At 32.0% G+C, this 141,620-nt stretch overlaps 17 protein-coding genes and 1 long non-coding RNA gene across 48 annotated transcripts in view; 7 read left to right on the top strand and 11 right to left on the bottom strand.

Annotated features, from left to right (window-relative positions):
* The first annotated feature begins 17,470 nt into the window (after window positions 1-17,470).
* On the top strand, window positions 17,471-21,901 carry LOC127065704 (zinc finger protein 16-like). 3 transcript variants are annotated; one of them, XM_050998466.1, is made up of 7 exons: window positions 17,471-18,040; window positions 18,142-18,263; window positions 18,336-18,493; window positions 18,588-18,779; window positions 18,864-19,058; window positions 19,151-19,305; window positions 19,392-21,901. In XM_050998466.1, the coding sequence occupies exons 1-7, from the start codon at window positions 17,946-17,948 to the stop codon at window positions 20,419-20,421; spliced, it is 1,947 nt and encodes a 648-aa protein (XP_050854423.1). In that variant the 5' UTR covers window positions 17,471-17,945; the 3' UTR covers window positions 20,422-21,901. The 3 variants fall into 3 exon arrangements, with proteins under 3 accessions (XP_050854423.1, XP_050854422.1, XP_050854421.1); XM_050998465.1 differs by having other exon boundaries at window positions 17,472-18,040; window positions 18,159-18,493; XM_050998464.1 differs by having other exon boundaries at window positions 17,474-18,040; window positions 18,142-18,493.
* On the bottom strand, window positions 21,777-30,527 carry LOC127065703 (enolase-phosphatase E1). Of its 2 annotated transcripts, XM_050998463.1 has the most exons (5): window positions 30,267-30,527; window positions 29,333-29,434; window positions 28,369-28,559; window positions 26,769-28,291; window positions 21,777-25,325 (listed from the first exon to the last, which is right to left on the bottom strand). In XM_050998463.1, exons 1-5 carry the CDS (start codon window positions 30,369-30,371, stop codon window positions 25,315-25,317), a joined length of 1,932 nt encoding a protein of 643 aa, XP_050854420.1. In that variant the 5' UTR covers window positions 30,372-30,527; the 3' UTR covers window positions 21,777-25,314. The 2 variants fall into 2 exon arrangements, with proteins under 2 accessions (XP_050854420.1, XP_050854419.1); XM_050998462.1 differs by lacking the exon at window positions 21,777-25,325 and having other exon boundaries at window positions 25,339-28,291.
* A 1,374-nt stretch (window positions 30,528-31,901) lies between these two features.
* Window positions 31,902-35,302, bottom strand: LOC127065702 (zinc finger protein 567-like). 3 transcript variants are annotated; one of them, XM_050998461.1, is made up of 3 exons: window positions 35,212-35,302; window positions 35,052-35,112; window positions 31,904-34,673 (listed from the first exon to the last, which is right to left on the bottom strand). In XM_050998461.1, the coding sequence occupies exon 3, from the start codon at window positions 34,443-34,445 to the stop codon at window positions 32,289-32,291; it is 2,157 nt and encodes a 718-aa protein (XP_050854418.1). In that variant the 5' UTR covers window positions 34,446-34,673; window positions 35,052-35,112; window positions 35,212-35,302; the 3' UTR covers window positions 31,904-32,288. The 3 variants fall into 3 exon arrangements, with proteins under 3 accessions (XP_050854415.1, XP_050854417.1, XP_050854418.1); XM_050998458.1 differs by lacking the exons at window positions 35,052-35,112; window positions 35,212-35,302 and adding an exon at window positions 34,781-34,928 and having other exon boundaries at window positions 31,902-34,673; XM_050998460.1 differs by lacking the exons at window positions 35,052-35,112; window positions 35,212-35,302 and adding an exon at window positions 34,771-34,893 and having other exon boundaries at window positions 31,902-34,673.
* Window positions 35,303-35,723: 421 nt separating this feature from the next.
* LOC127065719 (cytochrome c oxidase subunit 5A, mitochondrial) lies at window positions 35,724-36,877 on the top strand. The gene is made up of 2 exons (XM_050998497.1): window positions 35,724-36,026; window positions 36,516-36,877. The coding sequence occupies exons 1-2, from the start codon at window positions 35,822-35,824 to the stop codon at window positions 36,764-36,766; spliced, it is 456 nt and encodes a 151-aa protein (XP_050854454.1). The 5' UTR covers window positions 35,724-35,821; the 3' UTR covers window positions 36,767-36,877.
* On the bottom strand, window positions 36,319-48,271 carry LOC127065708 (DNA-binding protein P3A2). 5 transcript variants are annotated; one of them, XM_050998477.1, is made up of 8 exons: window positions 48,124-48,271; window positions 44,975-45,250; window positions 43,088-43,212; window positions 42,538-42,963; window positions 42,165-42,464; window positions 41,468-41,608; window positions 41,072-41,219; window positions 36,319-39,688 (listed from the first exon to the last, which is right to left on the bottom strand). In XM_050998477.1, the coding sequence occupies exons 2-8, from the start codon at window positions 45,150-45,152 to the stop codon at window positions 39,357-39,359; spliced, it is 1,650 nt and encodes a 549-aa protein (XP_050854434.1). In that variant the 5' UTR covers window positions 45,153-45,250; window positions 48,124-48,271; the 3' UTR covers window positions 36,319-39,356. The 5 variants fall into 5 exon arrangements, with proteins under 5 accessions (XP_050854434.1, XP_050854436.1, XP_050854437.1 ...); XM_050998479.1 differs by lacking the exon at window positions 48,124-48,271 and adding an exon at window positions 47,156-47,308 and having other exon boundaries at window positions 44,999-45,250; XM_050998480.1 differs by lacking the exon at window positions 48,124-48,271 and adding an exon at window positions 47,156-47,308 and having other exon boundaries at window positions 42,267-42,464.
* Window positions 48,254-51,916, top strand: LOC127065717 (5-demethoxyubiquinone hydroxylase, mitochondrial). Its single transcript, XM_050998494.1, has 3 exons — window positions 48,254-48,402; window positions 49,654-49,835; window positions 49,929-51,916. The coding sequence occupies exons 2-3, from the start codon at window positions 49,679-49,681 to the stop codon at window positions 50,357-50,359; spliced, it is 588 nt and encodes a 195-aa protein (XP_050854451.1). The 5' UTR covers window positions 48,254-48,402; window positions 49,654-49,678; the 3' UTR covers window positions 50,360-51,916.
* On the bottom strand, window positions 48,493-53,170 carry LOC127065713 (protein shifted). Its single transcript, XM_050998488.1, has 6 exons — window positions 51,948-53,170; window positions 51,131-51,373; window positions 50,897-51,040; window positions 50,499-50,651; window positions 49,428-49,523; window positions 48,493-49,338 (listed from the first exon to the last, which is right to left on the bottom strand). The coding sequence occupies exons 1-6, from the start codon at window positions 52,114-52,116 to the stop codon at window positions 49,112-49,114; spliced, it is 1,032 nt and encodes a 343-aa protein (XP_050854445.1). The 5' UTR covers window positions 52,117-53,170; the 3' UTR covers window positions 48,493-49,111.
* Window positions 53,171-57,884: 4,714 nt separating this feature from the next.
* Window positions 57,885-68,895, bottom strand: LOC127065932 (neuroglian). 7 transcript variants are annotated; one of them, XM_050998985.1, is made up of 14 exons: window positions 68,736-68,894; window positions 67,653-67,732; window positions 67,535-67,558; window positions 66,724-66,856; window positions 64,769-66,184; window positions 64,234-64,694; window positions 63,800-64,156; window positions 63,435-63,693; window positions 63,032-63,352; window positions 62,725-62,944; window positions 62,492-62,648; window positions 62,155-62,418; window positions 61,717-61,809; window positions 57,885-61,568 (listed from the first exon to the last, which is right to left on the bottom strand). In XM_050998985.1, exons 2-13 carry the CDS (start codon window positions 67,708-67,710, stop codon window positions 61,718-61,720), a joined length of 3,762 nt encoding a protein of 1,253 aa, XP_050854942.1. In that variant the 5' UTR covers window positions 67,711-67,732; window positions 68,736-68,894; the 3' UTR covers window positions 57,885-61,568; window position 61,717. The 7 variants fall into 7 exon arrangements, with proteins under 7 accessions (XP_050854942.1, XP_050854939.1, XP_050854940.1 ...); XM_050998982.1 differs by lacking the exon at window positions 61,717-61,809 and having other exon boundaries at window positions 68,736-68,895; XM_050998983.1 differs by lacking the exons at window positions 61,717-61,809; window positions 68,736-68,894 and adding an exon at window positions 68,345-68,490.
* A 526-nt stretch (window positions 68,896-69,421) lies between these two features.
* Window positions 69,422-75,034, bottom strand: LOC127065935 (scm-like with four MBT domains protein 2). Of its 4 annotated transcripts, none has more exons than XM_050999000.1 (8): window positions 74,307-75,034; window positions 74,094-74,171; window positions 72,956-73,368; window positions 72,781-72,870; window positions 72,159-72,673; window positions 71,210-72,060; window positions 70,490-71,139; window positions 69,422-70,400 (listed from the first exon to the last, which is right to left on the bottom strand). In XM_050999000.1, exons 2-8 carry the CDS (start codon window positions 74,134-74,136, stop codon window positions 70,230-70,232), a joined length of 2,733 nt encoding a protein of 910 aa, XP_050854957.1. In that variant the 5' UTR covers window positions 74,137-74,171; window positions 74,307-75,034; the 3' UTR covers window positions 69,422-70,229. The 4 variants fall into 4 exon arrangements, with proteins under 4 accessions (XP_050854957.1, XP_050854958.1, XP_050854955.1 ...); XM_050999001.1 differs by having other exon boundaries at window positions 70,490-71,130; window positions 74,091-74,171; XM_050998998.1 differs by having other exon boundaries at window positions 70,490-71,136; window positions 74,091-74,171.
* Window positions 75,035-75,069: 35 nt separating this feature from the next.
* LOC127065936 (peptide chain release factor 1-like, mitochondrial) lies at window positions 75,070-77,103 on the top strand. The gene is made up of 2 exons (XM_050999002.1): window positions 75,070-75,970; window positions 76,084-77,103. Exons 1-2 carry the CDS (start codon window positions 75,637-75,639, stop codon window positions 76,986-76,988), a joined length of 1,239 nt encoding a protein of 412 aa, XP_050854959.1. The 5' UTR covers window positions 75,070-75,636; the 3' UTR covers window positions 76,989-77,103.
* A 27-nt stretch (window positions 77,104-77,130) lies between these two features.
* LOC127065933 (voltage-dependent calcium channel subunit alpha-2/delta-3) lies at window positions 77,131-88,550 on the bottom strand. Of its 4 annotated transcripts, XM_050998990.1 has the most exons (19): window positions 88,132-88,550; window positions 87,482-87,668; window positions 86,828-87,367; window positions 86,254-86,661; window positions 85,864-86,178; window positions 85,272-85,328; window positions 83,498-83,578; window positions 83,335-83,409; window positions 83,147-83,251; window positions 82,990-83,061; window positions 82,496-82,643; window positions 82,029-82,095; window positions 81,676-81,845; window positions 81,419-81,542; window positions 80,953-80,985; window positions 79,679-79,953; window positions 79,209-79,552; window positions 78,841-79,083; window positions 77,131-78,764 (listed from the first exon to the last, which is right to left on the bottom strand). In XM_050998990.1, the coding sequence occupies exons 1-19, from the start codon at window positions 88,221-88,223 to the stop codon at window positions 78,372-78,374; spliced, it is 3,729 nt and encodes a 1,242-aa protein (XP_050854947.1). In that variant the 5' UTR covers window positions 88,224-88,550; the 3' UTR covers window positions 77,131-78,371. The 4 variants fall into 4 exon arrangements, with proteins under 4 accessions (XP_050854947.1, XP_050854949.1, XP_050854948.1 ...); XM_050998992.1 differs by lacking the exon at window positions 85,272-85,328 and having other exon boundaries at window positions 88,132-88,549; XM_050998991.1 differs by lacking the exon at window positions 80,953-80,985 and having other exon boundaries at window positions 88,132-88,549.
* Window positions 88,551-89,096: 546 nt separating this feature from the next.
* Window positions 89,097-98,197, bottom strand: LOC127065934 (voltage-dependent calcium channel subunit alpha-2/delta-3). Of its 3 annotated transcripts, none has more exons than XM_050998994.1 (13): window positions 97,837-98,196; window positions 97,343-97,424; window positions 96,473-96,744; window positions 95,650-96,038; window positions 95,222-95,541; window positions 94,017-94,277; window positions 93,126-93,254; window positions 92,176-92,537; window positions 91,805-92,009; window positions 91,103-91,694; window positions 90,665-91,020; window positions 90,121-90,417; window positions 89,097-89,995 (listed from the first exon to the last, which is right to left on the bottom strand). In XM_050998994.1, the coding sequence occupies exons 1-13, from the start codon at window positions 97,920-97,922 to the stop codon at window positions 89,705-89,707; spliced, it is 3,642 nt and encodes a 1,213-aa protein (XP_050854951.1). In that variant the 5' UTR covers window positions 97,923-98,196; the 3' UTR covers window positions 89,097-89,704. The 3 variants fall into 3 exon arrangements, with proteins under 3 accessions (XP_050854951.1, XP_050854952.1, XP_050854953.1); XM_050998995.1 differs by lacking the exon at window positions 97,837-98,196 and adding an exon at window positions 96,853-97,252 and having other exon boundaries at window positions 97,343-97,422; XM_050998996.1 differs by lacking the exon at window positions 89,097-89,995 and having other exon boundaries at window positions 90,145-90,417; window positions 90,907-91,020; window positions 97,837-98,197.
* Window positions 98,198-100,191: 1,994 nt separating this feature from the next.
* LOC127065995 (protein rolling stone-like) lies at window positions 100,192-106,949 on the top strand. Of its 4 annotated transcripts, none has more exons than XM_050999125.1 (2): window positions 100,192-100,440; window positions 105,319-106,949. In XM_050999125.1, the coding sequence occupies exons 1-2, from the start codon at window positions 100,329-100,331 to the stop codon at window positions 106,182-106,184; spliced, it is 978 nt and encodes a 325-aa protein (XP_050855082.1). In that variant the 5' UTR covers window positions 100,192-100,328; the 3' UTR covers window positions 106,185-106,949. The 4 variants fall into 4 exon arrangements, with proteins under 4 accessions (XP_050855082.1, XP_050855085.1, XP_050855084.1 ...); XM_050999128.1 differs by having other exon boundaries at window positions 100,375-100,510; XM_050999127.1 differs by lacking the exon at window positions 100,192-100,440 and adding an exon at window positions 100,528-102,243.
* LOC127065992 (zinc finger and BTB domain-containing protein 17-like) lies at window positions 106,844-110,798 on the bottom strand. Of its 2 annotated transcripts, none has more exons than XM_050999121.1 (3): window positions 110,555-110,798; window positions 108,675-110,480; window positions 106,844-108,597 (listed from the first exon to the last, which is right to left on the bottom strand). In XM_050999121.1, the coding sequence occupies exons 2-3, from the start codon at window positions 110,184-110,186 to the stop codon at window positions 107,026-107,028; spliced, it is 3,084 nt and encodes a 1,027-aa protein (XP_050855078.1). In that variant the 5' UTR covers window positions 110,187-110,480; window positions 110,555-110,798; the 3' UTR covers window positions 106,844-107,025. The 2 variants fall into 2 exon arrangements, with proteins under 2 accessions (XP_050855078.1, XP_050855079.1); XM_050999122.1 differs by having other exon boundaries at window positions 106,844-108,128; window positions 108,213-108,597; window positions 108,675-110,798.
* A 133-nt stretch (window positions 110,799-110,931) lies between these two features.
* On the bottom strand, window positions 110,932-112,813 carry LOC127065993 (uncharacterized). 2 transcript variants are annotated; one of them, XM_050999123.1, is made up of 4 exons: window positions 112,679-112,813; window positions 111,943-112,530; window positions 111,382-111,860; window positions 110,932-111,185 (listed from the first exon to the last, which is right to left on the bottom strand). In XM_050999123.1, exons 1-4 carry the CDS (start codon window positions 112,727-112,729, stop codon window positions 111,149-111,151), a joined length of 1,155 nt encoding a protein of 384 aa, XP_050855080.1. In that variant the 5' UTR covers window positions 112,730-112,813; the 3' UTR covers window positions 110,932-111,148. The 2 variants fall into 2 exon arrangements, with proteins under 2 accessions (XP_050855080.1, XP_050855081.1); XM_050999124.1 differs by having other exon boundaries at window positions 110,932-111,258.
* Window positions 111,216-112,940, top strand: LOC127065996 (uncharacterized). Its single transcript, XR_007782238.1, has 3 exons — window positions 111,216-111,362; window positions 112,278-112,376; window positions 112,826-112,940. It is a non-coding gene; the product is annotated as an uncharacterized LOC127065996 (long non-coding RNA).
* A 2,912-nt stretch (window positions 112,941-115,852) lies between these two features.
* LOC127065795 (short stature homeobox protein-like) lies at window positions 115,853-123,339 on the top strand. The gene is made up of 4 exons (XM_050998650.1): window positions 115,853-116,045; window positions 116,469-116,864; window positions 121,772-122,005; window positions 122,377-123,339. Exons 1-4 carry the CDS (start codon window positions 115,853-115,855, stop codon window positions 122,748-122,750), a joined length of 1,197 nt encoding a protein of 398 aa, XP_050854607.1. The 3' UTR covers window positions 122,751-123,339.
* A 207-nt stretch (window positions 123,340-123,546) lies between these two features.
* The window catches only part of LOC127065765 (transportin-1), a 19,409-nt gene continuing 1,335 nt past the window's right edge, over window positions 123,547-141,620 (bottom strand). Inside the window, exons 2-15 of one of the 3 annotated variants that reach the window (XM_050998579.1) lie at window positions 141,263-141,338; window positions 140,993-141,172; window positions 140,562-140,910; window positions 140,247-140,448; window positions 139,786-140,179; window positions 139,392-139,703; window positions 139,065-139,302; window positions 138,699-138,988; window positions 138,522-138,620; window positions 138,264-138,359; window positions 137,212-137,287; window positions 135,764-135,938; window positions 135,553-135,679; window positions 123,547-135,177 (exon numbers count right to left, since the gene is read on the bottom strand). In XM_050998579.1, the coding sequence (XP_050854536.1) occupies window positions 135,572-135,679; window positions 135,764-135,938; window positions 137,212-137,287; window positions 138,264-138,359; window positions 138,522-138,620; window positions 138,699-138,988; window positions 139,065-139,302; window positions 139,392-139,703; window positions 139,786-140,179; window positions 140,247-140,448; window positions 140,562-140,910; window positions 140,993-141,172; window positions 141,263-141,338 (2,595 nt within the window). In that variant the 3' untranslated portion in view covers window positions 123,547-135,177; window positions 135,553-135,571. Of the gene's footprint in view, window positions 135,181-135,552; window positions 135,680-135,763; window positions 135,939-137,211; window positions 137,288-138,263; window positions 138,360-138,521; window positions 138,621-138,698; window positions 138,989-139,064; window positions 139,303-139,391; window positions 139,704-139,785; window positions 140,180-140,246; window positions 140,449-140,561; window positions 140,911-140,992; window positions 141,173-141,262; window positions 141,339-141,620 lie in introns of those variants that run through there. The other 2 variants (XM_050998577.1, XM_050998580.1) reach the window with 2 other exon arrangements.

Raw genomic sequence — 141,620 nt, forward strand, 5'->3', positions numbered from 1 at the left:
ACTGCTGAATATACGGAAAGAATAAGAAAGAATGTAAAATGTATGTCCTTCGATGTTGAATTTGATATTACACAGAAGAAATTTTAGAGAAGTCTTAAAGAACGCAGCCATTCGCTCGGCAATACTTGCACACCATAAGATTTTGAAGATTCACAAATACTTCCGACCCAGGTCCCACCGCGTGGAGGTAGCTGCAGTTGGAGACCCACGGGCTAACGGGGTATAAAAATCTAAGTCCCTCCATGGTCCTTGGGCGATGAAACGCTTGCGGCACGCGGACTAACGGGGATTCTACTCTAAAATCCGCGATCCGAGATGCTTTTCCGCTTCGGGAGCTTCGGGCTTCTCAGCAAACTGGAGATGTATAAAACCCCGCTTACAGATTGCTCCACTGTCCACACCGTCAGCTTCAAACATCTCGAGACACGACCGGTCGTGTCTATCATTCGTTATTTCAAAGATCAAAACGAAGTCCTCGGTAGGACTTAATCTCGCGATCGCGAACACCCACGCGCGTGCCGGCCGTCACGCGCGTGAGTGTTTTCCCTATCATTCGCGTACGGAAGCAAGGAGACATACCCTTCCTGCATATAATAAAGATTATATGCAGAGAGGTTCCTTTAACTTCCGTGTAAAAATCCCACGATGATTGGTCCAGCGATCACCTAACTTGAAACAGAAAAAGAATAAAACAAAAAGAGATAATTATATGCTAAAAGCCGTTTATATATAAATATACATTTAAAATCAAAATACAATTAAAGAATAATATTAATATTTAATAAATAAATTAATGATGAAATAAAATAAAAATAAAACAAATATACAATTAAAACTTCCCTAAAAGAATTAATTTCACGATGATCGGTCCTTCGATGATCTAATCTGAAACAGAAAAAAGTAACTTGAAACAGAAAAAGAATAAAACAGAAAGAGATAATTATATGCAAAAATAATATACAATATTATATGGAAAAAGCCGTTTATGTATAAAAATAAATTTAAAATCAAAATACAATTAAATAATAATATTAATAATTAATAAATAAATTAATGATTAAATAAAATAGAAAAAAAACAAATATACAATTAAAATTTCCCTGTAAAAATTAATTTCACGATGATCGGTCCTTCGATGATCGGTTCTTCGATGATCGGTTCTTCGATGATCTGATCTGAAACAGAAAAAGGTTAAAAGAAGATGAAGACAAGAAGAAAGAAAAAATAAGAGGAGAAGAAAATAACAAGAGAAAAAGGAGAAAAGAAGCCGAGAATAATTTTGTAATTGCGTGTGAGAAAAATAGAATTCCGAACGATGTGTGTGCTTCTCGAAGAACGTTTCACTCGATGAAAATCAGAATACCATAAGTGTATTCGATTTTTCATTAGTGAAAGAACGAAACCCGCCTAAGGCCCACACCCGAGGGCCCCTCCCAAGGGTCCCACCCGAGAAAAGATAAAGTAATTTATCAACAATTTAATCAACAATTTAAAATAATTATTTAAACTATAATACGCAGCCATGCGCTGAGTAATACTGGAATCCTATTAGGTATCCTTCCTGTAAAAGTGAGCGGAGAATATGGTATATATTTAAATGTTCTTATTTCATTTGTATGTGCACCTTCGTTTAGTGCAATTTCGGTGTTTTCCGCAATTGCATTTTCTTATTCTGTGCACTTTTAATTAGTGCACCTTCAGTGGTCCTCACAATTGCCATATTTTAAACGTTTCGAAATTATTACTTTAATATAAAACTTGATTTTATAAAAATAATATTACGAATTCAATTGAACTTTAGAAAAGAAAAATACAAAAAAATTTGTTACTCGACTTTAATAATATCAATATATAAAGTACGTAAAAATTTTATTCGCGTACGCGTGGCAATGTGAGATGGGAGACGGAATGTCACGTCGTTTCAGTTTCTGGAAATTACATTATTATTATTCTATAAGAGCAGTTTGAGTGACAACATGGTAAAATTAAATTATGACTAAGAGCCATTTTCGAAGAGTTCTGTAAAACTTTCGAAAATAACTCAATAGTCTAATAGTTGCCCTCTTGAGCCACAATTTGTGGGGGCCTCTTCGGCACATAGCCTCTTCTTTGCTTCGTGCCCTAACAACTACTATGAATCATTTGAACTATCGTCAATGTCAAGAAATTAAAATCATCAATTATTCTAATACTTGGAAGGAAACTAATAAATCTAACGCAACTCTAAAGCAATCCTGAAACGAAAAATCGAGAAAGCACAGAAAGAGATACAGGAATTAATATATTAATTGCTGAAAATCCTATGCTAAAAATTGATTAAGTTATTCTATGTTCTACGCATTATGATTCTACAAGTCTCTTTGTCTTTTATCAACGACTCTACTCTATTTTATTCTTTCAAAATCAATGACTCTACTTTATTCTCTTAAAAGCAATGACTCTATTGAGACTTTTCTTTTATTAATAAAATTGATTAATGTTTATTTAAAAATGAAATGAAAAATTATTGGACGCTCCTTCTTACAAGCAATTATTCGAATTATTGGAAAATAAATTACAAAATTTCGCTTGTAATCCAGAGACTATCCATTGCGAATGTCTTCTTGCTTATTTATTATTAAAATTCGCGAATATCGCAATTCTTTATTATTTTCGCGAGAGAAAATTATTTAAAAATGCATTTAAATATTAAAAATTCAAAATAATTGTAATTAATGCGTTTAAACAAGAAGACCCAATCCTGATCTAATAAATAAATCAAAAAATTACGAACCATTCACGAGTAAATCTCCGAAGAAATTTACCCGTGGTCACTCATTGCTCTTCTACTAATAAATTACAACCGATCACCCGTGCCGATTCGGACCTTTCGTCCTCGACATGATTGAGTGATCGGAGGGATTTAAAAATTAACTTACTACTTAAGAAGTTCTGCGATGGCTCCAAAACACTGGACCGCGATTTAGGTCGAAATTGAGGGTGGACGATTTGTAGTTGGTTGAACATGAGGTAGGTCGACATCGAAGTTGGTCGAGATCCTCTTCCGTGATGCACTGACTCTAATTCGCGGTAGTTATTTATTAAAACGAACGATCACTGAATTTATTTCGCGAAACTCTACTAACTTTTATAAGTACAGTCTGTGCGACTGTTACAAAAGCAAATAACTTTACGAACAAACACTGACTCTAACGACTGCATTGCACGCAGTCTATGCAAATACACTTATGTTTTAAATCGCGAACCGCGAACGAACAAACACTGCTTCTACTTTGCGATAAATTTATTTCAGTGATGCAAATACTCGATTACTTCATTGCTATGCGCGGGTTTAAAACGAGGTTCTGAAACAGAAATATAAACGAAATAATTAGTATCATTGTTATAATAAGACTGTAAAAATAATTCAATAAATATGTGATAGAGAAATATACTTACTTAAAGTTTTCGTTGGTACTTGCACGAATAGCATTCTGTGAAAATTTCTAAGTCCACTCGTAGAGGTAGATTTTCAAAGTCCCGCAAACGTGCGAAAATTTCTAAGTCCACTCGTGGAGATAGATTTTCAAAGTCCCTTGAAAATGTAAAAATTTCTAAGTCCACTCGTGGAGATAGATTTTCAAAGTCCACCAAAGGTGCGAAAATTTCTAAGTCCACTCGTGGAGATAGATTTTCAAAGTCCCTTGAAAGTGTAAAAATTTCTAAGTCCACTCGTGGAGATAGATTTTCAAAGTCCCGCAGAGGTTCGAAAATTTCTAAGTCCACTCGTGGAGATAGATTTTCAAAGTCCCGCAGAGGTTCGAAAATTTCTAAGTCCACTCGTGGAGATAGATTTTCAAAGTCCCGCAGAGGTTCGAAAATTTCTAAGTCCACTCGTGGAGATAGATTTTCAAAGTCCCGCAGAGGTTCGAAAATTTCTAAGTCCACTCGTGGAGATAGATTTTCAAAGTCCCGCAGAGGTTCGAAAATTTCTAAGTCTACTCGTGGAGATAGATTTTCAAAGTCCCTTGAAAGTGTAAAAATTTCTAAGTCCACTCGTAGAGATAGATTTTCAAAGTCCCGCAGAGGTTCGAAAATTTCTAAGTCCACTCGTGGAGATAGATTTTCAAAGTCCCTTGAAAGTGTAAAAATTTCTAAGTCCACTCGTAGAGATAGATTTTCAAAGTCCCGCAGAGGTTCGAAAATTTCTAAGTCCACTCGTGGAGATAGATTTTCAAAGTCCCTCGAAAGTGTAAAAATTTCTAAGTCCACTTGTGGAGATAGATTTTCAAAGTCTCTCGAAAGTGTAAAAATTTCTAAGTCCACTCGTGGAGATAGATTTTCAAAGTCCCGCAGAGGTTCGAAAATTTCCAAGTTCACTCGTCGAAGTTCAACGCACAACTGAACGAGTAGCTATAAGGGTCGGTCAAATGACCGACTTTAGTGTCGTCACGGGTGGGAGATTACCCCCACATCGCATTTAAGTCTAAAATAAAATAAACTGTTATATATTTGAATTAACTGTTCGTTAATAATTACACGAATGGCATCCGTGAAAATTTCTAAGTTCACTGGTCGAGTTCCAACGCACAACTGAACCAGCAATTATAAAGGTCGGTCAAAGAACCGACTTTGTTGTCGTCACGGGTGGGAGTGTATCCCCACTTCGCATTTAAGTCTACAATCAAATAAACTGTTATATATTTGAATTAACTATTCGTTAATACTTGCGCGAATGGCATCCGTGAAAATTTCTAAGTCCACTCGTGGAGATAGATTGTCTAAGTCCCTCGAAAGTATATAAATTTCTAAGTCCACTCGTCGAAGTTCAAAGCACAACTGAACGAATAACTATAAGGGTCGGTCAAAGAACCGACTTTGTTGTCGTCACGGGTGGGAGTGTATCCCCACTTCACATTTAAGTCTACAATCAAATAAACTGTTATATATTTGAATTAACTGTTCGTTAATAGTTACATGAATGACATCCGTGAATATTTCTAAGTTCCTCGAAAGTGCGAAAATTTCTAAGTCGACTCGTCGAAGTTCAAAGCACAACTGCACTAGTAATTATAAGGGTCGGTCAAAGGACCGACTTTAGTGTTGTCACGGGTGGGAGGTTACCCCCACATCGTATTTAAGTCTAAAATCAAATAAACTGTTATATATTTGAATTAACTGTTCGTTAATACTTACACAAATGGCATCCGTGAAAATTTCTAAATTCACTCGTGGAGATAGACTGTCAAGGTCCTTCCAAAGAGCAAAACGAAGTGTGAAACAAAAGAAATAGTATAGAATGTGCAAAATATGAATGATACCACATTGTACTTGCGTAAAATCGTTGTCAATACTCGGTCCAGTGGCATTCAGTGGATGTTTCCAAGTCCTTTTCTGGAGATAAACGGTCAACGTCCTTCGAGAGTGTAAAGTTGAAATCAAAACCAAAGAAATAACATAGATTGTTATTTTATTACTGCGAGTACTACGATCTGTGCTCGTTGAAATTCGTGGTAAGATTAAACCATTCACTGTCAGTCGGTCCCTTATATCGTCTCACGAGTGGTAGGGTATCCCCACTACGCCACTTAACTCCGAAACAAATATCGTATAGAATATTGAATGAATCAATGATAAAATTATCTACTTACATTATTTATTACTTTCGGAGGATGCGTACTACGAGTACTACTATTTGTGCTCGTGAAAATTCATGGTAAGATTGAACCATTGACTGTCAGTCGGTGCGCTTATATCGTCTCACGAGTGGTAGGGTATCCCCACTACGCCATTTAACTCCGAAACAAATATCGTATAGAATATTGAATGAATCAATAATAAAATTATGAAATAACATCAGTTATTACTAGTAGAGGATGCGTACTGCGAGTACTACGATGTATATTCATTGAAATTCGTGGAAAGATTGAACCATTCACTGTCAGTCGGTCCCTTATATCGTCTCACGAGTGGTAGGGTATCCCCACTACGCCATTTAATTCTGAAACAATAATCGTATAGAATATTGAAATATGAATGATAAAATTATGTACGTACATTATTTATTACTTTCGGAGGATGTGTACATCAAGTATTTCTATTTGTGCTCGTGGAAATTCGCGGCAAGATTGAACCATTGACTGTCAGTCGGTGCGCTTATATCGTCTCACGAGTGGTAGGGTATCCCCACTACGCCATTTAACTCCGAAACAAATATCGTATAGAATATTGAATGAATCAATGATAAAATAATCTACTTACATTATTTATTACTTTCGGAGGATGCGTACTACGAGTACTACTATTTGTGCTCGTGAAAATTCATGGTAAGATTGAACCATTGACTGTCAGTCGGTGCGCTTATATCGTCTCACGAGTGGTAGGGTATCCCCACTACGCCATTTAACTCCGAAACAAATATCGTATAGAATATTGAATGAATCAATAATAAAATTATGAAATAACATCAGTTATTACTAGTAGAGGATGCGTACTGCGAGTACTACGATGTATATTCATTGAAATTCGTGGAAAGATTGAACCATTCACTGTCAGTCGGTCCCTTATATCGTCTCACGAGTGGTAGGGTATCCCCACTACGCCATTTAATTCTGAAACAATAATCGTATAGAATATTGAAATATGAATGATAAAATTATGTACGTACATTATTTATTACTTTCGGAGGATGCGTACATCAAGTATTTCTATTTGTGCTCGTGGAAATTCGCGGCAGGATTGAACCATTGACTGTCAGTCGGTCCCTTATATCGTCTCACGAGTGGTAGGGTATCCCCACTACGCCATTTAATTCTGAAACAATAATCGTATAGAATATTGAAATATGAATGATAAAATTATGTATTTACATTATTTATTACTTTCGGAGGATGTGTACATCAAGTATTTCTATTTGTGCTCGTGGAAATTCGCGGCAAGATTGAACCATTGACTGTCAGTCGGTGCGCTTATATCGTCTCACGAGTGGTAGAGTATCCCCACTACGCCATTTAACTCCGAAACAAATATCGTATAGAATATTGAATGAATCAATGATAAAATAATCTACTTACATTATTTATTACTTTCGGAGGATGCGTACTACGAGTATTACTATTTGTGCTCGTGAAAATTCGTGGTAAGATCGAACCATTGACTGGCCGTCGGTGCGCTTATATCGTCTCACGAGTGGTAGGGTATCCCCACTACGCCATTTAACTCTGAAACAAAACATATCGTATAGAATATTAAAAGAATAAGCGATATAATAATATATTTACATTAATTCTTCGCTATTACTTTGCGAGGAATCCTGTGAGAACTACGACGTGCACTCGTCGGTGTACAAAAGGATACTAACAAAATAATAATCATAGTAAATAAAAGTCGTATATGTTTGTATTATACAAGGCCAATGATCGCGAAAGGAAAATTTTTAAGTATTAAAATTATAAACTAAAATTATTTTGTTTCTCTCGTGTTATAGTCTTTCTGTTGTTAAACGAATGTATTATTACTTAAATATTAGTTTTTTGTAAGTCATGTACATAAAAAAAACTGTTTAAATAATTGTAAAATTATCGAAAGCATTAATTTCTGAGTTTTCGCGTTCGGAAAGAGAGAGTTACGATGCTTACTCGTCGGAGTACAAAAGAAAACTTAAGAAGATAATAAAAGTCGTATATGTTTATATTACGCCACGTCAATGATTTTGAGGTTAGAACTTTTATGTAATGAAAGAAAAATAATTTTAATTGAATTTCTCTCACGTTACAATTTTTGTAATATTAAATGAATCTACTATTATTTAAATTTTAGTTTTTTGTATAGCATGTACATTAAAAACTGATTAAATAATTGTAAAATTATCGAAAATATGAATTTCTGATTATGAGCTTTCAACTTTGAAAAGATATATCTTCGATGTTCATTCATCGGAATACAAAAGAAAACTAATTCGAAATTCTTACATAGCTATATAGTAAATATATGTAAACAAATGAAAAAGTATTGGCTTCTGCTTACCTTTGCATTGAAAGTACTAATCCTTCTAAAATATTATGTACGCAGCGTATCAATTTACACAGATAAGTAGTATTCACAGTTTGGAGACAATATTCTTCATTATTATACTCGATTCCACGATGTGTGTGAATGTGTCCAGCATCTGTGTGACAGCAAACGAGAGTGAATATTTTCGTCCGCATATTTTACGATGAAATACAGATATTTTTGCAAAAAATGATATCGGTCGATGTGCTAATACTTTTTAGAATTGACATAAATCAGTAATGTTCGAAAATCTAGACTAAATCTTTTCTTTTTTCTTACCTTATGTCGATGAATTTTTTCTTCGTTACAGCTTCTTCTTCTAAAGCCATTAGAACTGTTGACTACCAACGAGTACATAATAAATATTCTCCAATAGAAATTATTTATTAATCAATATTTATAAATCAATCCATAGGTAAATATAATTAAATATCATTCTATCCCAACATTTACAAGAGATACTGATCATAAAAAAGAAAAATTCTTTGATTATTCGATTTATGAATTAGTTTTTTTTTGACACCCGAAGTAGAAAAAAGAAGAAACCTACGTATGTACATTACGCGGGAATTTACGTATTTGGCGGGAATCTAGTATTTGGCGGAAATTTTATATAACTTAATAGAAAGTAGCAAGACGTTTGATAACAATTTTCAATGATTTTTTTCCGATTGAATATTATATTCGGTGTAATTTTTCAATAAAATATTAAGAAAAATTATTATATTTATTAGTGCGTAATATTTTCAAAAAAACACAGATGCTCAATCAAATTAGTTTCACGATATAGATGACACCGTTGTTGCTTCAGTGCGTACCAACTAAATACGTCTCCCCGTCACTTTCGTTAATTACAGGTAATTAATAGATTTTTTTTAACGTACACTTGATTACTGTACACCAATCGATAGTTAAACACGCGATTTTCGAGAGGCCGCGTTCCCTAGTCGGGATATTATGACGTTTAAAAGATATTCGCGAAAATAAACTCGACCTTTCGTTAATCCCCCGGCGATTTATTGCATCATACTTCTTTTTCAATTTTCTAACTTGATTTTCACAATATCGATACTTCTCCCACTTTTGAACAATGCTCTGATCAATAATTTTTCGTTTATATTTACAATTGATCGATATTTTGTTTTATATTCGATTTTCAAATATATTCATACACACAAACACGTATGGATTTTTTACACATTATATGTACGCATACACTCTTTTATCTTTTTCTTTTTTCACACATACACACTTTTAATTTTAGTCTGATTAATATGAGATCTCACATTTTTCAGATTTTCAAGAATTTCACGAGATAGCACAGAATCAGTGATAGTCCATCGTCTTCCAGAATCAAGAGATGCTCGTTGTTTGAAGGATCAACAGCTACTGTCGGTAAGTGAGCTTCTTTCTTTGTTTTCTGAGCAATTGTGAAAAATGAAAAAACATGATCTGTGAATCTATACAATGCGACCAAACTCTGACTTTTCATAGAATTTATACATGTATAGTATACATATATATGTGAATATGGAGTGGTACGATTATTACGAATGTGTTGGTGCGTTGCGTCGAGTTCGACGTTCGTTTGCTTGTGTGTACTGTCTGTGTGTCAAATATCTGAGGATTTTATTTCTTTTTTTTGTCATTTGCTTTCGCTTCGAATATAGGTATTCCCTAAGAAATAATATAGGTTAGTAAGCTATTCCAGTTCTTGAAATTTATATAGGTTAGTGTTGTTAAAAAATAATCCGTATTTTCATGATTAATTCTTGTCGCCTATATACATTTCAATGTATCAGTTCTCTATATACTTATTTATATATGTATCATTTCTTTTTCGTTCCTTTTTTTTCGATAGTCGAACTTTCTCGATTATATACAATTATTATCGACACATGATACATTACTTCGATCGTAAATGACGTAATTATTCGATACGTGTAAATAAAAATTCGAAGAAATATTATTTTTTTCATATACCTGCAAGATTCATATGACTCATATATATTAGATATATATACTCGTAAATATATAAATCATCGAATTATTTCGATTTAGCAATTGCTCATTATTTCGCGCGTAATGTATAAAGCATAGGGATAATATAGGTACTTATGATACAAGTGCGTGTCTATTTAATGTTTCTATATCGGTAAAAAATATAATTATTTCATTAGAAAATTATTGTCTATGTTTAAAATTCGAATTAATTACATTTGTCATCCGTATCGTTTTATCTACGTACTTATATTACATTTTTTATTATTTTTAATTGAAAAAAATAATATTTGATTTGACTCATGCTGTAGCTGTGATGACGTCATCGTATCACGGGATCACTTTCCTTCCTTACTAGTGGTCTCATTGCCATCTTGGACGCAGTGACATGTGTACACAGTGTTTCGTCGCTCCGCATAATTACAGGTAATTAATAAATTTTTTTCTAACGTACACCCTCTTCCTATATATCAATCGATAGCCAAACGTGCGATCTTCATGAGGCCGCGTTCGTAAGTCTGGACATCAACTCGTTTAAAAAATATTCGCAAAAATAAAATCAGCCTCCTGTAGATTCTCCGAGCAGCTTTTGTGTCGCACTTTTTCTTCTATTTTCCTGTTTTATTTTCACAATATTGATACTTGTCTCGCTTTTTAATGATGCTCTGATCAATAATTTTGCATTAATAGTTGCGATCGATTGATATTTTATATTAAATTCGATTTTCATATATGATCATACACACACACAGACACAATAGGCATACATTATCATACACACACATCAGGTATCAATCACATATATATACATATATGTATACAACTATATATATAACTTACATATAGTGTACAATCATATATGTATATATGTATGTACGTCGGTATACGATAATATATAAGTACACACACACATCTATGGATATCCCTACATATTACGTACTACTTTTAATCTTGTCTTTACAGTAATATCATCTTACATTTTTCAGATTTCTAAGAATTCCAAGAGCTACAAACAGAGCGTCGATATACCAGTTTATACATCTCTTCGTTACTAAGGTAAGTTTATCTCATTTTAATACGTATAGCGAAGCATAATAGAGAGAGATAGATACATCAGGCGTAAAAGTCACATTAGGTGTGTATTTCCAAGTAATGTTCCGACCAAAATCAAAACAAAAACAAAACAGTCGAGCGTTCGAATTCTCTCAAGGCCAAAGAAGAGATCTTTATTCCTATATAACATTTCGACGTGTACAGACCTGTTCTAACAATGTTGTAAGCACTGATTGATTTCGTTTTAATTACGCATTTTATTATAAAACCTTTTTATTCTAACTTTATCACGATTATTTGAATATTATAGAAATTTTATTATTTCATAGGATGGTATAGGAATTCGTATACTTTTTAGGTTAATTCGTCATCGAAACTTTCGATAATTTTACAATTATTTAAACAGTGTTATTTAGACGTATGCGGAATACAAAAAACTAATATTTAAATAATAGTACATTTGTTTAACATTACCAAGATCGTAACGCAAGAGAAACAAAATAATTTTAGTTTATAACTTTAATATTTCGAAATTTTCGTCTCGCAATCATTGGCCTTGTGTAGTATAAACATATACGACTTTTATTTACTTCGACTATTATTTTGTTAGTTTCCTTCTGTACGTCGACGAGTGAGCGTCGCAGTTCTCTTTTTCCGAATAAGAAAACTTAGAAATTAATACTTTCGATAATTTTACAATTATTTAAATAGTTGTTAACGTATGCGGAATACAAAAAACTAATATTTAAACAATAGTACATTTGTTTAACATTACCAAGATCGTAACGCAAGAGAAACAAAATAATTTTAGTTTATAACTTTAATATTTCGAAATTTTCGTCTCGCAATCATTGGCCTTGTGTAGTATAAACATATACGACTTTTATTTACTTCGACTATTATTTTGTTAGTTTCCTTCTGTACGTCGACGAGTGAGCATCGCAGTTCTCTTTTTCCGAATAAGAAAACTTAGGAATTAATACTTTCGATAATTTTACAATTATTTAAACAATTTGTAATGTACGCGGAATACACAAAACAAATATTTAAACAATGTTCAATATTACAAAGATCGTAACGCGAGAGAAACTCAAAATAATTTTAATGTAAAATTTCAATACTTAAAAATTTTAGTCTACAGATCCTGAACTACGTGTGATGTCAACAAAGCCAAACTTTTCTTTGACTATGACAATTACTGGATTATTCTTGCTTTGTACATCGACGAGTGAACATAGAAATTCTCACAGGATATTTTTCCTCCGAGTATCAACGAGGACTTAAAGTAAATATATTTCTCTATCACATATTTCTTGAATAATTTATACAGTTTCTTATTATAACTGTGATATAAATTATTGTGTTTCTATTTTTCTGTTTCAGAACTTTATTGTAATCGCGCGCGTAGCAATGAAGTAATCGAGTATTTACGTCGCTAAAATAAAAATATCGCGAAGTAGAAGCAGTGTTTGTTCGTACGCGTTTCGCGATTTAACAATAAGTGTTTTTGTATAGACTGCGTGCAATGCAGTCGTTAGAGTCAGTGTTTGTTCGTAAAGTTATTTGCTTTTGTAACAGTCGCACAGACTGTACTTGTAAAAGATATTAGAGTTTCACGAAATAAATTCAGTGATCGTTCGTTAATAAATAACTACCGCGAATTAGAATCAGTGCATCACTGAAGAGGATCTCGACCAACTTCGATGTCGACCTACCTCATTTTCAACCAACTACGAATCGTCCACCCTCAATTTCGACCTAAATCGCGGTCCAGTGTTTTGGAGCCATCGCAGAACTTCTTAAGTAGTGTTAATTTTTAAATCCCTCCGATCACTCAATCATGTCGAGGACGAAAGGTCCGAATCGGCACGGGTGATTGGTTGTAATTTTTTAAGTAAATTATTGACGAGCATGACCGCGAGTAATTTCTCTTTCGGATTTACTCGCGAGTGGTACATTTTTTATCGTTTATGTGTTTTCATTGTTTATATTTATTGTGCATGCTTATTTTTATTAGTTCAGGATAGGGTCTTCTTGTTTCATCGGTACGATTAATTAATAGTGCAATTAATAAACACTTTTCTTTGTTATTATTTGCTCGTGATGTTAATGTTGAAATCGGGCATTTATTTATCCGATTTCGTTAGAAAAGCATGTGATGTAGTCTACGTCATGTGCATTGTTCCGTATTTAGACTATTCAATTGCGATTTATTTCGATATATCGATATAGATGTATTAAAAAATGAGCAAGAAGACAAGCGCGACGGATAGATTCTGGAAAACAAGTGGTAGATCATGATCTTGTATTTTAATTAGAATAACCACTTGTTAAAAGGAATCGTTCGAGGTATTTTGATGATTGTTACATGAAAAAATTAATTAAATATTCAATCTATTTTCTTCATAAAAGAAAAGTCTCAATAGAGTCATTGTTTGTGAAAGAAAAAAGTTGAGTAAAGTCATTGCTAATAAAAAAGAAAAAGAGACTTGTAGAGTCATAGTCCGTAGGCCCTAGAATAAGTTAATCACTTTTTAGATCAGGATTTTCAGCTTCTAACAAACTAATTCCCGTTTCTCCCCCCCCATGTTTTCTGCGTTCTCATTTATGCGTGTACCTAGGTGTTACTCGTATGGGTGAGAAACAGTTAGTATGGGTTTAGTTTTAAGTTCTCCCTTATTGGCGACTGTCATTGCGTTAGTGATTGTGCACGATGTATCTTGCATCTGTATGTTCGTGTTAGGTGGTGCATTGTACATCGTTACGCGATAACTTTTAGATAAATATTATACTATTATTATTTATAATCGTATTTGTATTAATATATTATTATATCGTTTTGTATAGTAGAGTTATTATATATATTCTCTGGAAATGCTCGTATATTACTAGTACGTATATATACTAGTATGTACTAGTATTTTTTGCTTTAGTCATTTACGCAATAGTCATTAACCTTGACAGTCGATTACAGCAATTGGTACGTATCCCTTATTAATTAAAAATCATACGCGTTTGAGCTAGGATGTCGGAGATGTCCCGGGACATACTCTCTAGTGTAGGCTTTTGCATCCTGGCGGTATGTGAGAGAATCGTGGAGTGTGTGTGTTGGAATGAATGTTTTGCTATTTTTTAAATATAGGTTGTTGGTAGGCAGGTAGCATATTCTTTCTTGTGTGCTTGTATATTTAATTTTAAGCAGGTAGGACCGGCTAAGACGCAGATTGTAATTTCCACTCAAAAGTGGAAAGTTCCGTCTCCGGATATTATACCTAGTTTCAGCAAATTTTAGAATTTTCCAGCATGTTTCTCTTTTTCATATTTTGCTGACACTCTGTATTGCTAGTTATCTATATCAATATCAAACAGTTTAAAAGTCTTTGCATTTATTTAGAAATTCATTACTTTCGAATTAGTAAAGATTTTTGAATATGTTCGATATTTAGTATTAAGTATATTAACAATTCGCACTTTCGTGATTTCCTATAATAACTTCTATATATCTAATTTATGAAATATAAGTATAGTAAAGTATAATTAATGAAAGTAGAAAATAAAAGTACTCGAATGAAATAATAAAATCATAAAATGTTTTATAGATTTTATAGTTTTTTTAATCCTGTTTATTTTCTAAATGCTAAAGTGCGAAGAGTTGGTATTAGGTTCATCGATTAATCGAGAATAAATATCTGCTGGGGCATTCGAATTAATCTGCACAATCAATGGATTCCTTGAATTCCTTGATTGTCCACAGGCTAGGATAATTCATGAGATATATAAAAGATAAGCCTTTTATTTTTAATTTTTTAATTTTTATCAATAACAAAGACCAAATGTAAAATAATACGTACTTAAGGATATGTAGCGGATAAGATCAAATTGTCCTTCGAACTGTTGTACTTATTGATTTTGATATAGTTCGACAGTTATGTCATTCGATTAGAAATGAATATTTACGTAAAAATTTCTACACTTCGATGAGAGTACTATGCCGATTTCTTAATTATACAAAGAACGAGTTTTTTTTTTTAATAAATTTTTCTTGCGTCGTTAATAGGGAATGCCCTTAAAAAGCAGTGGTTAGGGCACGAAGCAAAGAAGAGGCTATATGCCGAAGAGGCCCCCACAAATTGTGGATCAAGAGGGCAACTATCGACGACGAGTCATTTTTTCATAGAAACACAATATGTTTCTGTAATAATGACTTGTAGTCTTATTATATTTTTTTTATATTTTACCACGTTGTCATTTTGCTCGTCAATTGTTATAATTTAAGATGATGGACCATTCCATCTCCTTATCATATAAAATTCGTGCCTGTATCGTCCAACACAATGCACAGATGCACAGAAGTTTTTAGTTAGTTAAAATCAAAGATAAATATTCGTGTATTATTAGATTTCGTAAATTAATTAACTTTCGTTAATATTACAACAATTACTCTTTCACAATTTTTAATTTTGATCGAATATTATTTTTAATTTTTGTATAAAAACCGCGGTAAATAATAATTCATTATATAATTCATATATATTTTATTTTTATTGATAGTAATATTTGAAATATTTTTTTCAATATAACATAGAGTCACGCGTTTAAATATTATCTTATTACAACGTGATATAGGGATTGATAAAAATAGATAGGGAATTAAATTGAAAAGTGCATCATATTGGCACGTTAAGTGAATGTGCAATATTTTATGATTTTATACATTGTATGATTAATATAATTTCTTTTTGTTACAGGAGACTATCGTTGATTTTTTCTCGTATTAGAGCGTTTAATCTGGAAGCAAATACAAAATATTAAATATAATGAAAATATATGTTTCAGATCTACAATCTCAATTATTGCACGGATTTTATATATAATGTTTTTTATATTAATAATATCGACAGGCAAACAGAATAAAATTGCATACTTTTACAGTTTTATTCTGTTCGTTTTTATGACTTCTTATATACACACTATTTTTAATTTTTCAGGTATTTAATAATGACTAAACTGGTAAAGACAAAAAAGAGCTTTTTTTTTTTTTAATTTCATGATTCTATTTCACATTAATTCATAAGATTATAATTATGATGTTTGATGCATAATACATGTTGAAATTTGAATGCTTCATTTTTTATGCTTCTTAGTTTAGATATATGCTTAATTTATTTTTAAGGCTAATTTAAAATCAAAAGTACACATTCATTAATTATCTATAGTTAAAGTAATTAAGATAATTTAAATATATATTGAATATATATTGGGTTTATATACTAGAATATATATTGGATATGTATTTCAGTATATAAGCTCAATGATGGTTTCATGAATTAATGCCATTAATTATAAAATTAATTTTCTTGAATTAATACAATATTCTTTTTATATTTCCAATTATGCTATTTAACTCTTAAATATCTAACTTTAGATTTATTGATAATATAATAAAGTATGTTAACGATGAATGTAACATAGGAATAAATATAAAATACATATACTTTGTATATATTCAAGGTGTACAAATTATGTCAATTCGTTATATAAACATAATTGCGTAAAACTTTTTAAAGATATTTCTAAGATAATTAATAAAAAAATTTTTTCTTACGGGTAGGTTAGGGCAAAGTCGCGATTGATGAATCTTCGATGGACTCGACCAAGTCGAAAGAAGATTCATTAAATTTCATTAAAATTAATTAATATATTATTTTAGCTCGTGGATTTCCACATGTAATCCATAGCAATGTATTTATTCCAATATAATTTCCATAGTAATCTCTGTGTGGTGAAATCTAAATACACGTTATTATTTTTGCTATAATATATATCATTTTTTAATGGTATGCATTCTATTGTAAATAATATCAAACTAATGGCTATTTAAGTAGAACGATTTAATTAAAAGAATTGTTTATTATATTTACAGATATTCAAGTATTAATTCATTTTATTCAATAAAAAGTAAATTAAGTTTATGTAATTAATCAATGATTTTATAATTAATAGCTGTGAAAGAGGAATGGTTTGCAAACAAGATCATCTATAAGTATCTTTCGTTATAAGGTATTATTAATTTGAAAGAATATTTGCATATACGATAATAATAAGAAGCATTCTAGTTATAAGACAATGTAAAAATAATTCGACTTTTAAATTTTCTCTTGAATGTATCTTTTGAATTCAAGATTAAATAGATCGTTTATTTACTATATCATCATCGTATATACGTTCTGTTTATGTTATGTATTGTAGCGTTTGTTGTTCCTAAGTTTACATTCCTATCGGATTATAGGTATTTTATTAATACTTGTCTTACGATTAAAAATAAAAATTCTACGTAAATAGGACGATAAAAAGATACAGATATTAAAATATGTTAACCAAACATATCGTTGTTAACCAAATATATCGAAATATTAAATTAAAGTTATTTTATATTTAACATGTTACAAAGTATGTAATGTTTAAACAGATAAATTATTGTTTTAATATTAGTTTATTATACTTCATGTACATTATACATTCTGTTTAAATAATTTATGAACGAATAGGAAGTATAAACTATTTAAGCGGACCGATATAAACGAAGATAACCTACTCGACAATTGTCAAAATCATATGAGAGACTGGGCGAAAACTTATTCTCGACGTATTAAATACATAGAATGTTGTGGTAAATTAATATTTTTTAGTGTTTTAATAATGTTTATTTGAATTATTAAAAGAAGTACGTATGATACGAACTCAGTCGATAAATAGTAACATAATCACAAGCTCTTGCAAATATCAAAACGAAGCAGATACATATTATTGTATAACGTAGTTTATCTATATTCTTTACTTATTTATTTAAGTAGTTAAAAATGGTAGAAAAAAGATGTGCCGCCAAAATGTGTTTTAATAGTACACGGGATGCACCTCAAATACAGTTCTTCACATTTCCTACAAAACAAGAATAGTAAGCTTCTATGTTATAACCTAACCTTTTAATCTAATGACATATTACTTGTTTCTCATTTTACTGTTGTATATATTACAATGAAATCGTATATTAAATAGTGCTCGCATTTGGGCAGAAGCATGTGGTATACCAGAATTAATACACAAAAATAAAACTTCTCTTAAGAGATATGTACTCTGTGCGGAACATTTTGAAGATCATTGGTTTATGGATCCTGAATGTAAGACTGCATTTATTAAAACTAAAATACCTATACCTACAATATTTAAGAATAATCTGAAAGAATGTATAGCAAGGCAAACTAATGCTTCAATTGACACGAATATTTCTAAAAAAGAAAGCCCTATAACAAATTTAAAGGATGACGTTATATATAGTGCAGAAGAAACTAAACAGTTAAATAAAAATCTGTCAATGAAAGATAACAAATCCTTATATTCTGTGGCACTGGTATGTGAAAACAATCGTATAGAAATATTACAAAGAGTATAATTATACTGTAATAATATTTTAAGCTTAATTCAATATTGTTTACATATTATAGATAAATAATATTGTGAGTGATGTCGAAAATAGCACAATATCTATAGTTACAGAATCACAGAATGATCACACTCTGCAAGAAAAAGTAGAAGAATTGTGTCGCCTTTGCGCATTACCTACATCAAGTAATATGCTTCGTTCTATTTATGATGACAATATAGATAATAAAATTAATACAATCTTACCACTTCAAGTAAGCAAATGCTAGATCATTGTCTGTAGAATTTTATTTATGTATTAAGATATTTTTAGATACTTCGAATTTAATTTCTTTTAGTTAGAGGTACATAAATATGATGGTTTACCTCAAGAGATTTGTCATTTATGTGTACATAAAGTTACATTATGTTATGATCTTATCCAACAATTTCTCGATGCAAATTCTAAGTTATTAATGCATAAAAACGAACAAGAGGAAGATAAACAAACTGAAGACAATTTACTTTCAGCTACACTATCTGAAGGCTCGCTGGTAATAATAATTAAAAGAAAAGAGAAAAAAAAAATCAAGAAAAAAATAATTTTTCTGATTTTCTGATATTATAATTCAATGCTAACTTTTAGTTTTCAGGAGCAGGGATACGTGATAATGTTCATTTAGATCATGATGATTATCAAAATTTAGAAAAAAGTTATCATGCATATACCGCAATACACAAAAATAAATCCAATATTAAAGATGAAAAAGAAATTAGAAATAATTCTGCACATTATACAGAGTAACATCTTTGACAATACTTTTTAATAATATTTTTAGAATTATCTCATATTATTGTATTATAATATTATGTTGTAATTTTTTTAGGCATTCATACAATTTACCTCTGAAAAATATTCCTGAAAAAACAAATATGTTACATCAATTAGATGAAATAAAGATTGAAAATAAAACTAAATATTTAAATATTGATAATGCATCAAATGATATACATCATAATATTGTTAAGAGAAAGATAGATAATAGAATTAAGTATAATTGCAAAACTTGTAATAAAATGTATAATACCAAATCTGAACTATGTAGACATAATGAAACACATAGAGAAGAGAACAAATTTTATTGTGCACATTGTCCAAAAAGTTTTCGTGTCAAATCATTATTAAAACAACACATGTGTTCGCACTCTGGCATTAGACCATATGTTTGTGATATATGTGGGGCAAGTTATAATAGACGTGGAAATATGGGCCAACATAGAAAAACACACTTCGTTATTGAAAATGGAGAGCCACGTTTAGTTAAAGAAGGTATCAGATGTAGTATTTGTAGAAAAAAAGTAAAATCTCTTCTTATGTTAAAATATCATCTTGCAAAACATAGTGGTGAAAAGAAAGCGTATGTATGTACTGTCTGTGGAAAATGTTTTAGTACAGGAAGTCAATTAAAGGTACATCAATTTCTTCATACTGGAGAAAGACCATATACTTGCTCTGTATGTGGCAAAGGTTTTCGAACAGAAGCGATTATGAAACAGCATTATTTGGCTCTTCATACAAATGACTATCCACATGAATGTCCATTTTGTGACAGAAAATTTAAGCGTCTACAATCATTAATTGTACATAAAAGGACTCATACTGGAGAGCGACCTTATCCCTGTCCAATATGTGGTCGTGCATTTGCTCAAAAAGGAGATATGATGAAACATACGAAAATTCATAATCCAAGTGGAGATAATAAACGTGTTAAAAATGAGAATAGGTATCTTGAAATGCACGTTGTTGAAGATGATAAAATTCAAATTGGTTCAGCAATATCAGAAGAAATAACGATATTTGAGATAGAAGATGATGGAATGTCAAATGAATTTAATCAAGCAAATTTAAATAAGTAGCAATACTCTTGCTAATGTAGTATTCATTAGATTTGATAAATGAATGTGTATATTAGAACAAAAATGAAGAATCGAAATTATAATGACATATTCTTTCATCTATTTATCATCTAATCTAATTTCATATGAAATTAAAAAAAAATCTAATTCAATACAATTATTAAAAATATATGATAATGTAATATTAATTATATATAATATATCTCTTTCATATTATCTTTCTTTTGTATAAAATATTCAATTGCATATTTTAGATCTTTTTGCAAATAACTTAAAAAACACGATCAAAATAGTCAAGTTCCTATTTTATAGAAAATTTCATTATATAAGAATTTTTAAATATTTTCTAGTCTTTTCTCTCGAGTTTAGATCATTTCAAAAAATTTGTTTATTATAATTTACATTATTATTTATTTGTGTACATTGGTACAGTATTACAGTTTGTATAAAATTATATGAATCTTTGGAGACAAACAAAAAAACAGAATAAAAATGTGCTTTTTAATGACAATCCATTAAAATCTTCGTAATCAATTCCACGGATATCATATGTCACACAGATGATTTAAATATAAATAACAAAATTCTATTATTGTCCCGATCAAAATCTATGTACAAAATGCACAGGTCTCGGGATATTGAAAGATGGATATCACGGAAGTATGGTATGCTAAAATAATAGAATACAGTATGTGACAAAGAATCAAGATATCTCTTTAATACTAATGAGAATAATATATGTTTTAATATTGAATATAGTAATATAATGTAAATTGTACATCCTAATATATATTTATATGATAAGGCTTATGTCACATGAAACGGCGATTATATCTTTTAAAAAAGAAGTTACGTTTACTAATTCTAAAACTGCTTGTATATAAGTATGATTGAAATACAATATATCAATCTCTCGTTAAACTTACTCCTAAATATAATTAATTATTGGTGGTAAATACTATTCATATAGTATACTAGTTCTTTTTTCTTTTTATAAATTTAGAATCGTTTACCTACGTATGTAGTAGGAAAACTTTTGGAATGACTCTTTTTTTTTATATTTGATCGTATCATTCATAATTGATTTTTCAATTGATTGAGTCATTGTAACGGACGCATAAGAATACATATATACAATTCACATATAACAAAAAGTAAAGTATATATTATGAAACGAAATATCTTGAGTTCATTCCTTTATTATAGTCAATTTCTGATAACAAATAAATTAACATAATGATGTTCTCGATTTTTTACAAGAGCAAAAAATATAAAATTAATTAAAATTTACAGAAATAGTATCTGAAAAATAAAATGAAAAAGTAGGAGAAAATAAATTAAACGAAACGTTAAACTTCTATTTGCAAAACTCATTTATTTTGCTCTACCAATGCAGTCAGAATTTCGAGAGAACAAAATTTTATTGATTCGTCCTGTACAGTGTACATCTCTTTGGAATTTTTAATAATATTCAATAAATGTTATATATATATATAAAGTCCAATGAATCTTTCTTAAATTTGATGCACAGTTTTTTCGCCCTCATCATGTCATGGATAAATACGTTTATCGGAACACTGAAATGGTAATAGTAACTACAACCGTCTTGTAACAAAAAGAATGTAATAATCTGTTGAAGCAAGGTAATATGATTTGCATTTTATTTTCGCAAGAATCTCTCTCTCTCTCTCTCTCTCTCTCTCTCTCTCTTTCTCTCGTGAAAAAATCTTTATCTATGACAATCGGGTAAAATGTGTATCGAGTAAGTCCTTACGTTCTCTCCTACGATTACATCCATGTATTACATAATAAAGTATTAGCCAATTAGAATTAAAAATAATAGTTACTAAATAATACAAAATTATTATCATTATCATTATCATTATCATTATTATTATTATTATTTTATTATTATTATTATTATTATTATTATTATTATTATTATTATTATTATTATTATTATTATTATTATTATTATTATTATTATTTATCATAAGCATTCTTATATCTTCGGTGGTTTTAAAACGATTTATTTTATAATTATGTATAATATTTTTCCCTCCAAGAATTGATGAGAGATAGATCTTACGGATTATTGGACGAAAGTGCAATTGTCAGGTTCATGAACCTATACATAAATCTTTCATCTCAAATCTTATCTCTCTTTTGTGCAATTACGAAACTGCCAAGTGCACACATTGAAATTTGTAGAAGAGAGAATTAATAAACTCCTCAAAATAATTAAGACGAACATAGAGCGACGACGAGCCAGTTTCAAAAGGGGACACGCGCGTAACGTCACAAAGACGGAGAATACATAATTTGGCGGTAAATTCAAACGACAAATAATAAATAACGGCAGTGTGTAATGCCGATCGCACCCTTTTTTTTATTTTTTTTCTATTTCCTTTTTCTTCTCACAGATTACATCTTTCTCTTCCCTGGTGACATTATTAAAAAATATGTTACTAAACAAAAGAATAATTTTCGAATTACGCTTAGTGATACTGCGACTTCTATCTTATAACGTATGTGTAAAAAAAAAAAAAAAAAATAAAAAAAAAATACAGTAAATGAACATTCGAATATTATTCATTAAATAAACATTTAAATTTATGCATATCTTGCTTGATATTTTTTAAATTTACTTTTTGAACTTAAAAAAACACATCATTTATTTATAGAATATTAGTAGGAAGCAGTCTGACACACATTTCAAATGAAACATTTGATACAGTTAAATAATCAGTTTAATATTATTGATATTTAGTAGGGAGATATTGCAACATGCTCCGCGATAATCTGACCATTGACGCAATATTAATATGGATGATATGGATGATGATTTTAGGCGATGTCGTGAAAGTCAGTCAAGAGAAACTCGGAGCACGTTATAGCATCTCCCTTTCAAAGATTTTTTAAGAATGGCAGTCAAGCGGTTGAAACAATTAAAGGCAGTTAATTAATCGATCGGCATCGACTTATGACAAAATTGAAATAATTGGCTTATATCAAAAAGAATACGTGTACACTGTTTGAAACATTATTATCCACTAAAATATACGATCAAAATCAGCACATGCCTTCTTTTTCGATTAAAATAACGTTGGAACTTAGCACAGAATATTAGAAAACTTGCAGTTGATGTATATAATAAATTCCATCCTTGCTTTTTTTTTCTTTTCTTTTTTTTTCTTTTTTTTTTTTCTTTTTTAACACTCGATCTATCGATTCTTACATCTACAATTTTCACCATGGTATATTTTCCATAGATCTTCGTCGATATTACATCTCAATGGATAGATGTGTGTTGTTCAAGGATCGTTAATACAAGTATACAACCATAATACCAAAAATTCACATTACAGGTTTTATAAGAAATATTTCTATTAAAAACTTCTAACGTGATTGAGAATGAACGACGATTGGAATGATTGAAATCGAAATGTGATTAACTTTTTGTATTATTGCCTCGATTAAATCTTGGTCTCTTGGCCCAACGAAAAGAATTTTTCAGATTTATCTTCTTTTTTTGTCTTTTCATTGACATTTTGTTTGTTTTCTCTTTTTTTTTTCTTCCTTTTTTCTTTTGAAGTTCTCATATATCCAATAGTAGTTGTAGTAATCATTTAAAATGTTTAACCATCGCGACAAAGATATCTGATAAATAAAATTTGCGAGGTTTGTATCATTGAATAACCAGGACGTACACAGACTTCGTTCGTTTATAAATTGTAACAGGCAAGATCATTCGTATTACTTAAAATTCCTATAAACGAACGAGGAGAGCATTCATTTGTCGTGTAGTTCCGCAATAAACATTCTGACTATAATGTGCACTTACATATATGTAATACGCATGAAAACAGATTGACCTGCACATCGTGCTCTCCCAACGTCACAATGTTTTTTACAGATCATTAGAAAATTTTCTATCGTAGTCGCCGGCAAGATATAAATGAAAGAATTATATATATACATATATATATATAAAATATACATATACATATATATAAAAGAAAAGGGCACAAAAATGTTGACTCCTTACAGCCTATGCTCTTTTCGATTCTCACAGTGACTTGAATCGGACATATTGTTATATTTAATCTCAATAACATTAATATAGTCATAATAATAATAATAATAATTAAAAAAAATCAATCATAATTATAATCATAATAGTTAGAATATTACCACTACTATTACTACCAATAATAATAATAATTATACTCATAATAATAATAATAATAGTAATAATAGTTACAATATTACAACCACTACTAATAATAATAATAATAGTAATATAGTTCCAATATGGATAGTCGTTTTCGGAGGCAGTCTTCATATATGGGTAATGAATCGATTTGTCTCCTATGTCTATTAATATCGTTAAATCACAGTCAATTTTGTGAAAACTGGATAAACTGGATAAATAAAAGAATAAATGAAGGATTTGCCTAATCATAAAAATCAACTGGATCTTGTTAGACATGAATCTCTGTTGTATGCACGAAACACGTGCGTGTTTTTTAAACGTTTGAAAATGTAATCTTTTTTTTCTTTTTTTTTCCATAGAAATAGAGAATACCCATGACTGGACAGATATGTTCATCTTCGAATCGAATGATTTTCCAGGGCCATTTAATCAGTCATCGTTGTATAGTCATATAATAAGTGATGCTATTTACAACTGTATGAATAGTGTTAGTTTACTGAACATCATCATATGTGTATCAGTATGTCAGCATGTAATCATTAAATAGAAAATTGTTTTATTTAGTGGAATGAAGTAATTGACGCATCCAGCACTTTAGTAAATTAAAATCGTAGTCTTAAGTCGTGTATACGTATATTTTCTTATTAACATACTTAAGTCCAAGGGCAAGCTGAGAGTCAGTCTTCTTCTAAAAAAAAAAAAAAAAAAAAATAATAAAAAAAATAAAAAATAAAAATTAAAAAAAAATAAAAAAAAAATAAAAAAAAATATTTTCATTAGGTTTAATAATTTCTTGCTTTATAAGATCTTTTTCTAGAATGTAGTTCAATTACGAATTAGAATAGATTTGAATGGAGTCACAGATGTAAGATCAATTAAAAAAAAAAAAAAAGTAAAAAAAAAACCCTTTATAAATACCGGCGAATTTCTAATGAAAATTATTTTTCTTCAAAAAACATTTTTGATATGTTTCTGGATATTTTTGCGAATAAGTCTTTGTTCAAAAGAAAAGAAAAGAAAAAATCTTGGAAATATGTAATAAAATGCACATAAAATCTATCGCAAATTACAGCTTGTCCATGTGCAGTCTAAATTTATGATTCAAAGTTCACTGTGTTTTTCATTTTGCAGGATTAAGTACATTGTATGCAAGAAATATATCGCATTGTTATATAATCTAAAGCCAGCGACTGTTCGAGGTATTACCAATTCAGTCTTACAATGATTCTTAATCCAAATGTTATAGTGATTGCAGTAAAATAAAAACATTAACCAGATATTTCAACATTACATTCATTCATTAATCACTGGAAAATATTCTGAAGTGACGAATTCATTCATTTGGCACAGAATACATATTACAGTACATTCCAACTATCGTGAAATATCTTATTCTATGAGCTGTGTGTCATGACATTTTGTTTAGGCAAAAAAAAAGAATATATATATAATATGTAATATATATATATATAAAGAAAAGATTGAATGTGTGTCATAATTGGTTAAAAAATAAAACAAAGTAATCATAAACCAAATACAATGGATTGCATATTCGATTACCTTTAGGCCGCTTGAAACAAAACAATTGAATACATAAAATATCACAAATAAATAGTGAAAATAATTAGTTTAACATCCATATGGATACCAATATTACAAATATATTATAGTATATTATATGAATAATGTTCTGAAATAAAGTAATTAATCGTTAAAATTATTCTGTTTTTGAACATTTATAAATTATGATAAAAAGAACAAATCAATATATTTGAAAGATAATCGAATTTGAAATGCACTGTAAGACTTCACATTTTTTTCTTGCTCCACTTATCAAAGAAATGATGTTTCTATGACTTCTATCTTAAATTAACATCTTATATTTTAAACATCATACGATTTATGTAAGATGTAGGGAGCCAACTTTTCAGTTTATACCTGCAGATAAGTACTGGGAAATGGGGTTATGTATGGACTTCTTAAAATGTGTAAGAACAAGATTAAGAGGTCGCTGCTACAACTACAGGGGGAACAACGTCAGGTTCACCTGCACCATCTGCTACAGCAGAATCAACGACTTTTTTTACTTTTATAGATTCTGCACTAGTATCTGTAGAACTCTCAGGCTCACCATTTTGTGCAGGTGTTTCCTCACTGCTTGTTAAAACGAGTTGTTCGCTCGAAGATGCCTCATTTAGTCCATTTCTGTGTAAATTTTCATCCGACACTGGCACATCATCTCCATTTTGTGTTGTTCCATTTAATTTTTTCTTCTCAGATTCCACTGTACTTTTATCTTTCACTTCATCCAACACAGTTTCTTCTTTCACTGATTCTTTGCTCGATTCTTGTTCTATCGATTCAGCACTTTCAGTATGTTTTTCGACCTTAGTTAAAGATGGTTTTATTTCTACATTTTCCTTTTCCGACTGTGCTTTCTTTGATTCTTCTTCAATTTTTTCAGACTTTGTTTCAACTTCTGTACTTTTCTCTGTTGCAACATTATTTTCTTGATCTTTCAAATCATTTTTAGTATCTTTAACTTCTGTCTCTGTTGATACAGCAGCTTTATCTGTGTCTATTTTTGCAATATTATCGCTATTTTTAGTTGTATCAGTTAAAGGCGCATTCTCTACCTTTGTAGATACCTGTGTTGTCTTTATTATAGTTTCCTCTGCTTCCGAATTATTTTTTTCTGTTGTACTAGAACTAGTAACTGCTTTATTTGTTGATCCCTCTACTTTCGTTTCATTTTTTTCTGCACTTGTACGTTCTACAGATTTCTCAGTTACACTTTCGTCCCTAGTTTTATCATCTTTTACAACTTTGACAGTTTCATTTTGAAGTATAATCTCGGATTTTGTATCTTTTGTATCTTCTGTTGGTTTTGATATAGGCTCATTCCTTGCTACATCCATAGTGTCATCTACCACTGAAGTAACTCCAACTTTTGTTGGGATTTCTGGTTGTTTAGCTGTAGATGGTTCTTTTTCATCAGGTTTTACATTTGTTACTGTTTCTACATCCTTTATATCTTTTGTAGATTCATCTTTTTTAGACGAAATTTGATCTTTTTCTTCTGTCTGAGCTTTTATCTCTTGTTCAGGCTGAGGACTTTTAGTTATCTCTGTTTTTTCAGTTTTTTTTCCACTAGCATCTGACATTTCTACATCCTCAGAAGTATCCATTGGCTCACTGCTCTTTGGACTAACAGAGTCATTTTTTTCTTCTGGTTCTGTAGGATTTAATTTTTGACGCTTTGTTGATGTTTGAAACGTTAAATCTAGAAGAGACTTAATAGTCATGTAAGCAACTGTTTCTTCATCTGTCAAGGTAGCATTACCTTCTCGTATAACTATAACTGGTAATAAGCCTGCTTCTTTAGCAGCTGCAGCTTCTCGTACTATATCCGTAAGAAAAATTACATTATCCGGTTTTTCTCCAATCTTGCTTAAAATATTCTTGTAACTGTCACACTCTTGTTTAGCTCCTATTTCTGTATCAAAAAATCCACTGAAATACTTGAGTAGATCGCCCTGTTCAGAGTTGCCAAAAAGCAATTTTTGTGCCTCGACACTTCCACTTGAATAAACATATATTTTTTTTCCATCATTCATCCATGATTCCAATGCTTTAGGGACATCATCATAAACACTATACAAAAATTATATTAAGATCACCACAGTATGAATAGCAATTATAAAATATTTAAAAAGGAAAAAAGAACTTACTGTCCTTTGATTGCTGTTGACTTATAAGCTTCTTGCCACATGTGCCCTTGCAATTGCTTAAGTGCACCTGTTTTACGATCATTGTCCATTTGCCAAAGAATATTTTTCATAAGTGATTCTTTTTCTTCTTCCATATTACTATCAACAATCGGTATAAAACCTTCAACTTTATCTTCTTCGTCTTTCTTTGCCTAAAATAAAAATTTTATTAAAATTTGCTTCGCGTGAAAAGTAATACTATAATTCGACTAGTCGTTTCTCAGTAAAATATAAAAACATATAGTAACTAGTTTGTTTCCATTAAAAACAACATAGCTAGAAAATATAAGACTACTCTTTACAGATAATCCCTCAAAATGAAATTGTAAGAATAAAAAATCAGCTTCATATTAAGGAATGTTGCTATCCAAACTTAATTATTAATGCTAACCAAACGGCATTTGAAATGCTTGTTATTATAAAAATAAAGGTTTGTATTTTTTAGAAATTATTAAAAAAGAATATATTAAAACATCATTATAATCATTATTAATTTACTAATATATTTTACATCATATAATTATGTAAATAATAATACTTTATAGAGATTAATAAATGTTCAACTTTTAATCAATATAAATAAAAAATGCTAAAAATCAAAGAATTGATATATATATCTTCACTAAATAAAATAATTTAGTATATGAAATATCAAAGGTAGACAAATTCTAGGACAAAGAGTGGTCTTCAGGTCAGACCATACTGGTATAACAGCTGCCTCTGTTCTATCATGCTATTGGCTGCTTGTAAGCCCTTTACAAAAACTGCTAATAAAGACTGTTATATAAAATCTATATTATTTGTAATATATTTAAAATATATATCATATATATATACATATATATATATATGATTAAATGTTATTTAGTTTAGTTAAATTTACAATGTTAACTCCTGTGTTCCAATTACTATTTGTCATATTTACCTGTTCTTTTAATTTATGATAATCTTGTTTAAATTTATCATCGTCCCAATTCGTGTCAATGTATTTTTTTAAATTTTCTCTCACATAAGGAAATAAGGTTTCCTGGAAGAGAAGCAATAAAGTGTGTAAAAATTCTGGAAAAAACGCAAAAAAAAATCATATTGTTTAAATATTCGGCGTTTCTTTCGATTCGGAATGTTGTCGTCGTTTATCGTAACGCGTTCTGGGAAGGAAAGCAAGAAAATCTATAGTGCGCGATCTACTGTATGTAAAAAAAAAAAAGAAGAAAACAGCCATACCAAGAAATAATAATTTATGCCGTTCATTTGTATATATGATAAATATAATACATATATAAGAAAACAAAAGAGAGAACAAAAAAATTGTTTTCAAACATGAATATAGATTTGCCGCGAAACTTGTTTAGAAATATTGATACGTCCTTTAGAAATCAAGGCGAGAGGAGAAGACGAGTAAAAACCGGAAAGTGGAGAGGAAAAAAAGGAGGTGAAGGCCCTACCGAAAATTTGAAATGAACGAAGAAAGGAAGTTTAGTTAGAAGCGCGAAAACAATGATAATCAAAGTAATAAAGTATTCTCATCGAGGATCGAGAAGAAATTTGGAAAAAATTTCAGACTGCGATTTCTGAGAAGCATGCAGAGAAAAGTTGAAGCTCGTTGTTCGCTCGCCGGCATCCACTACCCTTCCAATGAACGGACACGCGTGAGAAATATTTGCCGAGATCGCGACAAAACGGAAAACGTAAAGAAGAACTCTTTTTCCTATCGAATTTCGAAAATATTGTCGCGAAGTCGACAAAGACAATTCTCCTTTTTTCTCCCTTTTCCTCAAAAGGAAGGAATCGTAATAAAACAGTTAAGCGCGAGCATCGTAGGGCGCGTTCAAGAACGCCACGGCCATGGCCTTTGTTACCTTCACGAAGCTTATGCTCGTCGTCGTACCCTCGATGTCAACCAGGATCGTCGTTTGCGATAGCATAGTCTCCTCTTGTTCCTGGCTACGCTTTTCCCCGGCCATTTCCACGATTTACTCGCTCTACTCCGACCGAAGGATAAATAATAAATATATCTATATGTAGTACGTATCAAGCCGTGGGACGTTGAAAGCACGGTGGTGTGTATGTACGTCTCTCCGACGCGTTCTTGTTGAAAGCCGGCGAATGAATTCGCTCTTGCCCCCCGCGCACTGCTGTGTGCGTGCGAACTCGTTTCTCCCTTCGTCCCTCGCCCAGTGCCGATCCCACGGTAACCAGGACCGTATCTATGATATTCGTCTTTACTCTAGTCTTTTACTACAGACATAACGAATTTTACATTTTTTTACTCCTTCTCAAAACATCTAGGAAAATTCATCTTTCCACTATCTTTCTTTTTTTTCGATCTTCCTTATCTTATTTTTCCTTATTTGGCGTTTCTATTGGGTTGTCTATCTAAAGTGATTGGACTTTCAAAAATTCTTCTTCCTAACCTTACGAATTACTTTTTATCTATCCATTCGTGTATCTCACTTGTACGAGAGAACAATTCGCTTGAATTTTTACGATATGTCGACATTTTGATACTTATTGTATCGTACATAGCCTAAATAGACGGGGGTTTAATTATTCTAAGTTTCTTTTGAAATTTGAGTGTAGAAATTTGTTGATGCGATAGACCGTCATTATTTGCACGATACTCCTTTTATGCGATGTTATGTTGACAATTTGTCGACGAAAAACGTGCTAACACTTAAAGTACAAAATCTGAATTCTTTTTTAGAACGTTTGAGCATTCGGAATAAGAAATTTATTCGTGAAATCATTAATGGAATGGGGCTCTGATATTCGTTATTACGATCCTGTATTATGGACGAAAATTGCAAGCTGTGTTAGTATCATACGTTCGATATACATTAGTATTCGCGTGTTCGTGTAAATCGCTGCTTCCTTCAGCCAATGAGCGTTCGTGCTTTACGGTGTCATGTTTGCATCCACCGACAACGATCCCTCCGCAAAACCTTTTCGACGCAATAACTTTTTTTCTGAAAGTACATTTGTAAGAAATCTTGGATATAACGGATTCCAAAATTCTTTAAGTTTTCGTTAAGAACGTTCGAATGGTAAAATGAAAGATGGTTGTTTCAAGAAATAAGGATAGACGTAGTGAACTACACGCATATGTTTCGATATTACTCCGCGTGAAAGTAGTTCCTGGACACTTTATTTTTATCAATTTTTCGAAATTTACGACTCCAAATAGATTTCTTTCGATTTGATTAAAGTATCAAAAGATATTTATTTTAATTTTTTCAAAAATTAACATTTATTTTCAATCGTCGGTTATTCGTATTATCGATAGTATTAATAGGAAATTTTAAGGTGGTTGTATACAGCTGAGAGACGCAACCACCTGATTTTTGCATGGGGCGCGACGTTGCCTGCAAAGGCGGAACCATTTAAATTTTGACATTCGCCGGATCCACACGTGCACGCCAACCGTCATCTGTCAGTATAGCCGGTAGCAGCTTGTTTCAAACCACGTGTATGTTACACGGTTTAAGAAATGGATATTTTTATACTTTATATTTATATATACATGTATATTTCAGATATGCTTTCGTTATAAGATCCTTTAAATAATTATCATCGAATATAGGATTCACTATATTTTTATAAAATGTCAATTATACAAAAAAGAATTTCAATACTTTTACAAACATATACGAATAAACGAATCAAAGAAATTTTATAGAACAGATTTAATCATTTCAATTTTATTTTCTAGTAGTTAACGCAAAAGTAATACTTTCTCAGTATTACATTATTTACATAAGAATAATAAAAATTATTTAATAGATTTTAAATATAAATCACAAATAATTAATGTAAAATTATATATATTTATACAACAACTACATTTTATATCAAACCATCATTTATTTAACATTACGATGATATTAGACATTTTGCAACTGCTTTAATTTTTCACCTAGATGATTATTTAAATGAATTCTAATTTCTTGTTGATCATTACATTTTTCTCCACATTCGGGACATTCTAAATCACCTTTATCATGATGCTGTTTACGATGCTTTGATCGATAATTGTACGTAGCAAAATGTTCTCCACAATCCTGACACTGATAAGGTAATTCACCTGTATGTTTTCTTTGATGATGATCCCTAGAGTCTTTACGTCTAAAACTCATATTGCAATATTCGCAAACAAATGGTTTTTTACCGGTATGTAGGAGAACGTGATTATACAAAGATTTAGTGTCATTGAAACCCTTCTCACACTGTGCACATTTATATCGTTTTTCACCATTGTGCTTACTTCTTATATGATTTATTAAAAGTTGTTTTACTCTGTAAGAGGCATTACAAATATCACATTGATATATAGGATCTACTTTACCTTCATGTATTCGTTCTTTGTGTGCTTTTAAGGACATTTGATGTTTAAATTTTTCGTGACATTCTTCACATTCATACCATGGTTTTTGTTCAATTAAAATTGGATCTTGATTACTAATTTCATGGGTTTCTATCATGTGATATTTTAACATTCTGTATGTTGGAAAATCCTCCATACATATAGGGCATGTAAATACTTGTGGTAATAATATATTTTTATCATGTTTCCAATGTTTTTCTAAATGTTCATTCATGTTTTGTTTCTTTCTAAATGATTTATTACATATATTACAAATATAACGGTTATGAGAAAAGTGTATCTTTCTGTGAAGTCTTAAAGCATTTTTAGTTGTACATTTTTGTCCACACACGTCACATTGAAAAGGTCTTTCACCAGTATGAGTACGATGATGCTCTCGTAAACGTGCTTTCAATTGAAACGACTTACCACATAATTCACAAATATAAGGTCTTGCACCTTTATGAACAAAGAGATAATGCTCGTATAAAGAATTTTCTGCGCTAAACTCTTTGCCACAAGTACTACAAATAAATTCTTTCATATTTTCATTGTGCCGCATTTCGTGAAATTCCAATCTTTCTTTACGTACAAAATGTTTAGGACATTTGGAACAATGATATTGACGGGGTGATATTACTTTTGCTTCATTTCCATCTACAACTAAAGAAAGAGTAGAATCTTCACAAGAAGAACAAGTAACCAAGTCATTAATAGCATCTGGATCTAAATCAAAAATTAATTTTCCACATAGATTACAATTGGTAAATGTTTTTCCTTGTATTTTTACTGCAAGTTCTTTCTTTGTATCATTATCAATTTCATTATTACCAATATCAACATTTATTTCTTGAATACCAGAATGTTTATGTTTTTTTTGATGTCCCTTTATTCTTGCATATTTTGAGAATAATTTATCACATTCCAAGCAAACAAAACGTTGCGAGTTTTTATGTGTGTAATAATAATGATCCCACAATAAATTTTCATTACTTGCTTCTTTTCTACAAACAATACATACATATTTATCCATACAATCAAATTTGTGTCTTTCCATATGAAATTCATATTTTAATTGTGAAAGATAGCGAGCACCACATAAATTGCATATGATTCTTGGACAAGATTTTATATTATCTTTGTCTTCTGTTTTAATATCCTCATTATTAATGATTCTTTCATGTCGTTTATCTGTCATAGAGTTACAATCATCTTTACAATTGAACCATACAATATTATTATAAGTAGATTCTAATTTTACTGATGTGTTTGTATCCTTACAATTTACAAGTTCAGGATATGGTTCATAAATTACTTCTAATTTAGGAATCTTGACAGAATTTGAAGTTTCTTTATATGTTATATTTTTTTTAAATTTTCTTTTAACATCTTTCTGTGTTCTGTTTAAAGAATTTTCCTTACCGGTCATATTATATGCCAATGTATTTTTACGGTTAATGTTTTTTATTTCCATACTTTCTCCATTCATATTTGCTTTTAATTTGATACAGTTTTGTGGATTGACATTGTCTTGTTTTATATTAAGTGCTATAGGTTTTTCAAAGTTTTGAAGATTTTGCTCTTTTGTAGGATAAATTTTCTCTGTATGACCAACAATTGCTAGCGAAATTTGAAAACTATAATCACAGTTTTGTGGATCACTAACTAATAATATCATTAAATCGACATTACAATTTGGGCATGTGCATACTGTATCACTACAAATCTTGGCAAATATATCTGTTTGTTCTTTTTCATTTCTTGTATACTCATGAAAACAATTACTTTCTTCGCTATCTAATTCTCTTTCATACTTTAAAACTTCTTGAATAAACTTATGATAAAGAATAACTTTGTCATGACAGGATATGCATACAAATTTAGAACCACCATCCAATGGAGATATCTATAAAAAAAAATAATTTTTCAATATCCATACAGGCACATTTACATTTAATTAGAATTTAAGAATATTTCATAGAAAAATATAAATAAAAGCATACATTTACATACATTAATTGGTAATGTGTCTATTATTTTTTGTTTTAGATCTGTCGAATCTTCAAATATATTTTTAAGCCTTCCATTTTGAAGGTTTATACCACATAAACGACACAATAACATACTTGTGGCTGATCAGCCGCCACATACTCTAAGAAATCTGTATCAATAATGCTATAAGACCAATAAATCTCTGATCGTGGTATATATTTTTAAAACCAAATCATAAATATTCTATTACGTATAAATCTGTAAAATAAATTTATTCAAATGCTATACTTACATAAATATATTTTTATATATGCTTATATATTCTTGAAGATCGGTTGAAGATTGTATTTATCCTATATAAAAATAAAGAATTATACGATTTAATTCCTTCAGTTTAAACATTTTCATATATTTCATGTAAAGTTATAACTTATCATGTTAAAACATCTTACGTATCAATTACAAATTAAAAATGATTAATCAGAAACTTTTGCTTCTAGTCTGTAATCAAATTCCAAATTTTTTAACACGCATATAATATACGTCAAATACCATATATATATATATATATATATATATATATATATATGTATGTATGTATATATGTATATTGTGTGTACATACATCTAACAAACATATATACAGACCATGCGAGAAACTTATATACTAAGAGTCTCCTTCTTATATATCCTTCTAACGATTGGTCTATTCTTTTTGAAAATGAACCAATGAAAGGTAAGGCTATGTAGACGATACGAAATAATTTCTTTTAAAAGTAATTTTATGAATGAAAAATAATGAATATCAAAGTACGTAATATTATAAATAGTCGATATAAATGTTATATTTTTTAAGTAAAACAATTGAAGAAGGAAATTAAATATGTGTGAAAAAAATATATGAATTTAGGTATGTTAAAGGTCACTTCGCAATTTACTACGCAAGCGTAGACAGATCTGCTTGTGACCGATATCTTTTACCTTTACGCAACAGACAGTCCCGAGCAAGGGTGGACGGTTTTTGTCGAAAACTATCGTTAAGTCTAGATAATTTCGTAGAAAAATGTTACGTCTCGTGGTAGGACGCATCGGATCCTCTGTAAGAAATACTACGATACCTCGTGCTACGATTGTTGGCACTCAGTCTTATAGAAATTCACACGGTTCTACTGAATCTGATGAAGAATTCGATGCACGATATGAAAGTTTTTTCAGTCGTCCGGATATCGATGGCTGGGAGACTCGAAAAGCAATGAACGATTTGGCTGGTAAAGATTTGACATTTACATTTTATCTTTCTTCACATTATTATTACATTATTTAGAAATATTAATTAAAGTTTTCAGAAAATCCAAATATTTCTCATTTAACGTACAATTTCTATTACATAGTTAAACTCAATAGCTCGTTAATATGTAATATATTATATATATATATATGTGTATATATATATATATATATATGTATATAGATTCTTATTTATAGTAACGTATTAATTATAACATTGCCTGTGATCTCTTGATTACAAGTCATAGAATAACATTGATACTCATTGATATAACAAGCACATATTGTATTTACAATTCTTTCACCGTAACATAATTGATATAATTTTTATTTCATAAGAATAACAAAGTTTAAGAATATTGAGGATTCTAGATTTCTCTTGAAATTTTGCTATATTTAAAATAAATGATCTATTGGTTATTATTTACTGTTTACTATTGAAATTTGTTTTGTTATATTTACTTTACTAGGTATGGACTTGGTTCCTGAACCCAGAATTATCTGTGCAGCATTAAGAGCTTGTAGACGAATAAATGATTATGCATTGGCTGTTAGGTTCTTAGAATCTATTAAAGACAAATGCGGTCCATATGTCAACACTATTTACCCATACATTCTTCAAGAGATAAGGCCTACCTTAGATGAATTGGGTATCAATACTCCAGAAGAATTAGGATATGACAAACCAGAATTAGCCCTTGTAGCCCCATATCAAATGTAATTAAAAATGTATAAATTTCCATTTTAGTATTTATACATGAAAGTGCATCTTCATCAAGATTGTTGTTCACGAAAAGTTGAACTGTATTGAATAAAGTGTACTTTCAATAGATCTATTTATAAAAGTGTTTCTTAATTCAATAAAAAACTTTAATCATCATGCAGTTGTTTCCCTAATTACTAATCAATTAATCTGTGCTTTATAGCTCTATAAATAAAATAATATGTAAGAATTGTAATACAAGGGTCAGTGCAAATTTAAGTAATGTGGGAAACATAATGAAATGATATGTGTGCTATATTTGAACTGTTTTTCCATTGGTTCTTTATGTCATGTTTAAAATGGTAATGGACTCAATTTACTTTTTTTACACTGAACTTAACCAAAGAAAAATGACACAATCACGACATATTTACAAATTACATTATAGGATACACAGCAGTAAAGTCATATACATATATGCCTATAATCATCTAATGTGTTAATATACGTATGTCTTCTTAGATGACATAGAACTTAATTTATGTTGGGTATGTTCCTTCATGAACGAAAATGTAGAATACAACATGATCTTACCTATACATGTTTATATATTACATCACGTTTTCAATGGCCATGATTTTACAAAACAATGCAACAATATCTAATCAATATAATCTGCACTAGTAATAGTTGTTATTAAATTTAAATACTTTTGTCTATAATATTATAAAAACTTTTTGGTATTGTTATGCCTAGTTCCAAAGGCAGCTTGTTGTTTCAATGTTACGACTTATCTTCCAATGTGTATGTTACAAGGATGAAAAACTGCTACAAATCTACAGGAACTTTGTGTATGGTAAAAATGTATTATCAATAATAAATATTGAGTAAGTGTAGAAAGAAAATCTAACTTAACATTACTAGATATAAGATGAAATAATTTAGTGTTTAGAACAAAAGGCTTAGCATTTTTGTATGTATTGATATGATTAAAGTATATTAATAAATATAAATAAATTATATATAAATTGTTTATTACTCATTAGGGTGATTGCACAAATAAAATTATTTCATTTTACCAGATATTTTTTTTACTTATACCGCAACATTGAAACAAGATTGCACAAAGTAAATACAGTTTTTCTAACATCAGATATAAAAGTGAATTGGCTCTTCACTGCTATCGAAGAATGGTTTCTGTAATATAAAATAGAAGTGACACGTTTTGATTACTTCAAAATGCAGTAAGAGCAATGTATTTTCTAATTTTTATGTAAGGTACTCCGTTTAAAATTGTGTATCTAGTACTGATTTCTTAAATATACTGAAAAAAATATTAGCACGGTCGCCAGATAAAGTTTGCATTTGTCATATATCAGTTCTTAATCTAAAAACATAAATATAACATTATACTTTCATAATAATTTCACATTATGTTTTTTTATCATGTAAAAGCAAAACCTTAATAAATTAAAAAAGACCAGAAATTAAAAATACCCGGTATTAAATATTAAAGTATTACAATCACATCTAAATCATATGTATTAGATGTTAAATACAAATATGTAACTTCTTGAGAAAAAAAGATATCTTATCCTATTTGTACCCGTCAGAAATGCTTAATTCTTTTTACTGCTATAATGTGATCCTGTGTGTATGTATGTGTGTATATCTATACATATATATCTCTACAACCAAGCACAAATTTGGTTCGTTCTTTTGTCATAAAAATATGTTACATGTCTTTTGGCCATAGCCAAATATTTTGAATCTGATCCAGAATATATATTTTTACACTAAATCAGATTGTTAATTTCTTTTTTAATTTGCAATATACTATGTTTTCTCACGATTCTGAAATGATCATTTATGAAATATTATTTTCCAATTCTGCATATGCTCGAAAATAAATAAAAAATGTAATTTTATCAATATATTAAAAGCTCCATTTTTTTCTTTTTTTTTCTTTTCTTTTTTTTTTTTTTAATAGATTGTAACACTGATGATGAGTTTAACATCAAAACATTATCTCAATGTTAAAAAACTCATATATGTGCTTTTTATAAATAGTTGCCTACTTATTAAATTAATTTAACATAAAACATGTGAGAACTCTTTGGAATATCCATAAGAATTCAACCAGTTCTAACCAATTCTAAGACTAGATGAAAATATATTGTTATGGTACTTATTATTGGAAAATGTGTGTTGCACTCTCCGTATAACAAAGATCTCTCCTAAGGAGCAATTAATAAAATTTTTGAAGATACAGTTATTCTTTAAATAGTAGCACTTTCAAAAAGTCGTACTACTTTGGAGAAATAGAATTACAGGTAAATATTGTATATGTCTATAATAAATTTTGAATACAAACTCTTAATTCATTGATTAACGCACCCAGTCATTTACACACTCAAACACACTCATTATTTAGAAGAGCAGTTAGCAAATGTGCACTGCATAAGAATTCAAGACACAATTGTCTGCCTTAACATTTCAAATACAAATCCCTACAATTCTTTCACTTCTTTTTCTTACACTCCCATTACACGCCAATTTATCTTAATAGATTTAATAGAGCTTGTCTATTAATTATGCACAATGTTACTTATTCTGGACTAGACACGGTTTGTTGTTGTTGACTATCTTCATCTTTCACTACTTCTGCTTGCATAGCTTTGGTGAGAACATTAGCGTCTTTTAATGATATCACTTGAAGAACTTGATGTTCTCCTGCTGCATTTATCATTGTCATAGGATGACCTTGAATCGTGACAGCTTCAATACTGGTTTCCCCATTTCCAGGTTCAACTTTAGGTACTTGAACCATCGGTGTTACGACTTGCATAGTACCATCACTTTGAATATTGGCCACCATAGTTTGATACATACTTGCAGACACTGGTACAGTGATTACTCCTGACACAGATACCGGATATCCTGTAACATAGACAAGACTGTCCTATGTTTTGCCTGTGCTCAGGCATTTTCTGTAGAGTAAACTGGATTATTGTCTTTTTCTTGATGTATGTTTATGTATATATAAATATACACAAATTTAATTGTATTTTTATATACAGTGCTCACAATAATGATAAACTCTCATTTGTTTCTTAACAAGACATACCAGTTTACAATACAGCTATAACAGTGATTATATCATATAAATAACAATGAACAAAATTAATAGGGTGTGCGAAAGAAAAGTATATATACTTACTATGTTTTCTGGCACACCCTTTTAACGTCTATAGTATCAGGACATAATACACATAATGCATATCTATACGAAAAAGATAAGGCAATAATAATGACAGTAAATGTTTAAGCTTTTTGTAACAGAATTTACTGATCTTAATGATAATATTATAATTTTGAGTATAACATCATTAACAATAAAGATTTATCACAAATGTATGCAAAGTAGTATTATAATACTTTTGTTTCAAGTAGCTTAAACAAAAACTGTTAAATACAACAAATATAAAATAATAAAACATCAACAAAAAATGCTCTATGTACATCAATTTTATTGTATCTCCTTTCTTTAAATTAAAGAAAATAATCAATCTTCTGTAATAATGATGTGCAATGATCATAAAACAAAGGGTGGGTTTGTCGTGATTATGATCATAATTTTTCTTTATTTATTTTTACTGCACTAATTTTAAGAATCCATGTAATAATTTATTTTTACTAATATTCTGACATCTATACACACAGACTCAATTTCTTTAAATGATTTTTTTTTTCAGTCAGTTATCAGTAATAATTTGAATATTTTTAATAGATCTATTGTGTATATTTATTTTTCATTCTATAGACTCTATGTACATGATATACATATAAATAAATGCTAACTTTATAATATCTTTCAATACAAATTCATAGTTCCTCTGAAACGATTGGAGAAAGCTTACTTATATAAACACACATATGATACACTTTTTAAATAAACTTTCATTTTTTCATGACTTATTATACAAGACCAATGAATGTAAATTTGTTATTATTGTTTCTTCTGCATAACAAAAATGCTCTTCTGATAATATTTTTAAAATATCATGGATTCTTAAAGATGAAATTAAAATAACGCTGTGCATAGCTCCAAATAAAGACATATGTACAATAATAAAAACAATAATTAATCAAAAAAATTCTACTTCATTATACACAATAATAAAGATTTGTAAACATTGTTTTTGAATGGAGCTCAACAGACAGCATGCAAAATAATAAAGGTTTCTGGGCTAGTAAAAACAAATCACTGCTCAAGTAGTTCCTGGCCGGCGACCGTGCAGAGCCTATAGAAAACAGTTTTACCGTGACCATCTTCGCCTGTAAGGATGATTTGTCCATCTTGACCTAACGTTGCTTCAGTTACACTGTTTAGATCAACAGCAACACTAGTACCCTCTGCACCACTTGCCACTTCTGCGAGTGCTTGAACTTCTCCTTGACTTGTGTGGATCTGTATGCACACATATACATACATACATACATACATATGTATACACACACACACACACGCGCACACACAAAGTATCTTATCTAATGATAACAAACTAAATTCTTATGAAATATATGTACTGCTGCTTCTAATATATTTCATCAAAGAATATATCTTAAAACTTTATTTTATTTACTAATAAAAATAACACAAACAAAATTCTCTATGATTTGAGATAACGTGATAAAAAATTATTTTGTTTAACTCACAGTAGCTACACCTTGAACTTGAGCTGTTGTACCATCCGGTAACGTAATGATAGGATTACTTGGATCCACTTGAATTATAGACACTGTACCATCAGGATTCGTTATTGTCTGTAACACTGCTGTTGGATACTGTGCCGTCATCTGTAATATACAAATTTTGATTACAATATTAATAATTTTTTATTTCTCTTTGATTTAATTAATAATTATTTAAAATTCGAAATTTTATTTGAATTTTAACGAACATGATTTTAATCGACCTAATAGGATGAAAATAAATAAATATATTCTTTATATTGTCAAAAATATTAAATACTATTATATACAATTCTGTAATATTAGAAATAAAGCTAGATTCAACTCAAATAAGGGAAACTAAACACATGAACTGAAACGTGGCAAATCCGCGTGAAAAAATACGTCTCCAAACTTCATATTTTTGTTCTCCTAAATAGAATCAGGAATTTAAAGAAACAACATGATAATATGGTTCAAAAAACTTAATGGTTTAGTTCGAAATTTTCTTAGCAGATATTTTGTTGCATTATTTACCTATTATACGATATATTACTATATGTACACACATATATATATATATTATGTATTAATATTAGTTGATGAAAAATTTAATGAAACACATTTTATCATATTGTTTCAAATTATTCCCTTTTCTTCAATAAACTCTATCCACTCCCACCTGAGTGGCAGTGGCAAGAGCTGTGGGAGATGCAGCAATGATTTGTGCCGGCGAAGAGTTTCCCTTAGATGAATCCGTGCTGCTGAGACGAACAACTCCCACCGTCTGTTGTTGTTGCGACTGTCCACTTTGACCCTGGCTAGATGAATGTGAAGGATGAGACGAGGAATGAGGAGTTGTCTGTTGTAATAATACAGTAGATTTATCGTCTTCTTCACTGAATGCTGGTAGAAGATCTTCTCTTCCATGAAATTTGTAGCAATTTATTACTATTTGTCTTAAAGCATGTGTCCAAGAAATCTATAACAATATAAAGACAGTTGTTACGATTCTTTTAATTGATAAATGATTAAGTTGATTACTAAATATGAACCTTTTGTTTTTCATCCTCGGAACGTGCATCCATACGAACATTTGCCCAAGGTAACTCTTTTGGCCACCAAGGAGGTCGTGTACTATCCCTTCCCCAACCAGGTTTACCTCTACCTGTAGAATACTTTAACATTAATGGTATAAATGCCCTGAGTTGAGCTTGAGTCATTTTTTCTACAGGTGTAGGAATTCCATCTATTATAAGTGGTGGTAATTCATATAAAGATGGGTCATCCTGAACGGGAGGTGGGGCTTGTTGTGCTAATGCACTTTCAAGTTCCTCCATTATAACATTTCTTAAATTTTTTACTACATCTTCTAATGGTTTAGCCCCAAAAACTTTGTAGCTACTATTTGGTTTGCCTGGAGTAGCTACTAATACTACAGCTTGTTGTCCCACTCGTGTGGCAAATTCATCTATGGTTTGCTGTAAGAATATAAAAAGATGAATGTAAAAAAAAAATCAATATTAAAAAAGTAAGAAGAATATACAAAAAAATCACTCTTTTTGTTAGGAAGTAAGAAGTTTTTATACATTTATAATTTCTTACTCTAAGTTTTCGTAAAAGCCTGTTCTGTTGTCTTTTTCTTATACTGGGATTAGTTTCAAAACTATGAGGTCGTTTCCTTTTCTTTGCAGAAACAATAGCAGCAGCTGCAGCTACACCAACAGGGCCTATAGAAAAATATAATCTTGATACAAATTTTTATATCCTATGGTTTTATACAACTTGTATGTCAATATAAAATGTTAATTTTGAAAATGTTTTAAAGTTATTACGTTTAATAATTAATTCTGAACATGTTTAATATATTATATTGACATATCAACACATATACATGTAGTGCATTCAAAGTAAAGAGATGCATAAGCAATAGTAATATAAGACGTGCTCAAAATCTAAGAGATGTATTATGTATTTACACATAATCTATATTTTTATATTTAATATAATTAGATGAAAAAAAAAATTGGATTATAAAGTTACTATTACAATCTAGAAGTTGTGCTTAAAAATAATTCTCTTAGATTTTGTTTGAAAAACAAATAAGGTTGCACATGTACTAACAAATTTTGTTGATTATTTTCTATTAAAATTTGTGCACAAAAAATATTTTTTTTTAAATATATGTCATACTATATAGAAAGTATAGTAAATAAGTAAACTGTAGCAACAATATAAACAATAATAAGTTTAATGTAAAAATACCAAAACATAGAAACATCAATTCATACTATTGATAAATAAATTTTAAAAAATATGTCTTGCATATGTTAAAAATAAAGCACATTCTGAGAATAAAAGGCATAAATTAAAAAGATGCACGCAAAAGAAATAAAAACATAAAATTAACCGAAGTAATAAAATATGATGGTAGACTATATCATACTGCTCTGTCAATGACTGAATGTAATTTTCTTTCATTAAAAGAAATATTGTTATGAATTAATATATAGAATTACGAATTTTCATTATTTTTCTAATGTATGAAATTTCATTTAGTAAATTTAGTAATTACCAAAACTTGCATCATTGGCAGGCAGGCTCCACTTGCACATATACCGTTTCAAAATTTTTCTTTTTTTTTTTTTCCCTATCCTTTTATGACCAATAACACTCCATAAAGAGTCTTATAAGATAATAAATTTTACATTCATGATTTCTATTTATGTTAATAAAGTGAATGTCAAAAAAAACATAATTAAATTGAAAGTATGAAAAATGTTACACAGACTTTTATATACTGTTAATTATTTATGTTAAATTCAAAAAGTAATTTAGTGAAACAGATTGTTATACAAAATGAAAATGTTTACCTTTGATATAGCAGAAAATTGATATATTGCATTATTCGGAAAATCCGTAGTGACTTTTAATTAAAATTACACTTATATATATGTTTTTAAGTTTATTCAATAATATATTCTGGACCATGTAAAATATATATAAATACCATTTTGGAAATAAGTTTTAGCTTCTAAAAATCTAAAACGTAATATCTATTTTATATTTGCAATGCATGTGTACAATATATTTTTCAAATATAAATATATTTTACATATACATATATTTTTTATATATACTTCATAAATGGAAATATCAATATTGATAGCTATTAAAAATCACTACAAGCTTTTTGAATAATTCAAGATACAATATATAAAAAATATTGTAGTAATATATAAAAATAATAGTGTAAACAATACTTTTGTAATATCACATCTTATTCTTAGAAACTTGTGGAGACTCTTTAAAGAGAATGATCTCTTATATCTTACGCGTTCATCGCTATTGGTGGTGAAAAGTATCCGAGATTAAATGTACACAAGGTTCCACAGTCAATGATGAACGTTGTTTGTTGCGTTTAACTTGCAAATGGAAGTGATTAAGCCGTAAATAACTCAAGAGGTGATAAAGCAAAAAAATGGAAATCACCATTAGCGTGTTTGATTTGCCAACCTGCTGCAGCTAGCTGGGCTGTCACATCATCGTCCATGGCTGCTGTCAAAAGATCTCCCTCCTCATATGTTTCAGACCCACTACTGGGTTCATCATCATCATCATCAGAAATTCTGTCCATTGTGCCAGACTCTGCATTAGGCAGAGACACCATCTTTTTGTCTTCGTCACCCGTTTTGACTTTTTAATATATTGCAATGGCCCAACAAATGTAATTGTAGATCTTGAGATATTCTTTTACATCACCTTATCCTAGTAGAGTAAAGAAATGTTGAGTTAATATCTAAGACAAAATGTATAGAAAAGAAAGCAATTAAAATGATATATATTAATAGTTGGAATTACCATGATTTATATATCTCAACAAATAAAAGGCAATTTTTGATTTATAGTTATAAAATAATATCCTTTTTATAATGATTAATATAAAATGAAATCCTAAAGTAAATTTATTTTTAATAGATAATGCTTGTTAATAAAAATAATGCTTGTTATTTTCTTTTTTCTCAAAAAAGATTTATATAATTAATATAATTTAGTTAAATGTGTAACTTTTTGTTAACAAGGAAACTTATGTGTGTTACGATCTATGTAAAGAATTAACAGCTTCATAGTATAATTTATTTCTATTTATTTGCAATACAACACATACAATAATACTTCATCACATATTAACATACTAATATTATAACATATCATATGTGAAGAAATTAAAACATACAGGTACAGAGAGATAACAGAGACTATACAATAACAATCATAATATGAATAATCATGAAATATGTGCAAGTACCAGTTATCTCAGTGGTAAAAATATAAATCAATTTGAAATTAATCTATTGCAATCCAAATATTAAACATCAACAAAACAAACAATATTAGTATGCAGAATTGTTTAATAAAATGTGTTATAACATTTTTGGTATTGTCACAATTGTTTTATTAAACAGATAAAATAATATAAAATAGAATTGTAAATGACCTACTATTATGACTTCATCAATGATATTACAATTTATAAATCTTTGAAATATTTTATCTTGACAAAATATATAATTAATATAAATAAAAAAAAATTATAATATATTTTAAAAAGAAAACATAAAGGAGGAAAGGGACACACACCACATACATGACAAGAATTATGAAGTTTGAAATACTAAACTTGTACGTCTATTTGCGTTGGAACACGAAAAATCGATAAAGTGAACGTCATTCGTTTCAAAGTATAGAGGAACATATAACGAGTGGGCACACATTGATTTAAAAAAGAGAAAGGTTGAATTTTACGATTTACATGATAACACGGAAGTTTCTTCGATGATGATTTTCTCTATCTCCTTTTATTTTTCTCATAGAACTGCGAAAAAAACTATGATGGATAAAAAGAAGTGAAAATAATCGACGAATAGCAGGAAATATTTCGCTGAGATATCTCGCGCGCATTTTTACATGAACGTATGATATGAGAAAGGTAAAATGTTTTATAGAAATGAAGAGAAATATGCTACACGTCTTTGTTATTATCGATAAATAAAAGACAAGAATATATATATAAGATATGTAGCGGTTCCTTCCGCATCCTTTCCCGAGATTCGTCATAATCGAGAGTGAAGTGCAACGCGTTAAGTTGACAGAAGAGCGTGTCAATGAGAAGACGTAATAAAGAGAGAGAGAGAGAGAGAGAAAGAGAGAAAGGGAAAGAGAGAGAGAGAGAGAGAGAAAGAAGGCAGACTGTTTCACATTAAGAGTATGAAATAACAAGACGCGTGTAACAGTAAGCTTAGCAGCAATGATGACAGTGGTAACGTCAAAGCAACGACACAACAAAAGCAGGAACAGTCGCAGTAGCAGTAGCAGCAAGAGTGTAGTATGGAAAGAGGGTGGAGAGGAAAATAAAATAGTAGAAAAAGAGGAAGAGAGAGAGAGAGAGAGACAGAGACAGAGAGAGAGAGAGAGAGAGAGCAGAGAGGATGCGCCAAAAGCCGACACCGCTAAGACGGCGCGTTTATTTTGGGGGGGCAAATGAAAATGCGCAGGGCACACGCAAAAGAGAGAGCACCGTCGGGGGGGCCGTGAAGCTCATGACCGAAGAGAAGGGTATCGCGAGGAGAGTCATGGAGCAGGCCCAGTGAAAATCGCGAGTTGCGTACGCACCTTGTGTGTCCCGTGAGTGGTCACCCGGTGTTACACAGGGAGAGGGCTCAGGGCGCTTCGCGTCTGCGGGGAGACAGCCGTCGCGGGCTATAACCGCACACGCTCTCTCTCTCAGCACCACCACCACCACCACCACCACGCCCCACGCGAGCGTATCGCAGCGGTCATCGTCGTCGTCGACGTCGTCGTCGTCGTCGTCTCCGTCTCTGTCTCCGTCAACGTTGTCCTTTTCGTCGGTCGTTACGCGACTCGTGCACTGCGCGTTCCGTGACAGACTTCGAAGGCGAACTACGACGACGAGTTTCTTTTCTCTCTGAGAAAGGGTCGCCGGACGCGCCGGATCCGGGAGAAGCCTAACTCGGCCGCGCGCGCGAAAATCTCGAAGACCCTCCTCTCCTCACCACCACCTTTCGTCCTCGCTATTACTCGCGCCTTCTTCGTCGCTCCGCGCCACAACAACGCGCACGACGACCGCCATGGACACCATGGCTAGTTTCGACGGCGGCGGTGGCGGTGGCGGTGGCGGTGGCAGCGGCGGCGGCAGCGTCGTCGACGGACGTATCGATCGGTTGCGAGTCTGTCTCCGCTGCTGCCGTCGTCGTCGCCACCTCCACTGTCGCTTTACACGCGCCACTACGCGCCTCCTTTCTTTCCTATATCCTTCCTTCCCTTCTTTCTTTCTATCTTGCTTCCTGCTTCTCAGCCTGCCTGTCTGCCTGCCCACCCGCTTTCTTTGCCCACTCGTCAGGACACACGAGCGTAATAATATGAACGTACACATGAGGGAGAAGGAAAGAACGCGCCAGCATCGAGGAGGGCGGCCATCTTGAGCGAGCCTGCGCGGTGCACTCCAAGCAGACGATGCAAAATTTACCTTTATTTCGCGAATGCGCGTTGCATCGCCATCCTCGCGCCGCGCAATGACAACTTACGTTACGTTTGATTCTGACTTTTTCATCGACACTTACCGTTTTCTCCTTAGATTCCATGAAATGCCACTGCTGATCCTCGAAACGCGAACACCATATACATGTATAAGAGTCTGGAATAATGCGATTGGTTCGAAGCAATGCGATACGCGTCATGGCGGCCGTCGTACCTAACTTCTCATTGGCGCCTGAAACACGTGACTCAATTTCTTCATTTTTCCCTGAAACGATAGTGTCTCTCTCTTTCTCCCTCTGTTGATCGTGTGATCTGTAACCTACAAATATGTTTATGCGCGTTTAAAATTCACGCGTTTGACGGTATTATTTTATCAACGTTCATTATTACTGTCGTTGCTTTTTTATTTTTTCACTCATAATGGTGTTCGTAAATACGTATTTGTTGAGGACTATCGACATCATGTTGTAAAATCTAAGGTTTTTTTTTGATCGAGATGTCAATCAAAGTGTGTGTGCATCAAAAGATGCGTCATTGTTTAAGTTTGTTTTTATTTAAATACTCGACTTTGTATTATTGCGTGATGCCCGTTCAATATTTATAACGTATCAATTTCTTTTTTTCTTAATGGTGCATGTTGTTGGTTTTGTTTTGTGATTGAGTAATCTTTTGGTGATATTTTTTGAAAGAAACATGTAATGTGCGCATTAAAAGGTGGAAAAAACGAGTTGTATTCCTTTTTACACAGTCACAACTACAAATGTAACAATATAAAAGTATATTATTAAAATAATAATTAATAGCTTAAATTGCTGTAAAGCAATTTTATATATCACATCTCGGGTGGGATGAATTACAAACTAAACACATTGATATTTTTTTTTTGTGGCATTAACTAATTGGATTATTAATTTTATGCATATTTTAGATGTTTCTTTAAATGTTTCATATTTTTCTAAAGGATATGAAACCTATATTTTTTTTTCTCAATATTTTCGGATAAATGTCAATAGTTTTGTTAATCCAACTAGTTATAAAGATAATACCACTGTCCAGAAGTATGTTTCATTTTTAAGCCCAAGGCTTATTTTTGTTACATAATTTTCCAAACCATCCGGGATCACAAAGGCACGTATTATCAGGTTGACAAGTTCCATTTCTGCAAGCTCTTGTGCAAGGTGATCGTTGCGGCGAACGTCTACCTATTTCACAGTGATCGCCTTTAAAGCCAGCAGGACATCGACATATATTATTTCCTTTACATTTACCTCCATTCAGACAAGGAATAACACATTTTGCTAAACATAAACAATTACATTTCCAGAGTTGTTATAAATTATATTATACCGATAGGGTTACGTCTATAACATCGAATAAAATTACTTACAAAATTCGCAATGTAAACCAAAGTAACCTTTGGGACATTCGCAAGTATCTTTTTGTACACATTTTCCACCATTTAAACATTTTTCTGAACAAATACCTGAAAGAAATATAAACGATAGATATTTATATCTTTGAGATATATGTTTTTATATATCTTTATGTATATATGTACATCTTTTTATATTATAATTATATAACAGGTATTATTTGTTATTAATTATTTTCAGAATATTATCAACATTGATAAAGAAAATGCTGCACCTACGCCAATTCGGATTACGATTATATAGCACATCCGCTGCAACTTCAACCACTAAAGCAGGAAAACTTTTAGATTCTATTATAAGAGTAAATCATGCTGGAGAGTTGGCAGCTGATAGAATATATGCAGGGCAAATGGCTATTTTGGGTATAGGAATTTTTTGAAAAATTATATTGCATTGTCAGATTTTTCTTGTTTTTTTACTTCAACGCATGTTGCTTTAATCATTATATAAAACAGGCAATACTCCAAAGGGTCCAATGATTCAGCATATGTGGGATCAAGAGAAAAAACATCGTGCCAAATTTGAAGAATTAATTCGAAAGTATCGTGCGCGACCCACTGTATTTGTACCTGTTTGGAATATAGCTGGATTTCTTCTTGGTGCTGGAACAGCGTTAATGGGAGAGAAAGCAGCTATGGCGTGTACCGTAGCTGTCGAAACTGTCATTGTAGAGCATTATAATGATCAATTACGTAACTTAATGGAAACTGGTGAAGTCATAGACAAAGAATTATTAGATACGATTAAAACTTTTCGCGATGAAGAACAAGAGCATCACGATACGGGATTAGAGCATGGAGCGGAACAAGCTCCTTTTTATGCAACTCTCACAGATATAATAAAGTTTGGCTGTAAAACCGCGATTACTATTTCTAAAGTAGTCTAAATTATATTAATTTCAATGGTAGTTTATGTTTATGTATGTAGAAGTCATTTGTTACTCTTTTAATATCGCATGACATATGTTAAATAAATATTTTTTGTTAATAGTTATTATTTAAAAAAGTTTGTATAAATTTGCGTACCCCCTTCGCAGTAAGGTCCTTGAAATCCAGGAGGGCACGAACATACGCCGGGAGCAGTACAGTTGCCACCATTCATACAATTTGGATAGCAGAGTGCTTTTTTACAATGAGGTGGACCCAAATAACCGTCGGGGCAAGGCCCAGGATTTGGTTCTAAAATTTAAAACAAAAGAGATCTGTGATTTTTCTTTTTCTAATTTCTTCTCTTTTTTTTTTTTTTTATAAATTATTTTTCAAAGTTTCAATCAAAATCATAAGGAAATTAGTAAAGAACGAAAATGAAAAGAACAATGAATTGCATTTGTTCATTTGATGAGAGACTATTTATTTTGATATATAACAAATAAAAGTACGTATGTAAATTAAGGAATAACGTAGCAAACATTGAATATACTTACCGCGTAAGTTGCATTCTTTTCTTAAACTAAGATGAAGCGGTGTTCCGTTCAATGGTTTACCTTTCCGCGTTTCAATCATTAAACCAATTCCAAATTGTGCTACTCCTGAATTATTTCCAGTACAAGGTAATAAAACGCTAAATTCTATAATACAAAAAAAAAGAAAATAATTATTTAAAAAAATAAAGAGCTAATTTTATAATAAACTTTGTAAACATGGATCGTGATCTTTACCCTTTGCTCTTTTCGGTACTCGTCCTTGGGTTTTAATCGTGATCGATGGAGTTTTGAGAATTGATTCATCAAAAGATTTCAGTCGATAAAAGTTATAATAATATTTTTTTACACCAGATTTCCATGTAAAGTTTACGTACGATACTTCGCTAGGAATAATCGGCAGCTTATTTTCAAATTCTGGATCCAAAAGATATGATAAAACAATGCCCTCCGAAATAACATAGATCTCCATTTCAACACCTAATAAAAATAATATCGATTTTTTGTAAGAATTTATAAAACAATATATATTTCATAATAACACGATAGAAAAAAAAAATTAGATCCGAGAAAGGATCGATACCATGATGTTCTGTATAGGCATTGAAATCACTGATCCAATGGTAAAACACATAATATATCGCGTAATGATATAATAAGTGATTGTAATGTATTTAATATAATATATTAATAACATTATCAACGACAAAGAGCATATAGCCTTTTTATATGCAAAAATAATGCTCAATGCGTAACAAATTTGTCGAAGTTTTTTTTCCCTTATTCTTTCTCTCACGCATACACACAAATATAAAAAAAAAAAAAAAAACAGATCAATAACTAAAAAGTTATTCTCGAAACAGTTTTCATTTCGATTTACAATAACAAAATTTTGACGAAAAGAAACGACGAAATATAAAACGATAAATAAGACTTCCCAGCAGTGTTACTCAATTCTTCGAATAGAAGTTTATTTTAATTGGAAAATGCGATATAGAATAATAAAAACTACGTACATCGTGATTTCATCTTTTCGATAAAATAATTCACTTACCGCTGAACATTTTGATTTGCTGTTGGTCGATCCAAAGCGATATATCACTGGACGGTTTATGACCATTACCAGAACGATGATGGTGATGATGCCTGGCCATAGTAGTGTCGAAAATAAATAAAGCGATCACCGCCAAGGTAAGGGCGGCTGTCGCCCACCGCATAATCATTTATGAAAGGCTCTAAGCGCTTTTTCCGTCAGGTGTTACGCGCCTTTCCTAAAATCTCTCCACCCCCGCCCTTATTCTATTCTCCCCACCACTTTCTACCAATCTCTCAGCCCACGCGCGCACGCACGCACGTACGATGACGTACGCACGCGAGCGTGCTTTCTCCTTTTCTCTTCTTTCTTTCTCTCACCACCGACTCCTTTTTTTTGTCCTTTTTTATATTCCTCGTCGTCGTCGTTCTTGTCGCCGTCGTCGTAATTATCGTTGTTGTTATCGTTATCGTTGTCGTCGTCGTCGTCGTCGTCGTTGTTGTCGTGATAACGATAATAATGATGACGATAATGACGATAACGATGACGACGATGATGACGATGACGATGACGGTCGTCGTTGCCACCGTCGCGTCGCGTCGCGTCGCGCACTTGAGAGAGCGCGCGCGCGCGCGCCTTGATTCGCCGCGTGAAATGGGCTTTTCACGGGCGTGGGACCGGTCGCCACTTCAATAAGATAATCTTGTTAGATAATAGTGATCTTTCGTGAAATACCCTTTAATCTTCTGAACGAACTATCCTTCTTTCTTTCTTTCTTTCTTTTCTTTTTTTTTTTGTTTTCTTTCAAGACCAATCTCGTATTTTCCAATGAAAGCTCTGATAAAAAACTGATCTTTCACGCTCCTTGTTCGATCGGTATTAGAATATTATCGATGATACGACGTATACACGTATACGTTGGATGCTGATACGAGTGGACATTTCGCGATACTCCAAAATCGAACGTGTCGAATCGCATCGCAGTCGCCGACTGACTGACTGACTGACCGAGTCAATGGAAAAAAGCAGCTGCGGTAGCGGCAGTGGTGGCGGCGGTGGTGGCGGTGGCAGCGGCGATTCCATCTTCTCTTCTTCTCTTCTCTTCTCGCCATGGACCCGTAAGAGATCCTTATCTCTTTACGAAGTCCTCTCTCTCTCTCTCTCTCTCTCTCTCTCTCTCTCTCTTTCTCTCTCTTTCTCTCTCTCTTCCTCTCTCCCTCACCACTCTCAGTCCTCTTTTGTAGTCTTTTCTTTTACTTCACACATACGCAATGCACGCAGAATTAGAGAACACGCACACTAATATTTCTTTCGTAAATAACTTCACAAGAAGTCATTCCTTGTCTCTTCGTTTACACGTAGACATTCGGTTAAAGAAGTCTAATTTGCATTTCAGAGCTACGAGGACGTCTGTACGGCAGACACGAAGTTAAGGGTCGACGTACGAACTTGCTAACGTATATGTGTGCGCGCGCAAGTGTTTGTATATGTACACTAAACCACACGCTACGACGGCGCGGCAAATTAGCGCCGAAATTAAATTCAATAAGAGAGCTTGTGAACTTCGTTGTCTTTACTTTCCTGATGTAATGACAGTTACACAGAGTGAGGCAAAAATGATTGATGTTTATTAAAAGACAATTTTTTTTATTGTATCTATTGATCAAATATTTTATTTGAATCAGATTCTATAAAAAATATTAGGCCAATAATTGAAATTTTTATAGCTATTGAAAAACGTCTTTGTCCGAAAAGAATTCATCTTAAAATGTTTATCTTAAAATAACAAGTTATTTCAGATGACGTTAAGTTGTTGACTTAACATCTGGACATATAGCTCGAAGTATAGATCGTTATGTTGACTCTTAAATGATTCTATCAAGGAGGCGAGATCATTTAGATTTAGCATAGCTGGATATTATGCATACGCCTCGAGAAATGTGACAGACTCGATAGACCTTTTCGACGTATTTTACGAGCGCTGTTCGGCGCTGGCGATCCTTTCGTTTCCCAAAGATCGCACAGGAATACATGAAAATTCAGAATTCGAAATAACAAATAAGGTGAAAAGAAATCGGCAAGAGGAAACCAGTTTTTAACGTTCTTTCGTCTGAATCTTCCTTTCATCTTTCTCACTCTTCCGCCCTTGTTTTCTATTCTTTTACTTTTTTTCTTAAACCTCTGCAATACTCCTTTTCTCTCTCTCTCTCTCTCTCTCTCTCTCTCTCTCCTCGTATATATTATAAATGAGAAAAATTACAGAGATAATATATGATATATATAAAATATATAGATATATATACGTGCCTTTAGGCAAAGAGACCTCAAATCTTTTGCATTACATCTCCGAGCTTTATACTCGTGCTCATGAATGTAAGGATTTCATAACTATTACAATCTCGATTATCTTGAAACAAAATAAATATATTAAACTATAATTTTAATCAATGGTATTTGTTCCATTCCTCTATTAAGTTAATTAATGTATTATTATTCGTGCGAGGACGTAACAATCTTACAAGAGAAATTATTTTCAACGCTGCACTTTGTCCTGACTCTTCAGAGAGACCTCTCTTCTTCTTCTTCTTCTTCTTCTTCTTCTTCTCGTCTTTTTCCTTGTCCGGTACGATTAACCGAACGTTTCCACGGTCGTTTCGCGAGCCGTTATAAAGGCCGGCTTGTTAGACGAGATGCTCCACGTAAGAGACATACACCGATTTTACACTCCGTCGGTGTTCGTGGTCGCGGTGTAAAACCGCGAACATTTTTCGCGCCTCCATGAAAAAGACGAGAAGAAGAAGAAGAAGAAGAAGAAGAAGAAGAAGAAGAAGAAAAGAGGAAGAAGAAGAAGGGAAAAAAGCTACGAACCTTTCGATTAATATAAATGAAGAATTAATATTTATTTATTTATTTATTTCTTTTTTATAATTTTCAGAATTATTTCTATTGTCAGACATCAATACCAATAGCAATATATATCATAATGCATCGTCAGCCATGTTAGATCTTCGTGATGATCTAGCGAAATAATCGTTATATCGAGTAATCTCACAATCTACCTCGTAAACCTTTTTTCCCTCCCTTCGTCTAAAGAAAAAACAACGTACTCCGTCTTCTTTGAGACGATAGATCCTTTAAGGTTAATTCGAAGGTAATCTTACAGATGGATGCCTTCGATCGCGACTACAATGTTCTTGATTCCTATATACCGGTATGGGTGCGTGTGTGAAGAAGAGGTTGAGAATCGTGTGCAAAGAGAAGAGAAGAAGTCACGAATTGCTTTGTTGCCAAGTCCTCGTCTCCGATGGATTCTACAGGTGCTTCGAGATAAAACCTGTGTGTCTTTGAGTACAATACATATTTATGTAAGATATTGCAAATAAAATAAATATCTCAACATCTCAGATATATCGTAGATTACCAGTGTGAGCTTGAAAATTTACAAGAAAAAAAAAAGTACATCATAAATGAGTTAAGACAATTTTTTGAAGGAACAAGACGAATAATAGGACTGGACAAAAACGATAAAATATTTATCGTATATTTCGATCTATTTTAATTTCGAGGAAACAGGTCACAAGGTTTCGAAGATAAAGGAGACATCATCCTTGTTAAAAGTCGATCCTCAGAGTATCTGCAAAAAAAAAAAGTTAAGATTATATCGAATCTCTACCCGAGCAAACGATCCAAGAAAGCGTTCAATGAATAGCCGATAATAGTGCCCATTGTATATTTGACTCTCGAGGAATGGTTCGTCGTCTTAACAAATGGTCCATTGTAGACCCTCGTGAATTTCTTGGCGTTTTTACCGTCTTCTCCTTCGGTTTTAACGTTTTCTTTTCACAACTCGCACAGAATCCGAGCGTGCAGTGAAATTGTGAGCGAAGAAACGATTTTAAAAGAATCATTGCACGCCTTTTTCAAGAATTTAAGGATTCTTTTGTAGTTTTCGAAACGCTGGTTAAACGAACTGGTTCATCGGTAGCAGTGGTAATACAATTTTAAGAATCGAAATTTCTTATTTATTCGCAATCTATTACAATGTCGACAAACATTGTAAAAACAATGTAATATCGATATCGATATTGTTTGCACATTGTAAGTTAAAGCTGGAAAAAGAAGAGGAGGAGGTAGAGGAGAAAGGAAGAAGGGAAGAGAGATTCTCTCTCATAGGTCGTGTAAGAGCAGGTCGATTGCAGGTTTATCTACGATCGAGAATGTTTTTGCTCGATCGTGGCAAACCAAATTGGGTTTGCCGCAAGTCCATGTACTGTGACTTGTCGAGAGTTACGTAAAGTCTGGATTATTCGAATGACACTTGTTTTATGTGTGTCTGTGTGTGTACCGTATAGGAACGTGTCGAAGATGATCGGTTATTCAAAAGACACAATGATTTCTAGGCACTTACATATGTAAAACAGGATTACATTTATTATAGATCTATATAGGCACATGATTTAGATCTATATATGTATATTAATATTATATATTATTATTTATATATTTTTAAAATTTCAGGGATGATGAAGAAAGACACAAGCACCAATATCAGATAAGAAACTCAGGTCTGAAAATGTTTCATTTTTTTTTTACAGAGTTATGTAAAAAGTGTTGTCTAAAAAACACCTGTAGTTGATTAAAAGGACTGTCTTGCCTTGAACTGCTTTCAGTCACCCTCAGTTATCTAGAGTTGCCCTTATAATTAGTTATCCAATTGACGACTGAAGTCTAGCAAGTGGCAACTGGTCTTGTCAATAAGATGTCCTGTTGTGTATATCAAAGTTAGAATAAAATATAGTTGACTTTAAAATAAACTTGAAAGCGTCCACTCAATTAGAAAGAAATAATGTTGTTATATATGCCTTCCAAAACCAAATAATTTTTGTTTCTAATTTACTTTGAAAAAATATGTTGTTTCCGAGATATTTAAGTTTATTTAAGTCTATTCAGTTATTCTCGATTTATTCTCTTCAGTTATTCTCTTTAGGAAGAGAACTCATCTTGTACATAATAATAAACAATATTATTAACACACATATAATATAATTATGCATTTTTAATAGGCACATACAGATGTATATATTTCATATAAATGTCAGAAAAATATTTCTATGCCGAGTTCGAGTTAACCAATAGCTAGCGAGATGATGACGAACGGCAATGGATCGTGGTGGAGTTTTTTCATTCTCGTAAAGCCAAGGATATATACTCTCCTTTTAATCCTGTTTCTCTTTCGATAAACGCTCCCCTTTTATCTTCGTCGATTTCTATGCGCAGAAAACACTCCAAAGTGGTCGAGAGAAAGAGAAGAAAAAGATGGGAAGAGAAAGAGAGGAAGAGAGATAGAGAGAGAAAGAGAGAGAGACAGAGAGAGAGAGAGAGAGAGAGAAGTGAAGGAAGAGGGAGAATGGCTGTTCTCCAGAGATCAAGTTAGAGTACCGCCACAAAAAACCTGTCCCGCATAATTACATTATCGGTCACATCTCGCTCGACTTCTGTCCGCGCGACTGTCTCAAGCTTCTGTATCCCTCTCACTATTGAACTCCCCACCAATGTCTTCTTCTTTTCTTCTGTTCATTTTTTTTTTCCCTTTTTTCTTCTACTCAAAAGGGCGCATAGGATATAACGAGGTACAGCCGTGAAAGGCTGCAGGGGGTCGTGTATACGATCGGAGGACACTCAGAATTTTTTTTTCTACAGCTACACGTTGTTCCTTTTATCCAAAATCGATATAAACGAGACTTTAAACGAGTTTCTTTTTCTTCTCTTTTTTTTTTTTGTTAATTCGTTGTGGATAAAGTGATATATTTGAACGTATAAATTTAATCAATAACATAAAAAATACAGTATTTCTTTTTGCTCTATAATTAAAAAGATTTTTTTAATTTCGTCACCATATTGTTGCATATTTTGTGTCTGTAAGGAAAAATGGTAAGATAAAGAAGAGACGATAATAACTTCGTTTGTAGATTTTATTTATTTTTTTCTTTTCATTGACATGGGAGATATTGTACGGACGTACGTTTGGAATGCGCATTTCGAAATCGCAGGAAAACGGGTAACTTAAATATTAAAATGTATTATCTCTACGAATTACATAACGTGTTTTTTTTTAACATAATATTATATCTTCGACAATAATCGCTGTTTTTCTAAAATATGACAAAAAAGATAGTACAAACGGATTGAATAATATCTCTTGCGGTTTTCTACTTCGTAGAAAATAATTTGAAGAGAGAGTACAGTGTTGGTTTTCGATAGTACTCCTCGCGTGCATTTGTTTTTTTTTTAATCGGAAAACATATTATTATTATTATTATCCTAATTATAATAATTTAATATACAATGAACAATATGGATGATGGATAAACGCATGTTAAGACAAATGCATCGAATATTTCTTATTGTTTAACTCCTCTATACTCTTCTTTTTCAGTCGGTGTTATGCTTTGTACGAATAACATGCGCTATCCAATCGTTTCACGATGAAATACTATTCAATAATAAGTCGTACATTTTATATATTATATATACATATATATATCGAATATATATGTATATATCCAATTGCATAAAACATAAAGCGAAAGAATATGTTAGTTTCTATATAACGTTTTCAACTTCATAACAAATATTATATGCACGTGAACAAAGTAAATATTACAAAAAAAGAAAAGAAATAGAAATACAAAAAGAAACGTGTGTATATGTAAATCGTTATCTCACTATTATCTTGCATCGATGTAAAATACATACAACTCTTTCTCCTACATAAATTTTTATACGCATAGATGTTTCTTCGATGCAAGTAACAGTGCTATATGGACTTCGAAATATCTATTATATAAGAAGAAGAAAAAAAAAAGAAGAAAAAAATATATCAGAAAAAAGATATTTGCGGTTGTAAAAATGATAAAAAGTATAAAAATGCAATAAGTCGTTCATATACGCATGTATATATTGGAAGTTTACGCAAATATAATGAAATATTTAATATACATTCGTGGAGATTCAAAGTTTCATTTTAAATTCTATTTAGAGATTCCTTCGAAAAATATTTACGGGGAATCCAATATAAAATTATATATTAAATTATGTGAAAAAACGTACGTATAACTATTTATCGTATGACTTCGACGTCGACATCGACGTATGTATATAATACGACGTTTTGACTAACAATGGAAGTAATATATGAGAAATCAGTACTTTATGATATATGTATTGACCTTTATCTTTCAAATTACTTGGCATTTTTATTATATGTATATTAGTGTCATTTTGTTTGTATGTATATATACATACGATAGCTTTCTTTTTTTTAAATGCACCCGCATATATAATTATTAATTTTTTCGACGTCAAAGTCATTTGTACAGGATAATCGGCAAGAAAGGTCCTAACAAATATTTTCTGACAAAAAATTTATACATGCAGCACCAAAGAGGATATATTTCTTTCTTTTCTTTCTTTTTTTTTTTCGGTTAATATACGGATAAATCTTTGATATTATGTTGCAGGCAAAATTGTACCATATTTCTTTCTTTCTGATAAGCTGAAATATATATTATTTTGAAGTATAATATATTTATGAATTATCTCGCATTTCTATAAGTATTTTACATTTTGTACCTTTTTTTTCATTGCCTTTGTACCTAACATATTTGCTTGCGACACTTTTGCAGACAACCTGTACACATTGTATGAAATTTACTAATTTAATAACCTAAATTAATTGTACATGTACTCTCAAAAAAAATAACAAGTCTGTCTTATTCTCTTTAAATACTCAGTATACTATAATCAAACATAATAATGTTAGTTAATAGTTGTCCCTTGTGTTCTTTTTTTTTACTCTTATCAGATCTCTTATGTCTTCTTGTCTATTAATATAATGTCTCTTTATATATTCTCAATACTTTATATATTAATTAAATAATAATCTTATATTATATCCCTTGGATTATAATAAATCTTGCGAAAAAAGAAATAAGTTTCATAAAAAAAAAAAGTATCGGTATTTTTTTATACCTCATAAAATATTATTTAGTTTCAATTGGGAGCTACAATTTTTTTCATTAACTTTAATTGAACTTATTTAACAAATTTTATTAAAAATTGTGTTTTACAAAAGCAGAAAAAGTATTTGATGAATTGCGAACAATTCCAGTTCAAGATTGATTAATAATAAATGAAAAAATAAACAAGATAAAAGCGTTGTTAAGAAAAAGATGAGAGATCCGCCCAGTCGGTCATATAGTGACTTACTTCAAAGCGGAGAGATCTCCCCATTGGCTAATTGTTAACTAGAGCATGTTTCACATACAAAAAGCAACGATTAGAGGCCTTGTGATATCTAACTACTATAGTGCATGTGTGTGTACAATGTTTTGTTAATATTATATTAAATATGTGTGATACAGTTTTTTTTTCATATATATTTTTGTTTTGCTCTCGTATCTGTAATCAATGTGCGAGTGCACAATAATCATAGATAATTAATAATTCAATAAATTTGGCCCTCTGTCTGCAGAGTAAAAATTGATTGTGTATCTAAAGATCTTGAAAGAGATCTTCCTTAAGAAGTAACATTCAGTCGAGGCCAGATTGTGACATCGCTTCTTATGCTGCCCTTTAATATTTTCATCTAATTTTGTATAATAATAATAATAATAATAATATTGAGAAAGATAATTTTCACATTAGGTAGACTGTTGTTATATCAGTATTTTTCAAATACTACAGGCTAGAGTATAATTTATCACATTGAAGATGTTTTTCGTGTATATTATTTCAATAGATTGTAAAGTTTTTATTTTTGAACACATAAAACGTGAGGCAAAATGTTTGACAGTATATGCTATCGTGAAAGTATTCTCCATTCATAGATACATATACACCACAATCCGAATTATGCAAACACATTTTAGATACCCTGTAATAAGCTAAAGTGTCTGCCTTCAATCTAGCCTTGTCAAATATTACCATAGATATTGGATTAGTTTCTACAGTTCTATTTTCATAAATAGCTTGCACGCTATGAAACACCTATTGTCTTTGGGTTTTACAACTGACCAGAGATGAATAAAATAAATTTACATCTTGCATCGTCATTTAATACGTCATATATGCACATATATATACACATGTGGTTGTTATATCTGACATATTTTTTAATTCTCCTTAAAAATGACTTCTAATTACAGTCATAACATTTTTTTTTAATTTTTAAACCGTGAAAAGAGTTATATTGTTATAGTCTCTTAGTATATAGATTAATATGAAAAAAGAAAGCAGAAAAAAATTTTTAAACTCACATGTATACATAACTTTTCGTACAAATATTAAATGCACAAATTCATTATTTTCTCTAAGTAAACTATAAAACCCAAAAGCAAATTCTAATTGGCAGTATAGTGTTGGACATTGCGCCCAGCGCAAAGTGCATAGCGAAATTGCTGCAGCAGATAAGGATTCGTATTCCTTACCACGATGAGAAAAGATCTTTTATCTTGTTTGAATGAGATTCTTGGAGAGGTTACACGTACGTGGCCATAGTCCCGGTTGGAATGGACGGTGTTTCCTCTGGTCTGCCTTTTGGACCATATTGTCCAATAAATGATCCATCTTCTGTGAAAGGCCCTATAAATCATACGTATAGAAAACATTATGAGACACATTCCTTTTGTTTCAATCGAATTTAAAGTATCAATGAATATGTGTCTTAAGGTGAAAATCAAACAATTAATAAAAAAGCATATAATGCCAATGAGGTAACATTACCACCTACCTTATACCAACGTTGCAAACGCTTGTGAATTAGGTTCCTGTTTACGATGCCGACCGTATTGACCAATGAAAGATCCATCCTCGTTCATACCCTCTGCATTAAGTCAAGCAACAAAGCAAATAAAATGTATAATAAAAAGATAAGTGTAACATATAAAAATAGCACGAGAGCTATACGGAAATTAATGCAATATTACGTACATATATTATCTATCATCAAATGATATATAACTTATTCGTTTATAAATTGTGCACAAGCTGAGAGATAAAATAAAGCTGAGAACATTTTTTGCAAATAAGATAATTTATATCGCAAAAATAAAAACGAAAAAACGAAAGGATTCATATGTAGCATGCTTTGTTCTTTATATTCTACAGTGAGAGTATGTTCTGTATATAAAAAATATTTAATTAAACAATTTATTGCATCAAAACAAACCTTCCCCATATTCGGCCATAGAATCAGTGTCAGATTCTGGATGTTTTCCATCTTGATGAGAAGACGAGGCCAACGACGCACGACCACCGGCAGATTTAGTATCTAAAGGTTGAGAATATTCATGGAAGCCACCTTCGTCAGGATAATCTCCTCGTCCAGCAGCTAATTCACGTTCGTGCACTGCATACTTTCCACCTCTATTTCGTTTAATTACGCAGACAATAATCAGAACAAATAGAAGGAAAGCTATTGCCAGCATCATACCTACATAAATCATTAGATATAATTAATATATGAATATCATAATATACGAATATATCAAACTTTCGATTATTACCTATGAACCACCCAGCCGTTGCAACGTTTTCTTTAGGTTGAATTATTGGCCCTTCACTACTGGTCTCTACTTCTTGTGGTACACTTTCAGTTACATAATCTCCATCAACAGCAACTACAGACATAACATAGACTTCACCACTCGGAAGTCCACGTACCTATATAAAAAGATTTGATTAAATTTTTTTTTCTTGGAATTTATGGTTTTCAGAAAAAAATTATATTATCACTTACTTCAATCGTATTCGATTGAAATTCGGGATCCGTTTCAGAAGCAATTGTTTCACCTTTCAAATTATATTTTACAAAGAAATGACTACCAGGATTGCCATTTAAATTTGGTTGCCATGTAATCCTTACATTAGAATATCCATTTTCTTTGGGAATAGTTTCCCATGTAAATTGAGGTACGTCTGGTCTTTGAGAAGTACGTGTCCTTTTTTCTATGAAATAACTATTAAAGAAAGATATTTTATCATTATACTCTATCAAGAACATATATATTTTATTGGTAAATAAATTCTATGTTGACAAAACTTACTCATTTCCTTCACCAACTTTGGTTGTAGCTCGAATATGGACTCTATATTTTGTATCAGGTGCCAAAGCTGCTAATTTAGCACTAGTGGCTTCTGGATCTGATATATGTGGTTTCCTTTCTAATAATGCCTCTAATCTAGTTCCATTTACTACCCTATAATAAATTTTGTATCCAGTTAAGACACCATTTGGTTCAGCAGGTTTTGACCAGACAAGAAAGAGTGCACTAGAGCCCATGGGAAAAGCTTCAAAACTAAGTACTGTTCCTGGAACACCTTCGGGTGTATCAAAACTTAAGGTCTCTGATGGAGGTCCTGCATATCTGCATATAAAAAAAAAGTTTTAAAAGATCTGTTTACCTAATTTCCAAGTTAAAAGATGATACGTTTGAATATTTAGGTTACCTTCCATTATAAGCAAGAATCCTGACATAATTTTTACTATACGGAATAAATTTATTAACTAAAGCGCGTGTCATATTGCCACCTCTAATGTCAATTTCACGCATTCCTTTTTCACCTTCTTTTTCTGTCCAAGTTTGAATTTTATAACCTTTTAATTCGCCTCTCACCGATTCTTCAGGGACGGCATTCCAGGAGAGTATTGCAGATGTACTAGATTTGACTTGAATCAAGGTAAAGTTTCCAGGAGCTTGTAGCGGTACTAAAATATATTACATATGATATAACTGAATATAAATTATATTTTAAGATAAAATGAAACTTTTATGAGTATAGGCAATACTCATTTATATGTTCATTTTACATACCATCCTCTCCAGAATATCCATACACTTCCTTGACTTCAGCTTTACTTTCTCCTTTCTCATTAATTGCAATTACTTTAATTTTATATCTTTGATAAGTTGGTTGGTTATCTATCGTAAGAGTGTGTTGTTTCCAATTGTTTATGTCCTCTATAGTCCATTGTTCTTCTGGTCTGTCTCTTTTATAATACACTCTGTACATAAATCTTGGAGCATTGTGCTCTATTTGTGGTAGTATAGTCCACGAAATTACAAGATTCTGGGGAGTAGTTCCATTACCCATAACATTATCTGGATTACGATAAGGAACGTCCGACTGAGTTGTACAAACGTCGCTATGTGATGAAGGTAAAGATTTTCCTGTTGAAATATTATGGATTAAAGATTGTATGAATTAAAAACATGTATATATAATATTACGTATTTGTAAATCATACCTATTTTGTTCCATGCAAGTACACGAAATGTGTAATTAGCCCAAGGTGACATTGGTACATCGTATGTTTGTTCTGTAGCAGGTACAAAATCTGCTGATGTTTCCCAAGTATCTGGTGTAAAACTTGTATTATATTGAATAGTATATCGTAAAATTGGTGCTCTATTATCACCCATAGGAGTCCATTGTACAACCGCATTATCAGACATACAATTTACACCAATTAATTTTGGAGCATTAGGTACATCTTGGACTGTTAATGTCGCTTGTGCCCTTGTTTCATCCAATTCAGTACGAGCAACGCAAGTGTAAGTACCAGAGTCTAATTCCGTTGTCTTTGTGATCATTAACGAATAGTCTGTACTTCGTACAAATCGTGGTTCCATTTCAAAATCAATAGGTTCGCCGTTACTTAACCATTCTATCGTTAAAGTTAAGCTAGAATCAGTTACAGCGTTGCACCTGTAAAATAAAGATAATGCAATATTACACATTTACTTAATATATACATTAATTTAATATAAATAAATATATACCTAAACGTGGCAGTAGAACCTGCTGCAACTTCGTAATCTTCCGGTTCATCCGTAATTCTTGTACGCTCTTTTACTACGAGATTTGCAGAGGCTTCCACTTCTCCAAACTTGTTAGATGCATGGCAGATATAACTACCTGCATCTAAGAATATTATATTTTCTATTTCTAAATCACCAGAATCCAAAATCTTGTATCTTCCTCCTGTTAATTCTTGACCATTCCTGGCCCACTTAACTATTGGTTTTGGTGCTCCAAATACACGACAAGTAATCCGAACTGTTTTACCTTCTACCGTTGCTTTGTCATTTGGAGGTTGAGTGATTTCAGGTTCTAAGGCCAAGACATTAACATATACATCTTTGTATACATATCCTAAAGAATTAGTGGCGTTACAGCCATAGTTTCCTGTGTCCTTCTTTTTTAACTTTTCTATAATGATAGAATTTGCTGTAACTTTTCTTCTATCGTTAGCTGGTGCCTCTGATATCGGTTTTCCATTATGAATCCATTTGATTTCTGGTTCAGGTACACCACTTGCCTCGCATCTAAATTCAACAGTTTCATCCTCTGCTGCATTTATAATCTCTGGTTCTACTGTGAAATATGGAACCGCCATTACTTGTAGACTAATAGAATATGAATTTGCATCTCCAACGCCATTGGATGCTTCACAACTGTATGTTCCTTCATCCTCAAAATTTACATGCTTTATAATTAATGATTTTCCATAATTTCCTTGTATAATTCTATCATTTGATTGTATTAATTTTCCATTTTTACTCCAAACAGTTTGTGGTAAAGGAGTACCACCGTATATACAATATAATTCAATTTTTTTACCACGTAGAGCAACTTCATTTTTTCTACTAACATACTGCTTAACAGGTTCATGTTTATTTTGATTAGAAGATGCTCCAGTCGAAATAACATTTAACAAAACTTTGCTGCCTAATTTATATTCATTTCGAAATACAGACGTTGCTGCACACACATAATAGAAATCATCAGAGGCATCATTCCTTGTAACATTGCTAAACCAAAGATTTCCTTCAGGATCTAATGTCATACGTGAATTATTAATTGATTTAATTGCACCAGCTGTATCTTGAATCAGCCAGTATACATTTGGTTTTGGCCACCCATCTGGTGGTTGGCACGTTAGTTTAAATGGTTCTCCTTCATAAGCATTTAAACTTATTGGAGTTTGATCTTTAAATGCATTAAGTTCTGCTTTACGAACGAAAACGGAGTTTGATGTAGCTATTCCCCACTCATTTTCTGCAAAGCATTGGTACTGTCCTAAATCTTCATCACGTGGTCTTGCTATGACTAAAGTGCCTCTTCCTGGTTGTTGAGAAATACGATCATCATACGCTGGCCATTCAAAATTTTTTCCATTTTTGATCCATCGGTACCTAAATTATTATCATTATTATTATTAACATTAATGTACTTAATTATTTATAAGCATCGATTTTCTATTTTTTATTATACATGCAAATTAAATAATTATTTAGAAATTTGCATTGTAATAATTAAAATATATGAATTCACTGTTAAATTGAAAAATTTATTTTCTTATTTATCTACCACTATTATAAATTTTATTACATGTAATATTTAACTGGATTTATTTATTTTTTTTAAATATAAACAGATGAAATAAATGAAATTCATTCATCAAATTAAAATTATTTTATTCCTAAAATCTATGTAAATTGATTAAACTAAATATGACTCAGCTTGTGCTAGAAGTAAAGTATCTATCAGTAGTGGTAACTTTATACCCCTTTAGGATATGAGGTCATACTAGTAATTAAGACCAGTTACTCTGGCTTCTTAGTACAGTAAAGACTGTGGGTTTAGTTAAAATAAGATAAAATTGTATGAATGAATTTATATATAGATATAATTTTTTATTTATACTTATATTAGAAAAGAAAATCAAACTCACTTTGGTGCAGGTTCTCCTTCTGCTTCACATTCAATCAAGAAAGGTTTATCATTATTATTGACCTTAGCTTGAGCTACTTGAAAAAGTTGTTCATCCGTAGGTGGCTGCTTGGATATCCGTGGTGGAGACTGAACTGATGGATCATATAAAATTTGAATTATTAAAAGTAGTAATATCAACATATTATACATTATAAACACAATATTCTAATGAAAATTTAACAATGTACATTGAATATAAAAACATTATAACATGATGGAATGTAATAGGATGTAATGTGCTATCATAAGGATTCTTATTTGTATAATTTTACTACACTACATTAATCTGTGTTATATAAAATTTTTAAATATAATATATATTGTACAACCAAATAAATATATAAATAAATAAAATATACATATAAGATTTATATTCATAATGTACTTTGTTATTTACAGTATTTTACAGTACATATCAGATCTACAGGAGTAACATTTATACCATGTAAATAAGAACAGACAAATGATGAATGATTTTTATAGTTGTGATCTTATAAAATAAATTCTTTTTATGCTTCATAATTACGTAGCAAAATTTTTCTAAATGCAAGTAGCATACAAAATGATAATGAAGCAAAGAAATATGATTATCATTTTTTATAGAATGTACACTTAGATTGATGAAAATATCATTTATGAATATGTGTGCAATGTTATGTTTAAAGACACAATTATATAAAATTTTTAATGTGTTTCAATTTTTAAAGTGAAATATTAGATTTTATAGCACAATGAGAATTTACACATAGCAAATTTTTACGATTTTTCACCTTCAAAGATATCCGGGATACGAACTATAAATTAAAAATCAGATATGTATATATTAAAAAACTGAATTGAATCTTTATCAAATACAGGGAAAGAAAGCATTCGCAATGTTATACTCACTTATAGCTGATGATTGCAGTACGAGTGTTGAGACAATAAATACAGCAAATCTCGTCATGATAGCGTCTTATATTTCGTATCTAAACAAAGAAAAAATATTATTAAGAAATGTTGCTAAAAATAAAATTCATGGATAAAAGTAATTGTTTTATAGCAACATTAATCATTTGTAATCCTTTAAGGATTTAATTACAAAATTGTTGGTTATAATCCCAATTTTCTCTTATGTAATTAATGCAAAATAGATTCATTGAAGATTTCTAAAAATCCGGAAACGATGAGCAAATCTCTGTATGCAATCGCATACATTTGAATAAGCGTAGGGGTTGTTCTGTCGATTAAAGTCACTATTCTGAAGTAAATCGTATCCACGGAGATACAGAAACTTCAAAAAATACACTTGGGAAAGAAACTTCGATCTCGGTTATGACGCGAAGACTGGGCGTACTCCACAAGCGTGGAGGAAACTATGAAAGGTAATTAGGAACGTCTCTCCACATGTGTCACACTATTTAGCTAGGCTATTTTGTAGGCATCGTATAAAGGGAAAAATAGAGCACGGAGAATCGATCCATACTCCGTAGATACATACATATTGCGAAAGTTTGATAAGAGGATTTTCTAGTGCAATATTTTATTCTATAAAAAGAAATGCATTCATCGAATGGAAAGAATTTCTGGGATGATCTCACCGAACTCGACGTCCTTCGAAATTGTAAGATCGTTCACAAATCGTCGAGAAAGTATCAACGATCGAAAACTCAAATTCGACGCATTTTCTATTTTCACCTTTTTGTTCTTTCCAGTTCTTTCTTTGTTTTCTTATATAAAAAGAAACAATCGATCGAATTTCTCATTGTCACGAAAAAATTCCCATTGGGATCAGAAGGATAAAAAAGGAAGAAAAGAAAAAAACAGGAGCCTGTGTAGACAAACGGGCACACCCGCGATGCTGTAAGCTCACCATCGATCGTCTACCGTTCGTATTCTTTCGTAAGTTAAACGGCCAACACCCACGCGTTATTAAATCAAAAATAAAAACAAAAATAATCGAAATAATCTTTCTAGATAAATTAAACTCACCGATCTTAACGTTACGTTGGTTTTTAGTGCACAAAAATCCCTGTCATTACTACGGCATTATCGAAAACAAACGACTCGCGCACTGAACGTACCGTACGGTACCGTACCACTGTACGTGTGCACGTTACACGTACACTAAGAGTTTCTCCCCACTCTTTTTCTTCTATTATATATATACAACTATGAAAACTGTTTCACGCTGATGCATTCACAGCTTGCGCATGCGCAAATTATGCGCTTTACTCTCCTTCTATTTCTAAAGGTGGAGCACTGTGAAGTTAGCCAAAATGAAATACGCGGAATTTTGAAAAGTGCGCGCATAAAAGTGAGACGTTTCAAAAGTTATACATGATATATGTTTAGATCGATTTCAAAAGATTATATTTCAATACTTTTCTTGAAAATGTTCAAAATTTTCCATTGATCGTTGCTTTACGGTCACGCTTATAAACGTGATCATATTTGGTTGTAACGGATGATCAACGCATATATAACTTGTGACGAGAGTCGCTTACAAATTATCACGTTTGTCTTTCCAGTCGCGAAAAGTTTAGATGATTGATAACATTCGTATTGATATTAAATTCGTTGCAACGGATTAACTACTGTTTAAAGCTTATGTAAGATATTGAAATAAATATTTGAAAAAAAAAGAAGATTCGTGGAAGGATATTAAGAAATAAAGGTTTAACCATTCAATCGAATATAATTATTAATATACATTTTACATGATTTAAATGAAGAAGACCATGTACAACTTAAATAAGTTACATTTATATTCTTCAAATCTATTTAGAAATAATAATTTTTTAAAAATGCTATCTAGAATAAAGGCAGTTTGGCAAAGCTTTCAAAAAGATCAGCTTTGTGGTATTTAGCACTGACAATATAGTTTCAAATTAAAATGATCCATATAAAATTAACATTGTAGATATCTTGAATGATTACAATCAATCAATTTAATTACTACTAATACATATTTTTAATTTGTTCTAACATTGTAATTCGATTCAATTATAAATACGACAATATACATATTTCTTTTAATCATTATTATTACGATCAAATAATGTCTATTTTTTATCACACACATAGATATATACATACATGTGTGCGTGTGTGTGTATAAAAAATTATATAACCTTTGCACATAATTGTGGAGTCAAGTGAAAAAAGCATGTAATGATAAAATACGCATATATTATGTATGACAAAAAATTATATTCATTTAATTAGAATTCCTCTATCTATATATTTTTTCATTTTTGTTACACAAGAAAAAATATATATAATTTCACTTTTAAATGGTACTTCTCAAAAGATATTTATGTTACTTATTGCTATCATTACCACACATTTTTATATAAATTAAAATACCTATAGTCATTATTGGATATGTAATACGCTAAATATTTTTGCAAACATTCTTTCAGTTTTAAATTAATTCATTATTATACAAGTTATAAATAAAAAATTCTTTTTAGAATTAAAAAATTATGCTATAGGGTACTTTCCTGGATCAATTTCATTAATATGTCGTAAAAAAAATGTGACTTTCACTTGTTCAACATGACGACAAAGCTTCATGGCTAAACTTGTTCGTAATTTCATATGTTGTGTGAGAGATGGTAAGTTTAATAATAAAAAGGCGAGACCATCGATTTCCTGAAAGACGAAAACAATAATATTATTATATCTTATTTAAAAATTTGTTTTTTTGAACTTCGTATTTGATGTAATCAAGTATGACTCACTTCTTGTTTAACACGATAAGCGATGTCTTTACAATCATTTGTTTTTCTAAGATATCGAAATACGTCATCGACAGTCCAAAATAAAGGATTTGAATCAAGTTTACGAGTTTTTGGTCGTCTTTGTTTTTTTTGCATTCTTACATATTCTGCATCCGCTTCGGAACAATCAGACTCTATACTTGTGTCCCATTCACGTTCCCTTTTACTCCCTCTAGTGGTTGCTACATTTTGACTAAACCTTGTAAAATGATGTTTAGTATTTAAACTATTAGGACTTCCTGTTCGATTATCTTTCATTTTTCTATCATTAAAAGAACTTCCAGAGTCCTCTGAAGCATTACTTGATGGAGGTTCCGTCTTAAAATCATCTGACTTATCTGATTTTTCTAAACCTTTTTGTATCATGATATCTATTTCTGAAAGTGGTTGTCTACCATCAAACGTTTCTTCAAGACCATCTGACATATGTTTTGCCAAATCCAACGGCATAAAAGGCATTTCATCTTCGTATTCATAGTTGATTCTTTTGTCTCTATTGCCCCATCTTCCACGCCTTCTTCTACGTCTACCACCCCATGCTCTTGGTTTTTGTACCATTATACTTGTATAACCTTTTGGTTTACCTCGTTTTCCAGTTCCCACTGATGCTGCTGAAATTAAAGATTGCGCAACTTAAATAATGAAAAACACGAAACAGCTGGATGTATTTGTTATACTTACTAAATTTTGTTTTTGATGTTTTATGACATTTATCCGGACATTCATTTTCTAATACATGCAAGGGTCCAAATAAATTAGGGCAAACCATCAATTTTTTACAAATATTTCTACAAAAGTCTGCTACCATGTCTCCAGAAGTAACAACAGCAACACTTGCACGATAAGTATTATTTTTGTGTTTTGCTTTTAAAACTTCCAAACGATATCCAGGATCTGGCTTTGAATCACACTGTAATACCTTCAAAATTCTGGCACTTCTATATCCAACAGACACTATCATGGATAAAACTTCTCTCATTACTAAGACTACGGGACCAGGTCCTACAGCCTTTGGCAAAGTAGCTAATTTTCCTTTCGATATCATTGGGCCGGTAAAACAACGATAATTAAAATATATTTTTGGGCACCACAATGAAGAACGTGGTTCCGAAATTGGTATGTCAAGCACGTTGTTCTTCTTTTCTTCTTTTACAGGTGTTTGCACTTTTTTACAAATTTCGATGTAGTCTTTTGGTGGTTTTAATGGATAATGATTTGATTCACACCATCCAACAGGAAATATTTCTAAGGAACGCATATGAACTATATGTTCTGGTTTGTTGTCTTCATAGTTATCTAATTTTATCCATAATAAATTCATGACAATTTTAGTAATATGAGCAGCACAGATAATGTTCTCATATTCTGGGTCAACAGCTTCTAAACGCATACCACATTCAAAACCTGCATCTGCTGCATTTTTTCTCTCATAAAATAAATTTTCGTCAGCTTTTATACTTCCTGTTTTTTTCAAGTATTCATCCCAATCAAACTCTTCAGTATTGGAAATCCAGCCTTCTGGATGTGTAATTCTATAAAAAATATAAATATAAAAAATTTATTGATATTGCATTTTTAATGAAATATAAATAATAATAAATATTGTGTATACATTAAACTCAATACTTACTTAATATCATTTTTTTTTGACCAGCCAATTGGAAATATGTATGGATGTTCTGCTGTGCAAAGCCATGTATTTTTTTCAGATTGATTATATAAGCAAGAGTCAATATCAGTACCCTTTATATTTTCATCATGTTTATCGATATGGACTAGAAAGTATATGTCATCAAATACTTTTATAACAGTAGCAGGACATATTGTTGTATGATTTATTGGATTCAATGCCTCCAATTTCATTCCAACTTTAAAATTATGTTTAGGATGGTCAACTTCATTTTTAAATAATTCTTCTGATATATCACAATTTTTTGGTTTTGATTCAAGCGAATCTTTCCATTCTTCATAGGTATGCATGTCTATTATAGAACTAGGTGGTTCTAAAAACCAAGTTGAATCCGATTTACATGCAAATCCATACTGATGTAGATGTTCTGACGTACAAAACATCCAAAAGTCCTTAAACGATGAACCAGGTGTATCATACCTTAATAAAAGACGGCCACCAACATTTTCTATAATCTGAAAAGAAATTTATTCGTAAAATAATTAAAATACAATGAGAGATTTTAAAACATTCAATAAAATTAAAGTTAGATCATGATTTGGTACAATGTAACAATTCTTACCGTAGCTACCCATAATTTATAAGGATGTAACACATCGCTTACTTCGACTTTCATTCCTTGTTTAATTTTTTCTGTCATGCTAAGACCATCCTGTGAAAAGAGATATACTTGTTAATAACAATTATAATAAAATTAGAATAATATGGTAAAGAATGAAGAAAAAGACAAAATTTACCCCACTTAACATTCCTGGTGGTACAGTACGTGCAGTTGTTAAAAAATGAGATAATTTTTCAACGCAATCTGGTGATCTTTGAAGTATAACATCAGGAGGTACTAATTTTTTGTTATTTGCTGTACACCATCCAAGTTCATGAGCAGCTTCTTTAGTAAGATTAAACCAAAATTCTAATGTTCTCTCATCTCCACCAAAGTAGCGTAATCTTAATAGTGGTCCACAAGCCATAACAATCGAAGCAATCCAATAAGTAATGTCAGATTCATCTATTGTTTTTCCTATTGGTACCTCTAAAGCCATTCCTATCTCAATCCCACTTTGCAATGTTAATTCTACATGTGGAAACATAATTTGTGGAACCTCAACACTTTCAGTAGCATCAAGATAATCTTGCCAAAAAAATCCATTTTCTGTAACAATAATTTGAGATAATTAAAAATATAATAAAAATAAATAATATATTGAAAAATTATTTTCTCTTCTGTATTATTTAAATATATAATCTTTTAATTTCTAATCATATCCATATGTATATTTATGTATAATTATTTTCATTAAAAATAATATATTAACATTTTTTATAAAAGAAAATTATTACTGTATGACCATTATAATGAAAAAAAAAAGAGAAAAAAAAAAAGAAAAAAAAAATTAATAATAATTTTTATACGATTATTTACTTTCTCATTATAATATTTGTATATATTCACTAATAGATAGATATCGATTATAACCGTGTATATAAATATGTAAATTTCAAGAGATAATGAATTCATGACCATATATACGATTAAGTTTAGAAAATAAAGTTCAAAAGGTGATGTTTCTATGATCGTAAATATATTAACGGGACTTGAACGTCGTGTTCAAACTTTATTTATAAGTTTCATTATAATATTTCCTTATCTAAAAGTCATACATTTGTGGTTGTTAAAAGCAATGGTTTTTACAATAGAAGAGTAACATATTCCGTAAAACTTAAGGTTACCAAATAATATCTAGCGCGGTTTTGTTACGATCTAAATCATACAACGTTATATAATTATAAAATGCGATATATTACAAGTTTGATAATTAATAATAATCCGTAAAAGAACATCAAAAAAAAAAAAAAAAAAACAAAACAACTTACCACCTTCTTGATTTTTTTCTTGAGTCCGATTCTCGCACGATTCCATGTTTTCTCGCGTTATTATATTAAGAGAGATAGAGCCTGCACATCATACATCAAAATCAATTTTTTTATTTAGAACAAGCATCGAAATCATTTACATTATATGTATTATTTAACGCGATTCATTTAGAAATTTATTTTAAATAAATACAATGAAAGTTTATCAATACTTACGACCATTAGTCTCTAAGCAATCTCTTTTTCGAAATCTTTATCGAATTTATTTCAACGAAAAATACTATCGTCGCTCGTAACAGTCCGCCGTTCTACGCTTGCCCCGCCGTACGTATGTATCGTCGCTCTCTTTCTCCTGTCTCACTCTATCACTCTATCTCTCTCTCTCTATCTCTCTCTTACTCGCACTATCTTTCTTTCGCTTCTCTTGTCTCGAATTTCGTTCTCTTTCTTTCTTCTTTGTCTTTTTTCTAAACTCTTAACGCATCTAACAAACTTTACTTATCAAGCAACGAAATACTAATGCGTGAAGAACGAGTAAAATTTCGAATTTATTTCAATGTTCTCCCTGCCCCTACCCTTCTCTCCTTCGCCCCTACCCTTCACTCCCACCACTCTCTCACTCTCTTTCTCTTTCTAGTTTTATTATTCCAACTCCCTTTTCTGACCTCACATTCGTTATTCTTTTTCCCTTTTTCCCGTTATATATACACACACACACACTTATATATATATATATTTGTCTATGTACCGTTACATGAATGAACCTTGCAATTATGTACAATATAAAAGGTACATATCTTAAGTCTTTTATTACTTTAGTTCGTATCCTTCAGGTATAAAATAAAATTTATGGAAGGATAATTTGGAAGGTCCGAGGTAAATATGCCTCGGTCTTTACTGCTATTGGTGAGCGTGATCGTTAGCGCGAATCCAGATGTGTATGTAAGTAAAAATCTAATGCAAGAGTGAAACCATATATGTGTATTTATCCTTCTCATTCGTAAGCTTTATGCGCACCATCTAGCGAAATGTTCTTTTTTTTAAAGGGTAACTTTTTATTATTTCTCTATACTCTAATAATTATTTCAATGATTTTTTAAGTTAAAGATATCAATTTGAAGTAACAAACAATCGGTGTATCAATTTGTGTAAACGATTTTCATACAGAAAGACCAACGTTTTTAATGAAAAATTTAACTGAATATATTCGACTAAGTTCAGATTACAAGAAACATAAAACAATCAAATCAAATAATTTCCTTGTAGATGAATTTTGAATGACGTTGTACCTCGTTTATACGATGATATACATAACCAAATATATATCTTACAAATGAAATATTGATTATATCGAATTTTTGAAGAATGTAGATATTAGCAATTTTATTCCGTCAATACTGATTAGCAGACGATACTCTTTAAGCGCTCTCTTCAGTATTCTTTTTTTCAAATGGTTAAGCTAGGTAGAACCAGCGGTCGCGTTTGAAATCTTGTGTTTGTACGATATGCATCTTTCGCATAAATTTTTTTAACAACGAAAACGATCATGTTTCTTCTAATCTTGTCAAGATTTAATGTTTATAGTAAACGTATAATAATATATGATACTTCGCAAAGATGTACTTTGATCAATTTAAATATATTACATAACCTCAAAGGATTGGTTCGTTTCATGTCAAATAATGTGTTTGCATCACGTTTAAATTTACCACTTTCGGATAGCAGTATTAGAAAGTATTTAGATTATCTTTCTGACGTTTATCAAAATGATCAATGGAAAGAAAATAACTTTGTAAAAATGATTAATATAAGATCCATGGCAGGCATGTTAGAGGAACGTATTAATATTATGGAAAATGTAAAATACTTGCAAGATCTTGGTAAATAATAATATACTTTTTAATGTAAAGTTATAATTTGATATTTATTTATTTTTTTTACTTTTTTTTTATACAGGATCAATACAGATAATTGTTTAAAACTTATTTTTTAGGTAAAGAAGACGAAGAAATGAAAAAGTTAGCTCTGGAAGAAGAAGCAACATATAAACAACAGTTAGATGATCTGGATGAAAAGTTATTGAACATAATTTTATTTGATCTTGATAAAGAAAATTATAACAATACCATTCTTGAAATATCAGCTGGTGTCGGAGGTCAAGAGGCTATGCTTTTTGTTGAAGATCTTTATAAGATGTATTTAGGATATGCAGATTATTTAGGAATAGAATATGAATTATTAGAGCTTGATAAAAGTGAAAGTTGTGGTGTAAGACATGCTAGTATTTTACTTAAAGGTAATCTAGCTTTTAAAAAATTTAGACATGAAGGAGGCGTTCATAGAGTACAAAGAATACCAAAAACCGAAAAATCTGGTCGTATGCATACCAGTACAGTATCTGTTGCTATTCTACCAGAACCCACAGATATTGAAATTAGTTTAAATCATAAAGATCTGAAGATAGAAACAATGCGAGCATCGGGTGCTGGTGGTCAGCACGTAAATACAACTGATTCAGCTGTGAGAATAACTCATTGCCCAACTGGAATAACAGTAACTTGTGAAACGCAAAGATCACAAATAAAAAATAAAGAAATAGCACTCTTAAAGCTAAAAACTATTTTATATCAAGAAGAATTGAATAAACAAATTGGGATTGTTAGTGAAATGCGTAAGAAGCAAATGGGCTTAGGATTGAGAAATGAAAAGATAAGAACATATAATTATAATCAAGATCGTATCACGGATCACAGAGTAGAAAATGGAACAATGCATAATTTAAAATCGTTTATGACAGGAGGTGTAGAATTGGAAGAACTTGAAGGTATATTGCAAAGTAATATACAAACGAAAATTTTAGCGGATATGATAAATAAAGTAGAGTCCAAAACAAAATAATATTTCGTTTCTTCATAAAATTTATATCTTCTATTTTTGACAAAATTTTATGTTGTGTATATAAGTGTTAAATTGTATATAGTTTAATCCAATAAATTATACAATATTTAGGTAACATTTATATTTTGTTATATAGGATTCATCCAATAAAATTTTGTAATTTATTTGAAAAAGATACAACAAGATTTTAATAACGACGTGTCCATAGGCACACATTGTTTTTTAACTGTCATATAATACAATAATATACAAAATTAATATCCATAGTCTCTATAAATGTTAAACGCCCGCGCGCGCGCGATATATATCTTACATCGATTAATGTACATACAAAGCGCAAATGTGAATGATCGTAGTTTATTTATGAATGTGCGCTCGTATATGCGCCCCTGCTCTAGAATATCACTATAAACTTCTATCTATTGTAATCACTATGAAGAATTGTTTTAGTAATTGCATAATGATTCTTACAGCGAGTAGAGTTCCGACACATTAACGCAAGATTCCTTCATTAAATGATTAACCTACATGAGAATGAAGTAGTTTTACACCTACAACGTTATTCTCAAGAATTACTCTGCTCGTTTAAGTGGCATTTAAATGTTATGTGTGTTGTAAATGTTTCTTTCCTGCATGCCATTTCTTATGGCGATGTTCATTTAATATTTATTTACAAAATAGTTGCACACAGTATCAATATACGATGTACTAAATCCTTAATTGTTTTAACAATGATCAATCATTCACTAATGCACATTAATCCATGTTTTGTATTAATATTTGACCTTTGTACATAAATCTCACCTAAAAATTGTCTATCTATCCTAACTTATAAACATCGATTTGTATGGAAAATTTGTCAAACATAAAAAGAAAAACGATGTTTGACATTATATTTAAATATATGACGATAATAACTGTCGAAATAGTATTAACAATATTAAAGAAATTATGTAGATGTAGAAACATGAAGAGACGGATAAAGAGAAAAAGTGAAGAGCAGCAGCGCATAGAGCACAGATCGTATTGCGTTTCGGGCAGTAAGATTTTGCTTTTTGGACTTTCTCAGCTTTTAACGTATAATCTCGCGCGAGAGAACGATTGAACGATTAATATTCGCGATATAACTATTCGATATACATGTATCAGCCAGTATTTCAAGCCGTGCTGCGAATCAGCAGGGTGAAAAGAGGTAGAAACTGAGGGTCGCCTCTAGCATAAGCGTTCCATCTAGTTATATGCCAATGCATTTTGACTAGATCCTAAAATTTTGACATTAGATTAATCACGCTTCACATTCCTTTGCTTATTAAGGGTATATCGATATCATGATAGATATCATCTCGCAAAGAAATATATTGTTGGTTATAAAAAAAGCAAGACTTAATTGCACCGAAAGACAATCTGTCTGATTAAAATACACGTTAGCAACAAAAAGATAAGGAAATTGCTTGGCCCTTGATCGCTAGCTAATCCACAGAGATCCTTAATTTCACTTTCTCTTGGGTGAGTTCTTATACAGGATTCTGGCCTTTTCCTCTTTAAAAATGTCCAAGCCTTTTGACAAACCAGAGAATTATTCTCATATATCACTTCTTCAGGTACCACGGTTAAAGATGGAACCGTGGTGTCGTAGCAAGTGCCTATATTAACTACAATTAATAACATGTTGCTGAAATTGACTGGTTGCACAACGTAAGGTCTTGCGCATTCATCGTCTGTATCAACCTCGATGTTGTAATCGGTTACGGATGAATTGCGCAAATATAAATATACCTGAAAATTTTATTTTATTTTGATTTAAATTACTTCTTTATTGATGTAATTATTTTAAAATATCGTTTATATTAACCTCTTTATCGCAAGCCTCTGGCCGTGTTCTATTAATTAAAACTTTCATATCAAATAATTTTTCATCTTTGGCATCGACTGGAGCTTTAACGTCATTTTCATGATAATCCTCGTGCATACCATCGTTTTCATTTGGGTAAGTATAAGCGTATGCGTAATCCGAACTCCAAATACCTGCTTTTACCCAGACCCAAGTTATATGGCCAATAATCCAGGTAATAACTTTTTTGAAACTTGTCCAGGGCTATAAATTAAAATAAAGTCTTTTTAAATATATCCTTTTACAAGGGATTTTAAGCTAGATTTTAAGAGATATTGTCATACAATAGGACCCTTTTCTTTAAAATATTTTAAAGATATTTAACCAACCGTCAGTAATATACTAGCATCGTTTTTCGTCTGTTTACTTTTGAAACAGACTGCTTGATAATCATACATCCTGATCTTTTCAAAAATGCCTTCCTTTACAAGACCAGCCATTACAGGACCTCTGACTTCACCAAAGAATCTTCCAGCATCGATCTCGTCTTCCGCCGCGATTATGTATCCGTTGTTATCGATCAAATAACATGCCCATGAATCGTTTCCGCAATGTTTATAACAATTACCAAGCCCTTCACAATTAAACGTTATGTTTTGAAATAGACCTTGTAGAGCAGTATGTTGAAATTGAAATCCTACGACGGCTACTGGTGCTTTAGTTTTTCCATTACCTGCAGATAATAATACAAATATGTACATACGTCTATATATATATATATATATATATATATATATATATATATATAATTTATACAATTTTTGATTAAGATAAATAATCAATTGGCAATTCAATTTACCGATAAATATGGCACGACTGGCAGTGACTAAAGTAGTATTATCTGCTCCTTCGTCATCGATTGGGACCGAAAAGACAAAGCTTTCTGGTTGAACATAATGTTGTTCTACTGCACGTTTGTACCAAACCTCATCTATTGCTTTAGGGTACATGTTGCTAAAGTGGTCATCAGGTATAGGATCTTCTTCGTCCAATAGAAAATCTTGCCATCTTGTTAAGCCACTGTGTGTGGCCATGAAAGCAAGCGTCACTCCAAAACGTTGTTGAAATTCCTTCCTATGAAAAGTTACGTGTTAAAATTTAATCAAAACTTCTCTTTTCTTTTTTCTTTTGTTTTACTATGATTTATAAGTAATACAAAATACGGATATATCGAGCTAGGTATTGTGATTAGTAATTATCTTGGAATTTGTTGATTTGTTCGCTTATGCATATACATATATACGTAAATTGTACGTAAATTTGATTAAAAATGTGCCAAGTTATTAAACAAATATTTATATAAATTTGCACAAATCTCTTTTGAATGGAATTTGTGAATTTTTAATTTATTTATTTTTAGATTTATAATACAGTTAGTTACATATTATATATATACGTATATTAGGGCTATTTGAAAAATTCGCAGTTAGTTTTTGCTTTAAGACGTATTTTATTTTAAGAACGAAATCTATACGGTAAAAAAAGCTGCGAATTTTTCGAATTTCTCTTGTATATATATATATGTGTGTGTGTGCGTATTTGTGTATAATAAAATCGTGCAAATTTATATAATCTCGTACGGGTTAATATATTTTATTTCTACAGCGATACATTTTGTATTGAGAAAATTCATTTGTTATCACAGTAGAGCTTCGCTTCCTCTTCACGAATCCATTCCTGAAAGATGATGCTGGCCCTACGAAGAAGCGTATAAGCAACTTGTTTGCTAATAAAAAAAATTTCGATGAACCAACAAGAAAAATGTGTGAGACACCAGAGAAAAAGAAGGTAAATGAATATCCAACGAATTTGTGACGAGTCATATAGCGGAAGAAAGATTAAAAAGAAAAAAAAAAATAAATAAATAAAATAAAATAAATACAATTAAAAAATAAAAACGATTCAAAAGAAGTAGTAACAAAATAAATAAATAAATACAACTATAGTATAAAAACAGATCGAAAAAACAATTTGGAGTGAAAGAAAGTTATAGTGCAATAGATTAATAAAGATCGTAATAATCGAGGCAGTTTTATTTTCTAAAGGCGAAAGGTGCGATTTGATGAACGTTACCTGGTTAGCAGATTCATCAGCCTAGCTAAAGGTCTGCATTGCGTCAAAGTGGTTAAATATTAGTCAAAAAAGAATAGGTGCATTTTTTACTATCCTGATTATAAAGAAATGAATAAAATAAGAGAAAAACTGTGCAAATAACTTAAGAACAGAGAAGAACGACACAGTATTGTCTCTCTCTCTCTCTCTTTTTTCCTTTTTCTTTCTCATTCTCTCGTTCTCTCGTTTTCACTCACTCTCTCTCTCTCTCTCTCTCTCTCCCTCTCTCTTGACTTAATTCATGACGGTGTGTTTGCGCTTGTATGACATTTCTCGTGATCCGTGTTAAGGAACTAAATATATTTAATCACATCCGATCGAATTCGCGTTGGTATTGCGAAAATTCGCAATCTCTTTTATTTTTTTATATCTTTTTTTATTTTCAAGGTTTTTTTTTCTATTAAAAATTAATGAAAAATTAGCTCACCCTTTTTCTTCGCGGGTGGTACTGGGATTCGCAAACCACTCGGTTACCTTAGCATCGAACACCAGACTCGAAAGAAGGTATCTATCACAGTAATAAGAATTTTTGTCGGCCTTGTAAGGATTAGCTGTTAACATAAAAAGTTTTCTATTACAAAACAAATTATTTCCATTTTTATTCAATATTATAAATAATTTCGTTAGATTTCAATTATCATTAATAATTTATAGTGTGTTATAAATAATAATTTAGATACTAACGGTAAGATTTGCGATGTGAGCCATGACCGGAACTCGCGGCAGAATACTCTGGCGGTTGGGATCGTTGTTTCATGTCGATCCATTTCCAACCTGGCAAACGGGTACGTTTCAGAAAATGTAAGAGTTCCATTTCTGAGTTATTGAACTTGTGTTCACCCTCATAATGATATCTGCGATAATAAAAAATTATCATTTTTATCTTTGAATTTTTATTATTCGTTTAATGTCAATTATAATACATTAGATTTGAAGTTATTATTTATTAGTATAGATATAGTTATAAGTGAATAGAAACAAATTTACTTATAGTGCAATAGTATTATTAAAAAAAAAAAAAAAAAGAATAGACTTACTTGCAATACATCCAATCAGGATGCACCCGCCAGTTGTTACCCGGGAAGTAATCTGTCACGTTTTTTCCTATGACGAGTAAACGTTAATTTCTTTTTTAATTTAATATTAAAAAAAAAATGTACTAAGGATATTATACATAATATAATAATTAATGTATGAATGCAAAGTAGTAAAAAAGAAGACCAGTTCATGGATCTGTTATATCTTTAAAATTTTCTATTTTACAAGTTTTTATTTTACTGATAGTAATGAATAAGTAGATGTTGTTATTATAGTAAAAATAAAAACTTGATTTGATCTATATTTTATGTGAGAACAAATGAGATATTTCGTTGAAAGCTTTGTTCTGAAATTTTTTCTGGAACGAAATATTTATCTATCTAATTATTAGCTTTTATGATCCACTTTGTGGATTTTGAAAAACGTTGCTACATATAAATATGTAAATAACAAACAGCATACTCACCCCTCACATGAGATCTGTGTATCTCCTCGGCGCCGTGTACACGATAGCTTCCAGCATAATCGTGCTGCGGAAGACTCACGACCACCGTGAATGGGGTTTTTGAAATTCCGGTATAATCGTATTTTCTTTTCACTCGACCAACACGTTTCTATTTTTAATAAATAATCCACAAATAGAGCTCGAATATATTGTAACGTTACTTCTATTGAAATTTATTAGGTCAATCAATTCTGTCTCTTTCCAAGTAAAAAAAAAAAAAAGAAAAATAATGATAATAAATTTTTATACTCTTTATTAATATTTAATTAATAATGTAGTTTTTATGGATATTAACGACTTCTTCTTTATTCTGATAAAAGCTTTTGACTTTCCCTCCTATTAAATGACTCAATTTGTACCGTAATTGAATAGAACATTTTGATAGACCTAATAGATAACAAATTTTTCATCGAATATATATATATATATATATATATATATATATATATACTCACCATGTCATCGTAATGATATTTCGTATGTAATGTCACGCTACCGTTAGCTTGATTGACCACATCATTACGGAGCTGCGAAGAAACGATTATTGACATTAACCATCTCAGCTCGGATCTTAGCTTATTGATGATTCATCAATTTGTGATAATTCTATACCATAATTATTCCTTCATCGAATTCTCTCGGTCCTTTGTCTTGATCCATTAATTCGACCTCAGTCATATCGACGCTGTTGTATGCCGGTTTTAATATACCTTGGAACTATTAAATAATAATTTTATGAGACGGACTTATATAATATATTTATGATTAGTATCTTTCAATTTAACACAGATCATAGTTACCACAGGTCGAAGATCAGGATGAATTAGGATGTAGCCGTTATTGGTAACGATGAACGCATATCCATTAACACCCAGCTATAAAGACAAATAAAACAAAACAAACCATGTGAATCGTTTATGGTATAGATTCTAAAGAGGTTTAAAATGATCAATAACTTCTTACCATGTGTGGCATCATCAACTTTTGTATTTCCTCGATGGGTACGTCCGTCCCAGCAACACCGAGAAGATCGGCGATTCGTGTCTGCGCATACAATTATCGACAATTTTAAAAGATCCTTCGCAGGTCGCGTGACAGGGACGTTATCGAAATAAATTACAAATGATCATATCATCCCAAGTCGCATAACCAGAAGCGTATCTACCTTCTCCAACAAGGCTATCACAATGAACTCGTTCTAAAGACACACGTTACTAGTATCCAAAAAATGATATACTAAATAAACGAATAACGATAAATGTGTGTTATCTGACACGTCTGGACATATGTATGTATATAAAACTAGCTCACTACGTTATCAATAATAATAATAATAATAATAATAATAATAATAATAATAATAATAATAATAATAATAATAATAATAATAATAATAATAATAATAATAATAATAATAATAATAATAATAATAATAATAATAATAACAATAACAATAACAATAATAATAATAATAATAACAATAATAATAATAATAATAATAATAATAATAATAATCACCATAGTAATAATGATGATAATAATAATAATAGTAATAATAATAAGAAGAAGAAGAAGAAAAATAATAAAAATAGTAAACATAATAATGACAATAATAATAATAATAATAATAATAATAATAATAATAATAATAATAATAATAATAATAATAGAGTAATTGCAATCATAATCATATTAATAATAATAATATACAATAATAACAATAATAACGTCTGACGCAGGCTAAATCCTAGGTATTAATTCCAATAATTAGCACGCCGTTGATCTTTCGATCGTCGATTTTTACGAAGAATACGAATCTTTGTTGAACCAAGTACGAACAGGAACGTAGCTTTTTTGATACATTTTACGAAATTAATTTTCAATGTTCAATCGTTAACAATGCAATTTTTTCGCAAACGATATAATAATTCGTAGTTCGTATAAAATCGACCAACTGCAATGGCGTTTAAATGTAATCTACTGATGTAATTCCTCTAACGAAATTCTAGCACTCAATAAACTGCCAAGTCGTATCGTGTGTATAATTATGTGAGTTTGTCGATTAGTTTTTAATTTGTTTTGTTTTCAAAAGTTCTTTTTTCTCAAACACGACGACTGCAGAAAATGACTTCGTCTACGAGTCAACGATAATAATAATGTTAATAATAACGACAACAATAATAATAATAACAATAATAATAATAATAATGATAATAATAATGGTAATAATAATAATAATAAAAATGATTAACTTTTACGAGGAAGTTCGCCGTTCGCAATCCAACAGGCGGGCGGGAATTTCCCATTTTTCTACTCGTCTCGACAGGACACAGGGTAGACTAAAGTACCTAAACCTACCTAATGATTAAACCAATTGCAGTACTAATGTTAGACCAAAGTAAGATACCAGAGAGACGAAGGTGGACCTAAAAGGAACGAAAGAAATGTCACACGACGACCGTTTATCCATATCGTATAGATAAAAAATAATCTTCTATCTTTTTTGTTCTTTCTTATTTTTTTCTTTTTTTTTTCTTTTTTTCTTTTACTGGAAATATTATAGACCAGCCAAATTTATATCGCGTTAGATAAAATTTTAATTTTCGATTATAATTTATTTCTCGTAAACGTGCAAAATTTGGATCTGCATACGGTCGCTGTGTGTACGAATATAAAAGGTGTAGGTATAGGGTTCTATGCATTGAAACAACGTTGCTTGTGTTTTTTGGCTGCCAACCTCTCTTGTCTCTGTCACCCAGTAAGCTTCGTTCACCAGCACCTGCCTTGTGATGTTCTGTGGACAAAGAGGAACTTAAAACCGACGAAAGAGACTGCGTTTCTGGATAATGAAACGAATCGATCGAAAAATTTCCATGTAGGACGAATGCAAGGACACGAAGATTGTGATAATAATATTCGTTTTTAAATGGATTTCAGGATTTTCATAATATAATAATGTGATCTCTCGTTAGAAAAAAAGAAAATTTCGTACGGTGAATGAGAATGAATGAGTTCGTGCCGTGAATCAAAATGAGTTAAGCGAATGAAAAGGACGGGAATTTTTCCAATACGTACGCTTATTTATATAAGTTGGCCGAAGAATTAACATCGAGTATGTACTTTGCCTGTGTGCTTTACCTAACTTCGTCAAGAAAAAAAAAAATCACATTTCTCTTCGCAACTATAGATTCTCTAAATCGTTCTGGATTTCTTTGCGATATTTTTCATTTTATCTAATATGTAACACTTCTTTTATATGTTTTCTTCTTTCGTAAGAATATTATTTAATCATTAAGAATTAAACGTTATTTAATAAATTCGAAACTTACCGCGTCTTCACGTCTGTCGAAGACGGGCATGCTAACCGAAGTCATCAATCTGTATTCCTGATAATCTTCACTTTGTTCGTGCGATTTTTTTTGTTTCTTCACGAATCTGCGGTCCTGTTCCTCCATGTTGAAGAGTTTCCTATTTCTATGGTATTGTAGAAATCGTTCCTTTTGTTCTTCGCTTTCACGTTGTTCCCACACCCAGTCCGTCATTTTTGGATCCGTAATGTCAGCATAGACTGGTGTCCATATAGTTGGATGATCCGTACGACCCAAAACCAATGGTCTGGCCATCACGGGAATATATTTCAAGACCTAAAAAAAAAAAAGGTTCAATAAGTATTATTTGAATGTTTAATTGGTGGATCGATCGAATAAAGAATATTTTACCTCCTCTCGAACTTCAGCCAAAGTACAAAGATGAACGTAATATCCTCTATTCGCGCAAGCCATCCATTGTACCTCACGAACATCCGCTACTTCTCGACCAATCAGATAAGTGAACATTCTAACCGGCATATCAGCTTTCAAAGGTTCATCAGGATTATCCTTCCAATTATATTCTTCGAAAATCTCCTTATAATTAAAAGGTACACCGTCCGTTATCAGCATAATTGCCTGATTACATCTTGCTCCTTCTTTTTCCAAACGATAAGATGCAAGTAGTTCGAAAGCTGTGGTCAAGGCTAAAGAAAAATTTGCAATGTTCACTGTCTCGAGGTTTGAAATAGCTCTCTTCAGTTCTCTCACGTTTGCTAAATTCGCTTGAACCAAGGTATCGTTGAAACAAGGAACCACCTAAAATGGAAGAGTCTTACGTAATACAGTATTGAAGTCGTATGAAAGTATAAATCACTTCGTTGGGAAATGATAAGATATAAATATAAAAATTTTTATGCGATTTTTAATAATATCAAAAAGTAAATAATCGAAATTAGAAAAATATTCTCCAATAAGACTTTACCTCTTTCGTAATATTCGAGAATGTAATGATATTGACAAAATCATTATTTCCAAGTGTGTCCAAAATATTATTAACGACGTGTCGAGCGATTTCTCGACGCATTCCGGTCATGCTACCGGATATATCCATAAGTATAAGAATGTCCTTGGGACTAGTAGCTGCTTCGATATACCAACTTCTTGTTCTGCAATCGAAGAGATCGACCGGTTCCATATACCAACTCATTGCAGGGTACTGTCTCATAAAACCCGTAGCACTGCCGAAATATTGCCAGGATAAGGATGGATCTTGTTCGTAATTATTAATGAATGTCTTGTCCAATTCCTCGGACCACTTAATCGCCCTGAGTACTTCCGACGCACGTTCGTATACATTTGTTGGCACGTGAACCGCGGACATATTCAAATTTACTTGTCCACCGAAATGGTCACTATACTCGAGCTCGATTGTAGTATTTTTCGCGTTAATAAAGTCGAAGGACTCTGGAGGATCGGCGTCTGGTGCTGATAAAGCAGACGTTTCGGCAACGTCCATAATTCTCTGATGAACAAATAAAACCCCCATCGAATTGGATTGAAAAGACAAATTTTTCTCGAGAAATTTTAATAACAATGATAGATAATAATAATAATAAAAAAAAAGAACGAACTATACCCTTATCGCCGAAATTTTAGATTCCATCATCGCTTTGATATCCTTGGCAATATCGTGTACCAGAGCGCCTCCGTCACGAGGTTTAACCTCCGCGTGTTTGTAACTCTCATGAAACTTTTCCACATTCGTCACGTATTTTCCCAATTGCGACAACTCGAAACCCAGCTTTTCCGCCCATGTTTCCACTCTAAAAGAAAGGAAAAAAAAAATAGGGAGAGAATTTGAATCGATTGATTAATAAAACAACTTTAACGTCATAGTCACGTTACAGTATCTCTAAGAGAGTTAAGTTCTTAATACGATTATACGTGTCTCCTTTTATCGCAATTACATGTTGCAACACTGATACGTATTATCATCCACGAAGATAGAAAAGAAAGCAAAAAAATATATATACACAAAATGTTCATTTATAGAAAAAAAAGTGTAAATAAATGTATTAAGGGAAGGTTCGACCTTGAAAGCAATCTCGTTGATAAACGTAAAAGAATGTCGTCGCGGTGATGGATGAAGTAGATTGAATTGAATCAAGAGAAAAATAAAATAAAATAAAATAAACTAAAATAAAATAAAATAAAATAAAATAAAATAAAATAAAATAAATAAAAAAGAAAGAAAATGAAGAAAATAATCCCGATTGAAATACTTACGTGTTGTGAGAAATACCGTCACCAGGATCGGGTGCCTCGATCAGGATCAGGAACAGGGTGGCGACGGTGGCCAGTAGGAAAGGGGACTTCATCACTTCTCGAGACCTCTCTCGCTTCGGCTCTCTGCTGTTTACGCGAGGACACGGTAAACAAAACTGAGCCCGAGAGCAGACTCGCGTCTGACATTAAGGATGCCCTCGTAGTCCTCGTCTTCGTCGTCGTAGTCGTCTTCACCGTCTTCGTCGTCGTCGTCGTTGTTGTCGTTGTCGTTGCCACCACCGTTTTCGTCGTCGTACACGTTCTTGTTTGTCGCCGTTATCGTTGTCGTTGTCACCGTCGTCACCGTCGTCACCGTCACCGTCACCGTCGTCGTCGTCGTTGCGCTGCCAACGGCGCTGGTAGTGCGCATAATACAACCGACCACGTTCCACGGTGGTGGTTTCTACATTTATCGATCGGCAAATGCTTTTGACCTCGAGCTTGCGCGTAAGCTCATCGTCCTACGAACGACCGTCATACGCCGTCGAAATGCCTGACGACGCGACGCCGCGCCACTCTGTCTATCTTTTTTATACATAACGTAACATCCTAATTGATAGCAATGTCTCCTTTTTAGGGCGACGATAAACTTTCACAACTTCGAATTCCTTGGATTTTCAATGTATCTTTAAAGAAATTGGATTTGTCTTCTATTTCTTCTTCTTCTCCTTCTTATTTTTATTCTACAGGATACAAGGTAGACTATCGTTCCCTTTAGTTTTTCTAGACAAACAATATTTTTAATGTAAGAATTAATATTTCTTGTTTATATATAAATATATATATATATGTATATATATGTGTGTGTATATATATATATATATATATATATATATATATATATATATATATATATGTATTGTTGACGAACAGAAGAATCCAAATAGGATTTATTGAATAGGACTTATATTTAAGCGATCTCTTACTTAAGAGTCATAAGAATTGGATGGTTGATATCATAACGATTGCCAAATAGGACATTTTTCTGGAGAAATATTTCTGCAATGAGTTTTATCCGACAAATCGTCGCCAGTCGAAAGCCATCTCACGCAGAAAAGTGATCGCCAATTGAACCCCTCCCTTTCTCTTGCCACGATCGATCTAGACATTTTAACTCTCAAATGTCCTTGAGCTCGAGAAGGAGAAAAAGAGGAGATTTGGCAGACAGACAATGAGGATAATTGATATTATTTCTCTTCTTCGATTGTTCTTCGATTGTTCTTCGATCAATGATATCTTCTTTTTTTCTTGTTGCTCTTTTCTAATTCAAACTTTCTTCTCGTATTTGTTTTTATTTTTCTAAAAATAATCAATTAAGGACAATTAAACAAGTTAAGGAAAGCAATGGAATGCAAGATACAGGAATATAATGAGATCAGTCTCTATTACATTTTCAAGTATCTTTATTCGATCGAGATTTGTTAAAATGGAAAAATCGTGAATAAAAATTGTACAAGCGGATAATAATTGATGAATAAGAAAGAATGAACGCAGCATGATTGGATAATGTTTTTTTGTTGAACAATTAGATATTTTAACTTACATATATCATCTTAAATATAATAAGGAATACAAGAGATAAAGAAATATTTTCTTTCGATCCTCTACCACAAGCTTCGATTTCGTGCTCTAATGGATGCTCCGTAAAGCAACCCTCGAGTCGTCTTCTTTTCAGATCATTCAGTGGAATTTTATGACAAGGTCTATCTTCTGTACCATTAGTATATTCGAATGGTGAAATAGTAACGGGTGTTATTTCGAGTCTTTCGTAACACGTTGGATACATACTATCGATAACGAGAAATAATAAATTTGTATGAGGAACCTGTAATTATAAATATCTTTTTATATACTAATTCATTCTAAGTTTGTTCTATTAATAAAAAGATCATTTGATAGATGTAAAACCGATGTATATTATATTAGAATAATTGAAAATAATATACTAACTCGTTGAGCGTAGTATGGTTTTGAACAATGTTCAGGATTATTTCTAACTACTTTGGCAGCTACAGTTTCATTCATCATGTATAATGTTCTCTTTTGATCGCACGGATAGTGATAGAGATAAGGGCGTGCCGGAGGTGGAGGATCCGGTGCATCTTCGTCTGGGTGAACTTTACCGTAGGTAAGAGGCAAGTTTACGAACTGGGTCGTAAAACACGTCACTCTCGACAGAAACCAGAGCAATAGTTTCCACAGATAAGTTAACGGATCCGTTGGAATGTATGCTGCTCCTTCGGTGCACTGAAAAATATTATTTTCTTTTTCAAACAATATTTTCAAGAAAGTTCGATGCCACGTATTGATTCTTTCATACATTTGCACATCTTCGAAGAATTCACAAATACTTTCTAAGATATCGGTGCCGTTCGAGTATTTTCTTTACGTACTAAATCAATATTTTACCAATCTGATTATATAATTATATTCAAGAAAATAAGACGAACGTACGTTAATTATCTTATTTAAAAATGAATATTATTTTACACACCAATTCTTCGCACCAAGCTTGGTAGTCATAAATCTCGACAGCATTGAAGATACCTTGCTGAATCATAGAATCCATTACGGCTCCTTCTTGAGTACCCATAAACTGACCGGTGTCATTGTAAGCTTCCGAGATAATTATGTATCCATTCTGATCCAGCAAGTAACAATCGATCCACGTTTGGTTGCACCTCATTTCCGACTCCGTATTATCCGACGTTAATTCGACAAATTTTTCATACAAACCTGCCATTGGCATTTGAAAACCAATCACGGCTGCTGGTGCTTTTTTTTCACCGTATGTAGGAAATATACCCATAGAAGCTGTAACTATAGCATCTTCATCCGCTTCCCAAGGAACTATTAATTATGATAATAAAAACATGAAAGTTACTTCTGTTTTATGTGTATAATGACTCTATTATTTAGGACTTAGAAATACCTGATATGGATATACTATCAGGATCCAAATTATTTTGAAAAATGGCACCCTTATACCATGGTTCATTAACAGCTCTTCTATGGAGATCACCAAACTCAATACCATCGTCTTCATCTGGTAATTCCTTAGTTACCAAATGATGCCATCTTGTAAGGCCGCTTTGAGTTGCGACAAATCTTAAGAAAATTTTATATTGTGCTGCTAAATTTCTTACTCCTGGATCATCGACAACGTAGTCACCGGCAAAGCTATTGTTTGTTGCTCTAGCGTCGAATACCAATAATTCCATGAGTTCCTTGTTGCAATAATAATCATCATGGAATAAGGTTTGTCTCCCACATTCTGGGTCTTCATCGAGCGACACGTTATCAGATATAGGATAAGCTTCGTATTGGTCGGACCATCGCCATTCTGGTTTATCTAATAGATTTAAAAAATGACGCAATTCATTTTCTGGTGTATCAAATTCGTGCCCTTCTAAATAATGAAAGCGACAATAGACCCAGCCAGGATGTACACGCCAAGAATTGCCAACGAAGAAATCAGCATTATTTACTCTTTTTTCTTGATTCCTACGAATTTCATCTCCTACCTTTTATGATTTTATAAAAAAAAAAAAAGAAAAAAATATTAAAAAATCCTTAAATCATCAAAAACATTTTTATACAAACATATATATACAATTTCAATCGACCTACTTACTTTTATCCAAGTAGTACCATAATTAGGTAGAGCAACCGCAAGACCAAAAGGTGTACCAGGTAACGGTGCATAGAAATAGTCACGTCTTTCCAAAGTCACGCGACGATAATCATCGTAGTGAAGCTTAACCGGAACATCTTTCATATTGCCACGCTTATGATCGACCAAAGCTGAGCGGAGTGCCAATATTTCCGGTCCAGGATTCCTGTGCTCGTTTTAACAATGAACATCAAACATATTCTTCTTTATCTTTATTATTCAATTATATAATATAGTAGGTATCTATGTTAGTAAAGTTGAAAATTGAATTCTCGTTCCTATCGATGAATTGATGTAACATCGCGTTAAAAAAAAAAGGACTTTCACTTTACCTTGGTCCACGACCATCATCAAGAATTTCCACTTCAGTGAGATCGACACTGTTATAATTTAATTTAAGTCTTCCTTTGTGAACGGGTCTTAAATCAGGATGTAATATCACATAGCCGTTGTTCGATACAATAAATGCATAACCATTGACGCCGAGCTTGTACGGTAAAGTTAGTTTCCGAATGTCATCGATGGGAACGTCGGTGCCCGCTATACCAAGTAAATTTGCTATCCTGGTTCTATTGTTACGATTTCCCTTGCGATCAAATACCGGCGTACTGACGGACGTGAGCAATCTATATTCTTGCCAGAACGTAGTGTTCAAAGTAGCTGGATCCCTCCTGACGTCTTCATCTTTATGTAACTGTAAAGAATGACGAAAGAATTAAATTTGACATATTTAACATGTTGATCAAACACTAGTCTCTCTCTCTCTCTCTCTCTCTCTCTTTCTTTTTTATATTTTTTATTCACCACCCAAAAGGATTTTAAATAAAAGACACCAAAAAATAATAAAAAAACGAGCTATTCTAAAGGCAAATGAGTATGGTGAGGCTAATTAAAGGAGGTCTGGGCTGGGATAAATAAAATTAATCTAATTAAACAATAAATAACTTACTAACATCTACATTACTAATGCTACTAAAAACAATAGAGGGAAAGTAAAAATGGTGGATCTGAATGTCAGTAGACGATAAGAACGCATCTTTCAAACGTTTGGATGCATATTTTTCTTGTCTTTTTTTTATGCCTGGACCAATATAAGGAAAGTTCTCATTGTCTTCTGCTTCTCAGTTCCAGAAACTAACGCTTTTCGAGAGAGTTTTGATGCGCACAGGCGAGAGAAAATAAAAAGAAAAAAAGGAAAAAAAGAAGAAAAAAAACATCCGAAGCTTCAGGGCAAGCAGGGTGGTAGGGGAGAATAGTTTTTTTTGTTGTTGCTTGCTTGAACCTTCTTTATGTAGATGGCATCCTCGTTTATTCGCACGCCCAGACGTTTTCCCTTGAGGTACTTCTCGAGACGGGACTTTTGCTTCTCGTGCTCCATCACTTTCCATAGCCACGTGGCAAGTGCCGGATTCTAATGGAATTTGTATGTTTAGAACGGAAATCATCAGCTTTACAAAGCTTTACTGTACTTTCTCGATCTTCCTTTCGTCGGGGTTTTTTTTTTAAGAGGAACGCTCTTCGGGCAATGCACATTATATTTTTCTTCGCAAATTTCAAAACGGAGATTATTTTAATTACTTTCACATCGAATTAAACAACTTTGTCGTAATGAAACGATATTTTTGTTGAGAATTCATTTCTTACATTAATGGCATTATATTATCTTATATATGGCGCTGAATTATCATTCTGAGGTTCTTTTATATATATATGTATATAAAACAATAAGAATCACCTACAAGAAACGTCTCGTGGTAAAGACAGCTATGAGGTTTCGCGGCCGTTTGTTCCGCTATCTCGTAACAAGAAACTGACGACGTGGTTCAGATAGCATAAATGCTGCCTTCGCGCTTTTTATTTTCTTCACTTCAACGGGTACCGACGATCAGCAGCCGTGTATAACGCGTGACATTATAGATCTAACTTCTGTTTAACTTGTGTTTAACATTATGAGCATTTAAAGACAACACAATAAACTAGATCTCTAGTGATGTCATGGAATACATCCTAAAGAAATCGACACAATTTCTCTAATCGCTTAATGAGCCGTTTATACTACATACAAATGCACGTTCTTTTCGTGATAATTAATTGATTAATTGAGTAAATAATTAAAAAAAATTTCAATTAGGAAATAAAGAAAAATAGTGAAGCGTATTAAACATTTTCTCACCGTAGTGTCAGCATAAGTGTGCGTCCACACGACCGGGTGCTTCACTTCTTGAAGAACTAAAGGTCGAGCGACAACGGGTATATACTTGAGCACCTGTTCGCGTACTTCTTCTTGTGTATGCACGTGGGTGTAGTAACCACGATTAAGGCAGGCCATCCATTGGATTTCGCGTACTTTCGTGACCTCCTTACCCAAGAGGTAAGTGAATACACGTACTGGTATGTGTGTATTATTATCTTGCCAGTTCCACGTTTGAAACACCTATGAAAAATAATCGAGAATATTTGAAAATCATTAGAACATTTTTTTTTAACTTTCATCAGATGTGTCTATGTTAAGTGGCACGTGTAACAGATAAATATATTATTCTGTTTGACACATATGACATATAATTGTACATAGTGAAGATAAACAATTTTATATTTTTGCTATATTATTTCTTTTGTTATTAAATTAGGAACGATATACTTGTATATTTTTATAATTATGAATTTTATCTAATTATTATTTTATTATACATAAAAACTCATCGAAAACGAATCAGTAATAATAACTATCGCGAAGATAGTCGTAGGAAAATCAGCGAATATCGTTAAGCTTCGTGGTATAATCATAAAATCACTTATATTTTATCCGGTTAATTTAATGAGATTAATAAATTTTCCCAAAGCCGAGACTTAGCTAAATCACTTTCTCACACCGGAGAAAATGTACAAGAATTGCTCGTTTAATAATATAGGGTATTAAAGATAAAAGTGTAATAAGAAGAAGAGGGTAGTGTGATAGTACTACACGCGTGGTACTAATTGTAAGATAAGAAGGGAAACAAGAAAGATAGAGTAAAACAGAGAGAGAGGGGGGGGGGGGAGAGAAAGAGGAAGAGAAAGTGAGAGAGAAAGAGAGAGAAAGAGAGACTATTATACTTGGCCTTTCGAGTGGGATCTCATAAAATTGAAGAGGTACTCGTGGAAGATACCGTTCGGAATGCACCCCTTTTTTCATATCAAGAACATTCACGCAGGAGTACCACTTACTTTTACGTCGATTTTATGATAGAAAATTTTCTTCAACTGAATAACTGACCCAGATCCATCTAATGTATCGTCCGTTATAACCATAAATGCATACGATTATATTACGCAATACTATCGTGAAAAACTCTAAATACTTTCTCAAATAACTTATATTATATCGTCTATCGATACCTCCGATAAATTTCCAGGCACTCCATCCGTAACTAACATGATCAATTGATTGCAAGGTGTATCGGCACTGCAACCACGTGTCTCTCTATACGTTTTAAGCAAACTGAATGCTCTGGTAAATGCTTCGGTGAGATTTGCGATACCATCGGTCTTTATATCCTTCATGGAATTCTTAAACGTATCGACGTTTTCCGGAGTCGCTTGGATGAGCATGTCTTTGAAACATGGTACCATATCTTCGGTCTGATTGTTGTAACTTAAAAGCGTAACAAAATCGTTATTCGAAAGTGTATCCAATATTGACATCACCGTAGCTCTAGCTACAAAGAATATAAAATTCGTATCATCAATGCATCTCAAATAATCTTGAGTTGTATATGTTTCCTTGAAATTCATATATTACTTTATTTATATATAATTTAATTTACCTATAGTCAATCCCATACCAGTCATACTACCACTTGTATCTATCAAGATGACCATATCTTTGGTACAAGTTGCAGCCTCGATAAACCAACTACGTACTCTGCAATCGTAAAGATCTACACCACCGTCATCTGAGTCTGGATTGTCGGTTCTCCATTGCATCGATGGATAATGTCTTAACATTCCCGTAACAGAACCAAAGTATTGCCAAGATAAAGCAGGATCTGACTCATAATTCTGTCGGAACGTTTCATCTAAAATTTCCGTTCTCTTTATATCCTCCATTACAGCTGGTGTTAGATCATAAACGTTGGTCGGTATATGTACCGACGAATGGCTCGTATTTACAGGAATATTATAAAAATGTGAGTCTGGTGTTAACTTCATTTGTCTATAAAAAATTATTTGTCATATCATCGAAAATGTCTCATCTTATTATCTTTATTCTTATTACTACTATATACGATCTTTCTTAATCCGATATATCGGTATTGACGATCATGATACAGTTAATACCTTCTCTATCTATCTACGTATATATCATATATATACACATATACATATATATATGTATATATACATTCAATTTATGGATCGATCGTTAACCAATGAACGAGAATACAATGCATTACCGCGAAATTCCCAATCCCATTCCAATCGCGATTGGTAAATTCCGATCCACATAACAAACGACACTATGCACACGATTACTACTATGTACTAGATGCACAATCCTCTATAATAACGTAGAAATGATAACAAATAGGAATTAGTAAGTAAATGAACTTTTTCCAATTATTATACCAATTACCAATTAATTATTACCTGTATATATTTTTGTTCTTCAACATATTATCAGGAATCTCGGACGGTGATTCGCCGATTACCTGACTATATTTCCCCGAAAAATAAGTGAAATTACTATTATATTCTTCCGATTCGGAAGAATTATTTTCGCTATTCGATTCGGCCGCAATACGAATACAAGTAACAGCATCCATTTTTCTACGTAACATTCGTCCAACGTTTTCGCTTATTATATTGACTAGTTCGTCACCAGATTTATCTTGTACTATTGTATTCATGTTTTTGTATATCTGATGAAAACAAATGAACGCAAGAAATTAAACGTTAAATTATTATGATTATTATATAATGTAATTATTATAACTCGCGATTAATATCTATTAAATTTTCATAATTACATATTATTTTTGAGTAAAGTATTATATCTTCGTTAAAACGTCACACAAGTGGCATCTATACTCGCAGGCAAAGCTTACAAGCTACGTGTGCAATTCTCCAAATATGACGTCAGTCTTCGTACTTCCAATAAAACGTTATATATTTCATCGTTAAAATTACAAAATTTTATAATAGATGTCACTTTAACAAATAAAACAAAGGACCTATCCTATTTTATTCGTATGAATTTAATGAAACAGCGATGACAACAATTATCTTAAGAGTAATACATGAAAGATTTATCATAGGTTATCATAGGTCGATATGAAATATCTTAGAATCCAACCCTGTATCTCGAGTGTGTCCTCATCCCCTCATCAAAGAAATCGTCATCGTGCACGAACGCACGACGAAAATAGTCTATCGAGCGTTTACGAGCGTTATATCGAGAGCAAGGATGGAAAGCATTAAAGTAGAGAATGCGTAAATGCATGCACGCATTATACTCACTGTTAATAATTCTTCGGGACGTGCTACGGCGTTTGCCAATTCCCATAATTCTGTACCTAAATTCTGTGCCCATTTACTGACTCTATAAATGAAACAAACGAAAAAAAAAAGAAACAATATTTCTCAATAAGAACGATCAAACTCATACAAATGATACATATGCAGAAATATTTTAACATACTAGCTACTTTACCGATCATCGTAATACCTATATATACAGGGTGGGCCTAAAGTTCTTAGACGATTTTAAAAATCAATTACTCTTTACCAAGATTCTTTAAATTCATTATTTTTTGTCAGATTGTATAACAAGATGTCTAGCTAGTGATATTACAAGCTTAACTAAGAGCCTAAAAAATCTCGGAAAATCATAATTCATTATATGTGAACGCATTCGGAGTTTCAAGAAGCCACTCTGTATACAGTATATTTAAATCATATGTGTATTCGAAGAGGTAGAAGAAGCATCGTTTTACAAATGTAAATGAACTCACATGTTAACATCGTTGGCAAGACAACCACTACCGATGACGAACAAGACGCAGACGACAAACCGGCGATCTATCATTCCCATCGCCATGACCGCAAATGCGGTGGAACTTAGGGCAAAACTCGAAATGGAAAAAAGTGTAACTTTTTGTTTTTATCTTTGGAAAAGAAAAAAAATACACGTACACACAGAGACATCTACGAAAGAAATATTATCCTTCTCTTGTCTTTCACTCTTGTCTTTTATTCTCTCTCTCTCTCTCTCTCTCTCTCCCTTTCACTCGATCTATCTCTTTTTCTTAACGTTCTAAGATTTACTTCAATAACGAAACCCTCCTCTTCTTCCAACGACTACACCGGTGTTCCGGTATTATTTTTGGTCTACGTACAGCGCCATCTAGGATCTCGTGGTATCCGTTTCGGAACTTTCTTTACGCGCCTTTTCTCTCTCTCTCTTTCTCTCTCCCTTTTCTCTCTCTCTCTCTCTCTCTCTCTCTCTCTCTTTCTATCTCTCATTTGTCTCGACATACATATATTTAGAAAATTTTGGCTAATAGAAAGGAACTCCATGATCTACTTTCAAGTAGATCTTTTGATACGTTTGATGTTCTTGCATATGCCTTCACATGCATACACGTTGCACATGGATGCGTGCATGCATTGACGATAATCGGCAGATGTCGATAAGTGCAACCCTTTCTATGAAAGATACACACAAGTAAATTTCTATTATAAGAACTTAAGTGTTCGGATAAGTCAATAAGCATAGTGATAACGTTTGATTGCATATATTTATTAAACGGAATATAATCAAATTAATAATTTATGTAAAAATTGATGGGACTTTGGTTTCTTTTTAAAAATGCTGAATGAAGCACTATTCCTATAATATTTTATTTTTTTATAAGTAAAATTAATATAATTGAATAGTTTTTATCTATACACATATATATACACTTACGTATGTATATAAGTGTATACACTAACGATTTAAGCCAGTTATGTAGACGTAGTTAGCCAGAGAATACCTTCGAGTATACCAGATACGATCGTGGTAGTCGTAAGGTCTCTAGGGGGTGTAAAAAATCTTTTTTAATTTTATATTCTCCGTGTATTTAAATATATAAAAATTCAAAATTAAAATGTCAAATAAATAATTTTCACTTTTTGAAGAAGGATCTCCTTTCAGGAAGGTATCCTCTCAGTTGAATGATTTCTACGAAACAAAATAACAATCATTTTTTCGTGTTCCCCAAAAAGTATTGGGCAAAAGTGCTTATTAATTATACCTTTTGTATGTTGGCCGACTTTGGATCTTTCGTTTTCCAAGAACCTTCCTTGCAAACCTTGAGACCGTAAAACTTTCGAACGAAGCCATAAAATTTTTTCCCCCCCATTCGTTTTCTTTTTATTCGTTTTATTCTTTTCTATCATATACATGCACAAACATACACATACATACATATAGATAATCCTCTAATCTTCTAATAATACCTAATCTTTCATATAAAATATAGCTTTCAGATGAGCAGTAGAAAAAACCATTTATTAAAATCTATTGATAAGTGAAGGTCAAGTGACGATTTAAAGAGACTAGACGTTAGTGTGAAACAACTATGTACTTTATTACAAGTCGAACGTATATGTACTTTATCACCGACATTAACATTTCATAATTTTTCATATAAAAATAATTGATTTCTTACTTAATTCGTTTATTGAGTTAATATAACTAAAGTTGTATGGAATCAATGCGAAATTTTGATGAGTGAGTAAAATCAGTAAGTGGTTGCGATAAGCGCGAGGTTGCGATAATAAATGACTATAGTCGTCTTTAGTAATGGAAGGATTAAACGTATACTTTTACAATCTTTTTCTTTTTTCTTTTTTCTTTTTTACTTCATAATCTATTTTATCTTAACACAAGAGGGATGAAGCGTGATAGTATGCAATTGTTCATTCAAGTGTAGAAATAAAACCATTGGCACCGGCGAGCACGTGTTGAAAATCGCGTGGATGAAAGAGTTCCGCCAAGAACATTAAGACTGTGGAGGAAGTTAGAAAGAAAGATGAACAGAGTGAGGGAACGAAACAGAATTACAGGTGTATATTTCTGTGTGTGTGTGTGTGTGTGTGTGTGTGTGTGTGTGTATACTCATAGAAAAGGAAAAAAAGAAGATGGAAAAAGAGAAAGAGAGGGAGAGAGAAAGAGAGAGAGAGAGAGAGAGGGAGAGAATGCGAGGGAGTGTGAGAGGATATTTGTATGTGTGTGTTCACAGAAAGAAGAAAAAAGAAAAGTAAGTGGAAACAGAGGGAAAGAGAAAGAAAGACAATAAAGAGAAAGAGACAGAGAGAGAGAGAGAGAGAGAGAGAAAGAGAGACTCAGTGGAGGGAGAAGGTAAAGGTGTATAGGGATTGATATTGATTTCAACCACGCGTTGTTGGCAGGCAGTCAGTTAGAAACTAGGCGTTCTTCGAGTAAGAGGTTCGCTATAAAATGCCTTCAAAGTGTAACAACAAAGTTGATGATCGAGATCTTCCTGAAAGAACATCATGTATCGGTGACAGGATAAAGGATCCTCTTGTCAGTCTAGCGGTGACCACCATCGGTGCGTTTTACTTTTTCCTCTCTTCTTATCCTCGTCATTGATACTGCCAGATGATTTTCAAGAAAATAAGGTAATGAACGTAGTAAGGAAAAATTACAGCGTTTCTCGATTTACTTGGAAATTGATTGGAAATCTCTCGCTAGTCATATCGATTGTTTTTTAATCAACGTTTGTAGAGACTATGATGATTGACTCACGCGGGAAATTTTCTTCTGATCTTCTGATTTAAAATCAGAGAAGGAAAAGGAGAAAGAGAGAGAGAGAGAGAGAGAGAGAGAGAGAGAGAGAGAGAGAGAGAGAGAGAGTGAGAGAGAGAGAGAGAGGGAAAGAGAGATTAGGATTGTATAATCTTATACCGTTGAACTTCACGTACGTTTTTAGACGATTCTTTTCGATAAGTCTATAAATGTAAACAATGTTGTACGTGCGATGTAATCTATTGTTTTTTTGCTAACAAAGCATAATAACACTTTCTGTTAATTACCAAGTCAATGCGTTAAAAGTTCATATACCATGTGTTTGTTCGAACTGTAAGATATATAAAAATTAATAATGTTTTTTACACTTATATATTCTTCGATTATTTGTTATCATTTGGATTTATATTGTGAATGATAATCGAAATTTTGCTGTATGTTAAATTAATAACCAATATATAATTATGTCAATATAACGTACACTAGTTTTAATTGCTCCAAATTTTGTATTAATCCTTTGGACTTTCGATTTTACTTCTAGTAACGTATTTTGTACATTAAAAATAAATTCACTTGCACGCATGGATAAACGAACATCTGGCTATACGTAAAATCGCCCTTTGCCGATCGTGCCAAAGCCAATATGGTATCGTAAGAAAAAATTTCGAAACACATTAACTTTTTTGTCCATATAGAGAAAATTCTCTTGTTGATATAAAATTTTCACGTAAACCTACGTCAAATAAAAACTTTTGATAACTCGTTAATCGACGAATTAATCGAATAATAGTTACGTTTACAAAAACAAATATAACATATATTACGAAATGTTTTATTTAATTTCATACAACGACAAATAATGTACGAAATCAGAAACAAGTAGGTATACACAAATATTGTTGACGCGTTTATCTGGTAGCAGAGATCGAAAATATGTAAGTTTATTTTGATATTAATTTAATTAATATAATATATGTATGTGTGTGTGTTTATCTATATATATGTATGTATGTACGCATGTACGTATGTATGTATGTATGTATGCATATATATACCAGTCACGCCACTCGTACATCCATAGTACGAGTATCATACTCGATATTAGAAGGCAAGGGATTCAAACAAATGACAAATATTATGAATAATTATTAGTCAGACTTTTAGACAGTTCTAACTTCAGAATGTTGGGTTGAAGGTCACTAAGAGGATTTATTAAACTATATTCGTAAATCGTGTCTAGCGAACACAATAGCGAATCATCCTCGTTGTCGTCGGCGTCATCTTCGTTTTCTATAGGTATAACTTATATATAGTAGTGGTTGCGCTTGGTATGACGAAGTAATTTAATGGTAGCGCGATTAGGATAGTAGAAGAGGAAAGGGTAATATACGAATTGAATCGTTTTATACACGCTACACGGTTTCGATCATACACAGTACAAGGGATCGATCAGTCACGAGTCAGGCGTACTTCCGAACAGTCAGACCAGGCTCAAATGCTTTCTAAGATCAAAGAGATTGATAAACGCATCGATCGCATTTCCTCCGTCGGCAATACGGTCAAGGATCTGAACGAATTTATACTTGTTACATCGTCATTTCGAGCTGTACGTGTAAATAAACATTTTCTGTTTGTATCTTTTTCGAGAGTGAATGAAAAATGAAAGTATGTGTGTGTATGTGCGTGTGCGTGTATGTTCGCACGTGCATGTGAGTACATGCGTGTATATGTTCCTATATGTTTATTTTATTTTTTCTTATAACCAGTTCAAGATCAACATAATTACAAATTGATATTTTCTTTCTCATCACATTCTTCTTGAAATATTTACTTTATCGCTATCATTATTGTTATTGTTATTATTATTATTATTATTATTATTATTATTGTTGTTGTTGTTGTTGTTGTTGTCGTTATTGTTACTATTATTATAATTAACAGTAATTTATTTTAACATTTATAAAGATAAAGAGTAATATTACACCTTGAATAAAATCGTTAAGTAGATTGGAGGTAATAATTTTGTCACAACTCTTATCTTGCAATTAGTTTTGTAATATCCGCTTTTCCTACTACATTGGCACTTCACTTATCGTACGTAAAGAAATATTCAATTATTAAGAACATATTTTCGTATAGAGAAATCACAAATCTATCTTATTGCAGAAAAGAAGTAAATTTATAGATAATGTAACTATACGGTTATGTACGGTATGTTATTTCCTCTTTTTCTTAGTTTTTTCAAACTTGTTTTGTCTTCATAATTGTCTTGACGTCATCGTTGATGTTTTTACTTTCGTATCTTCCTCGATCATACGAGTCCGGTGCATTATACACCGGAATGTCCGGTGTTGTGTTCGAATATCCGACTTTTATGTTCTATATCGTACGGTGACTTATTAAAAATTTCATTAATGATCGTTAATATGCCTATAAACACACAAGTTATATCGTTAAATATTATATTTCTCCAGTTAGATATTATAATTCAAGTATATGTATTGTTTCGCTAATTTTATCTACGATTAAAGAAAAAGTTGATAATCGCATATGATTATATCGATTGTTAGTTGAAAGTCATGATACGAAAACCGATGATAAGATATGTAATGATGGATATGTATTTTAAAAATTAGCAAATCGAGAAAAAGTACCGATAACAATGTTTGTTTATTGGTCAACGTAATTTCCGTCCTACGAACATGTCTTTTCATCATATTTTTTATTTGTTTCTTTTTTTTTCTCCGTGTTAACACTTGATGGATCGTACAAAATTCATTAAATTTAATGCGATAATATTTGAAGTGAATTATTAATTTTTTCAGAAGATGAATGAATTGATAATATTTGAACAATTTTAATCGATATGAAGATTGCGAAAAAAGAAAGAAAATATTAAAAGTGATTTATTGAAACGGTGTCACCTGCGCTCGAACGACAAAATCAATAATAATAGGGCAAGTTTGTAATAAATTAACGTGGAGTTAATATTGACTGATTGACCCAACTAGCACGACCTCCGGGCACTTCTGTATATACTATAATCTGCCATTTCTTCGTGTGAACCTCAGCGCCATAGGTTAGGGAGGTTAATTAGTTGGAACTGTCTGTCATTTATGACTGCTACGATGATTAAAGATTTAATGCTCACTCTCTTTGATATTATAGAATAATTTTGACATATGAATCGTTCGAAAAATATATATATGATTTTTAATTACACATGTTAAATATACACAGGACACATACATCAAAGTTTTATCTTAGAAAAAATCGATTTTTTGTTATACAAAAAAATGACGTAATAATATTGATAAGAAATACGCGAACGATAAATATTGAAACGAAAATTAATTTGAATGAAAAATTCGTTGAAGAAATAGTATTTTGTAAATTGTAAGAAAATAGAACTAAAATTGGCGCCTTTCGTTATGAAATTGCAGAGAAGATACGTGCTGCGCTCTTTAATCTGCGCAGACGTCTTATTTCTCTTTTGAGGTTACGAGAATCAATAGTATTGTACAATATCTTTGACTAATAATTATTAAAGAAAGTAGATAATTATTAAAGATGGTTTTATATATAAAAGGATTATTATCACCTCGCAAATTTATATTCTTATTTTTCCGGTGTTCTTTATGTAAGTCTGTTAGAATATTGCTGAAAATTAGTGTGATTACTTCCACGTCTTATCAGTCACGTGTATGACACTTTGAATAATTTCACGGAGTTTACATGTTTGAAAAGTTTTGAATTTCAAAACGGGGAAGGATAAGAAAGTATATATTTATCATTAAATATATATATATATATATATATAATAAATTAAATGTTAAATAAAATGACAAATTTTTTCATACTATATCAATAGTTAAAGTTTATATTCTTCAATATAAATAAATTAATATGTATATAGAATTACTTGGAGAGTGTGTGTATGATCATTAAAATAGATAAAGTACTAGGACAATTTGGAAAATTCGCGGTTTTTTTTTTTTAATTTATAAATTTTATTCTTAAAACGAAACACATCTTAAAGTGAAAAATAATGCCGCGAATTTTTCAAATTGTTCATATTTTTTCGAAAATATAAATATGTATATTTTAGAAAAGAATATTCACTTCATTTTTCATGAAATATTTATTTTGAATGTATAAATTCTAAACTAACAAAATATATATAATGTTAAAAGAAATAAACATAACTTAAGGAATGCTGGGTCAATATGAGCGGAAAAATTCATAATTAGAATAATAAAATATGAAAATAATAAAAATAGAACAATTATTATAGCAAAAAAATGAAAATTTCTATTGAACAAACTTTTTCTTGATTTTTTTTTCTATTAACACCTTATATAAATAAAAGTCTACTATTCTTTTTTGAGATCTAAATAAATATTAGATTACGAGTGTAATTTACTTTGTTATTAAAATACCAATATTAATTGCAATGCTTTTAAAAATAATGATAAAACAAATTTAAAAATAAATATTTAAGCATTTTTATGTATTGTGTTTTAAGTATTTTGTATAGTAACGTTCGTTTTTAAGTCTAACCTGTTCGTCATTATGAAACGTTACATTTTGAAAAAAAAATATAATTGTTTGTAAAATTATTGCCAAATTTTATATACCTATATGTAATATTATAATAATGTTATATATATTTTTTTTACAGGTCGCCAAGCTATGTTAAATAAATTTTGGAGTTATGAAGTCTTACAAAAATACTTTCACACAAAAACAGAGCCACCTCATGTACAACTGTTTTCCCAACCAAAATGTCAAATGTACGTGGCTACGTGGTATTTGCTTTATCGTTGGTTGATCTTCGTCGCCTGGATCAGTATTATCATCTGCTCTATTTTCGAATTTGGAAGTTATGAACCTCTCTTCAAATGGCAAAAATGGTCAATTTATTTGACGAATTGGGATTTGCTATTAGGAGTAACACAAGCATTTCTAGGAGCCTTAATAGTTTCTAAAAGATGGAGACAACAAAAGGATGCAGCTTTCAATCCTTATGATATGAAATTAACGATGCTAGAAAAGTCCTATTGGGTTTTCTATACTGTGACATCTACTTTAGCTGTGGGTGTGACTATTACTTATTGGACTGCAGTATACAATCCTAAGATTCATCATATAGATCCATTAAATATCTTATTACATATTTGTAACAGTATTTTAATGTTCTTAGATCTATCTATCACAAGTGTTCCATTATATATGAAGAATGTTTGGTGGTGCCTTATCATAATATTATTTTATATAATATTTTCCGTAATATATTATGCAGCAGGTGGCCTGGATAAAAATGGATATCATTATATCTACAAAATTCTTGATTGGGAAAAGCCAGGTCAAACGTTATTGATATGTATAGGTGGTATGGTGTTTGTTATATTAATGCATTTCGTACTATGTCTTCTTGGTAATGCCAAAGACTGCTTGTATGTTAGAATTACTAAAAAACTTCACGACATTCCTTCAACGACAAAAATCGATTTCACTGTAACAAAAAAAGAAGCAGAAATTGTTTGATTAATCAGATATTTGAAGTAAGTTAATGTATTGATATTTAAATGCACATACTTGAGAAGTGTTGAAGCATTCCTACTATCAGTTTATTCCAATAGTTTTCATCTGATATGAAAATTTGAATTAAGTATTATAGTACATTATAAATTTATCTTGCTATTGATATCTTAAAACTAAGTTTTGTTTATAACAGTCTCAATATTTCACAATGATATTAGAATAATGTGTAAGATCAGTTCCAACATGTATGTTTATTTATATGGATCTTTTTTCTTTTATCAGCAATCAATATTGTCTTATAATGGCATTATCAGGCGAATTTGAAAACTATATCTATTATCATACAACTCATTCATACTTCCTTTCATTTATCTATTCATCAATGCATCATTTCATAACATTATTGCAAAAATGATTTTGCATACCTCGCTTTATAATAAATTTTAGAATAGTTATTTTTCAAATATTACATAAAAACATGTACTTTGTACGTGCATAAAAAAGTTCCTTGACTTCGTAGAAAAGTATTCATTATTATAATCAAATAAGTGATTGTAACATTAATATTTAATCTTAATTTTTGTATACATTTATTCAACGAACATCTAACCATTGTCAAAAAAAATTTCATATAGAAAAATAAAATAAGAAGTAGACTATAATTTTTATGAAAAAATATCAACAATTTATTAATAAAATAACGATGTGTAAAGCAATTATGGACTGTTATACAAATAAATCGTGGGCTCAAAACGGCCCTCAATCACAGACCATATTCAATTCTATACTATACTTAAAATAATAGTGACCACTTTTTTTTAATAATATTGAAACATTTAACACATTATTCAAGACCACGCAAATTTACAGCACTTTCTGATGGTCCTGAATCAAGTAATAAAACCTGATATTCTGTTCCTCCCACATCATCTTGATAATACATTGATGGTAATTCTTCAGTAAACAATAATTCTTCTTCCATATCACTTGCACCTAATATAACATCAGATGCTCCTGCAACAGAGTTCATTGATGCACCATTTGTCTTTAATTTCCACACATCTGAAAATGTCAAACTGGTCCTTGCAGAGCCATGATCTTTTCTGAGATTTGATTGCAATAATTGTTCATTTGTTGCATTTTCATGGATAGAATCATTTCTTAGCACTGTGCCTAAGAGAGGTGGTTGTGTTTCAGGCAAAGAATTCATTTCCGAAGATGCGCTAACAATAACAGCATCGCAAGGCGTTACCATGATCATTTGCTCTGTGGGTTCTGATGTTGAAGAAGGTGTAGCATATAAAATGTAGTCCGTATTAGTAGTTGTAATGTCAGTAGCTCTACTTTTTAATGATTTATCACAATCTCCAATAGGTGTACCATGTATTTTCGACATATGTGCTCTTAATGTGGCTTTTGTACTATACGATCTTGTACATGTCTCTACGGGACAATGATATAAAGTTTTTATTTCATCTTGATGTGTTATAACTTTTAAACTTTGATTTTCACTGCCATTATTTAAACTCGTTTCACATGGTTGAGACAATACTGGTACAGAAGCATTCTGGGAAATAAGTTCTTTGTTAAATTCTATAGATTTTTTTTTCAATTTTATAACAGGATTTACTCTAGAACAATGAGATTCTGTCGTTTTAACACGTTTTTGACTATTTGAAGATTCGCGCGAATTTCTTTCTATGTCTTCTTTATTTTGATGTTTCTTAATGTGTACATATAAACTACTTTTTGCAGAAAATTGTGTATTGCATATGTAACATTGAAAGTACCTCCCTTCCTTGTGCGTCAATCTATGTTCTTTAAGATGCTCAGACCTCATAAATGCTTTTCCACAGGAAGCAACATCACATATAAATTTCCGTTCATTAGTATGCTTTTTTTGATGCCTTTTCAACTTACTGGATGATGAAAAAGCCCACTGACAGCCTTGAAAAGTGCAAAGATATGGCTTACACCCAGTGTGAGAACGTATGTGTGCTTTGAGTCTACACGGTTTATCAAATACCTTACCACATCCGGGCCATGAACACTTTACATCGATTTCTTTGTAACTGTGACACCTCTGATGTGATGTTAATGCATTACTACTATAATACCTTTTACCACAACCTTCATGTTTACAAACATAAGGAGCATGACTCTGATCATGTGATTTCATATGCAACTCAAGTGCTCTTTTCGTTTGAAATTTTTCCTGACAATTTGGTACTTGACACGTAATTCTATTTGGACGACTATGTAACTTCTCATGACTCCATAAATTATATATGGTAGTAAATCTTCTATTGCAACCTTCTACTTGGCAAACATAATCCTTACGTTTTGAATGAGTTTCTTTATGTCGTTTTAATTTAAATTCAGAATAAAATGCCCATGCACATCCTTCATAATCGCACTGAAATAAAGTAAATTGTATAATTATATGCACAAAAAAATGTACTCTAAATACAATTTTAATTATATACTTCATACCTTAAATGGTCTTACTCCATAATGAGCTAGCAAGTGTCCTTTTAAAGCATAAAGTCTACTAAATTGTCTATTACAATCTTCTCGTGGACATAACCACAATTTCCCGTGCTCGGTTATCGAAATAGGTTGCAAATTGTCATCTGTAACACCTAATTCTGCTAAAGCATTAGATATTATCATTTCATGCTGATTGCTCGGGTTCATTTCAGAATTACATTCGGAAGTTCCAGTCCAACCAGGAGAAGTATCTATTCTTGGCAGTTTTGGAAAATTTCCGGTAGCTTCAATCAATTCTGAAGTTTTACCCTGATATATTTGTTCCTCTGTACCAGTATTAATAACAATTTGCGTCATATTAGAAATTTTGTCAGTTGATATAGCAACAACAGCCATTACGCCTTCTTTTGATTCTATTTTTTTATCAAATTTTTCAGATATTCTTCTACGCTTCTTGATAATTCTTGGCTCCAATTTTATTCGTGCCTTTGATTTTAATTGTTCCATAATAATATTGCCTGAGTTAGCTATATTAATAATACCTGTTGTATTTTCTATAACATTATCATTATTAAATACATCTGTAAAAGAGTTTGATGTACTTTTAGAAGAAGAAACAATATTATTAGCTCCTGAAGTTTCTTGCATAACATCAATATTTTCAAAATCAATAGGTAAATCTGCCATTTCTACAGAATCATCTGCCGAAGTATGATTCTCCGTTTCGTCTCCTTCACCTACCAACTGCGCTCCTTCTTCTGACTGAATAGACGTATCAGTTAGATGTTCGTTAGGTGTATTCAAAGCCGTTGGACCACTGGTAGATGGTAAAATTTCTCCAGCTACCATCATATCGTCAGGTGAAAGAGATAAAGGATCGAGTTGGTCCAATCTAAATTCAGGCAGTATGAATTCATCATCCTTTTCACAAACCTCCAACAGCTTCTCAGTCTGAAATTCTTGGAGTATGGAATGCTCGTAACTCAGGTTAAGTTTTTTATCGGACAAATCTATATCTATAGACAGTGCATCAGGATCCTTTCCCAGGAAAGAGTGTGGCAATTCGTTGTTCAAATATCTTTCGACGCCTTCTTCTACCTCCGACTTGATAACGTCTAAGTCCATGCTTGACACGGACTCGGTTCGTGTTTTCAACCATTTCTCGATGTCGGCAACTGTCTCAACGTCTGTTGTCTTTTCGATCAAATCAGCACCACCGTCTGAAAAAACACCGTTGTGAATCGACGAATAATCCAAGCACCAAACCTTTTCGGTATAACCGATCGCTTCCTCGTTGTTTCTTGCTTTCACTTTTCCTTTTTTATCGTCGATTCGTCTTTTCCTTTCGTCCGGAGAAGACGTTAGAGAATTCGTATCGTTTTGCTCCGATGTAATTGAACCGATACCGACGTCCACGTGAGTCCAAACACGAGCGAACGATGGAGCTCGACGGTTACGAAAGATTCGCGGGACTTGTTTTGACTTAGAAGCGGAGGGAACTCCTTTACGAGACATTTGACTGCCCCGTAGCTCTGATTCTATAGGGGTCCACACTAAGCGACAATGCCGCCATCGAGGGCGGCCTCAGCCAACAAAGTCGGTTCTCACTCGGCTGGCAAAAACCGATCATGAATATTTATTCCTTCGGATAACTTTTTTTACTTTTTTCTTTTTTCTTTTTTTATTTATTTATTTTTTTTTCTATATCTTTTTTCTGTCTTCTATAATTTTTGGCTCTTTTTTTGACTCTGTCATTAAATTCTTAAATACTGATCCAATATTTGTTTGAATAATTATATCGAAAGTAACCTTTGCAATGAAATAAATATATTATTGGCCTGTATGTATGTATTTACACATATATGTTAAGGGTCGATACTCACGATCAAGAGCTTTTTATTTTAAAGCAGTGTTAAACTAGCAAGTAATTAATTTCACTAAATCACAAAATTCTTACTGTTCTCGAATAAACTTTTAATTATGGAAATAACTGTTTTTAATCGTAATCTGATAAATTATCTGGAAAAAATATTTTTATAGATTTTTCAAATCTAATCAATGACGTCAAACATACTTGCAAAAATACTTTTATTGCAATGCAAGCATATACTATAAATAATACGACGCAATAAAACTTATGATAAAATTTATATCGAATGGTCAGTCATGATCGATATAGATCGATCAAAAATTTTTTCCTTGAAAGTGTCCAATCGTAATCGACTTATAAAGAAAAGTTATACTTCAGCCATAAGAAAAATACTTATTACTGAATATCTTCGAATTTATTATTATTATTGTGTTGCCAAAATAACTTATTACAATTATTCTATTTAACTTTTTATCACGAAAAATGATTTTACGTATTAGATGGTTTGGTTAGTTTTTACTCTGTTATCTGTTATGTGGCGCCCTCTGTTCTACAGTATAATTTTAAACTGTGCATTTTTATTGGTCGAGTAAAATTATTTGAAAATTCAGACTTCTTTTGTTTTAATTTCTTGATTTTTTGCACTGTATACAAAAGAATTGTTATGAATATTTTTCAATAATCAAATATAGTGAAATATGATTAATTATATTCTATCTGGGAAAGAAATATTTTTTAAGCTCATTTATAATACTTATAATATGGATAATTTATATTAATTGTGATAAGATAATTTTTGTTATTTGTAAAAACATTGAAAAGTAAGTGAACTTTAATTACCAATTTTTTATGTCATTCGATTGTAAATCATCCTTTCGATCCTTTATCTTTTCATTTGATATTTTTTCAGTTTCACATGTTGATTTAATTAATTTTTTAGTTTCACATGTTGGTTTAGTTAAATTTCCAATTTCACATGTTAATTTAGTTAATTTTTCAGTTTCACATGTTAATCTACTTAATCTTTCAGTTCCATTCGTTGATTTAATTAATTTTTCAGTATCACATGTGGTTTGTAAATTTTCATCTAACGAATGTTTAGGATTTCTTATGACTTTTACGAAAGATTTTCCATACGAATTCATTTTTGTATTAAAAGGTTGCATAATATTATTAGTCGTAATTCCATCTTTGCAAGTGAATGCACATTTTTCTTTCACTATTGGTCTCATTTCTTTGAAAGGAATTGAATTTGGTTGAAATTGATTAATCTTGCATTTATGGTTTTGACATTGTAAGCCAGAATAAGGACGTAATTTCTACGACAGAAGATTCAAATATATATATTCTTGAGCTAGAGAATATGATATATAAATAGAAATAATATATTTATATTATTACTTTTCCAATATTTGCTATGATTGCTTTACTTAAGACAGCTCTAGGAATTTTATATGAACGATGTGGTTTTGGCTGCGGTTCAGGACATTCGTGGTTATTAGTTTTAATTATTTCTGTATAAATTAACACATCTCCAAGAGTTGACTGATAACATGGATTTAGCAAGCGTGGATCTTGCTTGCGTAATGCCATTTGTTTCTGATAAGTTATTGGACAGATACATAATGATGGACAGGTTTTCTTTGAGTCAATTCCAAAAAAACGTTTCCAAGAAGATGGTTTTACTTTTATGGGTTCAACCTTTTTGCAATTAGTAGGTTTTTCTTTAATTACAGGTGGAGACTTACGAAATTTCAATAAACTTCTTTTTGGTTTACTGTAGTCTTCTAAGCATTTAGAGGGCTGTCCGGTAGAAGGTTCTATTCGAGTAAGAGGTAATTTTCTACAGCTTCCTGATATATATTTATGCTCTTTATTAAATGTTAACATTTCTCTTTTAGATTTTCCAATTTGATAGGTTCTAATGTTTTGTTTAAAGATATTACAAAATATTGGTATTTTTTGAAAATTGCTGACATGTTTGTTAATCTAAACAAAGACAAAATTGCATTTAAAAATCTAAATGATTTTAGGAACAAAGTATTTTTATTTAAAAAATGATTAAATTTTTTAGATATATAACAAATAAGTTTATAAATAAATTAATAAAGATAGAATATAAAAGTAAGATACTTACATTAAATAAAGGTGAACTTGAAATATTGATTATTGTCCGAAAAAGTGCCATAATGTATAAGTATTTTATAAAAAGAGAAAATTACCTCTTACATGATAGTTTATGTTATTTTATGTTACTTTATGTTACATAACTCTTCATTAAAAGGATTTTATTAAAATCTTAAATATAAAGAGTAATGTTAAAAATCGATGAATGACTATATTCAGATAGTTACATTCGATAATTGTCGTCATAAACGATTTCTTTAAAAGGACAATATGTACATATATATCTACCGTTCGGTAATAAACAAAATAATATTATAATTTTTTTTTAAGAATATACTATTTTAGTTAAATATAAATTAATAGGCCTAAATCAAAGTCTCGCTTTTCAGACGAGAGAAATTACACGGATCGTTGCCGATATCGATTCGGTCCTTTGATCGCCGACCGTTTCCAATGCCTATGTAAACCTCTAAAGTGGCCTTACCATCAATTTGGCCAGGGTCGATTTCGGGAAACACAGGGATTACCGATACCACGCCTACAAACGGAATCGCACCTCGTTGAAATGTGAATAAAAGGTAAATCACTTTAGTCAATTCATTTACATTAGAAATTAACATTTTGCCTTTTCAGCTTATCTCTCTTTAATTGATAACATAAAAAGCTTAATTAATGATGCGACTATTAGGATTGAGAATAAGAAGATTCGCATAATGTGCTCTATATTACAAGTACGTAATCAATTATGAGAAAATCAATTATGGTTTATTGGTAATTCAGGAAGTCTTGATCGATCTAACGTCGTTTTTATGTTCCTCCATCGAAACTCAACTCGCAAAGAGAGAGAGAAAGAGAGAGAAATATTGCCTCTGAACTCTCTCTCTCTCTCTCTCTCTCCCTCCCTCTCATCTCTCCAAATCGTAGAGACAAGGTGGATGCAAGGAGAACTCTGGAAGCATTTGCGAGCCGGTGCGCAGATTGATTCGGTTCGGCTAAACCGCCGCCGCGCCGTTGCTTCGATTCCCGCCACCCCCTTCTCTGCTTTCGACGATCCTCGCAAGGGGTGCCGGTGCTATCCAGAGCCCCGATTTTCTGCCGGCGAGTCGCGGTGAGGAAGGGTGTTTACTCAAGACACGACAATTCATTACGTAATTGAATTGAATGAGGCCTCTCTTCCTTCCACCCCTCAAATCCAACCGACCGCCCTTCTACCTCTACCAACGCTGTACGAGCTCCCTCTACGTCCACGCTTTTACATGTATGCGTATATATATGTACCGTATAGATATAGGTGGCGTTAGTGAGGGGATGAGGTTTATTCTAGCAGTAGCAACAGCAGCAACACACACACAGGGACGCGTGCATGCTCGCGCGTTCGCCGCCTGTGGGGTATGCTAGCAACCGAATTAAACGATTAGTTAAACTGATTTCGAGTTAGGTGAATGAATAAGTAATCGGATTTCTCGTTAAGGTAATCGCATTGCGCCCTGATTGGCTCCGTCTGCCTGCGTTTATAAGCCATACCCTCTCTCGTCCTACCATTTCGATCTCCCTCCTGACCCTCTCTCCTTTACCCCTCTCACTCTCACTCTCTCACTCTCCCTCTGTTTCTCTCTCTCACTCTGTTTCTCTCCCTCTCTCTCTTTCTCTCTTTCCCTCCCTACCTCACCCTCTCGTTCTCAGGATGCACGTTGTCGGACCACGCGTACTCCTTTTTCCCCCTCATTTCCCTCGCGTATCTCCTTCTCTTTTTCTCCTTTACCACTTGTCCGACTCGAATTTTCTTTATTTTTCAATCGGAAACTATCTCTCTTTGGTATCTTCCGTTTTTCTTTGTCGATTTCCTCCTTTTCTTTTAACATCTTTCCTACGATTTCTCATATTTTCATTTTATACTACTTTTTTTTCTGCCCTTTTCTTTTCTTTTCTTTTTTTCTTTAAACTACATCCAATATTATGATTAAGTTTATATATCTATACACGTGTCTACATATTTCAATTACTCATGATATTCTATATTTACAAGTTTTCCTTTTTCTCTATTCGTCAACTCATTCATTCGCTTCTCCCTTTCCCTTTCCCTTTCCCTTTCCCTTTCCCTCTTCCACCCTTTCTCCCTTTATTTATCCATCTTTATCCAATCTCCGTGTCTATATCTATTCGATGAGACGTCGTTCTCTACGAGCCGACGATGTGCCGAGCATGTTTGCCCGAGCAATTACATTCCCGAACGCAATCCCATTTAAATATTGTCGAGTTTGGTGCTGGCAAACAGGGGGACGCATCGTAGTACAGGGTCGCAATCGAGATTCAATTCGATGTAATACGCGTGTCGTTTTTCTTTGGCATCATTACGAATATTCCTTTTTTGAATTTAAACGATAGAGTAAATCAATAAATATGAGAACACGATTTAGAAAAGTAATAAAATATATCTATGCTTTTGTATTTTAACATGTTTTATAGGTTTTATATAAAGGAAAATTTTAGTATTCTATATTATTTAATTTTTATCGATATTCACAATAATTTATCAATATTATTATAGATATAAGAATATTTATAAATATCAATATGATTATTTTACAATCGAAAAAAAATGGAAAGAAAATCGGCGGGACGAAGATAGAAACCGAGGCGCGCGGCCCTGAAGGTGCGATTTGCACCTAGGAGAAGAGGTGAGAGGGTAAAAGAGAGATAGGAGAGGGTCGAGAGAACGCGCTGTTGGGGTTTTCGGGTGCGTTAGGAAACTTAGGAAGGGAGGAGACGGAGGAGGAGGAGGAAGAGGAGGAGGAGGATGAGGAGAAGGAGGATGAGGAGGAAGGGATGCAAAGGGCGAGGGTAGTTTGAGGGTGCACGAATGCTAATGAGGGGAGTGGTGTCTCGCTAAGAGGAGATAGGTTCGGAAGAGGGAGATTGTAGGTAGGGGTGAAAGAGGGTGCGCTTTGGTGGGCGTTAACGGGTGCCGCCCATTTCAAGCCCGATTGGTCGCCGTTCGAATGGCGTCCTGGGGGTGCGTGCCATCTCGATGGTTGGTACTTGGACCGATAGGAAAACTGAGAGACGCCTTCCGTACCTACTTCGTACCCGCCACAACGTCTAACCCCCTTCGGTGTCTACTCTCGCGAGTGAACTCGCGAGTGAGCTCGCTCGCGAGCGAGATACGAGTCTTGTCTTCTCGATAATGGAGCAACTTGCCCAGTTTGTCTCCAAGAGTTTTCAAGAGAACGCGACCGCGCCGTTACCCGTCGTTGTTGTCGACGAGGATACGAGCACTCAACTTGGATTCGTCAGGAGTAACACCGAACGCGCACCCTCTACCCGTATCACCCTCAGTGTCGCGCATCTTCTTGGTGATGACAACGGAAATGAATGCCGTATGTCTCTCTCTCTCTCTCTCTCTTATACTTTTTTGCTCTCTCTTTATTTCTCTCTTATTGTCTTTTGTTTTCTTTCCCACCTCCTTTGAGCTAGGAGAAAATCTCACATATGAGAGAGATAAGGTTTAGTGGAAAGGATCCAGTGTATACGCGAGTGATAAAAATCGTGCTTCGTAGGAAGAGGTGTCCCTGTCGATATGTGTTTATGGTGTTCCAAAGATCTAAGTTCTGCATATTGTCATCTCGATCCTTTCCTATGTGTATTTTCTATACGTTTGTTTACTTATGCTTTATGATCTATCGTTGTCTCGTATTCACATATCTACATACGTTACGCGGTATTAATTAATCGAGAAAAGAAATATAATTGTCGGTTAGATCGAATAGATCATTTATAATAGAACGCGAAACGTTCTCCAGATGGAAAGTCGGCGAATCGAGAATCCAGTCAGGAGGGTAACCAATCTAATGTCGAGGTTGGTAACGTCGAGGAACCGCCATCACCGGAAACTCGATTGCAACCGGAAGACCTTTCCGTTGCGACAAAGATCAAGGACGTGGTTAAGGAGGTCAAGGCCAGCACGGAGAACGTCTCACCTCTCAAAACACCGGAGTTGAAATTGTCCGTACGAAAACTTTTGGGTTGCAGTCCTTCACCTCCCCCAATCACGAGAGATCGATCAGCTAGTCCAGAAAATTGCACGGAATCGAAAAGCCGAGTCACCAGTGCCGACGTTAAAACGACCATAAACGACTCGAAATTAACCTCGCAAGTTGCTAGATCATTGGTCCATAATCAGGAGGAAGCTGCCAAAGGTGAGAGCAATTCGTCCTTTTAATTGATCATGAACACACACACACACACAAACACACTTAATCGTTTTTATTCTTCATGTTCGTTCTTTTCTAATTGTAAGATTGATTAATCTATATTTGAAGAAATAACGATATAAAGGAAGACACTTCGATTATTACTTTCGACGTCCATCCAACGTTTGTTTCTTCTCTATCATCGCGAAGACGAAAACACTGAGGTCAAAAGCCTTTGCTCAAATACGACGTGTATCCATCGGAGGGTTCGATCTTCGTTTATAATTCAGGACGTCGTCCGATAAAGCTTCCAAGTGATAGGGTATACGCTGACCGTTCAAAATGTAACGATCATTGATTTTCGACACGTGCCAACTCGTTTCTTTTTACTTTTTTGAAAACCACGATTAGATCCACAATCGACTATCGATTTGATCTTTCGAGTACGATCGTTGATATATCATCACAAAAAATTTAATATTTTTATATATGATTTTAAAAAGATCAAGCTCCTTTCACAATTATAATTTATCAATGAACCACTTATATGATTTATATAAATTTCACAGAATTTATACATACGAGTTAATGTTTACAAAATAGTTAGATAATAATATCTCGCATAGAATCAATCCCATTACTTTTTCCAATGACAACTTTTCCTACCAAGCACAAATTTGATCGCGATCATCGTGATTACGATTTTTATAGGGATAAACAAAAGCACTATTGGACGTGTTCATCCCTCTCTTTTTCCTCTTCTTTCTCTTTAAAAAAAAAAAAAAAAAAAAAAAGAAGAAAAGAAAAAGGAAATAAAATTGTAAAATTCGACATTCGATCATTCCTCCGTACACGGTCAAACCAGGAATACGTTTGCACGTTTATAACTCGATATCGGTCGGCGGGTAAAGTCGGCATAAATTTATGGTTTAATATGCGGGTGGCCGTGTCGGTCGTGTACGCCCCCTAAAAGTCGTAGACGGTATGCTCTCTCGCGTGGAAACGCGTATCGTCGGACGTGTATTTCTCCGGGGCCCATAACTTTCCCCGATTAAGCGCAAATCAAAAAGCAATCTGCCGAGCCCCGGCAGCCATCGGAGGCGCGAAAGTAAAATCATAAATATCCGCGCGGAAAAGGAGAGCCGGTCTGGTACGTAAGGAAAGAAGAGGGTAGTGGGGGGAATTATTGGAGAAGGATCGGGGGTGAGTTAGCGAGGATGAAGGGGGAGAGGGGGTTGACGTGCGCGCGCTTAAAGTGCCGCAGTAGATCAGCTCGTCTGACCATCGCTAGAGAAAATTGCACGTCCGATCCTAGTATCGAGTTCGATCACTGAATCACGATGTTCACGGCGATAAACTTTGGGAGATTGAAATTCCCCTGATGGAAGCAATGCGAGTCTCTCTCTCTCTCTCTCTCTTTCTCGATGATATCAGGATTCACTCGTTTCATTGGCTTTTGATTTTTTAATTTTTTGATTTTTCTCCAATGTCAGGATGAACGATACTGCTAGTTACGAATGAAAAGACTCTTACATAGAGATGTTTTTCTTTTCTTTTCTTTTTTTTAAAAAGAACTCCTTTATATAGGAGTCTTGTAGTTCTTGTAGTTCTCTTAAGTACACTTAAGCGTATAGTTGCTAGAACTATGAGATTTAATTGTACTTTTTATTATGGATATCCTCTATGGTATTCATATTCACCAGTGGAATTGTGATGCAGAATATATATGTTGCTGTAGCAACCTTTATGGAGGGCAAACGATTAAAATATATCAAGTAAAAAAGTGAGCATAAAATATAAATACCTTTGCACGAATTGACACGATATAGGGACGTTAGAAAGGACACGGTAAATTACGAAGTATCACGTAAGTACTTATTTATGATATCGACACTAAGACAGACACGTTTACGCCAGGATAACTGTGAACAAACGACGAGGGTTAGAGAGTTTATCCCGTTTAGGCCTTTCTCCGCCTAATAACCGAAATATCTCCGATTCGTTTCGTCGAGAAAAATACACAACGAAGGCGAAGCTTCACCGAAATAGAACAAGTTGAAATGGTGCCTTCGATATCACTGACTCCGAGCAAGAGGGCAGCGCTTTTGGTAATCGAATTAGCCGACCCTTCGTGTCCGAGTGTGATTGCTTCGGTTCTTTGGCGAGGGTTAAACTGTAGTCTTCTCTTTTCTTCCCTCACGTTACGAGACCGCTGATCATACAAGGAGTCTATCGGATTTTTCTAAAATCATTAATTTTTAACGAATTTCGGTATTAACATTCTTAACAATTTAAACTTTAAATTTACACACAAACACATATTTATATATATAAGAAATATTTCGAGTTTAGCCAATCAAATTTTGACGATGCAATTCCGATGATATATATATATATATATATATATATATATATATATATATAGGTGGATAAATAAAAATATAGGTATAACGAAAAAAAAATCACGATAATCTTATTACGAATGATAAATAATTTCATAACTTCCGTCTCCACCTCTGTTAATTCTAATTTTTGAACTCGGCTCTACTAAAATTGCTATTGTTTGGATTTTCAAAAAAAAATCCAATATGGTTCTACTTCGCGATTAAATTTCGTCGTTATCGAGAAAAACGAGGGATGACTCTGTACGTAAAAGGGATGTAACGCTCGCGAGAGACATTCGTGGCTGGGGTGAACAAAAAGAGGGTGGGGCCGTAAACCACGCGAGTTATTTTGCGAGGAGGGATTTTAAACCGCTGTACATATGGATGCGGGCTTTCCTACGGCAGGGTTCCGATTGGATTACGTAGCTATGCGTTAATTGATTAAAGCGCTATACGCATTGCCGTATGGTAGCCATTTTCGAGGCGCGCCTGCGTATCATTGAAAATACTACGAATCTCTGTCACATTTTTTTCATATCACACGAATTAATCAATTTTACTATCCTTCGGTTTTCATGGCCAACAACAAACATTCTATTTCTGGAGATCGGATCGTAACAATCTAGTAAATCTTTTGTTTTTAATTCGTATGTTAATATTAATAACAAAATAAAAATGTTAATTTCGAGGAGTCAGAAACATCTTTTGATTATTATTATTATTATTATTATTATTATTATTATTATTGATAATAATTGCGTTATATGGAAATTTTTAATGAAACTTTATCATAATATTATGAGGACATAATATATAAAATGAATTATAAATTGTATTTCATTAGTAAATAGGACATATGCTTTAAAAGAAAATGATTATATTTTAGCAGTATTATTGATTAAGAATTAACAAATTGAATAAGAGATAATCAAAAGTATGAAATTCTCGAGTCGAAGTCATAGAGAGGCCGTTTTCACTTGAGAAATTCCATCGGACAGATGGAGAAAGCCAAGAAGAGGGTGATTAAGGTAGGAGAGTTGGTCGTAGAGATCGTAGGGTAAGAGGGTAAAGGGAAGAAGAGGTGACTAACGACCCCCTATAAGACTGCGTAGCTCACCACTTTGCTAAATTATATAAATCACATCCCCTTCGTCAAGCGGCTCTTACGAGAGGCGCTTAATCCTCCCCCGAGCTCCACCCACAACCCTACGTCGAAGCAACTCCCAGAGTTCCCATCGGCCAACACCTCCCGAGAGTTGTACCGTAGTTACTTTACATTAAGCACCCATTAATTAATTCGTATACTTCCTTTATTATCGGCATGTCTCTTTAACTTGCGGCATCACATTACAATTCTCATTTTACAAATTTTCTCGGTTTCATTCGTAGTACAATTTCTTCCTTTGATTCCATGGTCAATCATAATAAAAAATATTGAGATATCTGGCAGAAAAATGATGATTGTTAAATTATTTTTGGATCTAATAAAGCAACAAAGTTTGGTATAAAAATCATCCCGATGATTATTAAATTATTTTTTTTTTCTAAGGAAATTTATTAGACATTGATTTATTAAACATGTGTGTGTGTGTGTGTAATTTGTTTCTAATTGTAAATAAGACATTCAAAGGATATGACTCGTTATTTTGTTTAGTCATTTGTTTGATAAACACTCTACAGTCAACTTGCAATCGAGCTCATTTTTTTGTACAACTATATCAATGTATAATTTATATCCTTGTTGGTCTTTACCTTACACATAAAAGAGTATATTGCTCGATAATACTGTAATGGAAAGACATATAAATTTTCACGGATGTTCGAACTTGGCAAATAATTCGCGGAAAGTCATAATCCGTGAAGAAGGATTGATGAAGAGAATACTTCGAGAAGATGGTCTTGCTAATGTCAGCTAATAACGAGTTCTTCTCGACGTATGATTTGAATAAGAATATCGTAAGCTTAGCAAAATTTATGTTGATGGCGTGCAGACCGACATCAATGACCCGTGAAAGATCAGAAAGATCAATTTCGAATTCCCTTGTGTTTCTTCTAGCCTCGTTGCATTAATTATATCCAAGGTATCCAAGGAAAACGAGAAAAACATCGATTCTGTTTAGAATCATGATTGTTCTTTCGATCGTAATTAACAATAAGATTTGTCACATATCGTCATCGATGTTATAATATTAAGATAGCTCACTAAGTAATTTCGAAATTTTTTATATATTTTATATCTAAATAAACAATTAACTATAGTATTTCATTCAACTCATATATAAATAAATAATAAACAATAGTATGATACTGAGTTGGCTACTAAGTAATGTGAGAGAATTAACAATGATATTTAATTAAGTATTTTACATCGAATAAACGATAAACAATACTACATTATTTAGTTGTAATATTAGTTGAAAGTTGCTCAGTAAGTAATTTCGAAATTTTTATTAAAGAATACTGTTTATTTAAATAGAAAATCTTGAAAATTTCGAAATTACTTATTTACCAACTCCATATAATATTCAGGGTCAAATTGCCGTGGAAATGGTAATGGAAATGGCAAGCAGAGAAGATCACGAACGAATTTCACTTTGGAGCAACTCGCTGAATTGGAGAGGCTCTTCGATGAAACCCATTATCCGGATGCGTTTATGAGAGAAGAACTCAGTCAGAGACTTGGGCTAAGCGAAGCGCGAGTACAAGTTTGGTTTCAGAATCGTCGTGCAAAATGCCGCAAACATGAAAGTCAGTTACACAAAGGTGAAAAAGAATAAATTTTTATTATGCGATATGAACATGCACTTTGATTAAAATCTTTAGATATAGAATTGATAACTTTTTAATTTAATTTTTTAAATTTTGTTTAAAATTAAAATTTTGCCGATTTAAAGAATTTTATGAAATCTTTATCAGACACGGTTTAAAATGTTATCGTTCTAATAACATCATATAACTTTGAAATCATATTATTAGATTACAAAATTAATTGTTAGTTTATATCCCATGATTAATGTTTGCTGAATAGTTAAATTTAGACACAGAAAAAAATGAAGTTATAGAAAGTTATTCCAAAATCATCGATCGACTTCGCAATTTAATAATTGAAATTTTAATTCCTTCTATTCGACAAGGTGTTGCAGGTGGTATGGTGCTGGCACCACGAAGTCCACCGACGACATTGGAACCATGCAGAGTGGCACCTTATTTGCCGGCTCTTAGGCTTCATCCACCTATGCAAGGTGCTGGAAGTAACGTAAGTGCTGCAGCCGCAGCAGCTAGTTCGGCATTCGACCCAGCTGTTCTCCATTATGCCGCGGCAGGTGGTCTTTTTTGTTTACCACCACCACCACCACCTCCACCGACATCTTCGAATCATCCTCATCCCTTAAGTCTAGCTGCTTCTTTAGCCGCAGCCGCAGCACGTTCAAAGAACAGCAGCATCGCTGATCTCAGGCTGAAAGCTAGGCGACATCAAGAAGCCCTTGGACTCGATAGGCCAGCGTAAACGATCTAATCAATGATCGATGACGATGATGATTATGTTGGACGATCGATAATAATTATTCGATACTTAACAACGAACATGAGTCGGGAACGGATATGTATGTCGATAAAGAAACAACACCCACTTGTTCGTAAGTATCGTGAATTATCTTCAACGATCGAGCTTCTTTGATTGATCGATCAAAAGAGATTGGGAAGCACCAATCATCGTTTTCCAAGACGCGATATTGTTCGTCGATGATACACTCCGACGGAAAGGACTCTGACCTCCTATCGATTGCATTATGGTATACGCTTATCGTATTGTCTTCTCATGCGATGGTTCCACCATTATTCTGGTTTTAAGGATACCTATTGTAATCTATATGTTTCTCTAACATACATAGTTTGCTGTATGTGATACTATTAAAATTCGGTTTTTATAAAAATTCTTATATCTCATTTTCATCGTGATATAGTTGGATACTTCTTTTCTTGTTTTTAATCTTCTTAGATCATAATTTGGATCATATCGTCCTAATTTCGATCATATCTATATAAAAATTGAAGTCTTACGAGTCATCTATAAATTTTTATTTTTTATTATTCAATTATATCTATCATTCCGTGCTATGAGGAACGATTGTTAGATTATTGTTCGAAAAAACAGAACAAAAAGAAATATCAAATATATATATATATATATATATATATATATATATATATATAATATGAAGTATAATATATACCACAGAAAAATCCTTTCTATTTATTTGAGTTTAATCTGTCCGGTAAAAATAACAAGAGATCGAGTGGTGTATAATTTTAACGAATTGTAATGCTTTATTCCACAATATCAGAATAACAAGATCGATATCAATCTTTTTTATCTTAATAAATCATAATCCTTTATTTACATAAAGATTTTATATCTTATAATTTTGATTTTTTTCTCGTGCACAGGCAAATTGACATTTGAGTACTATTTAAAAATAATCTTTATATCAGTGAATAAATCACATCGGTATACATCTCTCGAGATTTAATGTTTTTTTTATAAAATTAGAAACTTTCTATTGCTTTTTTATACATATTATCGTATTAAAATGAAATGAAAAAAGTTTCTTACAGTAATTAATTATTATCTTTATTTATAATTTAGTACGATTACGTAATGTACTCGAAATGTTAAGTGCCCCAGTGAATACGGAAAAAAAAGTTCCATTCAAATAGATTAATAGATAACAATCAGAATTTCAAAATATCTTCATAAGAAAATAGATAAGTTTTGTATCGAAGAAAAAAAAAGAAAAAGAAATTGATTCTAGATAAATCGTGCAATAAGTCTTAAGATGACGACTATACGTACATATAAACAATTTTGTTTGGTCAAGTATTAATACTGTTCAATCAGAATCATACAATATTTTATGTCACGAATTTTTTTTTTCGTTTACAATTAGAATCTTTTAACTTTAATATTATTCTCATTTATGTTTCTAATAGCGATGAGAGAGATATATAGTAAACGATCGAAAGTCGTAACGCGAATCCAGTATAGTCTTTATGGATCGGTCGTCCGAGTAGTAGGACGTAAGACATAATTCTTAGGGATGATTCACTGGTGGTGGGTGGGTGGACGTTGGACGAGTAAGTTCGTCCTCGAGCATTTTCGCTATCCTCAGACACCAATCGGTGGTGGTATAGTTGGCGGTGGTGTTACGATGGTGTTATACAGTCGTAGTGGTAGTGTTAGCTCCGGGGATGGTGGCCAGCAGCATTGCTGTCGGGGCGCTAATGCAATAACGCGATGCTACACGGATAAATCAAGACGGGCGAACCGTCCCGCCAGTAGCGTAACTATGTAATCGCGTTACCCTCTAACTCCCTAGGGCGCCGTTATCGTCTCAACCGTGTACCCTATCCGGGACATTGAGTGGGGTGTGTCCTTAAAAAATCCTATCTATCGTTACGTTTTGACGAAAAAAAAAAGGTTACTTGATAAATGGCGCTAGTCTTTCAAGGTATTCAAACTATTAAGCGGAAATTTGTTAAATGATGAAGGAACAGAACGGTGGGCGGAGGGGGTGTATATCAATAGTAAATTTGTTAATTTTATCATGACAAAAACTAAATATGATTATGTAGAAACACTCGATTCTTTCTAGGTATTAAAAATATAATTTCTGTTTTATTTAACGTTAATATCAAATGAAGTTATTCTTATCGATTCTAATAGTATAGTTCGATTAAAAAATTTGTACATCGGTGCAAATTCGAAATTATAAATAATTCAGATATTAATACGAATATCAAAGTCGATATAATTTCTATGATACGCATTCAAAATATAATATGTCCGTTGTATGGATCTAGAGAAAACCAAACAAGGAATTCTCTAGTTCACATAATCGCCTAAGCTTAATTTTAATTAGAATAGCCGACTTAATTTTTAACTTACGTACGCGCTCTCGAATGATCGCGTTGAATCGTCACCAATTACAAAATCCCCACGGACGAGCAGCAAGCGAGAGGAGCTTGTGGAAGAAGGGAGGAAACAAAGGACAAGACTGGCCTTTCTCACACTCCTTTTCTCCTCCTCGTTTCTTTCCCTTCATCAACTCCCTTTTTACGATTTCTCGCTGGAGAACACAGCGAGTAAAATAAAATAAAATAAAATAAAAAAGAGGAAAGAGAAAAGGAAGTCGGAGAGAGGAACTCGAGGATAATTCCAAGGGTTTGCTGAAGAAAAAGTGAGAAGACCGTCGTAAAAAGAGGGAGAAGAGTAGGCGAAGAGGGTAGGTTGATGAGGAAGTAAGAGAGGGAGAAGAGATAAGCGAGCGCGATATCTCGCTTATTCTAATCCGAGTTTTAAGAAGTTTTTTTGCCTCCCGTTACTCGTAAATTGGCCGTCGTTTGTCCGCCGCCAAGGGGTCGGCCCTGGCGTGACTCGAACGACCAAATTCACCCTCTCTTCGTCTCTTGTCCTTCGAGAAAAGGACTTTCCTCTCTTTCTTCTTTTTATTTCTTTCCTTATTTCTCTTAAACTTTCTAACGATTTATCGAACGAATCGTTCGAATCATTGAAATGCACTACAGTTAGAAAAGAAATTAGAACGCAAAAATGATAGTAATAGATAATAAAACGTGGGGGAGTTAAAATGCTATTCATCTCGTGGTGTCGACTATCTAACTGCGAAATAATGTCTCGCTAGAAACGGGCAACATCATCAATTATTATACCCTTCGTTCGGAACGGACAACTAGCGCCATAGCAAGAACAATTGGTGAACGACGAAAGGAGGGGTCGAAAGAAGAAGGGACTTCGCGGTTTGTTTGGTGGTCGTCTTTTTGTCCGCAACTCTCTTGTTATATCTCATCGAGTTAACGATGTTTTAAATCGATTTGATATTATGTATTATATATTTGTGATGTTTCCTAAGATGTACGAACGGAAAATTAGAGTTTATAGTATTGGGTTGGCGAATAAACTATGCCAGAATTTTCAGTAAAAAATACTAAATACGAATTTAGACATAAAATACTGAAAGTTTCACATTAATTATTTGCCTACCCAATATGTGATACATAAGGTCCAAAAAAGATGTCGAAAAATTTACAAAACTATTTTATACGTTTATAAATTTAAAATACAATCTAAACAATTTTGTTTTCTTTTTATAAATGCAAATACTTTCGAGTATTTGACTAGAATTATTTACTTTGTTAAATCGTTTAAAATATACATGACTCCTCTCTTACAGTTACAGTTCAAAATATGTCCATAAATTTGTCGACACCCCCTTTAGAGGATTATATCTATATATATTAGATTAACTAATTCGAATGTAGATATATCAGAGCAATTCGTTTAAAAAACGTTTGGCGAATAACGAATACCTTCAGATTATCAACAATTTGTTCGATTGACGTATATCGAAGCAGATAATTTACAAGATAATCAATCGGTTAACCGAGCACATACAGATAGAATGTAGCATACGTATTAGATACATACAAACGTGTAATGAACATCGATTTGGTTTTGTACTCCAAACGAGTTGTACAAATCGTGGAATACGATCGTTCTGTAATGTCGATACGCTTTCGAGATAGAGAAAGAAAATGTAAATACTATTGTCGGCAGGGAATAAAATGAATTAGGAGAATCATCGCTACGAATCTCGATTAGAAAAAGATAGATTTCTGTTATATCGTAACTGTAAATTTATGATAACGGATGCTGACAGTACAAGACAAAATTATATTCCAAACAAAATGAAATGGTAATGAAACTTTTTTTTCTTTTTCAAAAATGTGTATTAAGCAAAATAATTATTTTTTATTTTCTAATAACAATTAATGATGTTAGCCGATAGTATCATAATTTCAATCACGAAGACGTATATAGAATAAAGGATACAATCGTTGGCCACTATATAATAATTAACGCGATCGTCTAATTTTCATAAAAATTTATATAACATTTAATATCAATACACATAAGACAGATTTATTCGATACAATCATCGTATTTAATCGATCCCTCAAAGTCCTAATTCAAACCCAAAAGAAAATAAAACAACTTTAAAATAATAATGATAAGTTAATCTTAAACTTTGGAGAAAAGATTAAGTCAGAAATTATTACATAGTGGCCAATAACGATTTCGTAACATTTATCCCAATCGAAAACATTAAAGAGAAACGAAACGAAGAAATATTATTCGAACTTAAGAGGTGAAAACGAATTGAGAAGCAAACGAGTTCCACGAGATGTGCCATTGAGATAGGATGTTAGCTGGTGAGTGAACTCATCCAAGCTCGTGTTACATTAAATAATAATGTCAGTGATTGCAGCTAGCGAAGGAGTACCGGTGTTAGAGAACGAGGAAGAATGGTAGTGGGAAATATCGTGGATGGTGGGAGTATGGGGAGAAGGAAAGGATCGGGGTAGAAGAGTCGATGGTTGTGCACGAAGGTGGTAGTAGATCGGTGGTGGAAAACGGGGCCTTTACACCCCCGCCAGATATATCATCGCCTGGCAGTTATGTGTGTCATGAATTTTAGATTATCCTTGGATTAGATTAAGGGGCGGGCATGCAGGGGTGCCACGAGCGAGCCACTACCACCACCACCACCACCACCACCATCACCTCCACCACTACCACCACCATCACCTCCACCACCTCCACCACTACCACCACCACCACCACTACTATCGCCACTCTAGAGGCGGAACAAGGCCAGCATAGCCGTCTGAATTATTTCCAAATCTTTCTAACATCCCTTTCGCATTCTTCTCCTCCATCACGTTTTCTTCTACTGTGAAGCAACGACGATTGATTTCCTTCTTCTTTTTCTTTCTTTCTTTTACAAAGAAACGAACGAGCTATGTTGTATTCGAAAAAGAAGAAGATGAAGAAGAAGAAAAAGAAGAAGAAGAAGATAGCAAAAGGTAAATCGTTTTCTTATTATCGATTTACCTTTACTGCAAGTAAGTACACCCTTTTGAGCAAATTCCAAATGTAACACATCGCGCAAAGCGTGAAACTCGTAAACTTTATTTTCCAGGGTGATCATCCAAGCGGAATTCCAGTAGGAATTTAGTTAGTAGGGGTTAACAGGAACGGATGGAAGTAGAGGAAGAAGAAAGGAAGGGGTGGAGAAGTAGCAGAGAGAGAGAGAGAGAGAGAGAGAGAGAGAGAGAGAGAGAGAGTGGGAGAAACGAGGAGCTAAACGGTGTTCCAGCCTTGAACGGATCCGATGCCGAATCAATTCGCGTAATAGTCTAGAGGGTTGGGGGTTATAGAGGGTGCTCGTAGACGTTAAACTGACTGCGTTTACCGTACATTCGATATCTCTCTCTCTCTCTCTCGGTCCAGCTAGCTAGCCAGCTATCTCTTTCTCGAACACATTGCAAGTGGGGTTAGGGGTAGTAAGCTCCGATACGGGCCATTACCGCACCTGTCCCTCAAGTTCGACCGTACGAGAAACGAGGCAAGCTCTAATGAAGAGAAGCAATCACTTAAGCAGGCTCGTATACGTACGTTTTATTCGCGAAAGGAACGCTTTCACGTCTCTCATCCCTTACCTTCAACCCCTAGAAAAAGGATCGAGGAAACATTCTCTCATCCAACGAATTACAAACTGTGTAATATATATATATATATATATATATATATATATATATATATATATATATACATATCTGTATGTCTACCTTGAACGGGACGGTGCTATTTTTGTCCCGTCTCGTAATTCCAATTTTCAGATCGTTATCGTTATCATTGTAATCATTCTTAATATTTGTTTTATCGATCGAATGATGAATAACATTATAAAATGCCAGCATCCTTTATTCTCGATTAAGTAGCGAATGTCTGAACATAATCAAATCGGCAAAACTTTCATACGAAAAATCTTTTTTAACAAACGAGCATACAATATTATCTCGTATCGACATAAGTGAGAGTCTGTGATATTTTCAATAGTTAATGCAGGTTCTAACGTCAAATGGAAGCGTTCGCGTGACACGAGAGGGATATTAATTTTCTTCTATCAGGATAAAATCAGTAATATACTTTCGATATAATTCGAGAGAAATTGTCACGTTAATTTAATCTGAAAACGCATATATCTATATGTTTTTATCTGTCTGTACATACATGCATACATATATAGATATAGAAAGAAATGAGACAAAATTTGTTTGTTTGATTGTGCGTAATACATATAAACGTGTGTATAGGATAATAATTAAAAAGTTTTACATATCGAGTGTAAATCAATATGTTAATTATCGTAGAAATAAAAATTAAAAATTAAAAATTAAAAAGAGAAATAATTCTAATTACATTAAAACGTTCGTATAGTACATATAGTACGATTCATGTATGTACATATGTACACACATACATACATTCATTCTATTTTACATGACAATTTGCAATCATCGATTATATCGAAACACAACGAGTCTCTCGAGTCTTCTTGGATAAAATTAGATGTCTTCTTTCATCGTACGTTTCGCGTACAAACAACAACGATAAAATTCTCTATCGTAGCGATAAAAGCGGATAAACGATGAAAGAGGGATCAATCTCACCGATCGCAATTGGATTATTCACAATTACGTATTACAATACACATTACTGAATATAATAATATTAATAATAATAATAATAATAATTAATAATTAATAATATATATTATCCCCAATGTGTGCCCATTCAGCCTTATTTACGATACACGATGCGATTTTTTTCTACAGCGATAACAATGGATTCTTCATTAACCAGCGTACAAAGTGCGTAAGAAATTGTATACTTCCCAAGATTGACGAGGAGCAGCACCTTTCGTTGCACTTTTTTATTTTTTTCTCTATTAATGTTCTATATCCCCCTCCCCCCTATTTTCTTTTTCTTTGTTATTTTTTTTCATTTTATTTTTTATAAACGATCGTCGTCGTTGTCGTAAAAAAAAAAGGATAAAGGATACAGTCCCTAGATGCAGTCGTACAAATATCTTGTACTTGTATCTACCTCGTGTACAGAGAAGTACTTAAGTTCTAGGCAGTCAAGGTATGCAGCAATAAAAAACAACACTTTGTATTATATATATATACACACACATATAAATATTTATGTGTATATATTTATAATGTATATATATATGTATATGTATGTATATATATATATTTTTATAGCAATCGCGTTTCAACGAAACTGGACGAAGGAATTACTCGGCGCTTGCGAGAGGCGAGAGAAAACGGAGAACATGGCGGATATTACAAGTATGCGTATGTTTCTTTCTCTTTTTTGTCTTCTTTTATGTATGTACGTACGTATTTATATCTTTAGCATTAAAATTACGACGGAACACTCGTGCCGCAAGGATAGGATAATCAGGTACTAGGAACAGCCCCACAAAGTTCCAATCCTTTGAGAAATTATAAGTCTATCTATTTTTTATCATACTCCAATCGAGAAGTTTCACATATTATATAAATGGTTCATCTGACTATACATTGTATCTCTTTCCTTTGTCTCTCTCTCTCTCTCTTTCTCTCTCTGTCTCTTTCCCTTTTTTCTTTTCATTTGATCCTTTAATTTTTTTTTTCCTTTATCTTTCATCTATTTCTGAGCTATGGGAAGAAGAAATGCATAAATTATTGGAGCACGATTTATTTACTTTAATATTAATATTATTATTATTATTGTTACTATATATTATTATTTAACTTTTTCGATTATCGTGCAGGTTTTTATATAATTTTATTTCAACATTCTATAGGACTTCTCGATCGGAACGAAAAATGAAACGTGTAGTATAATATACATGTTTAATTAATTTTTTTTTTTCATCAAAGCTGCGCTAATAATAATTTTAATCCTAATCGTAATAATAATAATAATAATAATAATAATAATAATAATTATAATTATAATAATAATGGTGATAATATTAAAAATAATGTTAAAATAATACTACTACTACTACTACTACTACTTCTATTACTACTATTACTACTGTTACCACTACTAATGATACTATAATAATAATAATAATAATAATAATAATAATAATAATAATAATAATAATAAAATTTGTGATGGTAAATATTTAAAATAATTATAATTAATCGATACACACAACAACAAAATTTATACCTAATATAATAAAAACGCATTTCGTGTGATCTCTTTTTTTGTACATATTTTATCTATTTTGAAAAATCTAATAAACACGAACGTACACTTTTGAACGTACTGTTCGTTTGAATCATCTTTGATGTCCAAATGAAGACAAGAAACGTTTGGACAAAAAAGTGAAAAATTAGTATACTAAAAAACTTAATCCCAAAGGACAGGAACCCGCTCCAAACACTGCCCGCACGAAACATTACGATTAAATATAATATACATTATGTAATAATTACACAATAATATAGGATTAATTAAGAAATATTATGTGTTAATAGTTATTTAACCATGCGTATGGCTCAGTCTATTACACTAGTCTCATGCAATAACAACAATAAAGATACAACAATGTATTTACTTGTATTCGTCATTTAATTATTTACTTATTACTCTTTTTTTTTTTTGTTGTTCCTTTTTTCGTTTTTCTGCAATCATCCCATATATATCCCCATACACACAACCGTTATTACGCTCTATTCTTTGCAATAGAAAAAACTGGAAATTTTAAATATCAATCAACTTTGTTTCACTTTCTCATTACAATATTTAAGATTATGTATAAATAGACAATTTTTTTTCTCACGATACTTTTCATGTTCATTTATAGATTTGTTTCACCTTCTTGTTAGAATCTTCTCTGTGTGACAGTATCGAGCATGATAAGCGATCAAAAGCCGCATGATATACATATCTCGACAGGGCCACTACACATAACAATTCGTACACAAACTTTTTAAATTATTCTAACGTGACAAGATGTAACTTTTGACACGTGTCTACTAAATATTACAAATTTTTCTATATCATCGATTGTGTACGGATAAAATTGAATTGATTTTCAATTTTTTCTCTTTTTTCTTCTTTTTTGTCTTTCTACTATTGCGACAAGCAAATATGAATAAGTTATCGCTTTTATACTACTAGAATTGTATAAAAATATTTAAGCATTTGAGATTAATAGAAATTCAGGAAAAACATTGTATATATTATCGTCGAGATATCCGAGATACGATTTAAAGAATTATTAGAATGATTACGCACACGAATTTTACTTGATTAATTATAATAATATTAATTATTATATCTATTGTGACATTTTCCTCTTTTTTTTTCCTTTTTTTCTTTTTTTCTCATCGTTCATGTTGAATCTCTTAAACAATTTTAATTCTAATCAAATTTTTTATATAACGATTTGCTATAAACGATTCTGACGGGATAATACCGTTTGAAATATTAATTGCGTTTTATGTTAAGTGTGTATCTCAGTGTGTACATGTATATCTTGAAAATGAAAAGATATCTTTTCCTTCTCAAAAGAACTCTAGTTATTAATTAGCAGACTCCCCGTCGAGCAGTAACATGTGGCTTGGTTGCTTTATCCCAAGTCCTTATATATATAAGTAATATAAAAAATATTAATATCACAAAAATGGCGCAGGCAGGGCAAGGAAAGGACCAAATTGGGGTAAGAATATGGCAATAATTAATTGCCGATTGATAAGCATGGATTAAGTCAAGGAGCGGTCACGACCGTACAACACATTCTCTACCTTGGGTTCTTTCTCTTGCACGGACGAAAAAAGACTGCATATATGTATAATATATATATATAATATATATACATATATATATAATATATATATAATATATATATGTGTGTGTATGTATGTATGTATAAGATTTTTTATCTTGCATCTGTCGAAATGTATAAAAAGGATAATAAAAGAATTATTATATTAATTTTTTTTTTCAGAGGTGCAGGACTCTACAACAGAGCTACATATCTCGGCGCAATATTATCTTTGTAAAATTTCTTCAATTAGGGTTTCCTATTAATCGACGAGCGAAGAATACTAATGGCTCGAGTATTAAAATCCTCTCTCAAAAATAATGCTTATTCTCTCTCTGGCGTTTACCATACCAAAAATATTACACGTCTTTTAACGTCTCGGTCGCTCACGCGAGTTATTCCTGCCAGTTCCCTTTCTCCCCATCTTCTTTTTTTCTTATTAATAAACTTCAAAATTTGATTGACAACAGTGACTTGACGATGATCAGCTTATTTTTCATATTATCCCCCCCCCCCTCCTTTACACATTTAACTTTTGCTTACTTTTGATAGATTAGAGAGAGAAAGAGAGAGAAAGAGAGAGAGAGAGAGAGAGAGAGAGAGAGAGAGAGAGAAAATAAAAAAAAAAATATTTGTAGTAAAAGTTCTAGAAATCATTTTTGTTTGTTTGTTTGTTTCTTTTTTCGTATGCCTTTGCAGCACAATTACATATTCTGATATATAGATATATTAAGTTGTCATTGGTACAGTATTTGTCACAAATTTGGTTTCCTAGAAATTTTGAACGTCGATGGTGAGAGATAAGCGCATCTTGTACAGTAAAAGTGCTCGCTTTTTGAACTGGCCCAAAAACGGACTGGAATGACAGTCTGCGCTCGAGTTTAAAAAGATTTCATATACGAAAATTTCAAAATTAACTGGAGAGATCATAATTGAGCACATAAAATTAGTATTGCGATAGATATCACGTCATAGATTCAAAACTCTGTGAACCATTTCTGTAAATCATACCAATGCCTTTTGCAATCAAATAACATTAACTTGAGATTGATATAAGAAAAGATTTGAGAATGACTTATAGCGATAACAAAAACATTGATTCTAAAATGCATTATCTATTTACACTAATGCTAACATGATCCTAATTTAATATCTTTAACAAAAAAAAAAAAAAAAACACAAAAAAAAGAAAAAAAAATCACAAAATGGTCTGTAGGTTAAAAAACATCATGTAGTATTATTTACATACATATATAAAGTATATATACATATGTATTTTTCAACATACTTCTATCATGATGAGAAAGTGTAGTTACATAACCTAATATCACAATTATCGAAGAGAGGATTAAAGTAAGCAGAAAAATTTTGGTTCAGAACGAACGGAATGGCACTTTCTGCATATATATCGACTTTTAACGTATAAAAATACATACTCTTGAAAACCTTCTGTACACTATGAAATTTCTACAACGTACTCTATTTGTAGCTTTATCAAATAAGTATTCTACTTTGTCTAAGGCTCTATAAACTCATCGAATACAGATATGCACCTCTCTCAAAAAAATTAATTCCCTAACATATAAATTTTCGATCACAGTAGTTTAGCATGCTCTATAACGTGAGATCTACGCTTTTACTAGCCAACTAATCGAAGTTGGAATTAGTATAGCTGGGCTAGTTGGATTGCCAGCACTTGTCTCGTTTCGATACGCGAGAGTTAAACACTTGAGAGTGTTATAGCGCTAATAGAAACGAAGTGTACAGCATGTACAGCATGTTGCTACAATAAGGTATCACTGAATGCAGTACGTTGCGGGCATTGCGTACGATACATTCGCGTTAAAAGTGGCTGATGACCACCACAAATTCCTCCCTCCCACCCTATATTACCCACCCACCCTCCCACCCACTTATTCTTTTCGGCCCACTGATTTATTTGTCGTTCGTATTTCCTTATTCATTCGTTATGTCGCTTTTCTCTTTATGTCACTGCATTCTCGGTAGTGCAGTTAATGACGTACTTTTTATTTCCCCTGATATTCCTTCGATGACCAAGACACACACTAACGACAACGATGTTGATGAGAAGAGGCCGTGGTTTCACCCACCCACCCTGTCCACCCACGGTTTTATAGCCCGCCCAACCCCATTCGGCCTGCCCCTTAAAGCGGCCTTCTGAAAGAAATAACAACAACGTGAAATTACATGAATAAATAGATACATGCTTTGTGAAAGAGATTACGATAATTACCTATTAAAGACAAAACGTTTTATAAAAGCGGAATTTACAAACTTGTATCTTGTTAGGAAAGGGCCGCAGATTGTGAAGGTAATTATTTTAATAAATAAAACTTTTTATAAAAATTTCTACATATTTTTAATTCTCTTATTATTCTAAAATGCCACACGAACTTTTTCAGATATATTAATAATATATAGACCGTCCGCTTATCAAACGTTAGTCGTGATAAAATATTTCTTTATTAATAAGAAATAATATTGGTAGAGTAAAATTTTTGTTTTTACTAAAATATACAATATACGTACCGCATTTAGGCGGGTTTGCTCAAACGCCGTACATATTGTGAAGCCGCTCGCTAAGCGGCAACGGAAATTGATCTGAAAACCGTTTCCAATTTTCTGGACCGACTTGATTCTTAAATCCATGTAAAATCTATACATTGAATTAAACAAATTTATTAGAATAAATCAATGGAAAGAATCGATTACTATAATATAATGTGTTTGCAATATTTACTTTTTGAAACATATCCTTTAAATCGTCCCTTGGTGTAGCCCACGAAGCAATAGCATCGCAAAAATACATGAAGTCATTGACAACACCACCTGGATTCACTGTGACCATTTGGCACATACCTCTGAATGCAGAATCCTTTTCTTCGTTATCTCTTATAGTCCGCAAAGATGTACACCTAATAATAATATTAACAAATAACGATTAAGCAAATTCGTTCAATAGCTTCTTTGATTTCCTTTAAAAAAAGTACATTGTTCAAAGATATATTAATATCTTTGGAGTAACAATTTTTTCAATTTTGAAACGATAAACAATAATTTTTTTCACACTTTATATTGAATTATCATCATTTTTATATTGAAAATTTTCCTTTCAAGTAATGTACTTTTTTTTGTATATGGTATATATGTATATGGTGTGTATATATATATATATATATATATATATATATATATATATATATATATATATATATATAAAACATTTACAGATGTAATTATATAGCTGCAATAGAATTTGTAAAATAGACATTTAATTGTAATATTCATTCAAACATTTCATAGGTGAACAATCTCTTATAAATAGCATTCGATGAGGCAAAGTAGTTGATCTTTCACGAGGCCAGTCCTATGAAAAAAATAGATTGATTTTTATATAATATAATAACAAGTAATAGATATTATTATTTAAAATTTTCAATGAATTAAGAAATACTGTAAAGTGACTGGCGTCGTTGTTGTACAATTGTGACTTTAAGGTTGGGTTTACATTTGACATTTACCCACACTTCTTTGGCATTCTAAAAAATGTATTTTTTTAGCAACAGTAGCTGTAAGAGAATAATAATACCTAAGTAAGAAACTACTGCAAGAAATATTTGACAGATACCAAAGTGGCAATATAATCTACATGCACAAATATCTTCAATTGAAGCTACCTACTTGAAAGAAAAGTGTTCAAACTGAAAAACATTTACCTAATTTATCTGATGCAAGACAGGAGTACAGGCTAAGTGATTAACCGACTTAAGTGACAAATGTAAACCTACCCCCATATTTTTGAATATATATTTAAGAGCATACAACATACTTGCATGGTAGCAAATAAAAATTATAATCATGAATTCAATATAAAAATGCTGCAGAAACCATTGAGCAAGTTGGCACTAATCTTAAAGTATGCTCATTCACAAAATTATATGTTACTCTCTCCTAGTCATTTGTGTTTGTATCATTGCTGCGAAGGTAGATGTTTTGATAAAAATAAAAATATAATAATATTAATAAACATTTATAAATCCCCTATAATATTCTTACGTAATAGTTCTTTGCAGCATTTGATATGCAATGTATTCAGGATTTGGGAATAATGTATAATAATAAAGTGCTAATCAAAATAGAAGATAATATAATAATTAATAGAATATAATAATAAAGAAATTTACACACCACTGTCGGACAAACTGCTGTAACATGGGGGCGACGTCGTGGGGACACACATAACCTAGGCGACCGATCGTTATGGCTACAGTTTCATTTCGTTTCGGTAAGTAGACAAGTGAAGTGTAGTGAAGTGACCGGAAACACAAACAATAAGACAAACTGATAGTGAACCAACGATCAACTCAGGCGAATATGTTGTCGTTTAACTTTAATTAACTTGTAATTAACCAGTCAATTAATCATAATTAATTAATATCGACAATCAATAGAGACAGTGGGAACACAGGTGAACATATGAAATACCGACAGTGAACATAGGCAATACCGTGCTATTGTAGCTGCTGAAACAATAATAAAAATTAGATAGCAGCGTGCGAGCCCATGATTTTATAAACCGATATGAATATGACCTCTACCAAGAAATGTCAGTACAAATAAGAATAACTAAGAATACAGAACCAAATTTTTATCATGATTTTAAAGGCCAATTTAAATAACTGTTGAAAAAATATTTGGGACTTAAATGCAAGCATAATATATACTGAATTACTGTATGTTTCTATGGCAATACAGCCATACAAAGCCTGCAGGCAATCGCACACCACTAAATTAGGTATAATAGACAAATACTAGTTATTTAATTTGCTGATAAACGTGCAAGCGTGGTTATATACAACCACCCTAAATCGCTGATTTGTGTGGTTTATCATTTTGTGAAAATAATTTGTAGAGAAAGAATATATGCACCTAAATTTAAAATCCATCGAATGCTACATCTAGCATGATGTTTTTTTTTCTTTTTTTTTTTGTTTTTAAATATCTGGAATACTTCTTGTATATACAAAATGTTTAAACCTTGAAGTATAATAATTCAAACGTAATTATATTAACTGATTTTCCTATGTATGTACATGGAGTATACCTTAAAAAATAATAGAGATTAAGATAACATTGCTAAAAAAAACTTCACGATACACTCTCCAATAATTAAGAGTATGCCCCATATATAAGCTGTTAAGCAAAATACTAATATAATTAGGAACTAAATGGTAACTTACCGGTATTTTCCAACAGCGTTTTTGGCGTATTTGGTCGGTTGATTATTTCGATAAGTTGAGTTAATATTAATGGAATATATGCACTTGTGTCAGGTCCTAGAAAAAAAAAGTCGGTATCGTTTAAATGATCATAATTAATTCGCGTAATCGAAGATAACAGAATTCGAAATAAATAAATAAAAAGAATAAAATAAAAAAAAAAAGGGAAAGAAAAATAAAAATAATAATAATAATAATAATAAAAGATAAAAGGTTTACCAAGCTTTATAGAAATTTCTCCAATAGCCCACGTCGCATTATTACACACTGATATAAATTCGGGATTTAAGTTTTGTCCAAGTATTGGCATAAAGTCGGCTGCAGAAAATAAAAATTTATTGACATTCCTTGTTTGATTTTTACTCCAAAATATTATACAAATTATATAATACTTACGTATACAAGGTAGCACATGTTGAAAACATGCTTTTGTAAGGTCTCCTAATAAAGCAAAGCTGCTTTGCCTAACTTCTGGCATTCCATCTTGCATACATTGATACAATAATTGCATTACGTTACTGTTCATTACTAAACGTTCCATGTGTCCATCCAAGCCTTCTGCTAAACCACTAAGAAGATCCAATGCTACTATCATGAAATCTTTATCGGGTGCTTCAAACTGTTCTGGACTTTGTGTGTTTGCTATATGTTGATTTAATGTTTGCTCTACTAACGATACACATCGCCTATAAAAGATAATAATTTAAGTATATAAGTATATATCTAATAATTAAATATTATTGTTATCAATCCAACTTTTACCTATACACAGGTTCACAGTATGGTAAAAATCCAGATCGTAATGCAGTTGCAACTGATGAAAGACATTCCAATAATGGAAAAAGATCTTTATCTTCATCCTTTAAAACATTCCATTTGTTGATTAAGGGTGGCATAAGAAGATTGATATAGTCTGGTTTATTTAGATGATGGCCCACTGAATCGGCTAACGTACCGATTGCGTCGTATAAAATTAAAAGATTTTTATGTTGATATTTACCTAAAAAAAAGAAAAAACGTTCAATTTAATTTACTACCAACAATAAAATTATTATTAAAATCCAAGATCTCTATATTTTTAGTACTTACCAAAAGCAAAAACAAGTGTCTCAAGAATAAATCCAAGATAAGGGACTAATTCTGTACATGCTTCTTCTTCCAATGTCGCAAATGCAGAACACGCTGCTTCTTGTACACGTTTGTTACCATCTAGTACCCTTTTGAGAAGCTCTGTCATTAAAGGTTTTAAGTGTGTATCATGTGGCTGTGCACAAACCCAATGAGCATAACGACTTAAAGTCCAGCAAGTAATAGCACGTACGAGAGCTTTTTTATCACTGAGACAGCTAATTAAATAAGGTATTAGCTCTGATAAATGTGGAATCATTCCGCTCATACATCCTATAAAAAAAAAAATAAAATATTTCGTTGATACTCTAAAAAAAAGTACTTTTATAAAATATAATATATAACATTATTGTACCTTCAGCAATAGCTCCAAGAGCCAATATACCAGATTCTTTGATTTCCCAATCTTGATGAAAGAGAGTTTCTTTTAAAATGGGTACTAAAACTGGCAACAGTTCTTCTCTAAATACATTTGCTAACATATCTAAAGCGGCTGCCGAGCATTTTCGTAAATTCCAATCACTAAGCGTTGAATCGTCATCAGATCCATCTTCAGCATCTAAATCTTCATCATCTCCTCCACCATTTTCATCCGTATGTTTATTCATGTTGGCATGATGCGAATGGTGTGTTTTTGATTTATGAAACCTTGGTCGTATGTCTTCCTCTCTGTCTGGGATCATTTCATCTTCTTCTACATCTCCTTTGAGAAGTATTATATCAATTTCGGAGTATTTCATGCCTCGTACCTGTTAAAAAGAAGCACATTTATTTTGATATTTATTCATTCATATTATTGCAAATAAACTCACTTACCAAAATAGGTACTAATCGAGTCAAATGTGGCGCAAGAGCTTCTTTACAAATTTGTTGTTCTGCTAAAGAGAGCCAAAATTCGCAAGCTTCTAAAGCAACTCCCTCATCTTGATCTTGAGTTCTCATTAGCATATACTCTATTATGTTATGCATATTTGGGATCAATCTATCCATTCGAACTTCAAGTAACATCACTAGAGCCCTTTAAAGGAATTAAATTGATAATGCAATTTCTAAATTTCTTTCTCAAAAGAAAAAAAAAAAGAAAAAAAGATGTATAAAAATTCATTGTTGTTATACTAGTTAATTTTGTACCTGCACACATTTTTTCTGACATCGGGATCATCATCAGTAGCTAAATGGAAGAGATTTTCCAGAAAACTATCTATATGAATCATAAGCACCTGCGTACGAGTGATAATGAATTGATTAACGCAAGCGATTGCGTGTGATCTAATTTTTGGACTTGTATGTCTGAAAAACTGCAAGAATTTTGGAATCAAAACATTCAAAGGCCGATTAAGTGCATCAGAATCTAATATCTCTGCGGAGTCTTCACAAATCTTCTGAAGAGCACCGAATGCTCCTTCACAAACATTATAATCTTGCGAATCCAACATTTGACAAAGAGCAGGTAATAATTCTGGCCAAGTTGTTAATTCACCTATTTTTTAACATAATTTACCTTAAATAATTCTAAAATCTTACAAAATAAAATTTGACAATGTAAATAACAATGCGCTCACCTTTGGATGCAACAGTAGTTATTAAAATACCAACAGTAGCACGAATTAAAGCCGAAGGATCTCCAATAGCAGATAAACATTCTTGCTTTATAAAATTTGTAACTTCTGGTAAAAATTTATGAAAATGTGCCTTTACATTATTTTTCAATATTAATCCACTCAGAGATCTCGTTGGTTCATCTTAATAAAAAAAATGTAATTAATTATTTTTCCTCTTATGTTTTAGGTTAATCATAAATTTAATCCATCACATTGACATAACTTTCTTACCTTCGGATGTAAGTTTGGTTAAGATGAAAATTAGATAGTTGTTAAAATCTGGAAATTTGTTTAACTCTTCCAGTTTCTAAGCCAGTTATTAAGGAAAACAAGTTTTGTTTTCTTGACATTATCAAATCGAGAATTGTATGTATGTGTATGCATGCGTGTATATAATACATACAACACAACATACATACATACATGTATACACACACATCTCATACACACACACACACACACACACACACACACACAATATATTGATAAAGTATAAGAACCGTTATTTATAAACTATTATTACTATATCATCACAATATATAAAATAAATCACACATTGACTTCGTCGAAACAAAATAAAAGGAAAGTT

This window comes from Vespula vulgaris, chromosome 8 (assembly GCF_905475345.1).
Source record: "Vespula vulgaris chromosome 8, iyVesVulg1.1, whole genome shotgun sequence".
NCBI lineage: Eukaryota > Metazoa > Arthropoda > Insecta > Hymenoptera > Vespidae > Vespula > Vespula vulgaris.

Coding starts and splice junctions, on each gene's coding strand:
- LOC127065936 (XM_050999002.1), top strand. CDS start 75,637: ATGTTTCTTCTAATCTTGTCAAGATTTAATGTTTATAGTAAACGTATA. Junction 75,971..76,083: donor AAAATACTTGCAAGATCTTG/GTAAATAATAAT, acceptor CTTATTTTTTAG/GTAAAGAAGACGAAGAAATG.
- LOC127065995 (XM_050999125.1), top strand. CDS start 100,329: ATGCCTTCAAAGTGTAACAACAAAGTTGATGATCGAGATCTTCCTGAA. Junction 100,441..105,318: donor TCTAGCGGTGACCACCATCG/GTGCGTTTTACT, acceptor TTTTTTTTACAG/GTCGCCAAGCTATGTTAAAT.
- LOC127065713 (XM_050998488.1), bottom strand. CDS start 52,116: ATGATTATGCGGTGGGCGACAGCCGCCCTTACCTTGGCGGTGATCGCT. Junction 51,041..51,130: donor AGTACCGAAAAGAGCAAAGG/GTAAAGATCACG, acceptor TTTGTATTATAG/AATTTAGCGTTTTATTACCT. Junction 49,339..49,427: donor TGGTTTACATTGCGAATTTT/GTAAGTAATTTT, acceptor GTTTATGTTTAG/CAAAATGTGTTATTCCTTGT.
- LOC127065935 (XM_050998997.1), bottom strand. CDS start 74,136: ATGGAATCGTGCGAGAATCGGACTCAAGAAAAAAATCAAGAAGGTG. Junction 73,369..74,090: donor AGAAAAAAATCAAGAAGGTG/GTAAGTTGTTTT, acceptor TTATTGTTACAG/AAAATGGATTTTTTTGGCAA. Junction 72,061..72,158: donor TCAAAAAAAAATGATATTAA/GTAAGTATTGAG, acceptor TATTTTTTATAG/AATTACACATCCAGAAGGCT.
- LOC127065719 (XM_050998497.1), top strand. CDS start 35,822: ATGTTACGTCTCGTGGTAGGACGCATCGGATCCTCTGTAAGAAATACT. Junction 36,027..36,515: donor AGCAATGAACGATTTGGCTG/GTAAAGATTTGA, acceptor TTACTTTACTAG/GTATGGACTTGGTTCCTGAA.
- LOC127065932 (XM_050998982.1), bottom strand. CDS start 67,710: ATGACGAGATTTGCTGTATTTATTGTCTCAACACTCGTACTGCAATCA. Junction 63,353..63,434: donor ATTCTTGCTTATAATGGAAG/GTAACCTAAATA, acceptor TTTTATATGCAG/ATATGCAGGACCTCCATCAG. Junction 62,945..63,031: donor AAAGTTGGTGAAGGAAATGA/GTAAGTTTTGTC, acceptor TTTCTTTAATAG/TTATTTCATAGAAAAAAGGA.
- LOC127065795 (XM_050998650.1), top strand. CDS start 115,853: ATGGAGCAACTTGCCCAGTTTGTCTCCAAGAGTTTTCAAGAGAACGCG. Junction 116,046..116,468: donor TGACAACGGAAATGAATGCC/GTATGTCTCTCT, acceptor AACGTTCTCCAG/ATGGAAAGTCGGCGAATCGA. Junction 122,006..122,376: donor TGAAAGTCAGTTACACAAAG/GTGAAAAAGAAT, acceptor CTATTCGACAAG/GTGTTGCAGGTGGTATGGTG.
- LOC127065704 (XM_050998464.1), top strand. CDS start 17,946: ATGGTAGAAAAAAGATGTGCCGCCAAAATGTGTTTTAATAGTACACGG. Junction 19,059..19,150: donor CACTATCTGAAGGCTCGCTG/GTAATAATAATT, acceptor GCTAACTTTTAG/TTTTCAGGAGCAGGGATACG. Junction 19,306..19,391: donor AATTCTGCACATTATACAGA/GTAACATCTTTG, acceptor TAATTTTTTTAG/GCATTCATACAATTTACCTC.
- LOC127065993 (XM_050999123.1), bottom strand. CDS start 112,729: ATGGCACTTTTTCGGACAATAATCAATATTTCAAGTTCACCTTTATTT. Junction 112,531..112,678: donor CAAGTTCACCTTTATTTAAT/GTAAGTATCTTA, acceptor GTCTTTGTTTAG/ATTAACAAACATGTCAGCAA. Junction 111,861..111,942: donor TCATAGCAAATATTGGAAAA/GTAATAATATAA, acceptor CTTCTGTCGTAG/AAATTACGTCCTTATTCTGG.
- LOC127065933 (XM_050998990.1), bottom strand. CDS start 88,223: ATGAAGTCCCCTTTCCTACTGGCCACCGTCGCCACCCTGTTCCTGATC. Junction 83,579..85,271: donor GGGTGACAGAGACAAGAGAG/GTTGGCAGCCAA, acceptor TTGTATGCGCAG/ACACGAATCGCCGATCTTCT. Junction 79,954..80,952: donor CTGATGAATCTGCTAACCAG/GTAACGTTCATC, acceptor AACTTTTCATAG/GAAGGAATTTCAACAACGTT.
- LOC127065992 (XM_050999121.1), bottom strand. CDS start 110,186: ATGTCTCGTAAAGGAGTTCCCTCCGCTTCTAAGTCAAAACAAGTCCCG. Junction 108,598..108,674: donor ATGGAGTAAGACCATTTAAG/GTATGAAGTATA, acceptor ACTTTATTTCAG/TGCGATTATGAAGGATGTGC.
- LOC127065708 (XM_050998477.1), bottom strand. CDS start 45,152: ATGGTGTCTCTGCCTAATGCAGAGTCTGGCACAATGGACAGAATTTCT. Junction 42,964..43,087: donor GGCTTTTACGAAAACTTAGA/GTAAGAAATTAT, acceptor ATATTCTTACAG/CAAACCATAGATGAATTTGC. Junction 41,220..41,467: donor AAGTTCAAGGTGTAGCTACT/GTGAGTTAAACA, acceptor GTGTGCATACAG/ATCCACACAAGTCAAGGAGA.
- LOC127065934 (XM_050998994.1), bottom strand. CDS start 97,922: ATGGCGATGGGAATGATAGATCGCCGGTTTGTCGTCTGCGTCTTGTTC. Junction 97,425..97,836: donor CTTGCCAACGATGTTAACAT/GTGAGTTCATTT, acceptor TTTCATTTATAG/AGTCAGTAAATGGGCACAGA. Junction 96,745..97,342: donor GTCCCGAAGAATTATTAACA/GTGAGTATAATG, acceptor TGTTTTCATCAG/ATATACAAAAACATGAATAC.
- LOC127065703 (XM_050998462.1), bottom strand. CDS start 30,371: ATGGCCGGGGAAAAGCGTAGCCAGGAACAAGAGGAGACTATGCTATCG. Junction 28,560..29,332: donor ATCATAAATTAAAAGAACAG/GTAAATATGACA, acceptor TTTTTATTTTAG/GCAAAGAAAGACGAAGAAGA. Junction 28,292..28,368: donor TCAACAGCAATCAAAGGACA/GTAAGTTCTTTT, acceptor ATTTTTGTATAG/TGTTTATGATGATGTCCCTA.
- LOC127065702 (XM_050998458.1), bottom strand. CDS start 34,891: ATGTTATTGTGTCGTTTATGTGGTATAAACCTTCAAAATGGAAGGCTT. Junction 34,674..34,780: donor TAGACACATTACCAATTAAT/GTATGTAAATGT, acceptor TTTTTTTTATAG/ATATCTCCATTGGATGGTGG.
- LOC127065717 (XM_050998494.1), top strand. CDS start 49,679: ATGCTGCACCTACGCCAATTCGGATTACGATTATATAGCACATCCGCT. Junction 49,836..49,928: donor AGGGCAAATGGCTATTTTGG/GTATAGGAATTT, acceptor TATATAAAACAG/GCAATACTCCAAAGGGTCCA.